Source organism: Aspergillus neoniger, assembly GCF_003184625.1.
Source record: "Aspergillus neoniger CBS 115656 unplaced genomic scaffold BO87scaffold_8, whole genome shotgun sequence".
NCBI lineage: Eukaryota > Fungi > Ascomycota > Eurotiomycetes > Eurotiales > Aspergillaceae > Aspergillus > Aspergillus neoniger.
Window position 1 is genome coordinate 1 of NW_020291136.1, and position 127,733 is coordinate 127,733.

At 50.1% G+C, this 127,733-nt stretch overlaps 35 protein-coding genes and 1 non-coding gene across 36 annotated transcripts in view; 18 read left to right on the forward strand and 18 right to left on the reverse strand.

Annotated features, from left to right (window-relative positions):
• Positions 1-4,748: 4,748 nt before the first annotated feature.
• BO87DRAFT_374249 (thioredoxin family protein) lies at positions 4,749-5,525 on the reverse strand. The gene is made up of 2 exons (XM_025622744.1): positions 5,471-5,525; positions 4,749-5,341 (listed from the first exon to the last, which is right to left on the reverse strand). Exons 1-2 carry the CDS (start codon positions 5,497-5,499, stop codon positions 5,041-5,043), a joined length of 330 nt encoding a protein of 109 aa, XP_025482046.1. The 5' UTR covers positions 5,500-5,525; the 3' UTR covers positions 4,749-5,040.
• A 1,024-nt stretch (positions 5,526-6,549) lies between these two features.
• Positions 6,550-9,639, reverse strand: BO87DRAFT_225578 (uncharacterized protein). Its single transcript, XM_025618718.1, has one exon. The coding sequence runs from the start codon at positions 9,346-9,348 to the stop codon at positions 6,946-6,948; it is 2,403 nt and encodes an 800-aa protein (XP_025482047.1). The 5' UTR covers positions 9,349-9,639; the 3' UTR covers positions 6,550-6,945.
• Positions 9,640-18,825: 9,186 nt separating this feature from the next.
• Positions 18,826-18,897, forward strand: BO87DRAFT_t106. The gene has a single exon. It is a non-coding gene; the product is annotated as a tRNA-Met (tRNA).
• A 310-nt stretch (positions 18,898-19,207) lies between these two features.
• Positions 19,208-22,487, forward strand: BO87DRAFT_353731 (AP-1 complex subunit gamma). Its single transcript, XM_025621252.1, has 5 exons — positions 19,208-19,372; positions 19,483-19,606; positions 19,669-19,857; positions 19,910-22,022; positions 22,078-22,487. Exons 1-5 carry the CDS (start codon positions 19,363-19,365, stop codon positions 22,171-22,173), a joined length of 2,532 nt encoding a protein of 843 aa, XP_025482048.1. The 5' UTR covers positions 19,208-19,362; the 3' UTR covers positions 22,174-22,487.
• A 2,637-nt stretch (positions 22,488-25,124) lies between these two features.
• On the forward strand, positions 25,125-26,881 carry BO87DRAFT_225692 (nuclear transcription factor Y subunit beta). The gene is made up of 4 exons (XM_025618719.1): positions 25,125-25,641; positions 26,020-26,130; positions 26,196-26,323; positions 26,420-26,881. The coding sequence occupies exons 1-4, from the start codon at positions 25,482-25,484 to the stop codon at positions 26,675-26,677; spliced, it is 657 nt and encodes a 218-aa protein (XP_025482049.1). The 5' UTR covers positions 25,125-25,481; the 3' UTR covers positions 26,678-26,881.
• Positions 26,882-27,479: 598 nt separating this feature from the next.
• On the reverse strand, positions 27,480-30,449 carry BO87DRAFT_329432 (C6 transcription factor). The gene is made up of 3 exons (XM_025620260.1): positions 30,233-30,449; positions 28,968-30,153; positions 27,480-28,913 (listed from the first exon to the last, which is right to left on the reverse strand). The coding sequence occupies exons 1-3, from the start codon at positions 30,294-30,296 to the stop codon at positions 27,761-27,763; spliced, it is 2,403 nt and encodes an 800-aa protein (XP_025482050.1). The 5' UTR covers positions 30,297-30,449; the 3' UTR covers positions 27,480-27,760.
• A 560-nt stretch (positions 30,450-31,009) lies between these two features.
• BO87DRAFT_303447 (o-methyltransferase) lies at positions 31,010-32,628 on the reverse strand (the record flags this gene model as incomplete). The annotated part of the gene is made up of 5 exons (XM_025619248.1): positions 31,010-31,320; positions 31,377-31,834; positions 31,895-32,018; positions 32,095-32,218; positions 32,305-32,628. The coding sequence occupies 5 exons, from the start codon at positions 32,626-32,628 to the stop codon at positions 31,010-31,012; spliced, it is 1,341 nt and encodes a 446-aa protein (XP_025482051.1).
• Positions 32,629-35,202: 2,574 nt separating this feature from the next.
• On the forward strand, positions 35,203-36,642 carry BO87DRAFT_302911 (uncharacterized protein; the record flags this gene model as incomplete). Its single annotated transcript, XM_025619226.1, has 6 exons — positions 35,203-35,373; positions 35,450-35,679; positions 35,739-35,828; positions 35,875-36,119; positions 36,173-36,203; positions 36,282-36,642. 6 exons carry the CDS (start codon positions 35,203-35,205, stop codon positions 36,640-36,642), a joined length of 1,128 nt encoding a protein of 375 aa, XP_025482052.1.
• A 52-nt stretch (positions 36,643-36,694) lies between these two features.
• BO87DRAFT_225819 (TatD family hydrolase) lies at positions 36,695-38,429 on the reverse strand. Its single transcript, XM_025618720.1, has one exon. The coding sequence runs from the start codon at positions 38,166-38,168 to the stop codon at positions 36,987-36,989; it is 1,182 nt and encodes a 393-aa protein (XP_025482053.1). The 5' UTR covers positions 38,169-38,429; the 3' UTR covers positions 36,695-36,986.
• A 24-nt stretch (positions 38,430-38,453) lies between these two features.
• BO87DRAFT_374258 (uncharacterized protein) lies at positions 38,454-40,120 on the forward strand. Its single transcript, XM_025622745.1, has one exon. The coding sequence runs from the start codon at positions 38,607-38,609 to the stop codon at positions 39,846-39,848; it is 1,242 nt and encodes a 413-aa protein (XP_025482054.1). The 5' UTR covers positions 38,454-38,606; the 3' UTR covers positions 39,849-40,120.
• Positions 40,121-40,291: 171 nt separating this feature from the next.
• BO87DRAFT_303350 (putative alpha/beta hydrolase) lies at positions 40,292-42,059 on the reverse strand (the record flags this gene model as incomplete). Its single annotated transcript, XM_025619241.1, has 3 exons — positions 40,292-40,573; positions 40,727-41,824; positions 41,892-42,059. 3 exons carry the CDS (start codon positions 42,057-42,059, stop codon positions 40,292-40,294), a joined length of 1,548 nt encoding a protein of 515 aa, XP_025482055.1.
• Positions 42,060-42,584: 525 nt separating this feature from the next.
• On the forward strand, positions 42,585-44,844 carry BO87DRAFT_374261 (Spo7-like protein). The gene has a single exon (XM_025622746.1). The coding sequence runs from the start codon at positions 42,967-42,969 to the stop codon at positions 44,362-44,364; it is 1,398 nt and encodes a 465-aa protein (XP_025482056.1). The 5' UTR covers positions 42,585-42,966; the 3' UTR covers positions 44,365-44,844.
• Positions 44,845-45,547: 703 nt separating this feature from the next.
• On the reverse strand, positions 45,548-61,607 carry BO87DRAFT_394864 (MCM-domain-containing protein; the record flags this gene model as incomplete). Its single annotated transcript, XM_025625150.1, has 12 exons — positions 45,548-45,584; positions 45,647-47,644; positions 47,690-47,715; positions 47,773-48,036; positions 48,091-48,196; positions 48,247-48,293; positions 48,565-48,619; positions 56,655-56,764; positions 56,810-56,913; positions 58,127-58,472; positions 58,539-59,281; positions 59,357-61,607. The coding sequence occupies 12 exons, from the start codon at positions 61,605-61,607 to the stop codon at positions 45,548-45,550; spliced, it is 6,087 nt and encodes a 2,028-aa protein (XP_025482057.1).
• Positions 61,608-62,440: 833 nt separating this feature from the next.
• Positions 62,441-64,616, forward strand: BO87DRAFT_329462 (signal recognition particle subunit SRP68). Its single transcript, XM_025620261.1, has 3 exons — positions 62,441-62,679; positions 62,773-63,906; positions 63,963-64,616. The coding sequence occupies exons 1-3, from the start codon at positions 62,489-62,491 to the stop codon at positions 64,468-64,470; spliced, it is 1,833 nt and encodes a 610-aa protein (XP_025482058.1). The 5' UTR covers positions 62,441-62,488; the 3' UTR covers positions 64,471-64,616.
• Positions 64,617-66,131: 1,515 nt separating this feature from the next.
• Positions 66,132-68,799, forward strand: erg5 (C-22 sterol desaturase erg5). Its single transcript, XM_025622747.1, has 4 exons — positions 66,132-66,713; positions 66,786-66,936; positions 67,021-68,269; positions 68,321-68,799. The coding sequence occupies exons 1-4, from the start codon at positions 66,554-66,556 to the stop codon at positions 68,354-68,356; spliced, it is 1,596 nt and encodes a 531-aa protein (XP_025482059.1). The 5' UTR covers positions 66,132-66,553; the 3' UTR covers positions 68,357-68,799.
• A 4,831-nt stretch (positions 68,800-73,630) lies between these two features.
• Positions 73,631-74,505, forward strand: BO87DRAFT_452439 (uncharacterized protein; the record flags this gene model as incomplete). The annotated part of the gene is made up of 3 exons (XM_025628503.1): positions 73,631-73,810; positions 73,933-74,091; positions 74,221-74,505. The coding sequence occupies exons 1-3, from the start codon at positions 73,700-73,702 to the stop codon at positions 74,503-74,505; spliced, it is 555 nt and encodes a 184-aa protein (XP_025482060.1). The 5' UTR covers positions 73,631-73,699.
• A 387-nt stretch (positions 74,506-74,892) lies between these two features.
• Positions 74,893-75,885, forward strand: BO87DRAFT_456926 (rhodanese-like domain-containing protein; the record flags this gene model as incomplete). Its single annotated transcript, XM_025628763.1, has 3 exons — positions 74,893-74,969; positions 75,053-75,429; positions 75,496-75,885. Exons 2-3 carry the CDS (start codon positions 75,142-75,144, stop codon positions 75,883-75,885), a joined length of 678 nt encoding a protein of 225 aa, XP_025482061.1. The 5' UTR covers positions 74,893-74,969; positions 75,053-75,141.
• Positions 75,886-76,009: 124 nt separating this feature from the next.
• On the reverse strand, positions 76,010-80,199 carry BO87DRAFT_353774 (putative mitochondrial translation initiation factor IF-2). Its single transcript, XM_025621253.1, has 4 exons — positions 79,995-80,199; positions 79,355-79,878; positions 76,786-79,277; positions 76,010-76,732 (listed from the first exon to the last, which is right to left on the reverse strand). The coding sequence occupies exons 2-4, from the start codon at positions 79,808-79,810 to the stop codon at positions 76,489-76,491; spliced, it is 3,192 nt and encodes a 1,063-aa protein (XP_025482062.1). The 5' UTR covers positions 79,811-79,878; positions 79,995-80,199; the 3' UTR covers positions 76,010-76,488.
• Positions 80,200-80,449: 250 nt separating this feature from the next.
• thtA lies at positions 80,450-84,520 on the reverse strand (the record flags this gene model as incomplete). Its single annotated transcript, XM_025619223.1, has 5 exons — positions 80,450-81,892; positions 81,940-82,106; positions 82,166-83,720; positions 83,780-83,894; positions 83,949-84,520. The coding sequence occupies 5 exons, from the start codon at positions 84,518-84,520 to the stop codon at positions 80,450-80,452; spliced, it is 3,852 nt and encodes a 1,283-aa protein (XP_025482063.1).
• Positions 84,521-85,593: 1,073 nt separating this feature from the next.
• Positions 85,594-87,345, forward strand: BO87DRAFT_353778 (TBC domain-containing protein). Its single transcript, XM_025621254.1, has 3 exons — positions 85,594-86,118; positions 86,168-86,299; positions 86,352-87,345. Exons 1-3 carry the CDS (start codon positions 85,869-85,871, stop codon positions 87,236-87,238), a joined length of 1,269 nt encoding a protein of 422 aa, XP_025482064.1. The 5' UTR covers positions 85,594-85,868; the 3' UTR covers positions 87,239-87,345.
• A 174-nt stretch (positions 87,346-87,519) lies between these two features.
• Positions 87,520-88,964, forward strand: BO87DRAFT_353781 (Yip1 family protein). The gene is made up of 4 exons (XM_025621255.1): positions 87,520-87,627; positions 87,686-87,737; positions 87,808-88,513; positions 88,591-88,964. The coding sequence occupies exons 1-4, from the start codon at positions 87,583-87,585 to the stop codon at positions 88,679-88,681; spliced, it is 894 nt and encodes a 297-aa protein (XP_025482065.1). The 5' UTR covers positions 87,520-87,582; the 3' UTR covers positions 88,682-88,964.
• A 1,504-nt stretch (positions 88,965-90,468) lies between these two features.
• On the reverse strand, positions 90,469-92,734 carry BO87DRAFT_404890 (TFIIB-type zinc finger domain-containing protein). Its single transcript, XM_025625900.1, has 8 exons — positions 92,544-92,734; positions 92,369-92,459; positions 92,159-92,268; positions 91,851-92,095; positions 91,689-91,794; positions 91,497-91,635; positions 91,059-91,445; positions 90,469-91,008 (listed from the first exon to the last, which is right to left on the reverse strand). The coding sequence occupies exons 1-8, from the start codon at positions 92,646-92,648 to the stop codon at positions 90,557-90,559; spliced, it is 1,635 nt and encodes a 544-aa protein (XP_025482066.1). The 5' UTR covers positions 92,649-92,734; the 3' UTR covers positions 90,469-90,556.
• A 213-nt stretch (positions 92,735-92,947) lies between these two features.
• On the reverse strand, positions 92,948-94,113 carry BO87DRAFT_374273 (Eukaryotic translation initiation factor eIF-5A). The gene is made up of 4 exons (XM_025622748.1): positions 94,052-94,113; positions 93,563-93,826; positions 93,372-93,504; positions 92,948-93,305 (listed from the first exon to the last, which is right to left on the reverse strand). Exons 1-4 carry the CDS (start codon positions 94,061-94,063, stop codon positions 93,235-93,237), a joined length of 480 nt encoding a protein of 159 aa, XP_025482067.1. The 5' UTR covers positions 94,064-94,113; the 3' UTR covers positions 92,948-93,234.
• A 264-nt stretch (positions 94,114-94,377) lies between these two features.
• Positions 94,378-98,647, forward strand: BO87DRAFT_329488 (putative GARP complex subunit (Sac2)). Its single transcript, XM_025620262.1, has 8 exons — positions 94,378-95,436; positions 95,488-95,782; positions 95,837-96,621; positions 96,667-96,702; positions 97,043-97,191; positions 97,247-97,280; positions 97,359-97,484; positions 97,565-98,647. The coding sequence occupies exons 1-8, from the start codon at positions 94,576-94,578 to the stop codon at positions 98,555-98,557; spliced, it is 3,279 nt and encodes a 1,092-aa protein (XP_025482068.1). The 5' UTR covers positions 94,378-94,575; the 3' UTR covers positions 98,558-98,647.
• Positions 98,648-99,183: 536 nt separating this feature from the next.
• On the forward strand, positions 99,184-100,178 carry BO87DRAFT_456935 (uncharacterized protein; the record flags this gene model as incomplete). Its single annotated transcript, XM_025628764.1, has 1 exon — positions 99,184-100,178. Exon 1 carries the CDS (start codon positions 99,396-99,398, stop codon positions 100,176-100,178), a length of 783 nt encoding a protein of 260 aa, XP_025482069.1. The 5' UTR covers positions 99,184-99,395.
• A 19-nt stretch (positions 100,179-100,197) lies between these two features.
• On the reverse strand, positions 100,198-103,187 carry BO87DRAFT_404894 (FTFMHR domain-containing protein). Its single transcript, XM_025625901.1, has 7 exons — positions 103,038-103,187; positions 102,935-102,989; positions 101,811-102,882; positions 101,643-101,765; positions 101,547-101,597; positions 101,375-101,499; positions 100,198-101,330 (listed from the first exon to the last, which is right to left on the reverse strand). The coding sequence occupies exons 1-7, from the start codon at positions 103,111-103,113 to the stop codon at positions 100,289-100,291; spliced, it is 2,544 nt and encodes an 847-aa protein (XP_025482070.1). The 5' UTR covers positions 103,114-103,187; the 3' UTR covers positions 100,198-100,288.
• A 541-nt stretch (positions 103,188-103,728) lies between these two features.
• BO87DRAFT_452465 (5'-methylthioadenosine/S-adenosylhomocysteine nucleosidase family protein) lies at positions 103,729-106,271 on the reverse strand (the record flags this gene model as incomplete). The annotated part of the gene is made up of 2 exons (XM_025628504.1): positions 103,729-106,157; positions 106,217-106,271. Coding segments are annotated over 2 exons (2,346 nt in total), but the record flags the coding sequence as incomplete, so codon positions are not given.
• A 577-nt stretch (positions 106,272-106,848) lies between these two features.
• BO87DRAFT_226260 (uncharacterized protein) lies at positions 106,849-107,562 on the reverse strand. The gene has a single exon (XM_025618723.1). The coding sequence runs from the start codon at positions 107,381-107,383 to the stop codon at positions 106,940-106,942; it is 444 nt and encodes a 147-aa protein (XP_025482072.1). The 5' UTR covers positions 107,384-107,562; the 3' UTR covers positions 106,849-106,939.
• A 221-nt stretch (positions 107,563-107,783) lies between these two features.
• Positions 107,784-110,212, forward strand: BO87DRAFT_394879 (dipeptidyl peptidase III; the record flags this gene model as incomplete). The annotated part of the gene is made up of 10 exons (XM_025625151.1): positions 107,784-107,875; positions 107,935-108,136; positions 108,185-108,263; positions 108,301-108,540; positions 108,631-108,990; positions 109,037-109,086; positions 109,133-109,571; positions 109,624-109,697; positions 109,746-109,769; positions 109,823-110,212. 10 exons carry the CDS (start codon positions 107,784-107,786, stop codon positions 110,210-110,212), a joined length of 1,950 nt encoding a protein of 649 aa, XP_025482073.1.
• A 761-nt stretch (positions 110,213-110,973) lies between these two features.
• Positions 110,974-111,715, forward strand: BO87DRAFT_374279 (uncharacterized protein). The gene is made up of 2 exons (XM_025622749.1): positions 110,974-110,996; positions 111,135-111,715. Exon 2 carries the CDS (start codon positions 111,176-111,178, stop codon positions 111,563-111,565), a length of 390 nt encoding a protein of 129 aa, XP_025482074.1. The 5' UTR covers positions 110,974-110,996; positions 111,135-111,175; the 3' UTR covers positions 111,566-111,715.
• Positions 111,716-112,419: 704 nt separating this feature from the next.
• BO87DRAFT_374280 (3-oxoacid CoA-transferase) lies at positions 112,420-114,518 on the forward strand. The gene is made up of 6 exons (XM_025622750.1): positions 112,420-112,802; positions 112,866-113,060; positions 113,121-113,507; positions 113,572-113,916; positions 113,976-114,073; positions 114,143-114,518. The coding sequence occupies exons 1-6, from the start codon at positions 112,541-112,543 to the stop codon at positions 114,368-114,370; spliced, it is 1,515 nt and encodes a 504-aa protein (XP_025482075.1). The 5' UTR covers positions 112,420-112,540; the 3' UTR covers positions 114,371-114,518.
• Positions 114,519-114,589: 71 nt separating this feature from the next.
• Positions 114,590-114,973, reverse strand: BO87DRAFT_374281 (uncharacterized protein). The gene has a single exon (XM_025622751.1). The coding sequence runs from the start codon at positions 114,898-114,900 to the stop codon at positions 114,625-114,627; it is 276 nt and encodes a 91-aa protein (XP_025482076.1). The 5' UTR covers positions 114,901-114,973; the 3' UTR covers positions 114,590-114,624.
• Positions 114,974-115,587: 614 nt separating this feature from the next.
• BO87DRAFT_404897 (Zn(II)2Cys6 transcription factor domain-containing protein) lies at positions 115,588-116,855 on the reverse strand. Its single transcript, XM_025625902.1, has 4 exons — positions 116,697-116,855; positions 116,627-116,640; positions 116,504-116,566; positions 115,588-116,451 (listed from the first exon to the last, which is right to left on the reverse strand). Exons 1-4 carry the CDS (start codon positions 116,769-116,771, stop codon positions 115,782-115,784), a joined length of 822 nt encoding a protein of 273 aa, XP_025482077.1. The 5' UTR covers positions 116,772-116,855; the 3' UTR covers positions 115,588-115,781.
• Positions 116,856-117,533: 678 nt separating this feature from the next.
• BO87DRAFT_394882 (transcription factor) lies at positions 117,534-121,422 on the forward strand (the record flags this gene model as incomplete). Its single annotated transcript, XM_025625152.1, has 5 exons — positions 117,534-117,783; positions 117,834-118,665; positions 119,078-119,079; positions 119,149-120,811; positions 120,918-121,422. The coding sequence occupies 5 exons, from the start codon at positions 117,534-117,536 to the stop codon at positions 121,420-121,422; spliced, it is 3,252 nt and encodes a 1,083-aa protein (XP_025482078.1).
• Positions 121,423-122,103: 681 nt separating this feature from the next.
• Positions 122,104-124,737, reverse strand: pab1 (polyadenylate-binding protein). Its single transcript, XM_025618724.1, has 2 exons — positions 122,389-124,737; positions 122,104-122,328 (listed from the first exon to the last, which is right to left on the reverse strand). The coding sequence occupies exons 1-2, from the start codon at positions 124,533-124,535 to the stop codon at positions 122,169-122,171; spliced, it is 2,307 nt and encodes a 768-aa protein (XP_025482079.1). The 5' UTR covers positions 124,536-124,737; the 3' UTR covers positions 122,104-122,168.
• A 1,140-nt stretch (positions 124,738-125,877) lies between these two features.
• Positions 125,878-127,733, reverse strand: part of BO87DRAFT_353808 (IQ and HECT domain protein) — a 4,181-nt gene continuing 2,325 nt past the window's right edge. Inside the window, exons 1-2 of the mRNA XM_025621256.1 lie at positions 126,888-127,733; positions 125,878-126,830 (exon numbers count right to left, since the gene is read on the reverse strand). The exon at positions 126,888-127,733 is cut by the window's right edge and continues 2,325 nt beyond it. Of these exons, the coding sequence (XP_025482080.1) occupies positions 126,159-126,830; positions 126,888-127,733 (1,518 nt within the window). The 3' untranslated portion in view covers positions 125,878-126,158. The remainder of the gene's footprint in view (positions 126,831-126,887) is intronic.

A 127,733-nucleotide genomic window follows, 5' to 3' on the forward strand; every position in this document is an offset into this window, starting at 1 on the left:
GGGGGGGGGCCATGTTGTACCGTCAGCACTCAGCAGATGAAACTCAAGGCGGAACCAGACAATTGGTACACTCCAAGTTGAGATTTTCGACGGGATCAAAAGAGCAGAATTTCGCCAATTGCCAGCATCCACGCGGTTGACAAAGACCCTGAGTGGTCAATGGACGCAGTGGCGGGCTTAGCTCGGGGCACGTCCATTGGGAATCATGCGATTCACAGGCGTGGGTAAGACAATCAATCTCTCGCAGTGGGACTGAGAAGGGCGAGCTGGAATCCGACGGATGGGACCAAATGGAGACGAGAGACCATCGGTAGCACGTTTGAAACCTGAGTCTTGGACCGTTGGATAAGCTGAACGTGGCCGAGGAGTGGGAAGGAAGAGAGGGGAGGATCCAGACAGAGGATCGGAGATGCACTCCCGTTGGACCATCACGCGCTCACTAGGCCTGTTCAGGGTTAGGCCGCTGCCCCGTGACTCAGATCGTGGGTTCCATCTCTCGATTGGCCAATCCCGATCTGGCTAGCTGGCCGAGCATGACTCCGCCAGTCCGTTTGTGGTCACCACCCACTCACGCTGAGAGATCCTCTTTCAGTAAATTCTGTAAGCGATGCCATCTCCTCTCTGGCACTCAAATCAATATATGCAAGTCGGGCCGAGGAAGAAACTGGGAAGTGTCAAACTCTAAAGGATGTATTTCCTCTTTTTTAGGGCCAGAATCCTTGGTAGGATACTATAAAGTTAAACGGACGGAGTGCTCAACCCTTTCAGGTCAACAATGATGCGAGATACTACCTAGTTTTAGTCCAGGCTGAACTCTAATAGAGTCGGTAGAAGTAGTAGGTAAGGTACTTTTGCCTCCGTGGAAATAGCAACAAAACAATATGGATCCAGCTTGCGAGCGTCTTATCCCGTCAGCAGCAGTACGTAGCAGCAAGAGAACGCAACAACCAATTGATTGTCCGCCAAATCCTTCCGGTTAACACCTGCGGGATATCCCCCCTACTAACCTTACTGCGTAAGCGTCAGAACTCAATGGTCGATTCGCCCCTTGTGTTGACTATCTACATAGTATACATCAGGATGAGTATCTGTTCTCAGGAATTCCGACGCAAATTTTCTTTACAACCGAGCCAGAAATCAAAAGCCCACTTAAGTTCGGATTTTGCGGGAAGTAAATTATCCTCCCGAACGACCCGCGAAAAAAAAAAAATAAAAGAGAGAACCAAACTACCAAGTGATTGATAACCATGGAAGGGAATGTTTCCAATTCCATACCCATTCCATAGAAACAGCCCTGACCCACTGTAAGCATATCAACACAGAACACACAGTAGCACAAGCATGAGCCTGCAGCAGCCAGATTAAATGAATTCGTCACCCTTTCCGGCTTGTGCTGACAGCACTGGCGTTGCCGCCCAAGTGATCGGATCCTTTTACTCCTTCATCGCATTCGTAGACATACTATTGAGATATCCAGGAAGATCCTCTCATCCTTCTACAGCCCCCAAGAATCATATTCAGAATGCGGAAACAGCCCCAGACCACATACATCCTTTTCTCTCCGCGATCAACACACGCTTCGATCATGCAATCCTGCCGTATTCCGGAGTACCTCGGCCTTCCCTCCTATGCGGTACAGCCGAGCTGCAACTGGGCTAGCCAGGTCCATGACTAGATTAATTCATATGACAGCCAATATCACCTAATTTAATTCATCGGGCACGGGCCTCACTAGAGCTCTTTTCTGTTGCATAATAGGGTGTAGCCGCGGTATGTATTCCGCAGTTTCAGGGGATAAACAATAGAGACGAGCACAACAGTACAGCACCGCATAACCCAGGAGGGCAATGAAGATGTAGTCATTAGAAAAGTGGCTGTGCGCACAGTGCAGGTGTAGCTGAAAGATGGAGCCGTGAGCCGTGTTATGGTGGTACTCTGGCCCACTCCCCTGGGAATCCTTTGGTGTGCCGAAAGATGTCCGTACTCGGACGGGGCTAATGCGGTAGTTAAGCCTGATAAGGTAGATGATGTAGCAATCTTCGCAGAGTTCTGGTCAGGAGTGTTTCTGATAGCAAAGGAGGTGGGAAGATTATTATTTTCCGCGTAGATGAGAAAATCGATAGTATTTTCCGTAGACGCACACCCACTTGTGACATCTGCACGTGTTTGCCTTGTCAATGCGTCTAGCCGGTACCTTGCATGAAATCTCCGCATTGACTATTTGCATCCTTGGATAAGCTTCTGATATATCTCAAACACCATCGCTATAATATAGTATCTGTGTAATATATGTGGTACCCTCAGTCGACAATAATATGGTTCTTGGATCCGGACTTGACCAAATGTTTTGGAGACGTGCGACTGACTCGAAGACCCAGTTTTTGATCCGACCGCTTCTTTGGCTATGATTAATCGGTGAGGGCAGTTTCGATGGGAACTATCTTATCTAATCGGGGTTTTTATCCACTGCATTGTACAGTACTGAGGGGTAGAGCCTACACTGTGCTTGTTGGTCAATTGCTAAATCAGTCAAAGCAACTAACCAAACCCTGCCTATATTCAATCGGGGGGCTGCTCAGTACCTACTAAAGACAGTGGAAATCGTTTTACTCCGAGTATTGCGTGGATGTAGAGCTTGGTGGTCATTACTTAGCTTAACTGTTCTTGGTAGGTAACAACAATGTTCGAGTCAAAGCAAGCTTCGATTATTAGTGTCAACAGTAGACCAATGGGTATGTACCACCTTATCAACAAGCCGGGTCTCACAACCCATAGCTCATAAGCTCATGCTTTATGAGGTACGGCGTACACGCACTTAGAAACATACTTGTCGACACTATGCTACTCCTCTCCCCACTGATATAACGCTTTCCTGGAAGTGAGGTGAGATAATAATACCTCTGATAAGAGCATCATCTACGCTACGCCCATTATAATATAGTTGCGATCATATCGCTAGTATATGACGCCATAAGTAGATATTGCGTGTTTAATGCTTATCATTTGGGGGTATGTCAAAGTTTCACTGAGGACATACTCTACCTGACCTGGATTATTACTCATCGAGATCTATCTGCAGCCACCTTCCTAGACATCCATATCTTATTGAACTCACACGTTTACTACTAACTGCCTCATTAAGGTTCTATACACATCTTGATATCGATGTTGAAGCTGCCACTTGCTGTATCAAAAGCCAAGAACAGCAATGGAGAAGGGCTTAGCGACCATCTCCTCCACCAGTAAGGTCCGGAAATCTGTAAGATACGTTTGCCGGGCAGAGTAATAACAATTGTGCAACTTAGAGGGGGTGAATCACCCGGATGATGAAACATAGTACAAAGTGTATCTTCGTTTAGAAATCCGTGGTCACTTTGATTACTTCCGGTTGAGCTTCGATCGTATGCCCCTCTTTGTCAAGTCTTACGCCCGGGGGAGAAAATGTCTACTCCATGCGCCGCGCTACGATGCTGACATGTTACTATCTATCTCGGAGGTTTTCTCCTCTCGGTCTAGCATTCATACCTCTGTTCATATTCGAGACAAAGATTAAAAGGACGTAAGATTCTATGTGAGCAGCACGGATCCAAGGAAGGGGAAATGCTATAGACCCTGCGGCCCCATTGGCACAGATTCTAAGCGTCCTTATCAATTTGCGACGTAGTACCAACTAGACTAAAGGCACAATTTGGACGAATGGGTATTCTATCTCTCTCTCTCTCTCTCTCTCTCTCTCTATATATATATACGGTTAGGTATCTATCCAATTTAACTGTTTATCATATAGAATCTAATTAGTACTTAACGCAGCATCCGGTTGGCTTCCTAAGTTTGAGGTAATACAGTTACGGAGCTACACGGACAGTAAGTAAGTACTTGAGCAACAAAATTGCCAATCTTTTGCTAGGATTATTTTCTCACATATGCATATATTTTTCTACCTTGGGAAAGCGACGCCTACTCGAAGTTCAGATGGATTGTGAAGCTGTCTCCAACTCTGGTCTGTTTGGACAAAGCATTTGTTCATAACTCAGCTTATCATATGTCCGTAAACACAACTGTTAGTAGATTCCCAGGAAATTTGGAGACTTAGGATGATAATCTGGCTTACTCCGAATACGCATTTAAGCTATAATATGAGATGGTATTGCACAGGGGTAATGATATCTAATAAGATTGTGCGTCATCCAGTTACCATCATATGAAGATCCACGAGTATCGAAATTCGTAGTGATGCTATCAATTCCATTTGTTTACAGCAAGCATAGTATCGTATCAATATATTCGGTTATGTTGTGGATAGCAACGCATTTCCTTTGCATCGTATCGAAGCTCATTTCCTTTGAATACTACGTCTTACTACTACACTTGGAGAAGATAGTAGATGACAGTCTTGCATTATGCCTAGTCTAATTAGCGCCTAGATGGTTCTATACTGTAGGTCAATATACGGAGATGCAGCAGCTGGGCAATGTTAATGTGTACTATTGGTGATCCTCTTCGAACAAAACAATGTAGTGGCATCTATCTGCTTTGGAGACGATATCTCTTCGATATGTTGCTATTACTCATTGTCTGGTTGCTTGAGGTAGTTATTTAGTTTAACATCAATTAGGATATGCAGGACGGACTGGATATTTCTGGGTCCGTCGATTGTAGTGTAGGTTATGCATCGTCAGTAGATCTAGTATAAGTGGCAAGATACAGGGATTAAGTCGTCGGAGTTGGACTTGTTTACTGGGATGTCTATCCAGAGTGTAATATGTCAGGCAAGCCTGATGTCATCTTACATTAGCGTGAGATGCCCATCAACGAAAACAAATAACCCAAGTACCTGCATAGTGATGAAGGTCTTAATACAACTGCTACTATGGTCCAGGAATAAACGGTCATGACTACATCTAAAACAAATAACACCATCGACTCATATGGATCGTCTTGAGTGTGTGTGTGCGGGGTAAGAAGCCCATCAATTAGATTTCATCTGTAACTAGCATAACCATCAAGGTATCCCCTCATTATCGTCTATCAACGGGGAATTTATGCAAGCAGAGCCTTGATCTTCTCCTCCAGACCCTTGGGGTTGGCACCGGTGAGGTCGTCGAACTTCTGGCCGTTCTTGAAGAGAAGGAAAGTGGGCATGGCACGGATACCGAGCTCGGCAGCGACCTCGGACAGTTCGTCGACGTCGATCTTGTAGAACTTGGCGTTGGGGTACTCGTTGCTGAACTGCTCGACCTTGGGGGAGATGGCCTTGCAAGGACCGCACCAGGTAGCGAAGCAGTCAACGACGACGTGGCCGGTGGACTCGCCAAGGACCTTCTCGTTGAATTCTGCCTTACTGTAGAGACAGTTTAGTTAGTAAGGTCTCAGAAAGGATGGAGGGGTAAGGTGTGGGGAGAGAGAGGGCGGGCATTATCAGAAGGTGCACGAGATGATGGAGTTCAGGAGAGGAAGGAATTGCACATACGACTTGATGTCGACAACCTTGTGAGACATGTTGGAGGATGTGTGAGAGAAAGCGCGACGGCTGTGGATAAACGGAGTTGAACGGAGGAAAGCGGGCGCTACTGCGGTTCTAGTGGAAGACTGGATAGAGAATCTAGCGGAGGAGGAAGAGAGAAGGCGTCGGGAGGCCAGAGTGGATGGTTTAAAACTATGGGAAGGTTGAGACGATGATTAGCTCCGAATGAGGGGCAGCCCAGCAACGGAGGGGCACAAATCGAATTTGTAGTGGAGAGTTGAGTGGCTGACACACACCCCCGAACAGTGACGTTGCACCGCCGCCTGACTAATCACTCGGGGCCTCGAAGCCTCTCGGTCACAGTCGAAGGCCAGGGTCGCTTCTGGGCAGTAGTATTGGGCTTACCAAGAGACACCTCGTGCAAGACGAAGGCGGGATTGATTTGTCAGGCTAACAGCAGACATTCTGGCTGCAATTGAATAGTAATAGGGCAATATATGGAATGATATAATCAACAGTAAATTACGGGCCGGTTGGGCAACTTGGTTGGTGGAAGAGAAAGGGGAAGGAGATGCACGAAACGGTGAAGGAAGAAACCAAAGGCAAATGACGTGCTCCCGTCGCTTATGAATCGCGACCGGTCTGGACAGGCGCTGTTGGCCTGAGGCAGCAGCAGCAACAGCCGCCATCGGCGAGTCTCTCCGATCACCTGATCCGAGTGCGGAATAACATGGCAGTATCGTTCATGGGTGCAGTTGCGCAGAGGATTAAGGAGTCGGTCATATCAAGTCGGGTAGTTTATTGTCTAGGGCGTGGGAAAATTCCCTCTGGTGATATTTACAGGCAATGGGCAAGCGGGCCATGATGTCATCCATCTCTCGAAAGATAACGAGCCGCAATACTCGAGCATATAGTACAGTCAAGACATTAAACAATAGCACGGGTGGTAATCGTAATAAGGAAAGGTGAACAGGTAGAACTTGTGTCACAATATGTGCATTGAACTGAAGAACGAGAATGCTTCGAGTCTATCAAAAACGCGTAAGTGCCCGCGATCACCACAAGACAGTGATCGGGGCAAACTCATTCAAACTTCCGCTGATGTGGGGGTATCAACAAATTCGAGAACTAACAATGCCCACCGACAAGACAAGAGCACGGACAAGACCTTTGCTTGACCCGGTGAGAGCGTTGGAGAAATATAAGCATGGCTACATCCAGCGCCATGAACCCTGAGGAAATCCGCCGGGGAAGTGGGAGGGGAAGGTGAGGGGGGGATCTGGAAGGAAAAGGAGCGACATAGGAAAGGTTTTAACGAGCGACTGGGGTATATACGCGAAATATTAGATAAATGCACCATGTTGACATCAGAATAATCTCAACACGCGCAATTATTCCTCATGGTAGCAAGGGCGTCACTAGGATCTACCTTGGTTGATCCAAGCAACGTTGCGCACAAGGTTGTCCGCTGGCGACCGGGCTCAATTTGGGCGCCCATTTGCGTGATGGTCGGACGTTTCGAGCTCAAACTCGGCAGAATGCTCTTCGATGGGGCTGAACTCTTCTTCGGCACAGAACGACTGGACATTCTTCAGGAGTCCTTCGTTGGACTTTGGACGGATTGCTGGTGTCACAAGTACAGGTCGCCGGGCGATTTGATCATGCCAGGTCTCCTCGGCTTGCTCTGGTACGCTATCCATAGGCGCATCCTTGTCAGGTGACGCACCAGCTACATCAGGACCAGATTTGGGGCTCTCCTCCTGGTTGGTCCCAAATCTGACAAGAGGTTCGCTAACTGGGGCCTCATCTCCATGGGAGGATCCCTCACGGCCCTCTTCCATGATGTTTCGCGATGAACTGAGGCTGGTGCGCAGTGGATTGCTCGCCTTTTTCTGAGATATGCGGCGTAGAAATTGTCCCGACATCCATGACCCTTCGGAGTCAATCGATGCTAACGATTGGGACAAAGGAAGATTATCCGGGTCACCTTCCCAGCTTTCGCCTGTCCAAGAATGGTGAGGATTTCTCGGGATGTCCTGTGGTTCTGATCCAGAACTGGGGATGGGATACTGGGTCCCCATGTTGATATCTGACATCTCGTCCTCTCTCTCAAACTCATCCAACACCTCTGGAATATCGGGTGATTGAAGCCGTGAGTCAGGTGGAGAAAGGGGCTCGTCACCGAAATGTTCGGTAAACTTAGACTGCGACCGCTTGATGGTACCTGACCCTAGGAATGTCCGAGGAGCAGCAACGAATGAAGGAGGTGGTCCAGACGATTGCGTCTGGACCTTGAAGAAAGATTCATGAGACGGATTCGAGTGCTCAGGGCTGCGTTCATGGAAACGTTCACGATAGCTGCGTTTAAGCCGCGAGCTACCACGTCTGAAAATGGAAGTAAGCGTATTAACACGTCCGCTACCGTGGTCAGACAAGCGCCGGTCTGAGTCAATTGTTCGCGAAATATCGGATGTGGATTCTCGGCCTATGCCATAGAGTTGCGAAGAAGTTGGGCTATACAGTTCACGCCTCGACGGCGAATGAGACAGACTGCTGCCGGACATGCCCATGTCTTGCGAGGGAGCAAAGCTGCGACGCATCACAAGCTTTGGTTCCCGAATGGAACTATCGTCGATGTTACCAATGACATGCACACTATCAACGGACTCGTGGCCACGTCGCTCTGTGTCTTTGGAAGCACCTCTCAGCCAAGATCCAGGAGTATTACCGCCCAGGAAGGCATTGGTTTCATTTGTCCGAGGGGCATATTCTTTTGACCGATCAGAGACAGCCCAGCTCTCCGCGCCCGGCCGACCACGTCGAGCTAAAGATGTGTCTTCAGCCTCGCTGGATGGTTCTTGGGGAACGGCATCGGCTTCTGCTTCTGCTTCTGCTTCTGCTTGCCGTTGTTGTTCCGCAGCGCGTTCTAACTTCCGGTGGAGTCTGGCTTGATCTTCAAGTTGCTTCCTCTCCCTGCGCCGACGGTCCCTTTCGAGCAATTCCCTTAGGGCAGCGGCATCCAGGTCGTCGGCTAGCTTGTCTACTCTCTTCTTAGAACGCGAGTGCTCGTTGTGTGTGGCATAAGCAGGGGTCTTATCCTTCCGAATTGAAGGCTCAGACGGTCTTTGACTCTTAGCTGTCGGCACCCGAGGAGTTTCCACATAGCGTATGACCGGACGAGGCGTCCATGCAGCAAAGGTGTTAACCTTGAACGTATAGGACTCGAAAATATCCGAGAGTGAGGATGCAGCGGAGTCACGCATAGAAAGGCTGGTATCAGAACAATGCCGGTCGGAGCGTCGACTCTGGGCCCCATTAGCCCGGCGTGTCTCAATGGAAAACCGCTCCGCGGGTAGCGGAGAGTGACGGCGAGGAATATCGATGGGAGCAGAAGCCAGCATCCGTATTTCCCGTTCCCTGGCAATCTCGTATGCCTTGCGCTTACTCAGCTTCTTCTTTAACACTGCCGGACCATTTTCGTTACGCTTGGATTTCAACAACGATGCAGAGCGAGACAAAGAGGGTTGTTCGTGGCTCATGGTGGAGTAAGTAGTGTAGGCGTCGGAATGCTGACCAGCTCGGGAGACCGGGGCCCGGTTTTCTTTGATCGGGGTCGGCTGCTCACTGTGTGACGTAGGTGGAGGGTACTGGACGACAGGGGAAGACGTCGGATGAGAAGCATCGTGCAAAAAGCTCGGGACGACTTCAACAGGCTGGGCGTGTCTGTTCTTCTGACGTTTGGAGTGCTTGCGGGACAGTCTGCCGAGCTTGCCGTCATCGAAGCTGTGGCGAGGCTCTTGCGACGACTGGACATCCGCCACAGCAGGTGCATCCAGTTGGATTGTATGCCGCTTGTTCTTACGACCAAACGGCCATATCGCCATGGCGTCTGGTTGATGATACCTCGTCCCGTCTGATCAGTCAAACGTGGACACTGAAACTATCGGAGGTGACGTTGGACCGGGTGACTGGACTCATCAGGAAGGACCGAGGGGGAGAAGGATTAGACACGCGACCAGCAGGCGAATCTAGAGCAGATAGCAAGGCACGGGGAACAGCCTGAAATAAACAAAGCACCAGACAAACAGGGTGACAGAAGAAAAGAAGAGGAGGAACAATCCGAGGTAGCAGTTTGTCTGGAGATGGAGGCGAACCGAGACATGCAAAGCGGTGGGAAGGGACTAGGGTGCAGCGGAGCGTGTGGGTTGGTGTAAGTAGTAAGTAGAGTGTGTGTGTGTGTGTGTGTGTGTGTGTGAGTGAGTGAGTAGGCAGTGAAAGTAGTAAGTGCAAGGATGATCAAGGCGCTGGTAATTGGCTACCTGAGTAGTGTAGGTATGGAGACCGGGGCGAGGATCAGAAGGGGTCGTAGCAGGTGACTATTGGTTTAGAACGAACGGGTAATCGTAGTCAGGAAAAGTAGTGGGAATTCGGTTTAGTAGCAATAGTGAGACCTGAAGCCACGCCACATGGGGTGGCGGAAAATCAGAGATACAGAGGGGTGGAAATCTCGTTTTCCGGTCACAAACAAAACAAGGAGTTTAGAAAGGAGAAGAGAAACAGAAAGGAGTGGAAAAGAGGGGAAAGGGGAGGGGAGGAGGGGAGAAGAGGAAAAGCGAGAGAGAGACCCCGATGAGATGAGAAAGCGAGGAAGATGAAGAAAGGAGGGGAAAGAGGGAGAAGAGGAGAAAGGGAGACAAGACGACGAAGATGTAGAAAGATGGTAAGTAACGAGCGAAACGAGACGAGCAAAGAAGGGTAAGCAAAGCAAGCAAGTACCAGGTGATGAGCCCAACGAGGAGCGACAAGCTGCCTATCTTTCGCAGTGGATTTTCCTACTTGACAGCCAGAAGAGAAGCAAAGCAAAGCAAAGCCAAAGCTATTCTGCCTACCTCCTAGTTTACCGACTAGTACCAACTTACTATGACTACTTTACCTAGTAAGTACCTACACAAAACGGTCCCAAGTCGAGAGCGAGGGACTGAGAGGGCCGAGACACAAACAAACCCGCCCGTTTCTGAACCAGGGGATCTTCTCGGTTGGTTAGTGGTTACACACCGTCGACCCTCCCCGGGGCCGGCCGTCACAGCAGAACCACTTGGAACCAGTCCCAAATAATCCACCACCGGGACGCTTGATTTTTTTTTTTGTTTTCTTCATTGAATTATTTTTTTCTGATTATTATCATGGATCAATTTATTATTATTATTATAATCATTATTATTATTGTTATTATGAGTTTTTTTATTATGGTCATTAACAGAAGGAAATTAGTTCATTACCGACTTACTTACCTCCTCCATACATACAGCTCTCGCTCTCTCTTTCTCCTCTCTCCCTCTCTCCCTCTCTTTACGCTGCTGTTCAGGTGATGGATTATATGCATCAACCCGTTCTTTCTAATTGACCACCCCCTCCCCTCTCCTCCCCTTTCTTTTCCCTTACCCACCCAGATGTTCCTTCGTCTAGTAATACTAGTGGATAAAGATCCGACCCATTTTAGGGTCATTAAGAGGAGATAATGTCCAGCACATACCTGCAGATGCCGCCTCTTAACTCTCCAACGGTAATCCGTTGGCTCTCTTTCTATGTGGTCCTTATTTTGGTACGTATCTAGCTAGTGCTAACCCAGGAGAGAGATCATAACCTGAATGGTAAGGAGAAAATGAACCACGGAAGACACAAAAATCAATTGTCGAAAAAAATTTCTTCCAAATGTGGAGAAAAGACCACTAGTGGCACCTAAACTGCCAGATTGCAACCCAATCCGATTATTGTTACCAGAAACTAGGGGCAACTTCATTGGTACCTGCCTTAGGGACTGCCTAGCCAGTGAATGACCCATGGTATCTGCCGTACTCCACACTCCATACTTAGAAACCCACTAAACCACAGCAGCTAGTAATTTATCCGGATATTGTTACTGCACAACGCAGCCCACTTTACAACACACTCGGTATGTGCGAGCTCCGTCAGTACCACCTCAAAACAAGGCGCCAATCGATACAGCCTCAGCTCCTCCCGGGGAGTGGAGCCTTTCGGGGCAGGAGGCAAGGCGTTTTCTCCCTTGAAGATCATATTATCTCCTAGAACATACCTAGCCAGATACTGTTGTTCTCTGAGATCATTCTTTACTTAACTTCGTGAGATCTGCTAATTAAGACGGATTTTATAGCCAATGATGTCATGCTAAAGCTTACTATACTCTTCCAACTACACTCACAGACGAGATCTATGCAACCTGATCGGAATTGAGTTTATCGTGATAAGAGAAAGGAAGCTTCTCTGAGAATGTGTAGGCAGCTGCTCCTTAGCCTTTTCGGCCGATGCCAAGGAAGTCTCCTCTTAGTTATCGAGGGCGCGCGCCTACTATGACATATATTCAATGAGCTCGACATGACCTGTAGATGTGGTCACCACCGCGGAAAGTACCGTGCAAGACTTTTTCAGACCTACCTACAGGAGCCGGATGCACGCCCAATACCCCCGCTCATCTTACCGACGGCAATAACCGCTCCTCATTCACAAAGTACCCTGGAATACTGAGAGCCATGCATGATTACTCCCCATGCCTACTTGGTGGCTTCGCAGTATCTAAGCGATCACACTTACAAAATACAGTAAGCACAATGAAACCATTTCATGTTCCGCGCCCCAGCCTTAGCTAAGCAGTTAGGCCCCATCCTCGCGACATGAGGAATGCTTAGAAGGGGCGAGATGACGGTCCAACGGGCTTCTTGGGGTGGGGAGACACCGTCCACAGGAGCCATAACCGCGATGCGAAAATCTTAGCTTGGCTTCAACCGAGTTTGTTAGAGCCGATGACAATTTTACCAGCCGATACGATCAAAGATCCAGACCAGCAGAGATGCAGTATAGAAGTTTGGTGGGTGGGTTGTGTTCGTTCCTAGTCTGGCGGGCTAGGGATTGGTACTTGACCACTGATATCCGATAGGTATCTCTGCTGGTTGATCGTATGAAGTAATCCTACCCAGCAGTGTCTTACTCACTTGATACTACTTATCTCCATCGGTCGGACATGGCTGAGTTTTCACTATTCTGCACTCTTCCATCACCTGAAAACCACTCTGACACCGTTTAGTCAGGTACCGCCCACATCAAACAGGGGTGGATGGAGTACCACGATGGGAGTTCATGTTAAACTTCCCGCTCCCAGCCCATCCAATTTCCGCTGGCCACAAGCTAATAAATTGACAATTTTGACAGCCATTGACAGGTCGAGTATGCATTGGCCAAAGCGTGCAGCACCCATCACAATAACGTAAACCGCCCGTAACCCGTAACGGTCGAATCTCCATTGTCAGTTAGGGAGCTGCTGCTCGCAATTACAGTGGGGCCTCTTTTTTCCGACTAAAAAACCTTAGGGTCCAAAGGTTGAGAACTCCAAAACATCAGATTCAGTGCGATGTCCGTCGATCACCTTGGTTTTGATCCGGTCGTATGTTCGAAATGAGAAAGTCGCAGGCCTGGACAGTATCGACCTGCGTCAGTGGCTCACTCTAGTCAGCTGCGATCAGACTGGGAGCGGTTCGACTCTCCCGAGATTGAGTGACCTGAGTCATCACTATGCCGAACCCCGGCAACGGAAATAATCTCCTGTTGTTTACTTTGGTCCTTGCAGATTGCTTAGGCGGGCCCGACTCTCCCTAGTCCCTACAAAACAATTGAGAACAAGCGAGTTGGTGTCTAGCCCACTCGAGTCTTCAGTTGGTTCGTACTCGACCCGAAATGCCAAAGCCAGGCCCATGCGAGCCCACTTACGCGCGTGCTGCATTAGAGCTGGAAGAGCGCAGAGTAGTCGCGCAATTTTACTACTGACCTTAATACTGACCTTAATACTGTCTAGTGACTACACAATGTTGCTGGCATCCTGTCAAGCTCCCGATTTAGGTAAACGTTAACGATCTCTCTCATCGTTACCTATCTCGTGCTTAGAGCCTGTGATTGTCATGACATCTGCTGGCCCGGCGCATCATCGGACTACTAGTTACCGATACGCTCCTACTAGTCTCAAGCTTGTCAGTTTGTCTACTTCGTGACTTCGTCCATTTAGTTCGGACCATCACCCCCTCGCGATATACCCATAGGTTTGAAGGGTCATCCAGCGCAAATCAGTGGACCAATGTTCCTGATTACTTGAAGACCCGGCTAGATCTCAGTGTAATGAGAGGCACGAGATGGGAGAGTGAGACATTCCGTCTGACTAACATCCGCCGGAGCACACAAAGCAGCGGCTAGCTTTTCCTGCCTTGCATGTACTGAGGCGAGAGCAGGTGGCCGTCAACCCCTGTTAATGGGGTTTCACTCGGAGAGTTCAGCGTGGCTTAACTCTGTGTACAGCATTCGGGTAGGCAGGGAAAGGTAGCCAACTCTCCAGTACCATGGTTTTAGGGCAGCTCTAATTAAACGCACAGGACGCCCAGAGTTTTCTTGGTATCAGTAGTATGTTTTGTCTAGTCCCGGCGTCCCCCTCGTTCTAGATAGACAGATAACTACTCGTGCGCGCTCCGCTACCTATGCATGTCATGCTCCATCGGCCATATGGAGCATCCATATTGTGGGTTTTTGTAATCAGTATTCAGTCACTAGTAAATTATCACCGAACAGTCTCGGTGTAAACGCCCTTGTTGATAGGCGGATTAATTTCCCATCTATGAGAGGGTGTGGGTCTTCCTAACATTAAGAAGCCGTTGTGTATCCAACCATTTTTGGTACCTGACTCCCCAACTTATTAGGATAGCCGGGTGCGTTACCCTTCGCATTTTGTGTTACCTGCTGGGCTACAGAGTATTTTGCAGAGCTGCTGAAGTGTCATAGGCAACGGAGTATATTTAATGATAAGTATGAGTGAGGAGAACCATGCAGCAATGCGCTGCAATATAAATGTCCATTCCAGTACGCTGTGCTGCAGTGTGGATGGGCACTGCATTCAATACGTCCATGCACTCTGCACTCCATACAGAATAGTAATACTAGTACTTCATCCTTGCGTCGCAAATTCTTCTACTCTTTTCTGAAGTATATACATCCTACATATGCAGAAGCATATGCTGCTGTTGGATTGCCCTGGCGACAGTCTATACAACTCAACACACCGGCGTAATAACACCTACTACTCCCAGGAGACTTCTACCCAATATCTCATTATGCCAGTTCACACCATCTATATGGTGTCTAACTAGTCTTTTCACACAAGAACATTACATGTCCTAGATCCTTCCTATAATAGCTAATATCACTAATGTGGTTTCCCCGAACAGACCTCCGTCAACTGCACTATGCTGTCGATTCGATATTTATATATAGAATCGAACAAATAATACTTCAATTGCAGCATCAATCAACACCATCCATATAAGAAAACACATCCACTCGATCCAACATATGCACAATCGGAATGCCGCGGAATTCACCACCGACTCAACAACAAAGCCATGACCAAACCATGGAAGACTGCAACACACTCCAATGTTCCGACCAGTGCAGTATGTAGACCACCAGCCCGAGGCGCCCAAACCACAAGGCCAGCAACCAGATGCAACTACTACATTCTTAAAACGCACATCGCTAACATCAACCAGATCACAGACACCCGATATGACATATCCGACTGTCAAGGCAACCAGACATTTGCATCTACATACATACACACACATCTATACATACATGCTATAACGTCCAAGCATTAAACTCAACTGCCAGCGATTCAGCCAGTCCACTCCACTTCCAACGAACGTTGAAAGAAAGAAAGAAGAAAAATCTTGTTTTGGTTCCCTTGGCACGGAGCTAACGTGAAGCCCGGGAGGTGTTGTAAGGCACCACGTCGGATTGAGCTGGCAGGCAGGCCGGCAGGCAGACAGAACTTACAATCTCTGTGTGCGTGCATGCATGCATAAGTGCTTTTCTACGATATCTAACCACACCACCAACTTTATACTACTACTATAATTTCATGATTCTTTGCTGCGTGGTTCGCATGCTCACTTCGATACCTATCCACCCCCAAAACACACACCTAAGCAGGCAAATACCTACATTACATGTGGCATCACCGAAAACGCATCGAGATGAATGGGATGATGGTCTTGGACTCGATTCGAGCTCGGTCATCGTTTCCACACTAAAGCTCCCAACCCAAGTCCACCGAACTACGGACAATGTGAGACATGAAAAGAAGTCTAGATTCAACCAGACCCGTTTAGTCTCTAACGGACGTGCGCGCCACGTTGTTGGGAGGGGGACTGACTGACTCCACAAAATCTTGGTCCCATTGCCCATGTCCGACGGCTTCCTGCGCCCAATATAATATCAATCAATATCTGTCGTCGGGATAACACCGGAGTTCAGGCAGTTCATTTGGGAGATATGGTGCGATGGGGATATTTGGTTAGTACCAACGCCAAGATCCGAGATAAAAATAAAAATTTGAGGAGCCATGGTACAGGTTTGGATGGAATTGGGTAAAGTAAATGATGTCTAGGGAAGGATGGAGAAAAAAAAATGCAATTTAAGAGAGAAAAAAAATAATAATAACTCCGTCGTCCTGACCCATCCGTTCATTCCAATGATCCTTGGGACAGGAGAGGAAGATAATCGTGACATTTGAACCAGGAAGAGACACCCGCCCACTGATAAGCGTACATGATAGATAGTAGTCCAATAAAAGAAACAAAATAACGTGGGAGGAAATTTCCTGCGGGTGCCGATAATAGATAGTAATACCCACCAACCATTCCGCGGTTGGGCTTTGAGCGGAATCCGTGGGAATGAATGGTAGTACAACACCAGTAGTAGTACTAGTAAGCATAGGAGGGAATAACGATGGTTCTAGCCATCGATCTGAGCAATCGAAGTATAGCAAAAAAATATACTATGAAACCCCCAGTACCAATAACAATGATAATAACGACAGGCATCATCACAATAATAAACCACCAGAACAACAATCAACCCCATATCCAAAGTAACATGTCGACAAATAAATAAATACATCCACACCCCATTCCCATATCTTCATTTCGTCTCATTTCCAATCAATACAAAATCACTACTGAGTAAACCTCTTCCTCAACCGATTCGGCTCACGTTCCAGAACCCGATATCGACGAGAACTAACATGTCTCCTCAGAAACTTCTTTAACGACCAGGACTCATCGCGGCTTTTCTCCGCTGTCTGTTTAGTAGTATTGTTATTATTGTTCGTAGTGTAGCCAGTTACATGGCCGAAGAAAGACGACGCTCGTCGTTTGTTGTAAGGTTCAGGATTACAACACACATCCACATCCTCTTCTTGGTCTGCGTGGCGGCGTCGGAGTGAGGTTGTCATTGACTCTGTGCTCATTTCTTCTCTTTCTTTTTTTCTTCTTTCCGCACCGGGTGCAGGGTATGCGTGCTTGCACGCGGCGGCGAGACTAATGGAATGGATGTGGTCCGTGGGCCTGTTTTTTGGGGGGGTTTATTTGATGGGCAGCCACTGACATACACAGTCACACACACACACCCCCCTGTACGCCACTAGATAGGTGGATAGATGGATAGATGGATAGATCAAATAGACAAATGTTCTTTTTTTTTATCTGCCTGGTTTTTGGTTTGGGCAATAATAGATCTTAGGGTATAGCCTGGCTGGCTGGCTGGCTGGCTGTTGGCTGGTGGTGCCGCTGGGGCTGGCTGCGTGTGTATGGTGTTTCCGGGGTCTTGATGCGGATTTAGGCCGAGAGATGGAACAGGTAGTAGACAGGCAACGAAGATTGTGAAGGCGGGGTTGATTGGTTAGGTTTGGTTCGTTCGATGATTGAATGAATGAATGGGTGATGAGTGGTGGGTGATCGATCGGTTTGTTGCGGTTATGCAGGTATGGATCTGTGTCTTGTATATTGCTAATTTAAACAAGGGTTGTAGTTGAAGAACAGTTTGGCAAATCCGAGGATTATTTGTTTTGGACTGGCGTTAAGTTCCTAATCGGTAGGTTGCTAGATACGTATCATGTACGAAGACGCAAAACGGCAATAAAGAGGACATATGTCAGTTTACGATCATCAGTAATACGGAGGAGACAGTCAGTAGGTTAGTTAGTCAAGTTGTTCGAAGTGTGAGACTAACAAGCTACATTGGGAAATGGGAACTTTCACTTGCGCGGGCACAGGCAGCATGGTTACTTAGTCTGTCTAGTGTCTACTGACTACTCAGTGATTATTCTGGGTCCCTCGGAGGGGCTTGCGGGAATGAAAGAGGGACTTGATCCATGGTTTGCCGACCCGGACTGAGAGCCAGTAGTGAAGCAGCGTGGTGGATGATCCAGTGTTGGGACCGGTGTTCTGCGAGAAAAAAAAAAAAATGCACGTGTTTTTTAATCGATTATTTACTCCACCTATAGGTGACAGATGTGGTACTTCGCGATCGATTGTTTTGCTTCTAGAAGTGTTCGATTATCAGTATTTGCTCTCGTTTGTTCCTGGGGAAGTTCGTGATGGTATGATCCCCTAGTAACTATGTTATGAGCATGGAGAGAGCCTGAAAGATCATAACGATCGATTGATTGATTGCATGTCTTACAGCCGGCTGATTCGTCTCTCCGGAATCCGTTCGTATCCGATGGTATCGTTAAATGATAAGCTTACAGGGATCCATCGGCTGACGTGGAAGAGCTCCAGTGAGGACGGCTTGGCTGAATGTTTGTCCGTTAGTTGCTTGCTATTCTTCACTGTCCAGAATTATTACACTCATACTGAAGCTGCTGAGATCCATGGTTCAATGAAGGACAAAAATAGTTGACATGGTATGTTCCGTAATTTCCTTTGCGATGGTAACGAAAGTTGGAGTTCGATGATCATGATGTTGATCTGTTGGGTTGTCAGTGCTGTGGGCCATGACAAAGATATACTATCGGGCTCGGTTAGTTGCATCTCACCGCCAGGTTCAGTACTATATGACCGGATAAACGTATCAGGTTCATAGTTTGGCTTACACCGCCAGGTAGATGGGAAGTAAAAGGCCCTGCCTCTATCGATGTATCACTTGATGTTCCTGTCCAGTAAGATATCTTGTGCTCTGTGAGCTCCTTCGAGAAGCTGTAGTGTTTGGTAGTAGTACTAGGCCTAAGAGAGGAATATATAACTACTACTGTGTTCTAATGTAGCAATCTTCCTATATACCTTCAATTTATGCATATCAGGAAGTTATTAGTGGGCAGTAATCTGACCAGACTTGATGTGTTCATATTGTGTCGCACAATATATATAGGTCCTTCCATTTGATTGACATTTTCATTGAGATCCTCAAGAAGTAACCGAGACTAGGCTTGGTATATAGCACTAAAACTAGCTGGGCATTATAACAACCCAAGCATGTTAGCTCAGGGGAAGAGCGCCGGGCTCATAACCCGGAGGTCCCTGGATCGAAACCAGGACATGCTATCTGATTTCTATTTATATTTTTTTCCCCCTCATTACTCTTCCTGAGTTTTGATGATCTTTATTATTTTGATTGTTTGATTCCCAGTTTAAGTACATTCTGACACCCGCAAAGAAATTTTATACCAGCTTTCCAAAGCTCGAAAGTGGTTCATGATAGACTTGCTCGTTGCTAGCTTTACTCTCCGTGATTAAGCTCACTGTTCCAGCACGTGATGCGCCGGCCGCCCTTGAGGGATGCCAAGCCGGCCAACTCGCAAAGGACGGGCGAGGCTCTCGACGGCTGCGTTGCTGCTGCTGCATCCGACCATTACTCCCTGACACCGTCATTATTATTTCCTCCATATCACCGACCTCCGGATTGCGCAGACTGGTCTCTTCGCATCCGTTCTTTTTCTCCGACCCTCCCCTTTACGTCGATCCTCTCCCTTCTCTTCACCTCCCCATCCGGGGGTCCTTGTGGCCGCCATGGCATCCCGTAGGTGTCCTTGTGTTGAACCCTCCCCCACATTGCTATACTGCTCCCATGCCCCTGTCCCCGGAATTCGATCGCTAACTGTCGCCCCCTCTCCCGCCTACCATATATAGTCAAGCAGTTTATCCGAAATGTGCGGTCTGCCAAAACAATCGCCGATGAACGAGCAGTCATTCAAAAGGAGAGTGCGGCCATCCGTGCGTCTTTCAGGGAAGAGAGCCATGATTCGGGCATCCGGTTAGCATTAGCACCGCCAACCTCTACAACCCCTCGAACCCGCCGCTCACTTCTTTGCGCAGGAGAAACAATGTGGCCAAGCTTCTCTATTTATTCACACTCGGTGAACGGACACACTTTGGTCAAATCGAATGTCTGAAGCTACTGGCCTCCCACCGTTTCGCCGACAAGCGTCTGGGATACTTGGGAACGATGCTGTTACTGGATGAGAACCAAGAAGTTTTGACGCTGGTAACGAACTCATTGAAGAAGTGAGTTTCGTATGCAAGATCGGCGTAGATTCTCCTGGCTGATATCTTGCAGTGACCTTAACCACTCCAACCAATACATCGTCGGCTTGGCCCTCTGCGCCCTGGGCAATATCGCCTCCGTCGAAATGTCCCGAGACCTTTTCCCCGAAGTCGAAAACCTAATGTCTACTGCAAACCCTTATATTCGGAGGAAGGCGGCACTGTGTGCCATGCGTGTATGTCGCAAGGTTCCCGACCTGCAGGAGCATTTCCTGGAAAAGGCAAAGACCCTTCTGTCGGACAGGAACCACGGTGTTCTGCTGTGCGGTTTAACACTTGCGATTGACATGTGTGAAGCCGAGGAGGCGGAAGAAGGACAGGAGGGTGTGATCGAGATGTTCCGGCCGTTGGCTGGTGGTCTTGTGCGCTCCCTTAAGGGGTTGACCACCTCGGGATACGCCCCAGAACATGACGTCTCCGGTATCACCGATCCCTTCCTCCAAGTGAAGATCCTGCGCCTTCTCAGAGTACTAGGAAGAGGGGATGCGGCGACCAGCGAAATGATCAACGACATTCTGGCCCAGGTGGCCACCAACACTGATTCGACGAAGAACGTCGGTAACGCTATTCTCTACGAGGCTGTCCTGACAATCCTCGATATCGAAGCGGATTCTGGACTGAGGGTGCTGGGTGTTAACATTCTTGGAAAGTTCCTGACCAACAAGGACAACAATATTCGTTACGTTGCTCTTAACACGCTGAACAAAGTTGTTGCAATTGAGCCCAACGCCGTTCAGCGGCACCGCAACACCATCCTGGAGTGTCTCCGCGACCCGGACATCAGTATCAGAAGGCGTGCCCTTGATCTCAGTTTCATGCTGATCAATGAGAGTAACGTGCGCGTTCTCGTTCGCGAGCTGCTCGCCTTCCTGGAAGTTGCCGACAACGAGTTCAAGCCAGCCATGACTACTCAAATTGGTATCGCTGCTGACCGATATGCCCCCAACAAACGCTGGCATGTTGATACGATTCTCCGTGTACTCAAGCTTGCCGGTGCCTATGTTAAGGAGCAGATCCTCTCGTCTTTTGTTCGCCTCATCGCCACCACACCAGAGCTGCAGACCTACTCTGTGCAGAAGCTTTATCTCTCGCTGAAAGAAGACATCTCGCAAGAAGGCCTTACCCTTGCGGCTACCTGGGTCATTGGCGAGTACGGTGACAACCTTCTCCGTGGCGGTCAATATGAGGAAGAGGAGCTGGTCAAAGAGGTCAGGGAGAGCGACATTGTTGACCTATTAACCAACATACTCAATAGCACATACGCCACGCAAACAGTGGTGGAGTACATCACTACGGCCTCTATGAAGCTCACCGTGCGCATGTCCGATGCAGCACAAGTTGAGCGGCTCCGTCGCTTCCTCAGCAGTCGGACTGCCGATCTGAGTGTTGAGATTCAACAGCGGGCTGTCGAGTATGTCAACCTGTTCGGCTACGACCAGATTCGTCGTGGAGTTCTCGAACGCATGCCCCCGCCTGAGATCCGTGAAGAACAAAGAGTGTTGGGTGCACCGACCAAGAAGCGCCAGAGCAAGATTTTGAAAGATAAATCCAAGAAGCCTGCTAAACAGGCCGAGCAGGACATGCTTCTGGACCTCATGGGCGGCGACGCCCCACCGACCAGCCCAACTACCAACGGTTCCCAGAATACGGCTGATCTCCTTGCCGATATCCTCGGCGGCGACTCCAGCTTATCCTCACCTTCTCCCCAACCCGCACAGAAGCCTGCAGGATCTGCCAATACCAGCGCTATCATGGACCTGTTCAACACGAACGGAAGCACGCCGTCTCCCAAACCTGCCGAGCCTGCATCTTCTCTGGATCTCCTAGCAGGCCTGGGATCTTCTGCCTCGCCCACACCCGCTCCTGCCCCTTCGGCGGCTCCTGCTCACACGGCCTTCAACAAGAACGACCTCTCCCTTGCCCTCCAGGTCCAACGTGGCAGCGGTGGGAGTGCGCAGATTCAGGCTCGTTTCCGCAACACTTCAAGCTTTGGCCACTTCTCCAATGTTGGATTGCAAGCAGCCGTGCCCAAGAGTCAGAAGCTACAGCTCAGCGCCATCAACAAGGCTGATCTCGATGCTGGTGACGAAGGTATCCAGATGCTCAAAGTTGCAGCACTCACTGGGGTAAGCTAAAACCAACCATGACCTTTTTGATTGCCTTTAACTAATGTTCTTCCAGGCCCTCCCACCTAAGCTCCGCCTTCGTCTCCGTATCACGTATGCCAAGGACGGTTCCGATCCTGTAACAGACCAGGTGGACTGGACCGAGCCGTGAACGGTCACCAGGGCCGTTCTTTCATAAACCCTTATATTCACCTTACAAGAACCTTTTAGACCGCCCATCTAATCTTACTTTATCAACCCAATTATTGTATCAGGAGGGAGGATGGAAGCAAGCAAGCCAACCCTTGGGAGAAGACTACCTACTTGACCATTCATAGTTCCTCACATTACATACATGCATGTTCATACATACCCGGTCCGTTTCTAGCTCTCCATTTTCATCATCTCTTCCCTTCGCTGTCATGTGTTCCCTTTGCCTTCTATGTAAATGCTTGGTATGTTGCTGAGGCGGCCTAGGAGTGGCCGGTTTCCCCATATGTGGGGTCTAAAATGAAAATGTTCCTCTTCACTTTACCACGGACTTCTACTGTAGTGATTAGTATACTATATCTCGGAGTTAGGAGATTTGCGACTGCGGCGTTAACAACAAGTGTTCGGTGATGGCACGGTCGTTTGTTTGCGCTTCAGTGATGCTTTGCAATCCCCAAACCACCATGATTGTGACTATGACTACCCAAAACCGGGTGAGACAAAGGATTAGAAGTTCCACACGTCATCGATAACAGAAGGAGGCAAATCGACAGGGACCGGCGTTCTACCAGAGACAGCTGCGGCCTCCGATGCACTCGTGCCTAATGAGCAGTGCCGGGTCAAGGAAGATTTCATCAGTCTGAACTGCGAGAAGTGAGACATTAAGCTTTTGTTTGATGATGCTGGTAAGGAAGTTAAAGGTTGATTTAAAGGATAGCTATTAGTAGTGATCTTCATTCTTGCATGGTCTCGAGGCCTTCCTTTATCATCTTCTTCAACGATGTCTCCTCTATTTGACTCAGGTTTGGCTTCCCGGTGGGTTTTTCTAGGGCGCGTATATTGACCAATTCGCTCGAGGCGCTTATGCGTCGAAGGGGAGGGATGTGGCTCGGATGAGTTGGCTTCAGTGGGACAAGGCGTCTAAGCTGCAGCCGACCGGATTTAAGGCTGCTTGCTTCGCCCAAGTTTGATCTACTCTACTGGTCACATTGTCCAGGCACAAGGACGCCGATGGCCTCTCTTACTGGCTGCTTCATGATAGCCTCAGGCCGCTTTGTATGTAGATAAGTGATTGTGATGTGATTCTTGGAGGTCATGGCTCCTGAGTCCTGGGCTAAGATCCTACCCTCCTTGTAACCTTTATAAATCAACAAGTAGTGATGGTGGTGACTGTTGGGTATGAATCTGCGAACTTAATGATAAGGTAAATGAAGCACTTGGTGGATGGATGCCTTTGTCCCTTATCCCCACCATCTTCGAGCGTTGGGCTGCAGAGGTTCCACTTAGTAGTCTCGCCTGATGGCAACCATAAAGTAGGCTGTTTCACACTTGAAGAGAGGAATCCTCAAGATGGTGGTGTGGACAGTGGCTACTACTACTTGTTTATCAGTAGCTTCCATGCGGTCATCCTTGACTGCTTTGTTTGACGATTTGGGTATAAGATTGAAGGATCCATTTATACATTGGTGCCTGATATGACACCTGCTATCCGGTCCACACTTTAGCCAGGATTCTACATCCATGCATGAACTCGGTACATTTGACCATGCAGTCTCAGCCAGGGTAGCAACGCCTCTTATTTCAGTCTGCTCAAGATGTGGACGCTAGATCGGCCAGAAATTTGCCCATAGTGCAAGCTCATGGGATGTCAGACCAGAGAGATGCAGGATACAGATCAACGGGGGCCATAGCCTCGATTATGGGGAAAGCTTGCGCTCGAGACGGATGAGCTCGGAGATAGCCAAATCTGAAACTTACTATACTGCAGATGCTCCGTAATATATTCGCGACAGAGTGACCCGAGAAGATGTATCCCAATTGTCGATCGCATGGTTCATCTCTGGCAAACTTGATGATGACGATGTCAGGCCGACATCACGTGTAATACTGTATTGTGACACCCCTCATCTCCCCTCACCTGCAATTGAGGGTCTGCACCTTTCCGAAAACAGACCAATACACAAGGATACCGCGTAAGGGGAGCGTAATAGAGTCCTGAGGCCATCAGCAGCGTCGCGCGTTTCCTCGTCCTTTCGGTCTCTCACTCTCTCGCGCTCTCTCTCTCTCTCTCTCTCTCTTCCCTCTTCTCTCTCTTTCTCATCTATCTCTTGAGAGTGAGCAAGCATTCAACGCTCATCAATCGCGATTCCATTAAATCTAGCATCATCATCAATTTCATCCATCGAGTCCCCTCCGTTGGAAAACCACCGTTTATATCTAGATCTCCGTCCGATCTCATTGGTGTCGGGGGACTTTCTCGCAACAACCAGTGATCGTTGCTCGTCTTGCCAGGGACTTCTGGTTCGCCAATTGATTGCTGCGCGCATCGCGGCCGTCCCCAGTAATACCTGCCCTACGACCATTTGCCTGCTCTCTACTGGACGGTAAGCCATTAACTCTACACGCCCCATCCATCCCCCAGCGTCGTGGGCCACCGGAATTTGATCCAATCGCCTGGTCGGTTGCTCCCTCTTTAATTGTTGGTTTTGCTGCTTTTCCCAGCTGCGCAACGTGCCACACTGCCAGTCTGACCCACGGTTACTTCCGTGTTGCATTACCCGCGTCACATCCCGCCCCGACTTGTTCTCAGATCTTCCGGCTGCTGGAAACTGTCAAGTGCGCATGGCTTGCTGACGTGACCACTCCTGCAGTCGCGCGCGCGCTGCCCTCTAAACCTCCCTCCACACTGAGCCACAGGGGCTTTGCCAAAAAAAAAAAAAGAGTTTCCAGGTTTCTGGTGCTGTATCCATCTTTACTCTGGCTAATCAAATCAGATCTTTCCATTTAGAAGAAGAAAGAAATTAAATCAAAAAAGAAAGAAAAAAGAAATACGAAAAAGAAAACGCGCTTGGAATCCCAAAAAGACAGACAGGCAAGACAGATTTAAAGTACCTTAGAAAACAATAACAAACAGAAACGCCTGCTGCGACCAAACACACAACCCACCCCCCTCCCTCCACCCTCCTCGTCGAATAATAGATCCCGCCGGTCCTTGCTCACGACGCTAAAGCAGGACTATCGCAGAAGCATTGCCAATCCCCCACACGCGCAACTACGCCCGTCTTTCCCCGTTCAGGCTGTCGTGAAGCGAATCGCTGCCCAGCCAGACGCACCCTCGTTGTCCTTGGCGCGGCTGTATCATAGCGCGCGAGTTCGAGAATCCACCGCGTGCTGCACGCAGCTCTGACGTGGTTTGCCAACAGAGCAGTTAGAGACAAGCCCCCGTTCTAAATCCAGTATCTCTGCACGTTCTCAGAACAGCTAAAAATCATGTCGTCGACCTCTCCCTCGAAGGAACCGGAGGTGGAACCCGAAGTTCAATCGGGTGAAGACCAGGAACAAATGGATAAGGACCAACAAGACACTCAGGCGCAGGGTCAGGGAGAGTTCGAGGTAAAGGAGCAGGATAGATGGCTGCCAATTGCAAATGGTTAGTTGCGTTCCCTTGCAGCTTTCTCTTTTTCCTGATTTGCGCGTACCTTTCGTTTATCTGCTGGTCAACCGCCTCTTGCCCTACTATGATGGTTCACCCACCCCCCTCAACCGCACACCCCCGTTGCCTTTTATTTGGTCCTAACCGCCAGTCCTTTTGTATGTTTTGTGACTTGAGTTTTCATGGCTTGGATAACGCCTTTCCGTGCTCTTCCCTCATTTGTCTCTTGGTTGTTCGCGCATTCCCCATCATATAAGCCCGCCTACCCTCCTAATGTCTGGAAGTAAAAGACGCCTGATCACTTTCATTCATGCCTGCGACCCCCGCATATATCACAGTTGATACCAGGTCAGGATACTAATGTTGCAAATTAAGTGGCCCGTATCATGAAGCTGGCTTTGCCTGAAAATGCCAAAATCGCAAAGGAGGCCAAGGAGTGTATGCAAGAATGTGTGAGCGAGTTTATCTCATTCATCACTAGCGAAGGTTGGTGCGACCACACCTGCTCTACAAGCTCATTCACTGACGGAGTCTTACCCATTTGTCCGTAGCCTCCGAGAAATGCCAGCAGGAAAAGCGCAAGACCGTCAACGGGGAGGACATTCTATTCGCCATGACCTCCCTCGGGTTTGAAAACTATGCAGAGGCCCTTAAGATTTACCTGTCCAAGTATCGCGAGGTGAGACCTGTGCAACCGTCCCCATTCATGTTGCCTTCCCTCGTAACAGGCGACATTGAGTTTCATGACGTATACGGACGCTAATTATTCCTCTAGACCCAATCCGCAAGAGGCGAGCACCAGAACCGGCCAACAAGCAGTGGATATGGTGCTGGCGCGCCCGTAGGGGCCCCCGGGCCTGCCGGTCCTGGTGGCCGTCCAATGGGACCTGGTGCAGGGTTTCCTGATGCTGCTGATAGCGCCAACAATATCATGAACCAAAGCTTGGACCCGTCTGAGCAGGACACTTCCGCCTATGGCTACCCCCCGATGGTCGGCCAGCCGCACAACGGCACCACCGGTGAATCTTATTAGTATGCTACTGTGCGGGAGAACCATCCGCTGGACTTGACGACTATCCCGCAACAAGGGTCTTCTTCGGAATCGGACAAGCAGAGACTCGAACATCAGCCTCCTTCACCCCTGCAGAGGCTGGATGCCCCTCGTCTCCAGCATGAAAGGCGGCTGGGATCACAGGCCCAAGCGACGAACGTTTCCGGATGTTACTCCCTGTACAGCGATCCTAATTACGCGGTACGATACAATGGGTTACTTACGGGATATTAACGGAACGAACACGAATCAAGCAATACGACAGAAACAACGGAGCCGAGAGATAGTTTTTCCCCCATGATTTGGTTTTATTTTGCTTCTGATTCTTCATCTTCTCTTCTACAACCGGCTGGAGCACTAGCCGACCCTGCCAGGCCCACTTGGCGTTCTCAGTCACCTCCATAAAACCAAAGCAACCACCTTCTCAACATCAAGCCAACCAAAAGAGAGAGAAATTGCCCATATATTTTCATGCTTACGAGTACAATATTCATCTGCGCGTTATGGTTGACCAGAGAAAAAGGGGGTACCCACACCCGATTGCTAGGGGGCCAGTTACATGTAATTATTGTCTGAGTTGAGTATCTATTATTTGCGTGTGTATGTGTGTCTTTGTCATTATTTATTGCAGAGTATGGGATACTGTTCAGAAGGAGGAAGAAGAAGAAGACAACAGGAACCTCACAAATAGAACACGGATTGGACTTCACTGTCCCTGACAGCCAATAAAAATCACGTGGTTGCATTTCAAACCGTACAGTAGAAGCCAAGTCTTATGGTTACCGCTAGATAAATTCTGTACGACGGGAAATAGTTCATGAACGGCTTGCGCGGTGCAACCTGAATCCTCCTAATTACGTACGTGTTCAAGAGAAGAACGGGCTAGCTTTCCATCATATAAACAACGGGACGATCGATAGAAAGAAACAAAAACGAGATGTCATCATCATGGTCATCATCATAGGAATAGAATGCAAATCTAACCAAACCAAGAAAAAAGATATCACGACTCGCTAAATCAACAGGAAAACAACCACAAATCCAGACACCTGGGGTACGAGATATTTATCCATGCATCCACCCTCCATCTAACAGAAGATCCGACATCGGAGTCTCCTGCCAGTAGATCTGACGCCACTCATCCTCTAACTCGGGTAGTCCTTCCATGGCCATTGGTAGCACGGGTTGGTCCAGATCCGTGAAGGAGAAGAGTTGGCGCCAGTCGAGCGATTCGCGGGGTGCGTCGGCGTCGATGGCGTCGACGACGGGGGTCATGGTGGCGGAGGGTGGGGGTGGGGGGATCCAGGCGTCTAGATGATGATGGTGAGGTTGTTGTTGGGGCTGAGGTTGAGGGTGGTTGTGGTGTGGGCTTGTTGGGAGGTGGTTCGTGGATGAGTCTGGCGTGGGGACTTCGAAGGGAAGGGGGCGGTCTGTGGGGTTTGGGTTGGGGGTTCGTGTTGTTTGCATTGTTGTCGGTGCGGAGGTGGATGTGGAAGTACTGGATTGTAGGGTGGTTTTGAGTTGGTCTTGAGGGTTGCTGAAGCGGCGGGGTGGTCGTTCGCTGGTGGCCATTCGGAGGTCTTCTTGGAGGCGTCTGGAGTCTTCGAAGAGGCGAAGGATGGTGTTGGCGTGGAACCAGTAGCTTGCTAGTTCGCGAAGGGAGTAGGAGGCTGAGTCGAAGCGGCGGAGAGCGTTAATTGCTAGGACGGGGTTGGAGAAGCGGAGTTCGACGCGGACTTGGATCATGGCTGTGAAGAGGGTGTGGACGCCGGAGTACCACAGGAACTTGAGGCGGTCGTTTAATCGGAGTTCTTCGAAGATGGAGGTGATGACCCCTGCGGCTGCACTGCAAATTTCGGCATCGTGTGGCCCGTAGTCGTCTGAGTAGGCGGATGCTCGGGGGTGTGGGCGGTGGAGGAGGATCAGGAAGTTGTTGTAGGTGAGATGGAGCATGGCGGACCAGGGGTCCATGTCGGATGCTCGGAGACGTAGTTTATCGGGCAGCTTCAGAGACCAATTGGCAAGGGCTTCGTCGGCTTCGAGGAGGACGGCTTTGCGGCGCTCTGGACTCACTCGTAGTCCGAAGCGGCTTCGAACGATGTACGAGATCATCACTGAGAGTTCGGAGAAATGGATCACATAGTCGGATTGAACACGAGGTCCGCAGCCTTCAAAGTCGGAGATTGTCAATGGAGACACATCAGAGTCTTCGAGATTGCTGTGTATAAAGTCAGCAACCAATTGGAAAGGAGAGGAGGGGGTATCTGCTTACATTGCCTGCGGTCGACCATAGGAAAGTGATACCATAACGTCGAATTGCACTATGATGTACCATAGCCTCCTCCACATTCGGCGATCACGGGAGACAAACCGGCTGGAAATAGGATTTCGATGCATTCCAAGGCCAGTGGCAATTCTGGCAGCTACGCCCACCCAGTAGTGCGCATTCGCTGCGACATCATCATCGGCACCATCTGAGTGCCAAGTCAAGAGGAGGGCAGCTTGCACCAGGATATCGCGATTACGCTCAATACGAGAATCAAACAGCCACTTGGCACGACGGAAGAAAATGTCCTTCAGGGCATCGCGTTCTGCTTTGGGACGCGTGACGTGGGCTCCCACCAGCAGGATGGCTTGTAGCAGCAGAATTGGAGGAGGATCAGCGGGGTCTCGATTGCGATACTGCGCCATGAACAGGTCCTCGTCGATGATAGGATACCCCGGGTTGACGTGGTCGAAGTAAGCTTGCACTAGCTCATCTGCTAGGGCCGGTTCGGGCAAAGTGAGAGCATCCATGAGGAGCTGATCATGTCCGGTCCTTAACTGTCGTCGCGGAATCTCATTGCCTGCAAAGTGATATACATCGTCATCCTTGTCACGTTGCTGACGGATCAAGAAAGACATGTTCGACAGCTCATGGCCCACATATATAGCTCGTACACCCCGACGAATTTCCCGACTGCCCGATTCTTCCTCATCGATCAGCTTCACTAGTCGTTTCTCTAAGTCTGCATGCGAGTCTGATTCGGCCGAGACATCCGGGCCCGGAGGACGGTTATATGTCGGAGATTCTGAAGCTGACCCGGTGCCATTATGGGGAGGGTGGTGATTAACATTATGATTAAGCGTTTGATGAAGGTTATGTAGGCTTGAGGTGGGGGGTGCGACAGGCGTTGTCACTTCCGGTTGGACGCTGCGGAAGGTGGTGGTGAAAGCGTCAGGCGGGGTTGTAGCCGTGAGGGGCAAAAAGTGTCTGTGTGTAGGCTCAGAAGAAGCAGGAGGTGGTCGACAGCGGATTGGAACAGGGTCGAGGATTGATCGCACAGCCAGACGCTTCTTCTTTTCATGAATCCGACAATCCGTCTTTCCCGCGGAACGGCAATTGGAGCATGGGAGGCCAACGATGCGGGCATCGCATCGGACTTTGCGCCGATGGCAGTGGACGCAGGCCGCGGAGCCTAGATGGGAACTTTCATTAGAACCATGAGAGGAATAGCAGATATATGCAAGAGTCCTTGATGACATTGCAGAGCGTACCTGACTTGCGCTTAGTCACCCCATTCCCGGCGGGTGGATGGCTGCTGTGCGCTGCGGAGGTCATTGCCGAAACATCGACACTGTTCCAAGGGTCCGGAGACTCGCTAATTCGTCATCCCTTATCCGAGAGATCTGAGGGATAGAGCATAAGGTCAGATCAGGACATGATTTACCCACGAACAGAAGGATTGGAGAGGAGAATGAAGCAGGCGGAAAGAAGAAGAGAGAGAAGGAGGAGGAGAAATGGCAGACATGAAGAGGAGAAAAGGCGGGAAACTCGAATTGCTTTGCTCGGCATGGTTGTGATTGGTCGATAACGGGCAATCGGGTGGGGCCCATTCAGGGCGGGTCTGGGGGAGTCACGTGGCGGGGTGTTGATCGATTCCCTTGAATTTAGTCAGACCTTCGATGCTTTTTCTCCTCGTCTTCTGGAAGCCTGTCATTGCCCGCCGTTTGAATGCTACCATCCTGCCCATGGTTAGTTTAGAGCATACCTAGTTTACTACCCACGCCCAGGACCCCTCCCATTATCCTGCCCTGCATCTGTGTGACAGCCGGTGTCTTCCTCCGTGCGCTTATCCACCATGGGATCCACTCCTGGCGTCAGCTCCGTTATCAGTCCGCCTATCGTCCATTCCTTCTCTCTCACTGGACCGTTGGTAAAATTCCTTATCAACATACTACATTCTCGAGATAAAGTGTTTGACAAAAATGTACGGCTAACCAGATCCATGGTACTCATACCAAATTTTCCTGCATCGCAGACAGGTCCTGAATTCACGCCAATTCGCACTCTATCAGGCTCTCCACTCCCTTTTCCACCGTCCAGATCTTGACTACTTTCAACCCCGCCGATTCTATCAACGTAGCCCAGTGCTTCTCCGTCCGTTCCCCGGAGGCAATTGACATCATGATCATGTCAAGGCTTGTCGTCTCGAAATGCGCGTCGAGACTGGGGACAACATACTCGTTGATCAACAGCTTACTGTACCCCGGTTTCATGGCTGGGATAAGGTTGGACAGGATCTGACCGCACACATCATCAGGCCAGTCATGTAGAACCGAATGCATATAGTACACCCGTGCTCCTGAACCTTGTCAGCCCTATGCATCAATCACTAGAAGTAACCGTTTCGAGCCTTACCTTTCACCGGCTGCTCCGTAAAGAAATTATGCGCCATTGGGTCAATAGACACATGCACGTCCCTCACAGTTTCTATAACCTGAGGGAGATCCTGCACCACAAGACGCCCAGGCACTTCCGGCCACTTGCGACGGAATTCAGACACATCATGCCCGGTGCTACCACCCACATCAACCAAGAAGACGTCCTTCTCGCTCAGCTCAGTACCCTCAATTAACCGCTCCTGGACTGGGTAGAAGCCCTTGTCCATCCAGCTTGGTCGTCCCTGATGGTACGCCGACATGTGGTTGCCGAATTGTTTGGCAAGAGTAGGGTTCATTTGTACCAATTCGAAGAAGTGTTCGTCGACACGCTGTCCCAGCTGATATGGGGACTTGGTGGGATCGGTCGGATTGCGGAATCCATTTCGTTTAAGGAAGGCAGGGATAGCGTAGATACCTGGGTATAGCCAACCTGAGCTGGTGCTCGTAAAGTTCAATGTTAGTAATCTTTTCATTGGCACCCTGGGTGTCACTCACAGGGCAGGGAAAGCATCTCCATATCGCTCCACACTCAGTGTGATTGAGAGATTCGTGGCGATGTACTCGTCCGGTCCCGCTTCAGTGATTACGTTCATAGATGCCAGATGCTTCATGATGCGCGCTGGGAGGCGTAAGTAAAACACAACTCGACCTGAAAAATACATGCCAGAATTGCAAGTAGATTAGTGAATACTTACACAACAAGACCGGATCACTTTGTGTAGTCACCGCAAGCTCTGCGACAGACTTAGGTTTGTCCCGAGATAACTCGTTGAACACACCTATAGCTAGAGCTGTTTCAATAGCGGCGTGCAGAGTAGCCTACAGCCGAAACCGTTACTTAGATCTCAGCCAGAATACACATCGCAAAACATCTTCTAAAATCCAACTAAAAGACAAGGACTTACTGTAGTCCAGCACTGTCTGACAATCGCTTCTCGCGGGGTCTCCAGCGCATTCGCTAAGGATCTCGCAGCATCTCGCAGTCTTAGTCTTTCTTGTGAATCCTCCAGAGAGATGGATTTGTGGGATGCGATTTGGTCGATAAGAGCCGGAACAGCCTCTGGTGCATTTGGTGAAATGGCAATCGTGTCCACGCTTACGTTCGATTGGGACGGCACATGGCCGTTGGAATGGGTGGATTTCGTATGATGTCCATTGGTGTGATGTCCATTGATGTGATCTCCGTTGTTATAATGTTCAATGGCCCCTGAGCCGTTTTTATGAGGCATTGTGTGGTTATTTTGGGTATGCTTTCGGAGTGGGTTACAAGGGCTATGCAAAATGTCCGTTTGAATGGCGCCTTCTACTACTTAATATGGGTCGGCAGCCAGACGGAATGAGCAGCCTATGTAGGCTTCTCGCCTTGCGCGCTTCTATAGCACTACAATATAGCCCGCACTAGAATACTTTATGCTACTTAAAGTAATATAGTTAGCCTCCATTCCCTTCCGTGCCCACCGAGGATTTAAATCAAGGAGACAAGCCTGATACTGCAACCTCCACTGGTCATTCATCTCAAGTCTGCCCATTCTGGCGACCTGCAGTAGGGTCGCTAATGTAACGGCGACGTCTTAATCGACTCCACTCCTTGGAGAGGGGTAGTAATGACCCTGGTTGGTTGCTTGTACTGCCCTTGGCAGATAATGAAAGTTCATACCAATGGTCCGGCTAGGTCAAAGACGCGTGTGACATTAACGCAGGCTCCATATCGCTAGATGCAATGGCGGAAAACAGACAGGGTTTACAGAGCTCCTTCTCTATGTTCTCTCTGTGATTAGCTGGCACCGTGGGTAACTAGACATGGTGGTTTGAAACGGAGAATTAGTTTAGAGGATCCGCACGAGTGAGGTGGCAGCGGCAATATGACATTGTATGAGTCTCTCCGCCGATTTCTGGTGGGTGTTCGAGACTGGATGGTCTAGCTTTCTTAGTGCGGCACTCTCACTAATAAGATCACGGAAATAGCAGTATAATTAGTTCTGGATCATGAGATAGACGGGGTTCGAGGACGGGCGTCCGCTCATGACATAGAGTCCGGCCCCGACGGCTTCGCACCAAAAGCATTTAGCGCACTTTTATAGAGTGCCACTGCTGCGCCGTATTCTGGGACTAGTCTATCTCAATTAACAGGCGCCAAACGGGATTCGCGAGATAGGTGCTGTGTAAGTACAAGGGTTCATACCAATAGATCCTACAATCGCAAGAATCGAAGTACCAGGGGTAATTCATTCATCTTGAGCCAGGAGTAGCTGGCATCAGCGAACTGATTATACTTGTGCCACGCGTTTCAGTGAGCGTAGTGAAATTTGTCTATGCCAGTGCTGTTAGAAGCATCCGTGTCTCAGTAACAAAAGCAGAGGTGCCCCTGAGACGGACAAGGGTTGCTTTCAATAAATTATCACCGCGCAAACCGCACTGCTGGCTTGCAGGGATACTCGGATAGCGCATGACACCACACTTCGAGCCATTGACATCCATAGGCCCGGGCCTGCATCGTACTTTTGAACTGCCCATGTGTTACTAGTCTATAGTGGGCATCCGATGGATAATTTAATATCAATAGGAGATGGTTAAATGTTAGCACTATGGTACGACCCTGTAGCGACGGCGTACTTGGCTGTTGGGGAACTCTGCGGTGCCAAGAACATGGTGGATCGTCCAGGTAAGACAAGCAATATAGGCTCATGATGTTCAGCCTTAAATGGTGCTGTAGGGGAAAGTGAAATTCAGCCACATGTACTCAGTGTTCGGGTGCGCTTTTGAAGTTGCGCACAAGCACTATCTTTTGATCGTCTATCACAAGGGAGGATTGCAATCTAAAAAATCACCGATTAGCTGGAAATACTTGAATGTATAGCAGCAATTTCTATTATCAATCTAAATTGCGGGCAGTGGCGTCCAAAAGGACAAAGAAAGCAGCGTACGTAACTCACTAAGGCATTGCACTATAGTACGCTAGGGATAGAACGGTGTGAGATGGTGCGTGACGCCGGCGCCGGCACCGTCGCTGGTGGTACCGGACTCCAGGCAGAAGCTCGTTCGGAAGTCGGAACTGTGGGAAGGTCAAGAAGCTCGGTTAATATTGGGACCTGTTCATTTCTGGTGCTCTTTGCCTTCCTTGATCGATCCCAACTACTCCAAAGTAGCGTCCAATCCACTAATCTCGATCTAGCAATGACCGTCTCCTGCTTATTCCAACACGGACAGTGTTCTGAACCCTGGAATGTCGGGCATGTTACCTCGGCCGACAATATGATCGAGGCTCGGCTCTAGGCCGAAAGTGATTTCACGTCATTAAATGATGTTTATGAGGGTGCCACGTTTCTGTGCCGCTATTGGTTTGCTTGCCTGGGGATTTACTGGACGGCTTCGATGCTATCGTTTGTGTCAGACAGTAGTAGATCGCACATTATTCCTGGTCAGAGTTTTAATGAATTTACATTATTCTGGATCTAGGTGTCTCGGCTCCAGAGCCTAGAACCAGAATAATATAAAGGTTGAAGGCAAAAGATTCTCCATGAAACTCTAAGGCGACTTCGGATGCACGAGATGGTCCGTAATCGGCCTTCCAAGAGACAGGGATTATGTTGCACAGCTAGTGCACTGATTGGCACTAGAGGAAAAGCAAATCCTGTCAAAGTACAATGAAAGGATTGTACGTAACCCCCTTAGATGGATCTCTGGATAGCCTGAGTCGCGAATCGAACTCTTTGCTGGAATCACATCAACGGAGGACTGTTTGATGTTTGCGGAATTCGACTTATCCATGTCCAACCAAAGCTGTGGATGCTGGATACGAAGCGATGACTGCTGTATCTCCAGAATATGCCCACCAGACTAAGGGCCCACGAATATTGGCTGTCTTTTGGGCCATGACCAGTCTTGCAATTCTAGCTGTGGCAGCCAGGCTCTTCATCCGTATTAAAGTCTTGCGCAACCCAGGTGCAGATGACTGGCTGATCGCAGCGTCAATGGTGAGTCAATTACACTTTTCCTCAGGTCCGACTGCCACAATTGTTCTTTTGCCGTAAATTCTGACGATCAATTTAGGTTTTCAGCATATCATATTCTGTAGTAACAACGGTCGACGTCGCTCTAGGTTACGGAAAACATGCAATCGTCATAGCAGATAGACTAGAACTCGTTTTGCTGGTCAACTATATCAACTTCGCCTTGGGTATAATATCCTTCGCCTTACCCAAATTAGCCGTGGCAGCCCTGCTAAGCCGTTTCCTGAACCCGACAACTATACAACGTGCGATCTTGTGGGGACTGACGGGGTTCGTGGCACTGGTGTCGTGCATCTGCATCTTGGTGCTATTTACCATGTGCGATCCAGAGAGAGCTCTTTGGGACACGTCCCTTCTGTCGAAGGGCGCACATTGCCGGAGCTCGTGGATCCTTGTGGACTATGCCATCTTCACTGGAGGTAGGTGCGACCCTAATTGAATGAAGCCGAGCTTAAACAATAATAGCCGTATCTGCTTTTACGGATCTCTATTTGGCAATTTATCCGACAATCATTTTGCTGAAACTCAATATGTCGCTGCGAAAACGATTGGCATTGTGTGCAGCGTTGGGCCTGAGTGCGGTGTAAGCAAGAACTCGGAAAGCTCATTGTCATTAGTAATCGCTAACAAACAAGAATATAGCGCTTGTGCAATGGCAATCATTAAGTGCATGCAGCTGCCGGGCCTTGCTGATCTCAGCGATACGACATGTAAGCTTTTGACGGAACCCCGTATGACCGGAGTCCGACTGACACTATAGCAGATGCTACAGCAGATCTTGTGATCTGGACAAGGTAAGCCAATATGTGTTACTCTGTGGCACCAAGCCGTTGTTGGGAGAGAATCCCGGACAATGACAATATTCTCGACAGTATCGAATCGAACGTCGTGATCCTAGCCTCATGTATCCCCACGTTACAACCGCTTCTCGAAATAATTCTCGGAAAGCGCAGTCTGAGAAGTACCAGCAGATATCAGTACAAAGAGAGCAGTGCACAACTGCCCGAGTCCAACAAATGGAGCAGCAAGCGGTCTGCACACCGGAAAAGCAAAGGCAATATGATGGTCGCAGATGTTGGCAGCCAGGACAGCATTTTGCAGACAGTTGACGATCACGGGGACGAGAGCCATTATATGGGGCACATCCGTCGTACAGATAACATCACCATTGTGTACGAAAGCGTGACGCCACAGTCGGGTGGTGCTGATAATACAAATAACCATGTAAAATAGGAGGGCTATACTGACGACGTCTCTAGCATGTTATTTTCTTTTCTGCCTTCTTTTTGGGCTGGTCTATAATAACGTAAATGTCGTTTCCCCATTGTCTAGACGCAATTTCATACGAGTGCTTCTAGACATCCTGGAGAATTGGAGTATTATAACTAGTTTGGGTTCGAATGCTTGCTAGGTTGGGAAGTTAGCGTGATGGTCCAGCACTATTAGGCTGAATGTTGCGTTGCTTCCATACCTTCAGATCGCTGGCATAACGCAAATCTTTCAGTATGCGATTATGTACGTATGCCAGCTCTGGACTACTAGCTTTGCATGTGCCTGATATCCCGCAGTTGGATGTATCATCCAAAAACGAACCGTTTCCAGTTTTCAGCGAGCTGTTGAACGCCTTGATGTAAATCCCATCCGCGGATATCGCAGATCTGTCGAGCGATTTCCTCAAGCAGGTCATCCATTTGTTGCCCCGCCGTATGCAGATCGCTCTCAATGAGTATCCTATCATCAGGCAAAGCCTTGATAACGTCGATGACCTTCTTTGACGAAGGTCCACCGAAGTTTATCACAGAAGAGAAGGAGAAGTAGACGTCTGATGGATTGGATTGATGCAGGAATTGCTTCAATGGCTCCACCGGTCCGGAGTAAGAATGCATGCAGATCCGTGGTGGGAATGGGAGAGACTTTTCTTCTGGCTTTGCAGGCTCCTGTTGCTTTGGTTCGTCCTCTGCGTCGCTCTCTGCATGCGCATCTGCAACGCTATATCGTCGGCGTCTCTCCCGCCGTGAGGCGCTCTTCCGCTCATGCCCAGACCAGAGGCCCTTGAAGAGGTCAAAGACCGCCCCATGAGCTTGAACGCTATGCACAGAAACTGGTCGTTGAAGTTCTCCAGCTAGGCGCAACTGAGCCTCCAAAACGGCTTTTTGATGCGCCAACTGAACACGATACGGCGAGAGCTGTCTACCTTCGCGCGACCCGGGGGTCATTCGCTCATCCCGAGTTTCTTTTTCCTCCTCAGTCCACGCCCTGGGAAGCCTAAAAGCACGATCAAGGCCTACCTCACCCACAAGAGAACGGGGATACGCCAGCAACCGTGCTCGAGATTCCGACAGCAACTCTGACAGCGGCTTCGGATCAGGTAACGACAGGATGAAGTCATCATCTGGCTCTGGAGTAAGGGCCTTTCTATAGTGCAGCTTCTTCCGCTCAATTGGTGAGGCATTATCATTGGTATCGGGTGAACCAGTCACATCGTCGATGATTTGATGCGAGAACCATGGGTGCCAGCCAAAGCACGGAAGCACAGGCCCTGTTGTCGAACTTTGGGCGGACTCCTGACCCTGGGTCAAGGATGTGGCGGTCTGAAGCACCAAGTCTTGGTCCTCTCCGCGAGTGGACATGACTGTCAATGTCGATACTTTCATCTGGGGGATTTCCGCAATGGATGACATGGTGTCAGTGGGGTGACAATGGGCGTCAAACACCCCCAAGTGCCAAGGGAATGCATCATTCTGATTGGCCTCCGACATGGTGCATGTGAAAAGGAAATGCCAAAAAGCCGAGGAGGAGTTCGAGTGTCAAGGCAAAAAGAATAATGTTTCCAGAGGTAGCTTGGGGATGTGTTGATTGACAAACGATGGATGATGAATGAATGGAGAGCGAAGCTGTGACGTAAGGAAAAGCCCGCCGATACGAACGCGATACGCGGTGTACTGATGCCTGGGGCAGACAGCGGATATGGAGCATCACATGCTTCTTCATTGTCTGCTTCTCCGCATTTTAGATCTGAGGATGCAATCATGATTGCTATATTCCCTGCATGAACACTGCAGGACTATTCCTTCCTACTATAATCATGCCACTTGCTTCCCATATATCTAGTAAGGAAACATATATTCCCATGTATTCAACATCCTCCTTCCACCTTCTATAGCCCACTCTATAGCTGCCCTAGTCCCCTCATCTTCATGTCCTCTATTTCCGCCTTCGTGACTCTTCCCCTCCTCACTCTCTTCTCCCTCCCTCTCGCCGTGTTCGCATGCTTCACCACCTTCATTTCCATCGTATTTCTTTTCCTCCGCTTCTCTGTCATATATATCGAACTATGTCTTGCCATAATCACAAATTACTTTGTCATCCCAACAGCCGCCAACACCTCCCTCCTCAACTTCTCCGCATCTGAGCCCACCACTCCAGCAGCCTCCACAACGCCCAAGCGTCGCTCCGTCGACCACAGCTTAAACAACGGGCTCCTCACTGCTCTCGCAACATACCGTCCAGGCCCCAATGCTCCTCGCCGAACGAACAGTTTGACCACTACAGCCTCCACCTCTTCAACCCAAGACACCAGCATTATTCCACTCTATCGCAAAGATGAACCCCCAAGAAACACACCCCCACGCCACTCCGCCCCCTCTGCCCTCCTAACACTCATCAGTGGCGACGAAGGCCGCGATTTCGAAGGTCTAGGTGGCTGGCGCTGTGCAACCACAGCAGCAGCAACAACAGCAACCACTACCACCACCGCCACAACGATAAGATATCCAAGCCATCATCTCCTCTCAGACACCGCCTCCCCCTCACCAAATCTCACCAGTACCGACCACGACGAAAGAGCATGGCTATCCATCAACGAGCGACTAGAACTTCCCTCTCAACCACTACTCTCCATCCGAAACAACAGCAACAGCAGCAGCACCAACAGCGAACCCTTCGAAGCTCTCCCCTGGAGACATCGACAAATGGCTTCAACCAGCCCTCCCCCCGGAGGCAACAGTAACATCGCCCGCCATCACCATCGCTCCGCAACCACCTCCTTACTATCCACCAGTCTCTCCCCAAAATCCTCACTGCCGGATGCTCTAGATCATCCTCAACGTAGGGCTACCTCACCACCACTATCGCAGCAACAACAGAACAGAAACACGCTCTTCTGCACCCCCTCACCTACCGAGAGGTTCCCAGGCGCATCGATCCCTCGAGTATCGAGTCCGACTGATGGATCGGGGGGATATTTCTCCTTCCGACCCGGTAGCACAAGCAGCACGAGCGGGTCAACGACACCAGGTGAAGAGCGACGATCACCTAGACCCTCGGCCAAATCTATGGTGCATTACCCCGCTGGGGTGAGATATCGGAGAAGTATGTCGGGGCCGAATAGTGGGGTGAAGTTGACCAGGGCGTCGTCAGGGACGGAGCGGGCGTTATAGTTTCTTGGCTCCATCGCGGTTAAGTTCATGTTCACGCTTGTTTGGTGGCATTGGGTGCGTGGGATATGTCTGGATAATGTGCTATCTATCGTATCTTTTTCTGCCTGGATATGACAAGATTAAGGTTACAGTCTCCTAGCGATTCACCAACCATGACATACGAATCTTCTTCTAATTTCTATATTTCGATGCTATCTTTTCACATTCCTACTTCTACCGTTAAGGTATTTACATTTCACGTAGTTCATGATCGACAGATACCCATTGAGACATCGCCCGATCTATGAAGAAACGAACCCATCATGTATTTACTGTCCAGAAGAAAACGAAAAAAAACAAATCCCGCTATTTAGTGACCCAACATATCGTGAACACCTCTTGAAACAAAATGAAAATTCTGACCTTTGGTTGATCAGACTAGACTGCATAGACATGCAGAGGCTCTATGAAGATCGATTAGCTCTCTCCTTCTCAGCCACCTGCTCCATCTCAGCCAAGACGATCCGGTTGAATTCTTCCCATCCGTCTAGATAGATATGATGGCCTGCCCTCTTGATGATAACCACCTTGGCCGAGCCATTGTCTGTTTCGCGTTCCTCTACCGTCGCGTTTTGCAGGATACGCTCCTTCTCTTGATCCAGCTTAGCCTTCGCGGCTATTCCGCCTTTTACGTCCATCCAGTCGTGGTCACCATACATGAAGATGATGGGGAGACCGTTTTCGCGCTTGGATGTCGTTGAGGGGGGCTGGGAGGGGGCAGAGTTGGTAGAGGAAGATTCCGAAGTAGACTGGGAGGTGGTCGTTGCAGCTGCGGCCTTCGCAGACTCAAGGACAGCAGATGCGGGGGACGGGTTTTGCTGGATGTATTGACGACCGACGCCCTCGATGCGGCGAATTAGCGGGCTGCGGGCGAAAGCGCCCGGCGCGAGAATGTACGATAGAGCGTACTCGCCGCTGCCGCGCATGCTGAAGATCGAATACGAATAGTCGTGCAGAGCCTTGGCCTCCTCTGCCGGGAGATGAGAGAAACGCCGGGATGTCCACCCGGAGACCAGGCGCGGACCGAGCGGTCCCGCCCATCGCACCAAACTGAAGGGGGAGATGTTGGCATCCCAAAGGTAGGCGAACCACTTGGGAACCATGCGCCGGGGCGGTTGGTCCGGGGAAGCACCACTATTTGTAGGGGAACCCTTCAGCAGAATATTGTTGTCGCCTTTCTGAAGCTCAGCCGGGGGAACCGAAGAGGCGGATTCGGCGATATTGCGCTGGTTCTGGGTGAGCTCATTCGCCATAGTCGACTCGTTTGGCGCAGGCATTTCTGCCCGCACAGCATATGGATCCTCTGGGATTCCCACGGGGGAAGCTAGGATAAGCTTGTTGAGTCGCCCCGGATATTTGAGAGCGTATGCCACGGCCATGTAGCCTCCCAAACTATGACCGAGGAGTGTGAAACGGTCGATGTTGCGCTTGACTCGCCATTCTTCTAGCGCATCCACGAACCATGCCTCTGCCTCTTCGATGGCCTGCTCACGCTCCTTCGCCTTGATGCGAAAGGGCGGCCGCGTGCTGCGGCCCATGCCCAGGAGGTCCAGCGCATGGAGTTGCCACCCTTTCAGGCGACTAAGCGGCTCAAAATTTTTATAGAAGAACCCCAGACCAGCACCGTATCCATGAAGCATGACCAGATGTTGATCTGCTTCTTCACCAATCCGCTCGACTGAGAACTCGTTCAGAGCCCGATTTTTCCCGCTCAGCTCCACCATGCTGGAGCGCCACATTCGAGGGCCGTACGGGTCATTGGTAGAACTGGCTGATACCTCACCCTGTTGGGTTTGATCGGCGGACTGGAGACTGCCTGTGCCTCCGGAAACATTGCTCGTTTTACCGGTCTGGAGGTGGGTTGGGGGTTGATGCTGGAGATAAGGGAGGTGGGAAAGAACTCTGTGTTCGGCTGTGGCGGCGGGTAAAGACGCCCACTGGAAGAAAACCCAGTCTCAGTCACCCATGCGACAATTGACTTTGTTCCTCAGTAATGAAACGTACCCATTGACTAAAGCCTTCCCTGTAGCCTAGGGGAAACCAGGCCAAGGGGGGAGGCGTTGCGCTGGCTCCGCGCGCTGCATGTGGCGTACTCTCTCGGCCAGAGGCCACGGGTTCCTGGCTGCGGCCGCGGAACTGGCCGCTGGGCGAGTTGAGCGACTCGGAGGCCATCGTAGATGTAGACGACGAGCGTCTAGATTCCGTCGGTCGGGAAGAAGAGGAGATGTATCGAGCGCTTTCAAACGAGGTCCAGGAACGTGAGACTGGGACCTGAAAAGAAAGCGAAGGGAATCGCGCGATCGACACTTTGTCGCCAGGAAAGACGGAGTGACAGAGGAAAAAGCTCTGTCACTCTCTCGGGCTGCAACGGAGAAGAAGGGGTATTTAAGAACAGCGAGTGGAAAATAGATTAAGTTCTGCTTTTAGGAGGGCGCAGTGGAGAGAGTAAGAAACAAGTCAGTGGAACAAAACGAGAAACGGTTGAGGACAACGCCTAAGACCGTTAACCCCGATCCGAGATGGAGTTAAGGAATACAGTAGTTTGTGAGTTAGGCAACCAGAGATGATGACGCTGAAGATAGATAATAAATGAGTCAGCAGTACCTAACCTGCGCAATTAGTTAAAGACTCGGAATGTCAAAGACAGCACATGCATGCAAAAGAAAGGCAGTAAATTGGAACAAAAGAGGGGGCAGAGGAGGAGAAGGCAGAAAGTTGAGAAAAGGAACAGCTGAAAGTCCAGCGGAAGTGGAGCCGGCTTCAACCAAGTGTTGGCCGATTGGAATGAATGGATGACGATGCTTCACTCTTTCTTGTCCTTTCCTTCTCCCTCTCCCTCTCCCCATACCTTTCTTTTTTCCTGTCTTCCTCGAAACCTCTTCTTTTTCCTTCCATGCGATGAGATAGCGCTGGGCCGCAAAGGCCAAAAATCCACCTCCGTGTTATTGAATTATTCCCCTGCGATCTGAGCCTCGGAGCTTAATTCTGGTCCATCTATTCTTTTCCGTCCTGACGAACCCGATCTCCCTGGCCCTTCCTCGTCTTTCCTCTTTCTCTGGCTTCCACTCCAGAGCTCAATATGGCCTCAGCAAGCCTAGACCAACTGGTCAAGGGCTCTCCAGCACCCAACAATCGTCTTGCATCTTCTGCGACATCCTCCTCCGAATCATTGGCGCCTGCATTTCACTCCCAAGCTCCCTCTAGCGATCCCTCTTCCCCGCCACGGTCGTCAACTCCCGATCCACTGTCGACCCTCCCCTCTTCCCCACCCCAGATATACCTCAATCTCCTCATTCTCGAGAGCTCTCTGCGAGCTCAGTACCTGGCTCTCCGGGAACGCCGCCGACAAAATACGTTTTTCCTTCTCTTGCTTGCCGCCTGGATCGCCTACTTTGCCTACGCGCTCTTTCTCCGCCCGCGCGAAGATGGCCGCGGTGTCGGAGGATCGGTCTATTGGGTGGTCGAAATGGGAGAAAAGGTTGCCCTGATGGGTGGCGTGGTCACTGCCCTCCTGGTCTGGGGAACAGGGCAATGGGAACGGGGAGTTCGTTGGCCGCGGCGCTGGCTCGCCGTAGCCAACCGCGGCCTCCGCACCATGAACACCAAGATCGTGGTCATCCGAGGTCCCTGGTGGCAGGAACTCTTCTCCTACCTCTCTTTTCTCTTCCCCTTCTCTGCACCCTTTTTCCCGTCCCCCGTGGGCGATTTCCACTACGTCGAGCGCCCTGCGTCCGAAAGACGTGGTAGTCGGCAGCACTACCAGCAGTACTACAACCACGACGCGGAATCAGGTCTGGTACAGGAAGACCTCAGCCCGGGAGGGGACTACATTCGACTTCTTCTACTACCGAAGTCATTCTCACCCGAGTTTCGCGAGAATTGGGATGAATACCGCAGCGAGTTCTGGGACAAGGAGAATGATCGTCGTGCTCAGCTGCGCCAGAAGCTGCGCCAAAGGGAGCGTCAGCTCGCCCAGCAGGATGGCGGCTGGTTCTGGTGGTTCGGACTGAGTTGGAAGGCGTCGCAACGCCGACGAGTCGCTGCCGCAACGATCAGCCGACCCGGCGATGCTGACAAGATCCCACATCGTCCCCATCACCACCACCACCATTCGTCCAGTATCTCAAAGCTCGTCCATGAATCCAAATCGCCCTTGCGACGCGGCGGACCACGCTCCGAATCCCATTCCCGCACGCCATCACGCAGTACTACCCCCGTTGACACTGACGACCGACCCCCGTCCAGGTCTTCGGTCAGTGGCCGTCCCCGCCGCGGAAGCACAAGTCCAAGCACAGAACAACAGATTCAGCAATCACGAAAGAAGAAGGCATCCAAAGCCGCCACTCGTGGTCTGTCTCCTCTGACGCAGGCCCAAATCCGAGAGGGCGTGCGCACCCCATCCTTTTCATCCGACGATTCCTCCTTTATGGGCACACCCAGCGAAAAAGAGAAATCCAGAGAAGATGGTGCTGAATAGAAATTCCCTCCGGTCCTTGGTCTCTCAAACCAACACCCATTCTGGTCTAATCTACCAATTATCCCCCGTATGTACATCGCCGATATTATACCCTCTGAATTGCACACTACACACTACACACAAACAAATACTATCTCATCTCGATGTACTTACCGCCGTCGTCGTAGGGTGTGTGTCGAAATAAAGCTCTTCTCTTCTCTTTTCCCTCCCCTTTCTCTGCATTGCCGATTTTTGTCTCATACATTTCGGTATTTCCGTTTTCTACCCCATATCCGATGGATTTCTTCTCTTTTTAATACCCCTCATATTCTATCATCTTTATAGTGCATTCTTACTTTACCTTTCCCGTTTTTGGCATCAGGGGGTATGGTATAACTATGCGACTGAACTTACGTCCCTTAGAAAAGGATTCGAAGAAAGATTAGATCAGAATCAGTTTAGTCCTTGGTCTGGATAGTATATACGCATGCATATATGATTACCTCTCTCTCTCTCTCTCTCTCTCTCTCTCTCTCTTGTCTTTTTGATTTTTGCGGGTACTACGTACATGCCCTTCCCGTGTAGTACTAGATACACTGAGTAGTGAGTGGGACAGACTAAACTAGCCTAAGTAGTACGTACGTAGTGGGCAAACTCAAATCCAGACTTGTTCCTGCGCCTCGGATGTAAGGGGTATGCATGATAAAGGGGCAAACTACTGTAGTAGTGAAAAAAAGCAATGAAAGGGAAGGACTATCTACTAGACTAGGGGAGGGGTTGAAAAAGGAAGTATAGTTTAGTACTCCGTAGTCTAGTATCTGAGTTTAGTCGCTTGGGAACCTTATTCCGGCCTATCATATCATGCTATATCAATGTATATCAGGAAGCCCTAAAGTCCGGGCTTCGGTAGATAGTTAGCTTGTAGACATTGGTGTGTGGAGAATATGATGGATGGCATTTCGATTAGAAAGTGATGCATGCACATGGAGGAAGTAGAAGATTAGAAGCCAAGTAATATAGATGATGAGTTCCCGAGACGCCGAACTATCCGTAACAACAGGTGTATGTATTCAGGCAACATATGAAGAAAAAAAAATGTAAATAAATCATGCGCGTGATTCAGCCGTCAGATAGGTATCCATCCCATTTCTCTAGGTCGTATAACGTTGTAAAATGAGTTTCCGTGGTTTTTGTTTATTTTTGATTAGATTCTGTAGACGGTTTCGTCATCCTCAAGGTACCTATTCGGGGAATTTCGTTAGTATTTAGGACAAATTTGGGGGGAATGTTTTGGGGAGCATACATTAATTCGTTCCTCTCGTTCATAGCCCTCAGGGCCTGGATAGCTTCCCCGCGCTGGAAGACGTGCGATTCGCCGAGGGAAGGCGTGTTGCGCAGCGCAGTGTTCACAGCTCCGATAAGCGATTCGACGTCGGCGGTGTCACCGTGGGTGAATAGTCGTGTGCCCATCAGAGGACCCAGTGCTTGCCTGAAGACCGTCAAGCGAGCAGGCTGGATCGGCTCAGATGAAGCAATCGTGTTCTGCGACTGCGAGTTGTCTGTCTGGGACTCGACCAGCTGTGACGCGGGTCGAGATGAAGCCACAGACATCCGGGACTGACTTTGTGTTTGTGTCTGTGCGCGGGACGTTTGGCTAGAGCGGAGTCGTTGACCGCGGGGACTAGAATTGTACAAGCCATCGCCATCCTCGGAGACAGCATCTCCGTCCGCATCCATCTCTGTGTCCTCGTTGGTGGCGAAACGAGCGTTGGCTGCACGGGATCGGAGACCGCCTCTCCTGGATGCTCTGGGGGTGGCGCTGGATGTTTGCGCAGGAGTGTTATCGTCGTCAGAATCAGAGTCGCTACTGTCTGAATCTTCGTCAAACGAAGCGACCTTTCTCCTCTTGCGGCGCTCATCTTCAACGATTTCCTTGAACATGGCGAACCGGAGGATAGACTCTGCGACCTTGGCATCGCGCTCCTCGACTCTGTTCGAGAGGCGTGACTTGGCGTGGGCCGTGGATAGACGGATCAAGGTTTCCAAGGTACGAGCAGTAATGGGCGATGTTCTGCGCTGGTTACCAGACAGTTCGTCGTTTCTCAGAGCGGAATATGTTGCGACAATGTGGTCGGCGGCACCCTTAGTCAAGACGGGCTTGACACGAGACTTGGCGTACTGAATGTATTTCTTGATGAAGGGAATGCTCAAGATTTCAATGTTCTTGCTCTTGGACCGGCTCATGTGGGCCATGCCGGCGTGAAGCATGACATTGAACTTCTCGTAAACATCTGTAGGCTGGTTCGAGTCCTGCGTATCCTCGAGGCCGACACCAAGCGTTTGGTGAAGCTGTTCGCGGACAGGAGCACCCTCCTCAGTGCCGGGCTGGCGGTAGCGGTGCATACGGAGGACGTGCTCTGACACCATTCTGTCCCTGGAATCCTCAATGTCATCGGTCACGACGAAGAGTAAATCGAAACGCGACAATAGAGAATCCGGAAGGGCAATGTTCTTGTGGGGGTCTTTGTGGGGGTCGTATTGTCCGTAGATCGGATTGGCGGCGGCCAGAACACTGCATCGGGCGTTCAAACTCGTGTGAATACCGGCCTTCGCAATGGTGACAGTCTGCTGCTCCATGACTTCGTGGATAGCCACACGATCGACATCGCTCATCTTGTCGAACTCATCAATGCAGACCACACCGCGATCACCCAGAACCATGGCACCAGCTTCAAGTCTCCGCTCGCCAGTTTCCTTGTCAGACGTGACGGCAGCCGTAAGACCGACACCGGAAGATCCTCGACCTGTCGTGGCAATCGCAAGCGGGGCGGTGTTCAAAACGAAACGAAGCAGTTGAGACTTGGCGGTCGAAGGGTCACCGACCATGAGAATGTTGATATCACCACGCAAATGAGTGCCGTTGTCCAGGTTCTTCTCCATACCACCGAGCAGCATGAGCAGGATGGCCTTCTTGATGTAATCATGTCCATAGATACTGGGCGCGAGCGAGTGCGATAAGAGCTCAAAAACGCCCTTCTTCTTGGAGACTTTGTTGATGTTACGGATGTCGGTGTCGGTAATGGTGGCCTGCGCGATTCCTCCACCGGATTTCGAAGACAGTTGGATAATGTTATTCGCAAGGACAAGCGTGCGGAATGTAGCAGACGTAGACGAAGCGTTTCTGTTACCCAGAGAGCGGTAAACTCCGACCAACTGGATTCTGTCTCCTGGCTTAGCCCGATCAACCAGATCATCGTCAACAATCACATCCACACTCCGAGGTAGCTGGCCAGCCGGGGCTCTCTCAGGCATTTCTTGGATCGAGATAGTCTGGTGGTCCATATACGTGGAGAAACCGTACTCTGTGACAAGCTAATATGACGAAAAGTATTAGCCTCAGGATATAGGTACTGTACCAAGCGAACATACCGGATTCTTCTCCTCGTCTTCCTGGGGATAGATGCTCATGCTCGTGGCACCACTGGCCGTCATCGTCGCATCGATGTACTTTCTTGTAAGGAACTTCTGACCGCGCTCGCTCCAATGCACACTCTGAATGATCTTGGGTCGGACCAAAGAGCACTTCGTGACGATACCCTCGAGGGAGATCATTCGGTTCAGGTGGGAGGAACCGAGCGTCCTAGGGTTGCAGGAATATTCTCCAAATGCGCCAACAAAGCCGCAATGGTAGTTCTAGATACTGTTAGAAGCTAAACGAGCATCGTGGAGGTGCCCTGTTTCCCATACCACATCGTCTCCCGTTTCCCTCGATGGCCTATTCGGCAAAGTCTTGATGATCTCTTTGAGGGCCTTTTCGAAGGCATCAGAGTATTCATATGGTGACGTGAGAAGGCTGTGAGCGATTAGCCAGAGCGTCTGTATGAGGGAGCGATTGTTTCCTACCCATCGGCCATCTCACGGTTATGCGCTCGGATCTCATCGATGCTAACCTGCGCAACGTAGGGCATTAGCTTCCGGAACCCATATGCTATGTCCAATGTGTGAGGTTATATGCATACTATCAATCGACGCAATCCCCGATTCAACATCAACAAAATATCTGCCCGGTAACTAGTCGCTGGTTAGCGTCTGCCATGGCGTGGTCATCCATAGTTGTGGGATATAGGTTGGTGAGCAACGGACCTGCGCGCTCTCGCATCACCTATATTAGAATCGAGTTAGCCTAATGCAACCCATTGGAGCAAGTCTGTCCGGGCTTACTGGGGTCAAGAAACTCAACGGCGGCACGCACTCGATCCTGTGCGGCGTCGTCAAACTGTCCCTCCATGGCGGCGGACTTTCCCACGGACTGCTAATAAGAAGAAAATAAGGGGTATCTGGGCAGAATTGGCAATGAAGCGTGAAAACAGAAAGCAGCTAGAAGGGTGGGGTCCAGTGGGAGAAAAGCGAGCGGGGAGAAATGTCGAGGTGATTTTTGATGCTCGTTGATGGGGAAGAAAGGGTGGGTTGCCGGGAGGATCTTTCAGGTTGCCATACGCGACAGCTCAATCGGGTAATATTGGAGCGCGTCCGCCAGAAGGACGCGTGCTACCGTGTCAGTGTATTAGATGAGTCAGCCATACATAACGAATGCATATAATACGTGCATACTAGGACTTGCGCTCTAACAATTAATTACGCCGTACAACAGCACTAGTAATACCTTTGTATATTCCTCCTAATATCTTCCTTTACTTCCAAAATACTTGCATATAATTACATGAAAAATAAACATCTCTCAAGCCTCATCCACAGCGCTACAATCATAAATCACTCCTAAAGGAACCGCAGCTTCCGAATGATTATAGCCCAAGTTCAACGCCATAATCTGTCCCACGGCGACCCCATAGTAAGTAGCGAAGTCCTGCAGGGTGCCATAGCCAAGAGTAAACTGTGTCATGGTACATGCCGTATTGTCACAGATGGGAATCTTCACTGTCTCGCCCGTCTGAAGGACATCATAAGGGCCAGGGTTCAAGGCGGCAATATATCCAGTTTGAGCGGTCTGATTGATGACGGACTCGACCGTGATGTTAAATCGTTCATTGGCAATCTTCTGAATGGTGTCTCCAGGCATGATCGTATACACGTGTGGTCCACTATCGATACAAGTGTTGGTGGTCTCGGTGTTGTTGGTGCTGAAGCAACTCAGATCATCTGGGAAGGTCGGTTGAGCGGGGATGCGAAGCACCTCGCCAGCATAAATGAAGTTGGGATCAGCAAGGATATTCAACCTGGCGAGATCACAGGTTCCCATGCCGTATTTGGCAGCAATGGCAGACAAAGTGTCGTCCTCTTGAACAGTATAGGTCTCGTTCAAGGCGGTAATATCTAGGTTTATCACAGTCCCCGTGGTTGGGAGGGCTGTAGGTAGTGTGAAGTGTTAGTGTAGAAAACTGAATTGAGACAGAAAAGATAACGGACCATCATAGGTGGATGCTGGAAGAGCGGCAGCGACTGTTGTCAGGCTGAGAAGTGTTGCGGCGAGCATGGTTATGAACTTTAGCGCTCTAACTTGTTCTTAGATGAAATGGGTTAGCCGACAACTCTGACTCCCACTGGTGCAGTATTGTCCCCCTTTATATAGGCCAAAAAAAACCGCCTCTAAGTCAAAAGATTCCCAGTCCCTCCATTGTTCGGAATCAACCCACCACGAGGCCAAAGACATCACTATCCAGTTTTGGTGTCTATGACCGACTTGAGATAGCCGTGCTCCGCGAAACCTTGGTCATTGGGCACCTTTCTCGCTTTTTCTTACTCGGACTAGCATAGCTTCAACACTAAATGCAAGCAGACTGAAGCCATAGCATGGAATTTCGAGAGTCGTGCCATTCCCACATACCCCAGAGCATGGATGTCATGCGGGGTCTTCCCCACAATGACCGGGGGAACTATCGGACAAATGGAAATTCTCCAGCCCCATCCAGAGCATGGATGAGTGTGGCCTAGTGTAGATAGTTAGATAGAGTAGAGGTGTTGGTATGTGTGCGGCTGGACGTTTCGGAGGTCGGGGGCAATTGTAACATCCGATCTCCGTCAGCTTTGGGATAAGGCTTGTTCTTGACTGGGCTTGGGTAAGCAAGATCTTTTCGTAAGAGCCAGGCTAATAGTGCGTCTAGTACCACAGGGAACTTCATCATGGCGGTCTCGTGAATAAGTGAGTAATTTTAATTTGATAGAAGGATATATTCAAGGTAAGATCCTTCACAGTTGTTGGAATACAGATTGAATTGAAGTGACTTGAAATGAAAAATAAGCGTTTCCTCAATCCTCGTTCCATGCTAAGTTGGATCCAGTCCTAGAAACCACAAACACAAAACACGCACATTCCATCCTTGGATACCTCTTCGTTTGGCTCCCTAATAGATAGGCGTAAGGTAAGCGCTCAACTTCCAGAGCATGGCCTGGATAGAGGTTGCGTTCTGTTCGCAGATCATGGTGTTTTTGTCAGTCCAGTATGGGCGCGACGGCCAAGTGCAAAGCTCTTGGACCTCGCCAGCATGCTCTCCAGAAGTCACGGTGGCATTGATTGTAGTGGGCACCACACCTTCTTCCACCCACTTGACCATGTGGGCAAAATTGTCCCGAGGGAAGCCAGCATTGGGTTGCTCATCGTTGGTCGCGCAGTGGGCTGCACCAGGGACGAGATAGAACCGATACCGGTCGTTGAGTTTCTCATTACCATCAGCAAAAGAGAGGTCAGGTTACATGACCTTGCGAACCGATTCGTGGTATTGAATAGATCCGGTCGGGGGCACACTGCTATCGGCCTCCCCGTGGTAGTGAAGCAGACGGCCTCCCTTGGAGTGAAAGGGGGTGAGGTCAGGAAGCGTGGTCTGAAGAGAGTCCATGTATTTGGTCATTCCTTCGATCATCCATGCCTTTAGGTCATCGTTGGTGACTCCCCACATGTCCATTTCTGTGACATTCTGCCAGTTTAGGAACTTGGTAATCCATTCTCCGTTGGAGTTAGGAGAAGTGATCGTCCAAGAATCCGTGGTGCTGTCGTAGACAGTGGTGTCTCCAAAGCCGGCAGTAGGCTGGAAAGGAAAGTATACGAGGTCACCGTTCGAATCTTTCTGTTATTTGGGAACCAGGTCAGCAGTCTGAAGGCAAAGGAGCGCAGGTGTTGGGAAATGGTTCATACCAGTCCAGTCAGAAGATCCTCGATCACCTCAATATCTTTGGCGTTGATAGTTCCATTCTGCGCGGGAGTGGCTGAGGTCGTCTGTCTCTTGCTCCTCTTTCCGTATCCCAAGCCAAGGCTGCTGGTCGAACCAGCCTCGCTGTAGTAAGATTTACCCAGCATTGAGGAGACGTTGAAATTGCAACCACCCCATCAACCTTGCCATCCATGCCATCACAGGCATTAATCGTTGCGTTAATCACCGTATCGAATACGCAAGAAGGCGGATAATATCCAATGGTCTGAATCTGGATGGGAGGAGCGATGTGATTCACCTGCTGCTGGCCGTAGCGCATAGCAGGGGCACCCGCAACGATGCCATCATATAATTCGGGGGCACGCTGGGCTTGACTCATGGCCTCACGTCCACCTTCAGAGCAACCGATGAAGTAGGTGTACAACTTGGTAGCGTTACTCCCAACGTCGAAGAAGTTATTGGTAAAAGCCTTTCCAATCTGGGTCATCTCGGCGATGGCCTGATATCCCCAGTTGTAGATGGCAGGCCAATTGGCAGTTCCATTTCCGAGAATGACAACATCATCGAAGTCAGTGCCACCCCAGTAAGGGAATCCGCCGTCCGTGTAGCCAGTGGCGGCCCCAAAGGCGACCCCTCCAGCGACATCACCTCCTCCTGAACCGTTGTTGATCTCATACGCGGAACCACCTGTAGCGAGAAATCTGTTCTGGAATGTGTCTGGGCTCGGCATCCAATACTGGACAACTACGCGGTCGTCACCGTTCTGGTGGCTGTAGGCAAAAGATACCTCGCAGAAGTTGATGGTCAAGTCCTCCCAGAAAATAGAATCGGTGAGGGAATAGTTGCGATAGACACTGGCAGATACAGAGCTGGTATCGATGGTGATTCCAGATGGAATGTCATCGCTAGCAGTGGGCAGAACGGACGTGACATAGTCAGTCGTACACACACTGTTCAGCGATGCTGCAGATGCGACACCGACAAGAATGGCAGCAGCCAGGCAGTACATTGCAAATGAAGGGAAGGGACGGGTCTTCGACCCTAGAAAGAGCGATAGGATATAGAACAAAAGAAATTGAATGGTTGCAATTGTGGAAACAGAGTAGACAGAACTGAGACTCACGCCATTATTATACCATTGGATCCTACAGTGGTGGCTCACTTGAACCGAAGCTTTGAACCACTTACTCTTTAGCACTACCAAGACACTTACGTATGTTCTAGATACTAATTTCACGGCCTGCAACATGGGATGTTGATCATTTAGTAGCGTGTCTGGCATAGAAGATTGAGAGTCTCCGTGCCTGCGCAAATTCCCGAGAATCTTATCTTATCATTGAGCTTGAATGCGAGATCTTGAAGAATCGAAACACTTGACCACCTGTGAGTGGCTGCTCAAGTCTCCAAAAGCCGAGATTTCGGGTCAAACAACATCGGTCTTCGGTCATTGCCAGTCGGAGATTCGGCTTCACTTGCCTCAAATAGGTTGACTTTGCGAGCATCAGGTAGGAGACCCATCCCGCAGGCCGCGGCAGCTCGGCTCTATGCGATGTAGCTAACGTACGCATAGGGCACTGGTAAGGTTATGGGGTGAAGAAGTTAAATTATTAGTCTGATTTGCCATTGGGGGACTTGTTAGCTAGATATGGCCACCAGCCCACAACAGACACAACCTTGAATCCGTCGTGGCAAGATAGGAAAGAAGGCCTATCGAAAATAAGTAGGAGGTTATAGAAAAATGAGAAATTACTTTTAACTGCAATTGCCCCTCAATCTTCATAAGTACAAGCACAAAGCGAGACCAATGTATCCCTTTCCAGTACTGCCATCTTTAAGAACAACAACAGCATCCTGATAATAACCACCTGCTCATACAGTTCAATTTCCACACCAGCTGGTAAAACGCAATCGCCGTGTGGGTAAGCGAGAGCCTCGTCGTTAGGGCACTGGACAAACCCTTTGGTGCCCATGTTCGGGGAGTGTGAGTCTCACTGTGCAGGGGTTCATGTTGGTGACCCTGGGGAGACTTTGATGTAGCGATAGATGGGAAATTGGTGGTGTATGAGAGAAATATGGGAGATGATCCTGAGGAAAGACGGGGTTCAAGAAGCAAGTTATACCACTGCGCATGCAGAAGGATATGGAGCCGTGTCCTGATCACTAACGATGGAGTATAGCACTCAGCTGAATTGGTATGGTCTGAGTTCACATCTACATGATAGCATAGAACAGATGCGATCAGCCTTCCAGGATGATTTTGCAGCTACTTATTGACTTCGAAGTCAGCAGTCTGAGTTCTAGACGAGCCCTACCATGTGGTCCAAAGGCTGACGATTCACTGCTGCTTTGGTATGCCATTCACTCAGACGTGCACATTTTGTCGGTCATCGGTAGTTACCTACCTCTTCAACAACAATAGCATTCTGTTACAGACCAGCATGGTATGTAGAAAAAACAGCACTCCAAGCAGAGTTGAAGCTTCTTCGTTCACGAAACCCAGGAGACACACGGTCAAGATGGAGTTGGCATCATCAGGTCATCTTACAGGCGCCAATATAATCAGTCCACTCCTGGATATGATTCGCAACACTCTGCACCTCGATCCTCTCATCGTGGTGAACTTGGGACTCCTTGTAATTGGCATCATAACTTCCCTCCGCTCGACTGGGAATATCGTCTACGGCTACGCCGCAAAGACATGTCTGTCAACCATTCATGTAAAAGTCGATGATCCTCTCTATCACGACATCATCCGCTGGATGTCAGACCATGTATTCCAGCATCGCAATTTCCTCTCCGTTCTAGCGCACACCGCAAACAATTCCGACGCAAGAAGAATCACAAGGCTTTCACAATTGCAGGAAATCATTCACACTAATGGAACGCTCCCCCCCTGCAAGGAGGATGGCAGACGATCGTCAATCGAACTGAAGCCATTCCGTGCGTCTCGACGTTTTCGCTTCAACCAGACATGGGTTTACTTCTGTCATTCGCCCAGCAGCCTCAATTACTCCAACCCCCTGATGCACAGGGAAGACAATACCCACTTGACCCTTCAATGTCTCAGCCTATCCCTCTCATCACTCAGATCCTTCCTCGAAGAAGTCCATGCCTATTCTTGCAAGGCATCCGAATCCACCATCTCAATTTACCGCACCCAACCCTTCTATCGGGATATCCGCTCGATGGGCCCATCGCGACTCGCCCACTCCGAGATATCTCCACCATCACCCTGAACGAGAGCAAGAAAAAAAGGATCCTCCAGGATATATCCGAATACCTACACCCCAAAACCAGACAATGGTACGCCAATCACAGTATCCCTTATCGACGCGGTTACCTCTTTTCTGGACCTCCAGGCACAGGCAAGACTAGCCTTGCGTCCGCCCTCGCCGGAGTATTCGGTCTAGACATCTACGTCCTAAGCTTGCGAGATCCAACAATGAAGGAGCCAGGATTTATCCGCATGTTCTCGGATATCCCGACGCAGTGTGTCGTGTTGTTGGAAGATGTTGACGCCGCAGGACTGAACAGAAATGAACCCATGGTCCCTACTACCACCAACACAAGTAATAGTACCTACCCAGATGATAACACAAAAACACTAGGACATCCGAGAGCACCAGAACCAACCCCATATACGGCAAACGCATCCGCAATACCTCTATCCGGTTTACTCAACGCAATCGACGGCGTCTCTTCCCACGAGGGCCGCATTCTGATCATGACAACCAACGCGCCGCAGCAACTAGACCGCGCATTGATACGCCCGGGACGCGTGGACTTGCATATACGATTCGAGCTTCCGTCTCGCCAGGAGCTGAAGGACTTGTTCTTAAGTCTATACAGCTGTGACCGTCAGGGTGATCAGGAAAAGCAAGCGTTCGAGAATGAGAAAGAAAAGCTGGAAACCCTTGCGGAGCAGTTTTCGAAAAATCTGCCTGAGGGTCGGTTCAGTATTGCTGATGTCCAGCGGTTTCTGTTGCAGTATAAACGGGAGCCTAAAAAAGCGTGTGAGAATGTTGTTAGTTGGGTTGAGGAGGAATTGGGTGTCGAGGACAAACGAACTACTAATACTGAGTAGGTCTGTGATAATTGGAAGAACGGAGGGGTCTTTCGATCTAGAATACATTGCAGTACAGCTTTATGTGGTTGTTGAAAGAGAAAAAAAAATGTTTTTTCTTTTTCTTTTTTTTTTTTTTTTTACGGATAAAGAAATGGTTCTACTTGCGTTTCTATGTTTCCAGACTCTGCTCTGTGTTGGAAGAATAATGAACCTCGTATCACTATCAAGTAGTTGCTTGTTAGTAACTGAGCATAGAAAGAATGCAACTTTATGAGGGGCTCTAAGGAGATAAGCAGCATATCTTCCTCAAACAAATGTACAGTTCGCGCACAATTATGTCTTAGGACTTCGATGTTCAGCATATTAATAACAAAACAAGGATGACTGCCTTGCATCTTGAATCAGTACAACATTTACATCGATCTAACTTGAACTCCTCAGTATCCGGTCGTTGTATCCCTCCATCTGACCCTACTCTAACCTCAGCAATCCACAGCATGTACCGGGTAAACGCTGGGTTCAGCGCTCAGCCGCAAATGTCCACGCCAAGTGCCTCCATGGCTGAACTGACAGCATCCCACAGTGGTACCACTGTTGTGCAGAGTAGTCACACATTTCTCGACAGCGGCCAGGATGGTCTTTTTCTCTGCGGTCGTATCGCAGTTGGACCCCGTCGTCGTCGCCTTGTACGCATATCCCAGCACCTTCTCCCCGCTGACATCTGTACCGTAGGTCAAGGTGCACGAGTCCGCGTCCGACTTCGACTTGATGAGACCCGCCAAAAACTCCCAGATTTCAAGCCCGGCCTTGACTGTGAAGATCACGTGGGAGGAGACTTTCGCGGTAGTCACGATTTTCTGGATCGTGATGCCCGTTCTTTTCTCCAAGTCTGTCGTGTCGGATGTGACATTCGCCCATTGCCAGGCGTAGTCGGCATTGATGACCTTCAACGTCGCAGTCATATTTCCATAACCATCATCCCAGTCTGCAACGATTGGTGTGGTGATCACATCATATGTTGTTTCATTGTCTCCAGCAACACATGGATCAATAAGCCCGCATGCGAGAACGCCACACAGGACCTTGCTGAGCTTGACCATTCTCCGTCGGTGTAGCGGTGATACAGAGCACAAAGGTCGATTATGAGGAGACAAGTAAGTTGCAGGAGGTTCATGCACACTAAAGAGCGAATCTTAATCAGTACGTATTCATAGATTCAGGGCATATTGGAAGTGACGCTCCCATACCTGGTGATGGGTGCTGAAAAGAACGAGGCAAGGACAGTGAGAGACCTGAGCGATGAGTTGATGAAAGATACAGGAAGGCTCAGGGACTTTGGCCCTATATACACCTTTGCAGCCTGGGGGGCACAAGTCCTGCCAATACTCGTTTGAAAGTTTCTAATCTTCAGAGTAGTATATCAGAAGGCTCTTCAGGTATTTTGTCCGCGCTAGCGAAGCAAAGGATCAGCTAGCTAGCTTGATTTGTATGGCAGGATCTGACGAGAGGATACCTGCTGCCAGCTTTACCAGCGAGAAAAGATAAGAGAGCATTCTCCACCTCATGAAAGGCTGTGTTAATCGAATTTGCTGCGGTTTTTCTACATCCTACTCACGTTAGCTATGTGAGTTGGCCTAAGGGCAATCAATCATGATATTGCAGATCACGATGTTATCGTAGATCAAACAGCCTGTGAATGTCGAAGGAGAAAAAGGAACTGACCTGAGTAGACAAATCTGAAGCGATACACAAGTCCCAGTTTGGAGAACCGACCATCGGAAGGTACGGGCCTGATTACCGATCCGGAAAGAGCTCATTTCTCCCTTCTGCCTAAAGATACAGTATCTAGTCCCAAAACATGATGATGGCCGGTGAACATGTGCTAGTTTGTGTCTGGTGACGCGGCTTTATGAGTCTAAAAAGGATAAGCTTCTGGTCTGGATGGATAGACGGAGAAATTCCGGGATAATGGAACAGCCTCAATGGCTACTAGCAGTAGGGCAAGAGTCCCTAAGGTCAAAGTGGATTAGTTCAATTTGTATAAGCCTCCTTCCTTCATGAATTCCCGCTTTTTGGCCCCCACGTGGCTACTGACTCGCATGCTTGAGGAAATACGTAGCATGTGAAAGTCAATTCATCTGGGTTATCGACTGGATAACATGCCATGTGCACTTGAGCCTGTTGTTAGCGCTGACATGGAACTATCGCACTTCGCAAAATTTTGCCGTCACCTGATGTGGGTTGCAATCAAGTTAGTAGCTCCCAAGAATGATACAGTGAAAGATTGAGAGGGGGAATCGACGGTGAGTATTCGAGAACTAATTGATGGTGATTTGCAATTAGGCTCAAAGCAGAATTGAGGGCAAAGAAACCAAGCTGTCATGGAACTCTTCATCAATAGTGTACAATTTCAATAATGATCAGGTGCTATGCTTTGACTATACTACTATACATTCAGATCTCTTTATACATATATACATACTCGCCCAACTTGAACATCACACCCCGTCTGGGGTACATCCTAGAAATACACTTTCAACTCAACGAGTCTCACCCTCGCCTAGAGGGGTTTGTCCCTCGTTTTGGGGCTCATATATGTCCTGTTCTTCGGCATCAGAAACATCTTCTCCTTCTTCTGCCTCCTCTGCCACCCATTCTTCGTCCTCTACTTCATTTTCTCCTTCTTCTCCTTCGACCTCCATGTCCTCCTCCAGATCGTCGAACTCATCTTCATCATCTTCCACGAGACTTTCATCGTCCATCAATTCCTCCTTCGTTCCGAGTTCCTTGTCTCTTTCCTCGAGCAGCGTCTCGGCCTCCATGTCATATTCATCGGGGTAGTCGAGGGTATTTCTGAAAGGCGAGGGTGCAACATCGGAATCTTGCTCATCATCGTCCAACTCGGAGATACCAACATTAATTGGAGGCTCATCAGTTGGCTCAGAAGTGGCATCTTGTGCTTCGACTCGAATATTGCTACTGTCTTGCCCCGCCTTTTCAGCAGTAGGTTCATTCCGTGACTTAGACCTAGTCAGGCCGCCCACACCAAGAATACCGCCTGTCCACACATAACGATCACGTCCAAGTTCATCAACCATCTCGCCTTTCTCCTGCCGACGCCGGAGGAGCACACCCTGGAACTTCTCACGGAGGTAAGGAAGTCTAGCAACTGCTGCGATCGTCTTAGGCGCCGCATCGTATATAGCTTGAAGATCCGTGCCTCCCTCGTGAATGCTCTGTTCGCGAAGTCGCCTCAATGCAGCAGCCAGATATACCATGGACACGTACGTGGGCTGCATGAAGTCCGGCTGGATCTTGCTCCAGTAGCGCCGGCCCAATCTGCCCAGTACATTAGGTGGCTTTGCCCGTTTAGGATTCTCCATCGCATCAATGGTTGAAGGCACCCCCGGAGGTCGTGCACCATATCCTCGACGAAGATTATCCCACCCAGGGAAGTTGGGCATGAACTTATGTTCAAAGACAGTAAAAGCTTCAATCTGATCAGACAACCTGTCGGAGGACGCAAGCATCTGCACAAAAGTGGACCAATTGAAGGTTGTCATGGAGAAACCTGCCTCCACATACTTTGCTATGACCTCGGAGATCTTCGAAACCTCGTTTCCATAAGCCAAAGAACGCAGATACAGTGAAAGAGGGCGAGATAGCATGAAGCGGTACGCTGGTAGAATCGGGTCCTTCTTTGTCGTAGCTGACTCGGATGGCCTAGCTTGGGAGTCGTCGGGATTCACCAAGAGCTCGGCATGAGATGGCAAGGGCGGTGTACCTGGGTTGAGTTGACGACTAAGCCACTCATCAATCTCAGGAGAAGTGGGACTAGCTATCTTCAATGCACGAGTGAAAGCCAGGTTCCAGCATTCTTCCACCTGTTGGTACTGTTCAGCCTTCAGATGCGCGAGCATCAAAGCAGACAGCAAACGAAGAGGCGCGATGTCATGGTAATTCTCTTCATCAGAGTCTTTGGGTGGATGACTAGCGGTATAGTCATCGAAAAGCCTCCGAGCCGACAGATAAGCCCCCTTCATACCATAGGCAGAGATCATATATTCGTAATAAACAGCAGGGAATCCCTTCCTGGCAGACATCCTACCAGAACCCAGCAAGGGGTACTTCGTCGCCAACTTGGTAGAGTGGTAATCTGCAAGAGTCTCTGCGAGGAATTTCTCGGAATTTTCGAGACGAATGTTTGCGTGGTTGCCGACCTGACCGCCCTGTGCCAAAAGTTGCAAATCTCGCTGGATCTGACTCTTGAGCACAAGGAGTCTCGAGCCAAGTCCCGGCTGATTGAATCTGTCTTTGATTTCGCGGAAAATGATGTGCACCATGTCCCGATTGCGGTCCTTCAGGTAGCCATACAGGATGACTGCGTAGTGAAATTCAGTGGCGTAAACGCGGCGACCTCGGTGGAGTGCCCTCAGGATGCGGCGGGCAGAATCCGTCTGGCCTATAAGCACAAGACTGAGCATGAGAGCAGAATAGGTCATATCATCGGGCTCCAGTCCTGATGCATCCATCCGCGAGCGTATCCTTGATATAGCTTCCAGATCCATCCGGAAAGCATAATTCCATAGCAAGATATTCCACATTCTTACGCGAGAACCCTTGACGTCGAGGCCGAGGCAAGTCTCCGCAACGTGCTCAGCCATCTCCCACTCTGAGTTGTTGCAATAAGCCTCCACAACTGTATCAATCATGGGGGCTGTTATCTGCACGTTATGTTGTTGGGCTAGGCTGAGCAGATCACGGACATGAGTAACATCGCCCCGGTTAGCACAAAGACCCATCATTATACCAAAAGTGTGCGAGGTGGGCTCAACACCCTCTTCCATCATCTTCTTGAACATGGCGAAGGTCCCTGAAAGATCTCCTGCTTTGGAATAAGCTGTAAGCAGGATGTTCCAACATATGTCATTCGGTTGAAGGTTAAACTCTTCCGAAATTCTTCGGAACTGACGCGTGGTCTGTTCAACATCGCCAATTCTGGCGTAGACATAGAGAAGTGGAGCCACGATTTTGCGGCTTCGCGGCTTTCCGTGGTCCGAAAGGAACCTCTCGAATACATGCTGGACATTCTCCACATCACCGGCTCTCGAAAAAACAATAAGCGCCTGCCTGTAGACGTCCTCTGTCGGTTTGCGATGGAAGTGAGAAATCTCATCGAGGAAGTATAAGATACCGGTCGTGATCTCGAAAGAAGCGAGACGCTTCAACAGCTTAGCCAGAAGCTTTCGGGGTGGAGTCTCTTCCTCCATCTGCCAACGGAAATTCCGATAAACCACGATAGATCGAACAAACGTCGATCGTTGCTCTGATTCTTGAAGGGTGTTGATAAGATCAAGATAATTCCGCGAAGTGATCAAGTCCAGATGGTTGAACTTTTGCAGTAGTGCTAGAAGGGTCTCCGTCGCAGTAGCTTCGGCAAACTCCGTGCTAGAAAATACATTATTGAGTATGAAGCGAGCAGCAAGACGTACTGGACTGTTGAGACTCTGGTCTTGTAAGTAATCAGCAAGTGCTAACAAAGGCTTATGCACGGAAGACACCTGTAGCCAAGGGGCGACAGTGTGCCACAGCGACTTGTCGCCCAACGGCCTCGATCTCCAAATATCCTGCACATAATCCCATTGTTCAGAGTTCACAAACTGTGCAAAACAGTATGCCCAACATAAGACGCCGCGGCTGTATGAGATTGCTTCCTGACATATCCCATCCACATCCGAAAGATTCCCCGTAGCAATACAGGACTTGGTCATGTGCAAATAATCCTCAGAAGTTCGGGACTCGATAGGCAGGGAGTTGAGAAGTCGCCTGGCTCTTCTGTTATCAACGTCACGATCAGAGCTGCCTAGTCTCGCCAGCAATGCAGAAGTCAGGTCGAGAGGGTGACCAGCCTTTGAGAAAAGGCTCCATAATTTATCGGAATCTTCGATCTCCTCCTTATCCAATAACGCTCCAAGTTCGGTCTTGGCAGTGTCGCGGTCCTCATCGGCAATTATTTCAGCAGAGTCGTCAAGCATGTGAGCCTCAGCGTCCACCCTGCGGTCTAGGCTAACAGCCTCTGACGAGTAATTCCTGGAAACGCCAGGGACGGCCTTCCTTCTCCGTCGCGGGACAATCCTTCTTGGCGAACGTATCAAGCATGTCGCTATAAACTCCTGTGTGCGAGGGGGGTAGAGAAACTCGAGAACGGGGGCCCGCGGGTCCGTGGCTGTCCTTCCGGTTGTCGAGGTGGCGGTTGAAGTATTCGACGCGGATCTTTGCGGTGCCTGCAGGAAAACCAAAAGCTCCGCCCCCGCGCTACTGAATTGCCCAAGAGTTGAATAGATCGAACCCCGAACTCGAATGGCGCCATTGGGATCCCGGAAGAAACGCCGTCCCGCGTTCTCAAGACATCCGGCAGCCCGTTCCAGCATTACCTCGAGAAATTGCGGTGCCAAACCCTGAATTTCACCGAAACTTGACTGCGATGCATAACATATCGGGATCAAACTGTATTCGATGCCAATTGAGGTCAGCGAGCTGGGCATGCAGGAATGTGCAGAGTGCTAAGGGAGTCAGGCCATACCACGCAAAGCAATCTTGTGCACGAAGCTCACAGCCTGCCGTTAGATGGCTGCTCCTCCTGGAGAGATTTAAGAGAGGATCCGGCTTCAGAGAAGACAGAACCAACAGCTCCAAGCAAGAAAGCCAAGGGGTGTGGGTTGATGGCCGGGAGGTTGACGTGGGATAATTTTCGAGATGGCCGAGCAGCAAGCTTTCCCGATGCTGGAAAAGAGAATCCCGCGAAATCAGCCGGGGATTTGTTTGGCCGAGTCCTGACCACCTCAGCCCGCACTCATTCGGGTGGGAACACCACCATCGCCCCGAGCTCCCCCAGTCGTCGAATATTGCTGGCAAAATGGAGATCACCGATTTTATTTTCTCCCAGAGGGAGGAGAGTCTCTTGACGGGAAACTACAACGCTTATCGAGCGCACACGACCCGCAAGTTGCACAGCGCCCGCCAGCGACTTGGACAGACAACCCCCAAACGCAGCAAGTACATTGCCAAACGACCTGTGACGGCGGAAGATGTGAACAGCAATGTGGAGTATGTTCCTAAAGTCATGTTTGACATCTTTCTACGAACAACGCTATGGCTGAGTCCGCTATAAGAATTATACTAACACTCCGAGTATCTTAGATATGTCCACACCCTACTCATCAGCGCCGAACGGGCATGGGCGAACGCAATGCACATGAAGACCACTCACTCGGCAGACCCTTCGGCCAAGGGAATTAGCGGTACGACCAGGGGTCACATTATTTCAAAACTCCGGAAGGCGGTTACATATGCGAAGCAATTGGTGCTCGTTCTCGAGGATCAGGAAACTTCTGGAGCTACGGACACTGATGTCCTCGAAGCTCGTGCATACCTGGCATCCCTCTTGGGGGCATTCTTCTTGGAGAAGCGCAATTGGGAGCAGTGTCTTCAAAACTACTCCGTATCCAGAGTCGTCTATGCAGCTCTGGGTCAGCAAGTCAAGAAGGACGCCTTCCGAGACCTTCTTTCCGGCACTGTCGACCCCAGTATAAGATACGCAGCATATCAACTGAAGCTTCCGCGGTCAAAGCCCATCCCGTCTTTGGCTCTTAGCTATTTCCCATCGGACGCGACCATCAGGTCCGAGGTTGAGAAGTTGGACCCCAACTGTCTGAAGGAGGATGCAGCAGGCACACGGAGGACCGCTGACGGGGAGGTGCAGCAACTCCCTGGAAGCATCACATGGAGATCGCATACAGTTGGTTTGGAAGATGCCGCAATCTCACAGGCTCTCGCGTCCGCAGCGGCAGCTGAATCTCGTCTTAGTACATGGCTTGCGGAAGACGAGGGTAAAAATGCCTCTTCGAAAGATAAAGCCGCTGCCTACGATAACGTTATCATCGCCAGTCAAGATGCCGTCGATGCTACAAAGACTGCAATCGATGATCTCGCCGGAGAGGGAGTTGACCCGAGTGATAAGAGGATGCAGGCTCTGCAAATAACGCGGACTGCTGTTAACTATGATTTGGTTGGGTGGAGAATCGGACGTAACCGTGTTCTTTGCGGAGACAACGACGGCGTTTCTTTCGAATTTGCCCCGACCAAGCTACCCAAGGGTGCCAAGGCTTCTGACGATGCCACCGGTAAGAAGCTGGCACGGCTGCGCGAAAGAGTCGTCCTGTACGATTCTACCCTTCAAAGTATCGAATTCATTCTTGAGCTTCCTGGAGTTGCAGCGGACACAGCGTTTGTCCGGGAGTTAGATGCCAAGCGGCGGTATTTCCGTGCTCTAAGGTACAGCAGCGCAGCCCTTCAGTGCCAACATAACATGCTAACTGGAGACTTCTTAGATGTCTGACCATTGGAAGATCACACGGAATCCTGGGCAAGTCTACCAATGCCCTCGCCCTGTTTGCGCAGGCTTTGGCCCTTGTCACGGAGACCGCACGGTCGCCGCAATCCTTGACTGAAACGGAGGGGCCACCAAAGCTGGATATTTCCCGTAGCCAGGTCCAGACTCTGGAATCCACCTTGAAGGGCCTTGTTGCGCAATACCGCGGTTTGGTGACTCTGGAGAAGATGTCCGCTGAAGCACAGTCGAACTCCGTGACTCAGCGCGCCGCAATTGAGCGTCTACACGATTACGCCGGTGATGCTCTGGATCTGACCAACATTGTTCCTTATCCCCCTCAGATGCAACCGATCCCAGTGAAACCTTTGTTCCTTGATGTGGCTTGGAACTACATCGACTACCCTCGCCAAGGTGCGCCTGCTGTAGACAGGGCTCAGGCTCAACCGGAACCACAACCGGAAGAGAAGAAGGGTGGACGACGCGGCTGGTTCGGCTTTGGTCGGTAGCCTTCTGATTGTTCAGGCTACGAAAGGGTATCTAACTCACCACCGGCTTCATTGCCATGACATAGTGTGTAATGTGCTATTGCATGTCAGCACCCACCAGGTGTATCTAGCGTACATAGTAAATCTGATGATGATGATACTGCGACCAACGAATCGCTTAACAGAATAAGTCTTGACTACATATTTCAGATGACCTATTACTCTTCTATCCAATTTTGTGCTGATTTCAATCTCAAAGATATGCATAAGAGTGTATAGCTGTGCCTTTATCTCAGTACTTTGTGCTGGCTGCGGCGCCCTGAGGGACACTTTTTTCTGCCACCGCCTAAGCTTCCAGTTTTCTCAGTCAATCTCTCAGGTCTGTATATTCTTAAATCCGCTTAAATCCGGGATTTTTCCAGCGAGGTTCGCTAGGTTCTGCCGCTTAAAGCGGTATACAAGGCGGTGGGCTGCGAGGCACAATCGCTTTGTAAGGCCCAATCAGTTTGTAGTAGGGAAGATGTCTAGAACTCCTAGAAACGAGATCTCCCCATACAATACATTGAAGCAGCCAAGATTTCATCCTCGTTACTGTACTGATAGGCGGAGTATCATCCGGACGTCTCCGACTACATCCACACATCATATTGTTAAATGTCAAAGATGCTCAGTTCCCCGTGGAAACCGCACGGGCCAATTCTCCGGATAAGCCGAGCCAACATCCACTCGGAAGTTTGACAGCCGGATCACCTTTTGTGTGTCCAACAAATGGTACGATAGCAATTTGTATTGCTTGGCTACCAGTAAAATGCGTCGTCATTCAAATTCTATGGGCTGGTTAGTGGCCGGCTCCTCCGGGCATTCATTTCATGTGTACCGAAGGTTTGGAGAGGTGACTGATGTGGCGTTAATAATTTGTGGTTTGCAGATTGTCTCGGGGTGCTTTATGCGGTCTAGATTATCAGAGTTTGTTGTGAGATTAATGGTACGGATACGATGATGTAGCTTGTCTTTGTCTAGAATGGTATCGCTTGCTCCCTGGTGCTATAGTAACTTTTTATTCTTATTAGACTTTCGGGAAGATAGAAATATATTCAGTGGTGGTGAATCACCACTAGTAGTACGGGATATATATTCTATGCAAGCACGGTGACTTGAAATTTTAATCCACAGGCACGTGCCTCATATACTATGGCTATGAAACTGTGGAGATGACTACATCACAGCCAGGACCACATATTTAATAAATAGTCCTATTATTTTCACAACAATCTAAAGAGATGACGGAACATCGAACACACGACATCCCCAGGGTTCGTAATACAATTGCCATCCAGTTAATATGGGTTTGGACCGTTCTGACTATTGAGCGGGAATGGCACCCGCCTCCCCTTTACAAGATCGGTACCTGGTGCTAGTGATTCGAGCTAGCCATAACCTGCCTAGCGACTGCTCAAAGGAGCAAGCGCCGTCTGACAATTGGCTGCAGCGCATGTGGGATGTTGCCAAACGAGCCATTCTCGTCAGAATCGGGACACGGATGTACGGCGTGGAAATACGCGCGGATACGAGCGATCATCCAGGGGCAGTTGGACTGTCTCCTCCACATCAGCCATCCTCCCGTGCAGATTTGATTCCTTCTTCCTCCGTACAAGGGTTTGCTTAAGATTCCCACGTAAGCCCACAAATTGCAGGGTGTCGGTCACGAAAAATATTATCATTCGACCAGCTGTTCCTAAATTCTAGTAATATTCTAGAATTTTACGATTGACTACTTTATACTCTTGTTTACTTTAGAATCTGTTCTGCGCCGTGAAAAACAAAGACTTTAATCATAATATTCTGCCGATCCTGCACATCGGGGGCTTCCTGCGTCGCCGTACTGTCAGCGTCCGGCGTTCCGGCCAATCCAGAGCGAGTTTGTCTGCCCTCGCCAATAATTCTGCCCCGAAATTAGAGTTGCGTCTCCCCTGGATTCGCTTTCCTCTTCTTTTCCCTCCGCCGTCGCCGCTCTCCTCCTCCTCCTCCTCCTCCTCCCTCCTCTCCTTCCCTACCCCGTTGGAGACCGTTATACCGTCTCAATTGATCAATCAGATCATCCGACATGGCCTCTGTCAACGGGAGCTTCGTCTCCCCCTCGGCTGATGCCGTCGTCTCCCCCAGGCTCTTTGAGCCCACCGGTGTGGTCGCCTCCGTCCTCGAGGGCTTCACCGTTTGGAAGGCTTTGTTGACTCTGTTCGTTGCCGCTGTCATCTACGACCAATGTACGTCTTTCCTCTACGCCAATTTCTGAGAATTGGGGGAAAATCACGTCTCAATTCTAACCGTTCATATAGTCCGTTATCTCTGGCTCAAGGGCTCCATTGTCGGCCCAGCATGGAAGTTGCCTTTCATGGGACCTTTCCTTCAGTCGGTGAACCCCAAGTTCCACGAATACAAGGCCAAATGGGACAGCGGTGATTTGAGCTGTGTCTCCGTCTTCCACAAGTAAGTAACCCTTTGCGACATGTTCCGGATGTGTCGCGAGGCGCATGGCTGGAAGAGGCCAGATTCTTATTCATCTGCTTACAGGTTCGTTGTTATCGCATCCACTCGCGACATGTCGCGCAAGATCTTCAACTCGCCCACCTACGTCAAGCCTTGTGTGGTGGACGTTGCGCACAAGCTTCTTGGTGCCGACAACTGGGTCTTCTTGGACGGCAAAGACCACGTTGAATTCCGTAAGGGTCTCAACGGTCTTTTCACTCGCCAGGCTCTTTCCTTCTACCTCCCTCGCATGGAAGAGGTTTACAACGAGTACTACGCCCGTTTCTTGCGCATCTCCAAGGAGAACAACTTCAAGCCTACTCCTTGGATGCCCGAATTCCGTGAGCTCATGTGCGCCGTGTCCTGCCGTACTTTCGTCGGCCACTACATCACCGAAGAAGCTATCCAGAAGATCGCCGATGACTACTACATGATCACTGCTGCCCTGGAGCTGGTCAACTTTCCCTTCATCCTGCCTTACACCAAGGCCTGGTACGGCAAGAAGGCCGCCGACATGGTTCTGGCCGAGTTCTCCAACTGTGCTGCCAAGAGTAAGGCTCGCATGGCTGCTGGCGGAGAAATCTCTTGTATCATGGACGCGTGGGTCAAGGCTCAGCAGGACTCCGCCAAGTACCGTGAGAAGATCGCTCAGGGTATCCAAGTCGATGCCAGTGAAAAGCCCGCCCAGGTCCTGCGTGACTTCACCGATTACGAAATCGCCCAGACCGTCTTCACCTTCCTGTTCGCCTCCCAGGATGCCACTAGTGCTGCCTCTACCTGGTTGTTCCAGCTCATGGCCGACCGCCCCGATGTTCTCGACAAGGTCCGCGAGGAGAACTTGGCCGTTCGCAACGGTGATATCAAAGCCCCTCTGACCATGGAGCTGCTTGACCAGCTGCCCTACACTCGTGCTGTCGTCAAGGAGACTCTGCGTTACCGCCCTCCCGTTATCATGGTTCCCTACCTGGTCAAGAAGGACTTCCCCATTAGCGAGAACGTCACCGTGAGCAAGGGCTCCATGATCATTCCCTCGGTGTGGCCCGCCTGCCACGATGAGGAGGCTTACCCCAACGCCGACTCTTTCGACCCTGATCGCTGGATCACTGGTACCGCCGAGCAGCAGACCAAGAACTGGCTCGTTTTCGGAACCGGTCCCCACTACTGCCTTGGTCAGACCTACGCCCAGCTGAACCTGATGGCCATGATTGGCAAGGCTAGTATGGAGATGGATTGGGAGCACACTCCCACTCCCGAGTCGGAAGACATCAAGGTCTTTGCCACAATCTTCCCCCAGGTATGTTTCCTTGCGCTACATCGAAACGAATTGAAAGCTAACAAAGCCCAGGATGATTGCCTGCTTGCATTCCGTCCCCGCCCTTGAGCGTTTCTGCCGTCTTCGCTAAAGCACTAAAGACGTCAGGCGCTGCAATGTCAGTTATGCCGGATTCTCCTGCCTTGCTGAAAAAAAGCAAGCGCCTGCTTCGTGACTACGGGCACCCTTTTCTGTCCTGGTGATAGAATGGCTGCAGGCATTTTTTCTTTTGCCTTTTTGAAATGTAACTACTTGTAGTATTGTTTTTCCTTTTTCCAATCCTTTCTGAACATTTTGGATGGGAGTTGCGGACGGTCGACCTTTGAGGTACGGCCACTGGCCTCTGTCTGTTGGAGGCACCGACGCCGCGGACAGGGTGTCTGGAGTAACATGATATCGAAACGATCCATCTGCGGTCGTCCGCTCCCGCGATGAGCGACGCATTGAAGGACATGTCATTTTTAGACCACGCTACCTAGAATTAATAATAATAATGTGACATCTGAGCTGCTAGCCAGGGAATAGATACCATCACTAGCCCTATGTGAAAGATGTAGTTGAATAAGCTTATTCCCACCACTCTCCAATAATCCGTGTTTGGATTCACATCTAGCCTTCGCCATCACTACCAAAACCCTTCACCAAACCATAGTCATCATGGTATATAAGGCCCATCTCTTCCACCCCCAGGACTTTCTCTACTCCAACAACCCAATTCTGGTAAAACATCTATATATACACTGCCCAACTCTGCAAGAACAATACAGCATCTCTCCAAGCACATACTACCCTCCTAACTCATCTACATTCACCAAAATGTCCACTGCCAATAGCAATCTGCCCATCCAAACCCTACATCAGACAAAGATGCTTTCTCACTAACAACTACTGCCTACAAAACATCGAATACCTCCAACAAGCCTATATACAACATGCAATATACAAAGGGCAAACCAATCGGCATGCAACCGCTGCCGTCTGCCCTCTAATGCCACACCCAGAACTAGAAGAACACAAAGAAGGCATGTTGGGCTCCTCTAGTGGCCACTATGCTTGCGCCCATCTACCGAATAAAATACAAATCTACACAACCAACACAACTCTGCCAGAAATGCCGGTTATCTGGACGGTGCATCTCTACCAGCTAGTATTAGCTACTAGGCTAGTTGGAAGTGGAAGGGAAGCATATGTGGTTCCTATTTAAAACCCATACTGTTCAGCGATGGCTGGGATAGAACAAAAGCATGGACAAGAGATCTTTCTGGAAGCTTGTCGGGAGGCTGTCGATACTACCACGAGCTGATAGCATTACATATTGGGATATAGCATATGACACCACATGTGGATGGCGAAGAGACTGTGGACGACGATATATTATATGTACGCAATGGCTTGCAAGAGGACAAGATTCTGATGAGTCTTTGACACTTACTTTTTTTGTCCCATATTTACCTACAACACGGTGATTGTTTGAATGTAACAGCGATGTCGGACTTGTATACCATGGGGCTACTATTACATCACGACGGGATTTAAGTGCGCATTTAAGCGGTTCTTATATCCGGCATAGAAGGAATGCAAGACCTGACTGCCGATGAAGATTCAGAAGTGGACATGCATACCTGTGCATCGATTTCGAGAACCGCTGCGATAATAAAAGAATCAGGAATCAACGATGATGACAATGTCGACAGTGAACATGGTATTCTCTATTATAGCAGTGATGTCAGTATAGCTGCAGGCATTGCCAAGGAGTATGTTCCAATCACTCAAAGTAGAGTGATTCTTCTGTCGTCCTCATTGTTGGAGGTACTAGGAGAACAATCTTTCCAGAGAGATTGGGGAGGAGGCAGGTCCATGATTTCACCCCTATAGTGTTGTTCCTTGACATCACTACTTAAATTCTGGACATCTCATCGACTTGAAGATATGCTGCCTACTGATAAAAGGGGAAACTATGGTCTTGATACTACATACAAGCAAGCCGTCGCAATTATCGAGGGATCAGCCGAGTTTACCAAGTATTTGAAACTCGTGCGGGCTAAAATACCATCAGATACTATCACCGAACGTTGGGCCGGCTCATTTATGCCAGTGTTCTGTCCTTGTTCCTTTTCTTTCATTCGAATGTGGTATATCGAGGAACATTCGTGAACGAAGACCGGTATAGGACGCAGGGGGTCGGCGGCTCGGAGTTCCTCTTAGGGCTGGGCGGCTCCTTGAATGGCCAGGCTTCGCGGGGGAGGTGAAGCAACGAGTCAAGCCTTATATACTGACTATGTATCTGCTCTTACTAGGCTACTGCGTGGAGGAGCCCATTGGGTATAAGGCATACTAAAGTCATATACTACCTCGATAATATCTCCCTTTTGGAAAGTACACCATCGCGGATAGTTTTACCACATATCAAAAACTATACTCTACCTTGGTACCGGTCTCGGAGACTCTTCTCTCTTACTCAATATCTACAGGTACACATCAACCCTGAAAAACTCGAGTCTCTCTATGCAGTTGGCCTTCCTGCCATACAGTTCATCAGACCATGAAGAAGGAGAGACCACTACAGAAGCTCAACCATCACTCACCGGGGCGGATACTGGGCGGTGACTTCGAAATTCATGCCAAAGGCGAATGCTTGCACTCTGGCAACATTAGAAACAGGCACGTTCTCTGCATCCAGGTGCACAGAATGCGCGGTTTGCGGAAGATCAAACTTCCCGTCATACAACTGGCGGCCGATACAGGCGGGCAAGAAGCCTAGGCCCATTGGGCGTGGTGGTCGCTGGAGATATTGAATAGTCTATCTACCTATGGTCTATTTATCTTCCACCATCACCACTACCATCACCATGTCCACCACGTCTACGGTAGCATCACCACCATGACTAGTGGTCCACATCCACCACATCCACGCAACATAGTCGTCTAAACACGCGAGAGCATCTGACTGATGATGACGGCAAAGATTGAGCTTATATATAATTATACATGGTGTAACAACTCGCGAATGAGAACACTCTGTTCGGTGTCAATGAAGTGTCTTTGGATGTCCTGGAGAATCCTGAGAGACACTATCACCCATTAATGTTTATTTCCTCAATAAGAATATGTTTAACCCAAAAGCAGATGAAGCCAAAAATCACCTGAATGGGCGCTGTGAGATTGGTGGTGAAGTCGGGAATCTGATCAGCCGACTATTAATTCGAAATGCGCGAATCGACTGGGCAATATAAGATCTGCGTGACAGAGTGTTTCTAGAAAGAAAGAAAGAAGATTAGCACGCTCTCTCATTATACCCTTTGGGCTTATACTTTCACATTCAAGTCTATCATTGCTAAAATTCTCTCATCTGCCATTATGGCGTTCGGAATAGCAGGCCGGATTGAAAACGTGGTAATTGAGATCCTCGATATTAGGTGCAGCGGGCACGCCGCGCCTTCCTTATTCCTTCTACGCAGAATGACATTATCATCCGTTTCCTTCACGCTTGATGTAGTCTTAGCAACACAGAAGATACACAACAGAATAAAAAAAGACCTCTTTTGATTTCTATCTATCTTTGATCCCTTGTTAGATGTTAGATGCGCCTGCACGGTCCGTGCAGGGAGCATTAGGGGTTACCACCACCACCTACCATCCCAAATCTTGCTATGCTATCCATGATAGAATAAACAAAGCATCGCAGACAGACCATGGTGGGGCCCTATGGTCAGCTAAAAAGTTGCTACACATGTGACTGCTATATTTCTTGGTCTTATGGTCTGGTGGTGGTTACCTAACCGGAATCGGTGGGTACAAACTGATGATACGATACTCGACCTGTGCGCGTTAAGGATTACTAGCTATTACTGCGAGCTTCCATAGATGTCGGATTCAGAGGTCTCTTCCCAGCTACTGTGCATATAGCGGCGCAAATATCTCCCCTGGACAGCCTCATTGCGTCCCAAGAACCACTTCAGAAGACAGTCGAAGCAAGCACCTGTAAGTAACAGGGCAAAATCCAGTTCATTTGGGCTGACAACATAAAGCTATCGGGGCTAGCGTGAAGATCTGATGGGATTGGCCCGATGGAATGGGAGACACACTGTGTTTCATCATCCCTTCTATCTGCCTCTAAAATGACCCACAAGGCATCAAGCTGCTCCGTACAGGAGGAGATATGGGTACCATGTACAAGGCGATCTGCTGCACAAGGAACTACCACCTCACATTATCATAGTGCTGTGATCGTGTCATTCCCCCCCATAGCAGCTGGAGGTGATCACTGGCCTTAAGACCTTATATAAGAAAGGGGAATATATGCAAACCGGATACCATGAGGACCGATCGTGTGGATTTACTACAACGAGGTCAGTTGTTCCCGTCATCTAGTGATTTGGTCGTATACATACCCAAGGGTTCGACTGTGTGGGTACAGCACCATGGCCCTTGTTGACATTCCGTTTATTGCAGATATTATTCATGAGGAAAAGATGTTGCTCGTTTCAGCAGAGAATGGTTGATAGAGCACAAAAATCCATTGGTCCCGAAAGTTTTCACATACAGAACAGCATTGGTAGCGGATGGAGACAAGTATGGGAAACTTGCTCTAATCTCAAATACCAACTCACGTCCCCGCATATTTTGACATAAAATGCCGACTAGCGAATGGTATAGCCTCAATACTTCCTGGTAATGACTTATAGTAACCAGTTGATTCCAGGAATGTCTCAGAGCTAGATGTATGGTCGAGAACACTGGAGCGGGCCCATGATCCAGTCTGTTGAGCGTTAAAAATGAACCAGACCACCAACTGAAGAAAGCTGGAGATTAAACTAATGGATCCCAAGGATAAGAAGGCGCCGGAACACTCCGAAGATGACGAGGCAGCAGACAGTCAGCCCGAGGATGGGATTGCGTGATTAACTCAGGACATCAATAATGGCATTCTCGATGATAATCCTTACAAATCTCTCGGTGGCTAAAGATCTCTGGGCCTCCTCGAAGGCACTAGTACTGGTCCCATATGTCGAATCAAGGTTTTGAGATTCCGGCCACTGTGTCTCCCACCAAAGATAACCTCATGGAAGTCACACCTGCTAATAAAAATCGTTTGCGGGAACAGCAAAAGTGGCTAGATAACGAGGAGTTCCAAGTGAACTGTACTGACGGACAGCTCGCGGAAATAGGTATTAGGAACAGCAAGAATCCCCGTAGCCCTAAATGGTGAAGAAGTCTCCACAAAGCCTACTCTGATTGTGGTACAACCATAGAGGTGATTTGAAGCAGTGGTCATCAGAGCTTCGAAAACCGAGTAATAAACTGGACATGTGCCGTCTACAAAAGAAAGTATTGGCGGGTTGTATCAGTCGCTCACGGACATGAGCCTATATTTACACGTCGAGCCTGAAAAACACCCCCCAGCTGAACGACATGCTGTGTGGCACGGCGTTGAAGTTCTGGCAAACCGTTTGTATAAACCGAGCGGCCGAGATAATGGTCTGGGGCTTAGTGATGGGTACTATGATTGCTGAAGTTGCCAGTGTGAGAAAGATATGTATTGCACATGAACACCTTTTCAGGATATTGCCAAAGGCTTTCGAATATATTGTGCTACCTGCTCGAACCAAGCAGGCGGCGTCTATGACAACTAAAGGATAGTTCAGCCTACGTCCGAAGCAACGTCCACTGCATTCATTGAAGATCGAGCCGCTATCCGCGACTGCGTCTTAGACGCGTTATCTCTCACAAGGGCCCGGATGGCCGACGTTTTCGACCAAGACCACAAGCCCATCCAACCAAAGGGGCAGGCCTGGCTCAAGGTGGTACACAAGACAGGTATGGGATATGTCCTACCAAACTCATCTAAACTATCACCTGTTAAATACAGTCCCTTCGAGATCATTCAACGCGTTGGAAAATTGGCATACGAACTGCGTCTACCGCCAAATTAGGCTATCCACCCTGTCGTTAGCATCATGCATCTCAAACAGGCACACGAGGATGATTTCAAACGCGAAAAGCCGAGCAAAGCGTCTGCTCCACCGGTCATAGTTAACGGCCATGAGGAGCATGAAGTCGACCGCATATTACAAGTCAAAGCCAATGAACTACTGTTGCGTCGGAAGAACGGGGACCAGACCTGGGAACCATTAGACAACGTACGGGAAGACATCCCGGAGATGCTGAAGGCATACCAGAGGGGCCAGCGAAGGCGGCGAATACTTAGACGCGAATAGACCGCTGGTCGGAAGGGCGAAGGCGAACAACGAAGACCTTGGTGTTCGTGACTCAGTTGACTTGCTACCATGTTGCTACCTGCTCGAACCAAGCAGGCGGCGTCTATGACATCTAAAGGATAAGCGAGATGAAAAAGAAGCAAAAGACGTGTTTTTCATTGTATTCTGTATGATGCTAGCTAAGAGTTCTAACGTAGGTGTAGGCGATGAAGTGTAAGAGCGTACGGTGAGGCGTTCGTCCTCCCGCTGCAGATTGTTTAGATCTTCAATTATATCTAAAACATGTAGTATAGATACATCTCTGGATAAACTATAAATGGAAGGCGGTCAACACCGCAACTGACATCACCCGAAGCCGGACTTCCATCCGTCGGATATCGGCTGTCACTCTAGCATTATCAGCTCGACAACTTTCTCGACTTGCCTATATCTCTAAACAGACATATTAAGTCACTTTCTCTGGGGTATGTACTTCTCTACACACAGATCCAATTTGTATCATACAGCCGATACCACCCAATATCGAACCACACACTAACTTCGGCAGAACACCCCCAACTACCGTCCCCATCCGCAACCGCATCAGCAACACCAACAACCTCATCTCCAACCCATAGCTTTAAGCCAACAACAACAATGGCCTCTCTCCCCTCCCTCCGCCGGGCACCCACTTCCCTCCTCACCTCCACCTCCAAGCCATCCACCTTCCTCGCCCGTTCCCTCTTCAGCACCGCCATCCCCTCCACTCGGACCTTCACAACCAGATCCTCCACCCTCCTCCCCAACAACATCACCAAAAGGACCACTGCCATCAACCCTATCACTCGCCCTCACCACCACCCCCTGATCTCCACCCCATCCATCCGCCAAAAAAGCACCAAGGACAACGACCCCCCCACCTTCCGCCAATGGGGCTTTGAAGACGTACGTCCCTACCTACCACCACAACCCCCACCCACCCACCCAACCAAAACTAACAAAAAGAAATAGATAACCGCCTCCCTCCCCAGCAACACCCCCAACAGCCCGACCCAAAAACCCATCATTCTAATCGACGTGCGCGAGCCCGCCGAGCTCTCCTCCACGGGCATCATCCCCTCGGCCGTGAGCGTGCCGCTAGCATCCCAGCCTGACGCGTTGTTCCTGACTCCGGAGGAATTCGAGACGAGGTTTGGGTTTCCCAAGCCTGGTGTGAAGGGAGAGGAAGGGGATGCGGAGATCGTGTTCTATTGTAAGGCTGGGGTGAGGGCGCGCGCGGCGGCGCAGTTGGCGGAGCAGGCCGGGTATGAGGCGGGTCGGCTGGGGGTTTATGATGGGAGTTGGTTGGATTGGGCGAAGAGGGGGGGTAGGGTGGAGAGGTGGGAGGGGGATGATAATTGATTTAATTCTTAGGTTTATATGTAAGTGGTGGTGAACGGTTGTGTGGGTGGATGGGGGTGATGGTTGTATATACTACTGTGTATCATGCGAAGTTGGTATAGTTGTGGTGTATGTATCAGTATCAGTACTATTGTTCTGGGAAAAAGTTGAACAAACAATCAATTCAACTAGAGATCCATGATTATCATTAACAGAAAAACAAAAACCTAGGTATCGACCACGCTTTACTTTTCCAACCACCTCTTCTCTTGTCCCCATCTCTCTCTCCACTCCCCCTTTCATGTCATGTACAGGCATCTTGCTTTTGATTGAAAGTCGTAGTCATTTCTCATGCAATGCTCTTTTACTTTTCTTCGTCAAATCCAAAGAATGCACCTATCATTTCCTTTCATTCTCCTCGCATAAAGCAGCACATGTCTCATCATCACGGCAATGGAACTTGAAACCGCTGTACAATACCACGTTAATGGCATGCTGGAGCCCGTTACCAAACGCCATAACCCCGCCACGCTGTACTCAAGTGAGCGCCCAGGGTCTGTGATCGATGGGCCATGCGTAGGGCTGGGTTTGGCATCCGGGCTACAGAAGGAACGGGTAAGGCGATCATGGGATGTCAAAGACAGGCTTGAGCTTCTTGACGAGACCCCACTCCTCCATGGAGACGTCGGAGCGGTAGAACTCCTTGAGGGTGTCGATACTGGCACGAGAAATGTGCGAGTACAGGGTGTCCTTGTCTTCGAGCTGACGACCGTACATGGGCTGGTTGCTTCCCTCGATCTTGACGGCCACGGAGGGTTGACCCCTCTTGCAGACCTGGATGGGCTTGTGATCACGCTCAATCGAGACACTGTATGCGTCATTAGTAATTGTAAGGTAGGGATAACAGGGACAAAAACTTACACTCTACCAAGGTCAATGATTTCCTTAGCGCCAGTCTCAGGGTTAGCCTTGACAGCCGCAACAGGAGTGTGCAGACGCAGACTTCCTTCCGCGACATCAACACCAATGACGATGGGGTCCTTCTTGTTGAACACAGCCACAGTCTTGAGCACGCAGGGGAAGACAGCAAGCATCTTGCTCTCCTCCTTGCGGCGCTCCGTCAGCTCAGCCATGTGCTTGGTGAAGTCATCGAACAGGTGGTAGATGATGTCGGCAGTGAAAATCTTGACGCCAACTTCATCAGCATAGGCAGCTGCTTCCTTGTCCACCTTGACATCGAAACACAGCATAACGGCGTACTCCTTAGCCTTCTCCAACATGGTACCGGCCATCATGACATCACGCTTGTACACAGGACCGATAGAAATGTTGGCGACGGGAATCTTGGAGACACGGAGGAACTCGAGCAGAGCTTCCAGAGATCCAAGAGTGGAGGCCTGCACGCTGACACCACGCTGGTCCCTGGAGACCTTGCTGAGCAGGTTCTCCAGATCGGACATGACCTCCTCCTCAATGTCCTCCTCGTCGTCATCCGGTCCGACAACCATCAAACGAGAACCGGCAATGGCCTGTTCAAGGTCGTTCGCGGCAATCTTAACACCAAGGGCAGCCTTGACCTCCTTGTTGTGCACGTACTGCGACTTGAGACGCAATTCCTTGAGAGGAGCTGGCGTCAGCAACGCTCGAATATTCGTTGATATGGGTCCGTTTAGACCACACAACACGATTCGATCACCCTCGCGGAGGATACCGTTCGACAGGACAACGTCAATGGTAGTACCGAGACCCTCAATGACCTTAACTTCAAGAACAGTACACTCAACCTCGGACAGGTACATCAGAGAGTTGGTCATACGCTCCTGGGTCAGAGTGGTCAACAGCTTGAGCATGTCAGGGATACCTTCACCGGTGTGGGCGGAGGTGGGAACGAGAGAGACGTTGCGGGCCATGGACTTGTTCTCGTAGAACAGCTCCGAGTTGAAACCCTGCTCAGCGAACAAGACCTTGGTGCGCTCCAAACGGGTGCGGAACTCGTTCTGAACGCCCTTGTTCTGCAAGGCCAAACTCTCCTGGAAGCCGTTGTTGTCGATCTTCTTCCAGCCGTACAGACGATCGATCTTGTTCAGAGCGACGATGAAAGGAGTACGGCGATCACGGAGCAATCTCATGGACTCGAGAGTCTGGGGCTCAAGACCGTGCATGATATCGACAACCAGAATGGCAATGTTACAAAGGGAGGAACCTCTCGAACGCAAGTTGGAGAAGGACTCGTGACCAGGGGTATCAATGATGAGCAGACCAGGGATCTTGAAGTCAAACTGGCCATCCTTGTTCACAACAGCAGTCTTCTGACGCAGAGCATCGACAGGGAAGTAAGTAGCACCGATCTGCTGCGTGATACCACCAGCTTCACCTTCCTGGACGTTTGTCTGACGAATCTTATCCAGCAACTTGGTCTTACCGGTATCGACGTGACCCAGAATACAGCAAATAGGGGAACGGAGGTTGTCCTTGGAGCGGGCAGCCATAGCCTCCTCGTGCTGCTTCTTTCTCCGCTCGGCGGCCTCGGCCTTGCGCTGAGCAATAGCCTTCTGTGCCGCGGACTGCTCCTCGTCCTCAGAGTCCTCGTCAGAGGACTCATCGGAATCTTCCTCACTCTCGTCTTCCTCAGCCAGCTTGCCGGCAGGCTTTCCGTCAGCCTTGCCATTGGTGGCGGGCTTCTCCTCTTCCTCGTCGCTAGGAGCATCCCAGCTGTCCTTCACTTCCTCGGCATCGGCAGCCTTCTCCCAGTCGTCGAGTTCGCTCTCCTCTCCGCCAGCGGCGGCGGCAGCGGCAGCAGCCTCAGCCTCAGCCTTGGCCTTCTTCTCTTCCTCCTCCTTTCTTCTGCGCTCCTCTTCAGCTTCACGCTGGGCCTTGGCGCGGGCAGCAGCAGCTTCCAGGTCATCATCCTGCTTCTTGGGTCCACGCTTCTTCCGATTCTCGTAAACAGGGCGCTTCTTCTCGGCCTGGCCCTCTTCCAGACCAGCAACCTTACCAATACCAGCCGCAAGCATCTGCTGCATGCGCCGCTCATTGCGCTCCTTGGCTTCTCTCTGGGCCTTGGTGAGCAGCTTACCCTCCTTACGAAGCTGCTCCTTCTTCTCCTTCTCCTTCTCCTTCTTCTTTTGGCGGGCCTCTTCCCGCTTCTTCTCCTCTTCCTCTTCAAGACGGAGTCTCTCCTCCTCAGCGGCTTGCGCCTCGGCTAACAGGCGCTCCTCCTCTTCACGCTGCTTGCGGAGAGCCTCCTGTTGCTTCTGGATAGCCAGCAGGTGTGCAGGGATCTTCTTCTTCTTGCCGCCGGTTTCCGGAACGGGGGCAGCAGCGGGGGCGGGGGCAGCCTCTTCCTTCTTCTCAGGTTCGGCCTTAGCGGGCTGAGCCTTCTCTGCGGGGCCGGTGGTCTTCTTCTTGGCAGCCTAGAAAATGAAGGAGACCTATTAGTTCGACACAATCACAGAATGATGAAAGGACCGCAAAAGCGCAAGAAACATACCTGCTCCCTCTTACGCTGCTTCTCACGCTCCTTCTTCTCACGCTCCTTCTCCTTCTTAGACTTCACACGGAAGCCACCCTCCTCCTCTTCAGCGGGCTTGGGTTCAGGCGCAGCAGCAGCCTTCTTAGGCTTAGCCTTTCCGGCGAACACATCGTCGTCATCGAAGGTACCCTCCTCAGGCTGCTTGCTAGCGAAATCGGCATCGCCGTTGGCCTCCTGAGTGGCATCCTCACCCTCAACGAAGTCGTTGGCCGGCTTTCCCTTCTTCGCCTTCTTGTTCTTGTTCTTCCTCAAAGCGGCGAGCAAACCACCACCACCCATGCCAGCATCCTCGTCGGCAGCACCTTCCTCAGCAGCGGGAGCTTCGGCCTCGCCACCGGGAGCAGGGACGGACTCGCCGAGCTCAGCTTCCCAGTCCTCCTCTTGCCTCTTGTTTCCCTTCTTCTTGGGCGCCATATTGATAGGTGGAGGATTCGGTCGACCTCGCTTTTATTCCTTTAAACGGATATGTAGATGGATTTACCCTATATAAAAAGATTTAAACCGTTAGTCAAGTGAATATAAAACGGTATTATGTGACCGAGCGACGTCGGCAGGCAATGAGGATGAATGGAGGTTGATGGTGGTAGTGCGCACTAACAATGAGGTATCAGCTTTCTCCGGCCCGCGCGATCTGCGGAAGGCAAAGAGTGGCGAAAGATAAGCCCGAAAAGAAAAAAATCCTTCCAAAGGGATCGTGAAGAATGGAAAAGAAAAAGAAAGAGCGAAAAACAAGCAACCGTTTTCCCCCCTGGTGGTCGATAAAGATCCAAAGGTTGGAGACTCGATGAGGCGGGAAGGACGAGTTGCCTTTGGGGTAATAAGAATTTTGGGCCGGGCGTTTGGTGGGGACAATCGCCGGATTATTATGCGAGAGGCCGCCGGTGGCCCGCGCTCTTATTGTTCACAACTGGCACACAATAATCACCTTTGTACTATTAAGCTGCTGGCTGCATTCAATTTGCGTCAAAAATTAAGCATCTATGTACATAGTACAATTCTATATATAGCATGCTGCCAAATTTTGTCCTTCACAACAGAAATTGTAGATAATCCCTAGACATCCACCGGGAGAATCCGCTGCAGCCATCTCATAACGCTCGCAACAGCATCGCTTGTTTCTCCCAGTACGTGTCTTGTCAATTCCGCAAATTGCTCGGGGACTCCCTGCTCTGAGCGGATTCCTGCAGCTGCCGGACCACCGAACGTCTCCTTACTTAGCATCTGCATTAGATAGCCAGACCCACGTATGAGCAAGCGGCTGAGAATGTCACCGTCAATATGCATTTGAGATGGCTGAGGGTCCATCAGCCCGACTGGGTTGCGCTGTCTTCTCCTCTTGGGAAAGAATGGGCAAATAATAGGATCACGGATGCATAGGTCCTGCAGCAAGCGTAGAAGGCGCCACTCCTTCTCACCAATAGTCAAGAAACGATAAATTGTGCCATTCATCGCAGTACCATAGAATACCTGAGAGCTAGTGGAAAGAGGTGACTTATCAGAGCCAGAACTGAGCCTCATCACCGACGAGGGGAGGTGTGCTTCACACAGAGCTGTGGGTAGCATCTTGTTGGTCTCTGTCACACCATTCTCCGTCAAAAGGCTCACCCGCCCACCTCTGCTGGAGCATAGAATAAGGTTCAGCTTTCCTCCAATATAAACATGAGTGAGACCATCATGCTTTTGACGATCATAAGCATGAAGCGTTAGTTTGTCTTCTGTGGCCTTGAGCACCATAAGTGACTCCCTCGACGTGGTCATGTAGAGGTACGGCTCCCTGGCGGTTATGAGGACCGCCGGAGACAGGACGGAGTATCTAGCCGCTCGGATCCATCGAGTCTGCGAGAATTTTGGCTCCAGTGGCACGATTTCATGACCCGTCGATACCATCAAGGTGAACGCACCGTATGGTGCAATTGCGAAAACCGGACCCTCAAACTTGTGGATATATTTGACAGAGCATTCAATCCGAGACGGTTTCGATGGATCGCGGTATGCTTGTAGAAATATGACTCGGCCACGCTCTTGCTGATTTTTGCGAGAAGTCCCGATGACAATGAAATGATATTCCTCGTCACCTTTCCTGGGCGTCCACTCGAGTATGCAGCTGATCTTTTCTCCTGCTGCACCTTGAGGTCGCCACGGGTGGGGATCGTCATCCAAAGGTTTTTCGAGGGAATCGATAAGCGAGTGTTGCATGTCAGGGTCGACAAACTCGATGAAGGGCCGCGTGTAGCGCTTGATGGGGTCTGCATCAGTGTCGTATTCTGTCTGGGAATAAACCACTATCAAGCTTTTGAGATATTGTGAATAAGCTAGTCTGCTAGCGCTACCGGGCAAGTCGATCCTCCTTGGAACAGTCTTCGTCCCTTGCTCCAAGGTACATATCATGAGCTGTCCGTCGGCGACGCAGAAAAGCGTGTTGGAAAGTCCATCCATTTCTTGACTACCAGAACTCGAGATAGAAAAGCTATGTATGCTTTTTGGGTGGTATGCAGGCTAAAGGGTGTTATTAATGGTTGAGTTGACGAGCTCATGATACTCACATTATTCTGGTCGGTGACCCATATTCTCTGAAGAGAGTAATCGGCTTGTCCGCTGTTGCAAGATGCTTGCCAGAACCCTTGTCCACAGGTCAATAATGCAAACTCCCCCTTTCCCTGCACTTTCACCGATGTATGGCCGAGCTGTTGCGGCGTTACCTGGGTTAATGCTGCATACCAATGTGATCAGCATAGGGAACACGAATGTGTGTGACAGATCAATCCTCACCAATGGGGGCGTCAGGGTTCTCCCTGTCAAGCAACAGCCGGAATGGAACCAGGATACCGCTTCGCAAACCGCATAGAATAGTGCACATTCTCGGTGAAACTTTATCGGCCTTTCTAATGATAGCAATACTATCAATTGCTCTCGATATGTCGTTCTCACTCCCGACGTTGACAGTGGCTTCCAGTAAGAAAGAGATGCTTTCGGAGATGCGATACACCAAGACCCTTCCGTTGCTCGTGCCTAGAAACAGAAATAGGGACGAGTCAAGATTCTCCATGGTCATACAAACCGGCTCATGTTGAATTAACGAGGGTGGAGCTAGATCAAGCAACTGATGCTGGCCATCTGATGTGAGTTTCTTCACGTGAAGGTGTACTTCATCTTGTGTCCTAACAACAGCAGCGATGAGTGAGGCCGGTCCATCAACCGCAGCCACCGCAATAGTCTGGTCAGGATCGCCCTCAAAGCGATAGCCCGACATCTCTGGGGTTGTGCCAACGCAAATTGTCTTATCTGTCACTTGTAAGATAGCTCCCAATACAGTGCATCCTGCTGCCAAGGTCTGTGTGCTAGAGTCAAGCCCGGACTCTGCCTCATCGATAGCACAAAGTTCTTCCCCGAAATCAGCAGGCAAGTACAATAAAAGTGAGGACATAGGGTCAGATGTTAGAACAAAAACACCTCCGGTCGTGCCGTCTGGCATGGTCCATATATCTCTGGTTCCAGACAACTCCTCCAGCGCAACAATGAGCCCGATTTGTGCTTCAACTCCGTGCCGCAGCTCAACTACTGCACCTCGTGAGAACGAAGAAGCAGAGCAGACAAAAAGGCGATCGGTTGCAATATCCGAGGGCACCGTGTCCTCACTTTTCACAACAACGGAGTCGGTGACAGGGGTCCAGTTCATAAACTTCTGGACACACCGCGGATGGTCACGAGCTTTCTGGACAAAAAGCCCGCCATCACCTGTGGTGCCCGCTGCAAGGAGTAGGTCACCACCTTCGTAGCCAATATCCAGAATATCAAATGCTGCATCAACGTCACAGCACAGCTGGCCTAAATGTGCCTGATTCTCGAGCTCGCCGTCAGTGCCAATTCCCAAGTACGTTATTTCACCGTCTTCGCGACAGAGGTAAATGTCATCATGTTTCTGATTGTATAGCCAATTGCGCAACGGCCTCGCCCATCTGGTCCAGAGAGGGGACTTTTGAGATTCTTTCTCATAGACAGGGAGCGGGTATCTGCTGGGGAGTCTCTGAGGATCAAGCTTATTTTGGTATACCGTTATCGATGTCGTCGTGACGAGCATGAATGAAGAAGTCTTAGTCAAGGGAATCAACATAGTAGGAAGCCTATCCTCCAGCGGTAATACTTTTTTGGTCACCCGTGGGGTAGCCTGGCGTAAAGACTCGTTCGCGTCCCATTCGTAACAAACAGCTTGTGTCAACTGATCTTGAGCAATCAATAGTAGTAAAGTGATCTTGTCCCCGTCTTCAGATTTGGGATACAGAAATTCCATGGCAATTATATCGCCGTCAACGCGGAAGAAGCGCTCCTACATAAGTGACACACAAGTTAGTCGCATTTCAGTATCTAGAAGTAACTAGGACATACCTCTGCTATAGGGTCAAGTCTGTTTTGGGTCATCTGTGCTTGAATTACCGGCGGCCGCTTCAAGACGAAGATCCCAAAATAGTCACTTGAAGCACTAACTGCTACCGCACGAGACCTGCAACAACTCTCAGCCTAAGATCATCATGGAAAGGTTTCTCAAGAGGCATACCTTGGTTCCACGGCAATATTCCGGCCGAATCGTTCAAAAGCACTGACATCGTTCGGCAGCGGCCGACGATGGTAGACAAATTGGCCACTCGCGTTCGAAAAGTACAAGAATACTAGCTCTTTCGAAGCAAGGCTAAGAACCAATATTTGTGGAGGAAGATCCTGGCGCAAGTCCGAGCTCGCGCGCAGTGTCGAATTACTCGCTGCGAGCTTCATCTCCTCTTCCCAAGGCAATTCGGTGCTGACATTAATGACTTTTGCTGCCATGATACACGAGTCAAAGTCATTTTTGGTAGTGACCTCCTCCAGATGAACCCCAGATACTGCTTCTTTGATTTGCAAATGTCGCTCACCCACGAAGACGACATCGTTTTGGTCTTTGCTTCTGAGATGCGCAGGGAGAATCCATTGAATGATAGGACTTGATACTAGAGTATGCGACAATAGTCCGACTTTTGTCTGGGATGCAGAATGTATGTTTTCTGTCTCGATTTCCATCGAATCCCCACCTCCACCTGCAACGGTCGCTGAATTGTTTGCGGCTAATCCTGCACCGCTTCCTGATGTAGCCATGATAGCTTCTCTGATTGATCGTGGAGAAAGAGGGTCCGTAAAATCAAAGAAAGTGGTCCCTTGCCAAACGAAAGGATGGCAGAGGACACAAAATGAGTAGAAAGAGAGACGCGGAAAGAGAAAAGGAAAACGAAACGAAAGAGTAGAATAGCTGACCAACGGTGTCCGCAGCTGCTTTTCGACGGATACCGAGTCCTACTTCCGTGGAGCTGAAAAATTAGAGAAGAATGGGAGGGAAGGTCTCTCAAGGCTATAGCTCATGAATTCTCATGCTTGGAGTAATATGAGAAAGCAATTTCATGTCAGGAAATTGCTGAGACACCAGAGGCGAAGTGAACACAGAGCGCAGTGCTACCATGCGAGAACAGATCAAAGAGAAATACCCTCTGTAGATTCAGACACCGCTATGCAAAACAGAAACCTAGTTGGAGCATTAGCAAATTATAATTTGTGGAAGAACTTGTCACAGGCAAATGATTTGGGACATACACTCCAGTGATATCTTATGAAGACGCTTGCGGTGGTGCTAGCGATAAGTACTGAGATGGTTTCTCAAATTACCCAAACACCATATGGTTGTCCAGAAGCTTGTGTCTGACGACAAAACGCGTTCATGGGACATAGACAGCGGGGAAGTAGTATGTCGAATTAAACACGATGGCCAGCAGTGGAACCCAAGCGGTTCGCGGGAAGGTCAATTGAATATGTTTGGTTTTAGTATGATGCCATCGGCCCACTATGAGTTTGCAGCATTGTCTGCAGCTATCTTTGTGAGCCAGCAAAATTAATTCTGAATAAGACAGTTTTAGTTGCCTGCGAATTAATCAACAGTGACCCGGGGACTCGTGAGGACCTCAGCCAGCCATGTAGGAAGTCTGGAGGGGCAGTGGATCAACCATCAAAGCCTCGCCTGCTCGTTCGGGCGGTCGGCGATACAGATCCAACCAAGCAAATCACAGATCACGGGACACAGACCTGATGTGTGGCCTGAGGCGGCCACGCGTCCGTTTTGGGTTTGGCCATGGCCGCAATCACCTCCGGCTTTGCATATCGCCTATGCTATCCCATAGATATTTTGTTGCCTACATTGCGGACCTGTCGGTGAATCTGGAGAAGCCAGGGCTGGACTGGATCCCACATCTGGATTTTGAGATCCCCAAACGCAAGCTCTGATCTGGCGAGAGGCCCGTTCATCCGTTGCATCCAAGTATAGACCACTCATTGTTAACGCTATACATCGGGGTACAAATAAAAATTATATCGTCGAATTGTTCCATTTGGAGACCAAAATTGGGAATACGCAGGTTTTCACAAACAATTTCTTTGGAGTATACTGCGCGCCTCAACGATGGACCAGCCATCTGAAAATAACGAACCAGAGCACATCACGGGGACAAATCTGGAAACAGAGCAGAAGACCGCCGCCGAGGCCGAGGCCCTAGAGTCAGAGAAACTCAAGAACGCGGAGCTCGAAAACCTCAGAGCCGAAAAAGAAACGGCAATCCGCCAAGCATGCGACTTGCGTGATATTGATGCATTAGTCTCATACGCTACCTCAGAAGGTGGCTTCCTCAATGATGATGTCCGGCGAACAGCCTGTGAGCGCTACCTAATACCAGTTATATACATTATCTGACGTCCGATAAGGGCCCATTCTTCTACAGTGTGATCGACGAGGACCCAATTTCGATTTCACGGGATGGGAACATCTACCTGCACATATTGACGAAGAACAAGTTCAGCTTGATGTGAACAGGTCATTTGTCTACTACCCTGAATGTAAGTCATCCATTCAGTTGTTTTGGCGATTGGTGATGTCTAACTTGACTAGGCTCTGACCAGGAGCTCTCTATCAAGAAGGATGAGCTCTCCAAATTGATCAAGCAAGTCCTACGGTGCTTTCCCATGCTCTGCTACTTTCAGGGCTATCATGATATCGTTCAAGTCCTACTATTAGTGCTCGGTGGACAAAATAGCGCTGCTGCTGTGGCACAAATATCTCTTCTTCGGATAAGAGATTACATGTTGCCGTCCCTTTCGCCAGCGCTGAAACATCTAGAGCTGATCCCTGCGATTATTGAAAAGGCTGACCCTGCATTACGGCGTCACCTCGCCGAAATCAAACCATTCTTTGCACTCGCCGCAACTTTGACGATGTACTCTCACGACATCCAAGAATATAGTGACATTGCACGCCTTTTCGATTTCCTGCTGGCCCAGGAACCAGTAGTCTCCATATACCTCTTTGCGGCAATCATCATCTCCCGCAAGAAAGAATTGCTTGAATTCTCAGTCGATGAAACCGATATGCTGCATTTTACCCTGTCCAAGCTTCCAAACCCCTTGGATCTTGAGGGTTTGATATCCCGCGCGATGCAGCTTTTTGAAGCTCACCCGCCGGAAAGTCTACCATTCGGAGCCTGGAAGCGCATTCCAGAGTGCAGTGTATTGAAATCTTCAAGGGATCTCGTCAGGATCCAAGGACCCGATGAAACAGTCGACCTCTTCGCGAAACAAGTACGGCATCTACGGTGGGAAGAGCGGAAGGAGAAGACCGTCGCTTTCTTGTGGAATCACAGACGGACAATCGGCTCGGTGGCCGTGACAGTGTTCATTGGTGCTATGTCATTCTGGATCAAGAAGAGGGGATTTGACAATACGATATGGGCGTATGTCAGTAGGTTCCATGGGGCTTTGCAGGCCCGAGGCTATCTTTAATCTTATGTGACCATTGGGAAAGACAAAAAGGCACCGGTTCAGAAATAGGGCGTGGGATTTTATGTACAAATATTAAAGACAGGTTTGAAAAACATGCTAATAAGGAGAAAGTTAGTTTTACGAGACAAAGAACAGCCTCAGCACACAAAATAGACAGTAGAGGCGGACGCACAAAATGCGAAACACAGCCCGCGTCAGCCCGTGTTGAATAGATGGACAGTCTCCACATGGTGGCTAATGCGTGGCTTTCCCGGCAGCCGCTGAGGTGTACTCTTGCATTCCCGCATCTCCCAGGAACCGAGAGCTCAACAACCACCCTTGAAAACTAACGTGAGCTGCCCAAGATGGCGAACCAGGGCTATGATGTGGTAGTGGACGTTGACGCCGAGGTAAAACTTCAATAACAGTACGCATCCCCGATCGCAAAATACTAACATCAATTTCCAGGGCGATCTCGGCCATACCGACCTCCAAGAAGACCTCGAATTCCACCGTTCCAGTAAGCTAGCTGGCCTTGAGCACAACCACCACCTCATCCCAACGCACACCTACTTACCTCCCCTTCTCAGACTTCGAAAACGACCAACGCAACGCCAAAGCCCAACAAGACTCTGCCCCCTTCCTCGGCGGCGGTTCATCGCGCGGCCGTGACCGATCCCCCGGCGGTACCCCCTCCAAGCTCAACTGGTGGTCAATCCACTACTACTCGCAATTCTTCGATGTAGACACGAACGAAGTCCTCCGCCGCTGCGTCGCAGCCATCTACCCGCGCAGCAACTTCCTCGACGTCCTGGAAGGAAACCCGGACCTCTACGGACCCTTCTGGATCGCAACCACCGTCGTCGTCATCCTCTTCCTAACCGGTACCATCTCGCAATGGCTCTCCAACAATGACGACGAGCACTTCGAATACGATTTCACTTTGCTATCCGGCGCCGCAGGCTTGGTTTACGGATACACGGGCATCATCCCCATTGCGCTGTGGGGTGCTCTAAAGTGGTTCGGCAGCTCCAGCGCGGACTTAGTCGAGTCATGGGCGCTCTATGGATACTCGAATCTGGTTTGGATTGCCGTCGCACTGGTCAGCTGGAGCCCTTTGACGGCGTTGAATTGGGCTCTGGTGGGTGTTGGCTTCGGGTGGACGGTCTTCTTCCTCCTGCGCAATTTGTACCCGGTTCTTAGTGCTACGGATGCGAAGGCTAGTAAGATCTTGCTGATTCTGGTCATTGTCCTGCATGCTGGGTTTGCGTTGGCGATAAAGATCTTGTTCTTTGCGTAAGTGGTTCCCTGGCCCCTACTCTGGTGTGCTATTCTACTGTGAGGGATTGTGACTAATATTGGCTTATGTGCAGACATGGAAGTCCCGTTTCGAAGAAGAATAAGGACCACGATGACGACGATGACCACGACGACGACAAGCGACGGATGTTTGGTGGTTGGTAGAAAAGGTGCTAGATGTCGGTGTTGGTATCGGTGTGGTTTCCTCCGGATGTTCTATTGATCTGTTGCTGTCTTTCCCCCGCCAGGGGACCATGACATTTGCTCCGGCAGCAATATGTCATGTCATATCATGTGTCGACTTGCTGGTTTATGTTCGCAAGTGTTGTTATCTCTGATGTCGTTCCCGCCGTTTTGTCCGTTGAACGTTTTCGTTTCCACCAAGCCGTGCTGCATGTGTGTATGTGTATCTACTAAGAATGCGACGAGAGCTTTTTTTGAATTTTACAGGTTGTGCTTTGATTGCAACTTCTTCCCGAGGAGTCAACTATAGACATTTGACTTCGGCTATAAGTAATGATTCATCATTCCAACGCCATGTAGAAAATCTCCCACGTTGCAATCGTATCGTAACCCCAGCAGCACTTTTCCCCAGCAACGCAGAAAAACCGTAATAAGATAGTCGTCTATTTGAGCTTCTTCTTGGGGCGGAGCTGGTTGGTGTGACCACACTTCTTCTTGCGGCAGTTGGTGGCACGGGGGGGAAGGCGGGCCTGATCGGGTTATCAATGTTAGTGGGGGGATTTTCGCTAGCCGGGACTCAAAAGAGGGGCGGGATCGAGTCGAGGGGTAAGAAGTAGTATGGATGTATGGATGGATGGACGTACGTAGCACTTGCGGCAGATGGACTTCTCGCAGTTGTACTTGGAGGCAAGAGCCTTAAGGGAGGGCTCGATGATACCACCACGCAGACGGAGGACCAGGTGAAGGGTGGACTCCTATAGTCGAGAATATAACCAGTCAGTCAAACTATATCCCTAGTGATTGATGTCGCGTCGGATGCCGATAGTCGTGAAACGTCCATGAATGCGACCGTGCCGATGGAACTATCCCCCCTCATCAAAACCTAGTTGCGTGTTGTGTCGCCCCCCACCGACCCAAATCGCATCATGTTCGTAACCGACTATCCGAGCAGACGAAATCGACGTATAAGATATTTCGCGGAACCGGTTCATTTCATACCTTCTGGATGTTGTAGTCGCTCAGGGTGCGGCCATCCTCAAGCTGCTTACCAGCGAAGATAAGACGCTGCTGATCCGGGGGGATACCCTCCTTGTCCTGGATCTTGGTCTTGACGTTGTCGATGGTGTCGCTCGACTCGACGTCGAGGGTAATGGTCTTACCCGTGAGGGTCTTGACGAAACTATTGATCGGAAAGAAGCCTGGGTCAGTTTCCTTGTTTCATTCTCGATGATATTATTCGTGCCATCTTTCGGATTTCGGGCTGGGATTCGACGGGTGGTTGCCAGGGAACTTGGAATGACCTACATCTGCACTGCAAAGACGCGGGAAAAACGACATGTTAGCTTGCGACTTCAAAGAACACGCATTTCGCATTCACGAACGAAAAGGGTATACGTACTGGCTGCGGTTTTCGTTGTTGCTGGCTGACGATCGGCTGACAAGGTCGGTCGGATGAGGCGATGTCAATTTCACGATTTCTCGCTTAGCAAAGGTGGAACGGACCGCACGTGATCAGGGTTTAGGGCAGTCCGGCCGCGTTCGGGGCCTCTCCGCAGTCTCCATAATTAGTCCGTAGACTACTACTACTTTTACATCATCCATTTAACATCATCCATACGTTGGAGGCTGCCCGTGGTCCGTGGTCCGCGGTCCGCGTTTGGTCGTGCTTTTATGATGCTCGACCCGACATCAGTGTTCAATGATGCAAATCAGCCTTCCTTCAAATAATGTTAATTTGCAGGGAAAATATAACCTCAAGGACTAACAGTATAGGATGTTTCTATTTTTGATAGTTAGATTCTACTTCAAAGACGGGACCCAATTGGCTCAGTTCCCTAGTATATATGATAGCCAAGCTCAACTTAAGTCACCATCCTCCAGCTCAGACATGCTCTCTTCATCATTGTCTGGATCCGCACTGGAGTCCCGAGTGAATTCCATGCCCATCGATCCAAAGTACTCAACCCGCCGCTGCTCTTCAAGCCAGCGGTTGATTTTATTTTCTGCTTGTGATACAGCCCTAATCAATGTAGATAGGGAAACACCGGCTACCTTGGCAGCTGTCTCGTAGAAAGACCTCGCAGTATCCGGAAGGTCAGATTCGGTTCGATACCGCGTGTAGGAGCATCCCGGCCGTGGGGTCCCCAGGTCATTATCTGCAATGACCTGTCTTGATCTCAGTTGGCTGGTGGACGCCTTGATCAATTCATCAAGAGCTTCCTCATCTGTTACGTCTGGAGTAGGAGCTGTGGTCTGGCTGTCTCCAGCACTTGGGCCAGTGGGAAAGAGATCTGCGAGGGGATTTGATACTGGAACATTGTTTAGCACTGAGGAGGGAAAATTGTGGCATTGTTCATACCTTTACTTGGATCGAGCCAGCTATTCTCGTACCAGTTCATATACTCGTCGAGCTGGGATGGCGTCATGCTGAAGACGTCTCTCTCAGTCACCAATATCTCCTTTCCCTTGCCAAGCTGACCCGCAGGCGTCTCTCGATTGTCATGATGCCTTTGTATTTGTGACCAAAGATTCCAGTCGATCACTTGCACTGTGGGCTCTTCAACAGTCGTGGGATATCGTTCAACATCGTCAAACGGGAACAGAAGCTTGGTGGTGATGACAACCAGAGCGACTAGTTGCAGCTCGGGCAGTTGGAGTGGCCTCCTCCTTCCAGATATGCTTGTAGGGTATTCAAAGTCAAACCCTAGAAGATGCTGCAACTTCTTCGCGGCGGGGTGAATATCCACTGCAAGTAGGTTAACGAATATGCATGATTGAAGACGGGGGCGTCGCATACGAGGAAGCGCAAGTCTCTTGACATATTTATATAACAAGACTGGCCAGTTCAAAGATGGGAATTGCATGTTGAATTTGTTATGATAAAGCAGCAGAAGGTCTGAGACAGCGCCATGAAGGTGCTCGGCTTGGAGTAGCCTCTATCATATAGTCAGACACGACCATCTCTTCCTAACTTATCATAGGCACTCACCGTTGTCTCAAGTATCGAAATAAACTCTTGTGGCAGTTTATCCCTCATATCTCGAGGGATAATCTTAACAATCCTGATGAAAGGAACATCACCACGCATAACCATTCTAAACATTCACTTAGCCCTTGCAAGATCCAAAGTGGTTCATACTTGACTACTCACCCATAGAAATCCCCAACACCCACTGGAAGCCTCATTAACAGGGCGCCTAGATAGCACAAAGCAATGCTATCAATAAGGCGAGGCCATGTCGCCTGCCTTCCTCTGAACCTGGTGTCGTCGGATCCATCCAGGCCCGAGGTTACCTGCGAGCTGAAGAACTCAGGCTCCACATCATGTTCTGAAGGATCAATAATCTTCTCGGCATACGTCTCCAATCGGAGCGCCCAAAGATCGCGAACGACAGACTATGCGTGTATCAGTGAGCCATTCATTAGTGGTTTGCCCAAGGGGGGCTATGTCATGCATACCTCCAACTCGGACGGAAAGCCGCGGTGATGGACCAGCGCGTGACATTGCTTCCAGAGGATCAATTGGTAGACTTGCAGAAATAGACTATAGGCCTGGCGTCCCCGGTATGCTGCCCGATATTAGCCGATGTGGAGAGCGCGTCACCTCCAAACCATGATGGTAGTATGATGGTGGTGGTTGTAGTTATGGTAGGTTGGAGGCTCTCTTACTCTTTTGAGACTTCTCCGCTGCAGCCTTCTTTACGCGACTTGTCCGGCCTTGTGTGTTAAAGTCTTCGGGATCCTCTTCGACTTGACGTCCCTACGCGACAAATGGAGAATGAGTGGGCTGATCGGTCGCGTGCGTAGAATGAGTGAGGGGCGGGAGAGAGGGGGAAGATCAGACCTCTTGTTGATGACCCCGCCTGCAGAACCAGAGGCCATTATCCAGATAATACCGTCGTTCACGGCACCCTTCCTGCCCGCAAACCCCTCGGGTGATGTACTCCATCCAGGGCAGCGCTCTTCATTCTTCCTTGTCCAAAGGTTATGGAGGAACAGAAGGCCTGGGTCTTCCGGAGCGGGTCAGCGCAGCTACCAGAGATTTGTTACCAGTCAGATTTTTCTACCGTTGATGCAGGACCCCGAAAAAGTAATATCCGCATGCGCCTTATCGCCCACTGCGTAGCCTTTAATTCTTGCGATAAGGTTGGTACTTCATTGTTTCCGTAGGTTTTATGCACGCGTGTCTCAGAATATCGGATCTACACTGGTACGCTGCTTATCTTGTCTACGAATGACATTTGGACATGACATGTTGGGAGAAAGGTAGTTAATTTTTTATTCGTCAAACTATCGTGAAAGTGCTGAACTCAAGAACTGTTTCTCTGACAAGGCAGGATTTATTCTGCCAAATTAACGTGACCATCATGGCCAGCTCAGCGTATACCCAAGGCTAAACAGACGGATATAAGGTTACGTGGCGCCGCAGCTGCCCAAAAGGCCGTATCATCCACCTGACCAAGGGCAAAGCCGAGCGAGGCTCTTCAAATACACCATGGATGACAGAGCAGTTAACGGTCCATAGACACAATAATTTAGTTGCCCTTGGGAGCCTCCTTGACATCCATGCAGACCTGCTCGCCCATGGAGGACAGGATGGTGACGTCTGGAAAGGAATTCGTCAGTAATCATGCCAAGAGCCACTTATCCAAATTGAACGGGTGTTACTCACTGCAGTCCTTCTCCTCATCGTGGAACATGCGGCGGATACGGTCGCCAACCTCACCCTCGGGAACCTTGACGTCGTCCTTGGTGTTACCGGCCTCGTCCATCAGGGAAAGGAAGTCGTCGTCAGTAACGTCAAGCTATAGCCGTGTTAGCGTGTCAAGTCCATCGAGATTGTACATGTTCCGAACTACTCACGAGCTGGTATTCCTTGCGGTAGACGTTGGGGACATCCATGTTGTGGGTGGAGGGGGACAGATCCTCAAGCTTCTTCTGGGTGAAGATATCGATGGCAACGATGTGGACCTTGGCGTGACCGTGCTTGCCAGTCTTGGAGGTGGACATCTCAACGATCTTGCAGGGGCGGCCCTTGATGACAACGTGACCGTTCTTGCGCAGGGCAGAGCACTGCATGGGGTAGGTGGCCGAGGCGCCGGCATCGGCGGACTCGAAGGTCTCGTGCTATTGAGTGTGAATATTAGCAAACTAGCCCATGATCAAGATGATAGAGGATGGTCCAAGAGTGTAGCGAAATATGCAATGTCTGCAGGAACGAGGGGGGTTGGGTGGGGGGCAGCGATCGAGATGCGAGGCCCCGAAAACACCCAACCCAACCGAGCAAGCAGGACGAAGATAGGCCGCAACTGAGTAGACCGGGAAGTTCGCAGAAGGAGAGTTAGCACCTACCTCGTCAGCCATGGTGATGGATTTTAGGGGGTATGAGGTAAAAAGTGAAAGGGAGAGGTGAGGAGGATGTTGGAATTGAGCAGGAGATTAGAGGAAAAGGAAGAGAAAAAAGCGAAGGAAGGACGAAGAGGGGGACACAGGCGAAAAGAAATCGACAAATGGACTGCGAAAAAAAGGCACTGGTTGTGGCGGGGTTTTGTGGTCGCTAGTCCCAGTCCGGTCTAGTCTCGGACAAACCACGTCCGCGGTTGCTGCAGTGCGCCGTAGCATCTCGGCCTGCTATTCCACGTATACTCCTAACGACTATAGTAATACTTGGTGGCTATCTACTCTTTATCCTCCCGTCGTTAAGTATCAGCCTGGCCTCGGCCTTACCTCCGTCTTCTCGAATGTACGCTGCCGTATAATATCTCCCAGTACCTACCTGTGTTCTGGGAGAACTTCCCTCACCTCTCCACCTCACCCCTCGATGAACCCGGGGAGCTCTCCGCTATCCGCACGCTTCTCCGTGTCGGCCTCCCAAGATGTGGCTAGACCGCATTTCGGGTCATGCGACGCCATCCGGTCCCCAATTCGATAGTCGCAGCAGTTCTCCCTTGCCTCGAAGGACCTCATCTCGCTTGGCTCCTACTCAGAACAATCGCCCCGCCTCCAGTCGCCAAGGTTCGGCGTTGTCTCTCTTGTCGACTCCGAACGACTCATCTACTTCCCTCGCTGCGACTGCGCGTGAAGGTTCCTCGCCTAAACCGAGTGCTGCAAGACCCCGCCCATCCGATGTTGCTGATCCGCTCGAGGTTTTGATTGGGATCATTGGAAAACAAGGCAAAACAAGAGACAGCTCTCCAGCGTCCGTCGCGGAAGTGAAACCCTCGGAGCTTGTGGAGGACATTGATTTCCATGGACTCAGCCTGGAAGACTTTATCGCGGAAGAAGAACAACCTAGAAAAGCCTGGCAAAGTGATGTCGGCGCCCAGACCATCCAGCAGTTCGAGAAGGAAAGGGACAAATTTCAGGACCTGCACTCGGCAATCACTGGCTGCGATGACGTCTCCAAGTCAGTTGAAATGTACTTGAATGACTTCCAGAATGAATTGGGAGCTGTATCGGCAGAAATAGAGAGTTTGCAATCTCGTTCGATACAGCTGAATGCGATGCTAGAGAACCGACGGAATGTTGAACAGCTGCTTGGACCTGCTGTGGAGGAAATCAGCTTGTCTCCGAAGACCGTCCGATTAGTGGCGGAGGGACCTATTGATGAGAACTGGGTCAAGGCTCTGAACGAGATCGAGACTCGGACGGCTAGCATCGAAGCCAAGGCCTCAGGCACCAATAGTAGCAAGTCTATCGAAGATGTGCGGCCTCTGCTGGGTGATATCAAGAAGAAGGTACTGCTTCCGGTATAAATTCACTTTACGGATTGACTAACAGACATGCAGGCAGTGGAGCGGATCCGGGACTACCTGGTGTCTCAAATTCGAGCCCTGCGATCTCCGAACATCAATGCACAGATCATCCAGCAGCAGCGACTGGTTAAGTTCAAGGACTTGTACGGCTACATATCACGAGCCCACCCCACTCTCACGGGAGAAATCACCCAGGCCTACATCAATACGATGCGATGGTATTACCTGTCGCATTTCACAAGGTATCACCAAGCACTCGAAAAAATCAAGGTCTATCCGAGCGATCGGAATGAGGTATTAGGAGGGGATCCATCCTCACATAAAACAGGTGTGTTTGGGCTTGCTGCTCAGTGCATGATTTGACTGATACTGACTGGCACAGGTAATATTGTTCCCGGCGGCCGAGCTGGTTCTGCGGCGCACGACCCCTTCTCTCTCGGCAGGAGAGTCGACATACTTAGGGCAGGTAATCAAATGGCAATATCTTCTTACTTGGCAGAGGAAGACAATGCTTTCCACGGACTCGAAGTCCCTTTCCGAAACTTCAACCTTGCTCTCCTAGATAATGTTTCCGCCGAATACTCGTTCATGACCGAGATGTTCTCCACATTGGGCTTCCAACAGATATCTCGCAAGGCCGTTGAGATCTTCGAACCAGTCTTCACCCTTGGGCAGGCCCTGACCAAGCACCTGATCGAGCAGACTACAGATGCGCTCGGAGTTCTGATCTGCGTGCGATTGAACCAGCAAGCCGCTTTCGAATTGCAGCGGCGCAAGGTGCCGGTGGCCGACTCCTATGTCAACGGAACCAACATGCAATTGTGGCCTCGGTTCCAAGTCATCATGGACACGCAGTGCGAGTCATTGAAACGGGTAGCAGCGAACACCGGCCGTAGTGCGGTCTCCGCATTGTCTCTTGCTGGAGGAGACGATCTCAACAAGTCATCCGCACCTCATTTTCTCACTCAGCGTTTTGGACAACTCCTGCACGGCATTTTGGTGCTGAGCAGTGAAGCCGGGGATGACGAGCCAGTGGCCAATAGTCTGGGCCGATTGACCACAGAGTTTGACAATCTTCTAGCAAAGCTTAGCCGGATTGGCGGCGACGCCAAACGGAGGGAGAGGTTTCTTTACAATAATTATTCGCTTGTTCTGGCTATTATTAGTGTAAGTCGATTGATCCGCTGCGGATGCTGATGCTGACGGACGCAGGATACCCATGGCAAACTAGCCACCGAACAGAAACAGGTACGTGCCACATTGCCAATTCAAAGGATCGAACTAACAGCGTGCAGCATTTGGAAGACATGCTCAAGAACGTAGGCAAGCGTGGCTAATCGATCGACATTCGTCGATAGACCCGCTGGGTTGGTCTAACTCTGCCACTGTAAATTCCATAGCCTGAGATGGCACGCCCAAATAGTCTACTGTACGATAATATGATCCATAGAAGCGACCACCCCATATAGTTAGAACATAAAGTATTACAATCAGATACCCCTGAATCAGCATACGAAATCCATGTTCCAATCTTCACCAACCAAGTATCGGGCCAGGAACATCCCCGAAGATAACGATAATAGCAGAGCTTATCGGCATCGGCACCGACGCCGACTCCGCCCGTCGTGGGGAACCACCACCACTCAAATGCTCCTCCTCACCCCAACAACCCACCCCCGTACAATGCAGGCATTGTCTAGATGATCCCACGGAGTCACCCAATTACCATGGCCACCCGTATCCTCCGTTCCATTCCCAATGGTCGCCTTTTCTCGCGGCGTGCCTTCTCCAGCACTGCCGCCTGCAGGGCCGACGTCACACATGCGGTAACCAATCCCTACCAACACCATCCATCTACGTTCTTGCAACAACCACAAACAGCAATCTAACACATCACTGTCAAGGTTATAGGCGCAGGGGTTGTCGGACTGGCAGTTGCGCGTCAACTAGCCATGAAAGAGGGCACATCGACAATTCTGCTCGAGAGACATGACGCGCCGGGGACAGAGACGAGTAGTCGCAATTCAGAGGTAAGCGTTCCAGACCCTAATTACACCAATACAATAATACTCTCAAGAACAAAAGCTAAGTAATGATCTCATAATGATAGGTCATCCACGCAGGCCTCTACTACGGCGCCGACACCCTCAAAACCTCCCTCTGCATCAAAGGCAAAGAGCTCCTGTACGCACTCTGCGCCCAACACAACATCCCACACCGCAACACCAAGAAATGGATTGTGGCCCAAACCCCAGAACAATGGGAAGCCTGTCTGCGCGTGCACGAGCATGCCAAACGCATCGGCGTCCCCACGCGCATCCTAGGCCAGGAAGAAGCGCAGCGGCGCGAACCTGAAGTGCGCGCCCTGGCCGGCATCGTGGAGAGCCCGACAACCGGCATCATCGACAGTCATTCCTTAATGACCTATCTACAAGGAGATTTCGAAGATCGCGGCGGAGACTGCGCGTTCATGACACAGGTGACGGGCATTGAACCCCTCCCTAGTAGTGAGGGCGGCGGATACCGGATCAGCGCTGTGTCAGCGGACGGGAGTGAGACGACCATCACAGCGGAGACAGTGATCAACAGTGCAGGCAATGGGGCCTGTGCGATCAATAACATGGTGATGCCGGCTGAGCGGCATCGAAAAGCTTATTTCGCCAAGGGAACGTATTTCTCTTACTCGGCTTCCACGCCGAAGACCTCGGTGCTGGTGTATCCGACTACGTTGCCGGGAACGGGCGGGCTAGGGACCCATTTGACCCTTGATATGGGCGGCAGGATCCGGTTTGGGCCGGATGTCGAGTGGGTGGAGGATCCGAGTGATTTGAGGCCCAGTCCGGCAAGGTTGCAGCAGGCGTTGCCGGAGATCAGGGCGTATTTGCCTAATGTGGATGTTGAGGCGATCGCTTTGGATTATTGTGGGATCCGGCCTAAGTTGGGGAAGGGAGGGGCGGTGAATACGGGGAAAGGGTTTCAGGATTTTGTGATTCAGGAGGAGGAAGGGTTTCCTGGATTTGTGAATTTGTTGGGCATTGAGAGTCCTGGATTGACGAGTTGTTTGGCCATTGGGGAGAGGGTGAGGGATATTTTGTATGCTTAGATAGTAGCTCCTACTTTTATGTATATAGTAGATGCAGACTTGGGTTGCGTACATACTAGTCGGGAGAAATACATAGTTTGTATATCAGAGTGGAGCATGACACAGTGAAACAGGCATAAAAAGCAGACAAAGAATACCAACACAAAGTCTAGACAAGCCTACAAGGCGAACTTGGCGGTTCCATCATCGAACAAAAGACCTCACATAACCAAGGTCGATCAAGTCTTGTTCCGCAGGCTTAGCATGGCTGGAACACCATCAAGGACGACGCGTTGGACTCCACCTCTGATTAAGCTTCTCCATCGGCTACGTCAAGACTTGTGGCAGATAGATACATACATACACTTCAGATATAGCATATTCTGCACAGTATTCCAAGTAGAAGAAAAAAATATTCTTATATCAAGAGAGAAGAGCGTACCTGAAATGACAGATCACATTCGGTTTCTATTTCTGTCAAATATAGTAGAAATGATGGGGGAGAAATATGAAAGAATCTGGAATGAACAATCAGCGAGGAGTTACCCGATACGGAAGGGCGGGTTGGGAGGGTTGTTTGCCACGCCTTTTGCCAGCAGATCCCCCGATCCCCTCAAAGTCCAGACCTGGACTTGGATCGACGGTTACGCGTGTTCGATACTTTGAAAGTACTTATATGATATGATATTCTTTCCTTGGGTTATTTTGTAGTTCGATCTGTATTATCATGCTCTGCTTTACTACCTGAAAGATTGAACTGACTACTTTCTTTTGTTATACTTCTCTTCTATCACATACTCATCTATACTGATACTACATCCCTGCTATCTGCCTACTATATACTACACACTCATCCAAAATGACCACCCCTCTACAACAACCACATCACCACCCACACACCTCCTACAACCCCTACCACCCCTACACTATCCCCAACCACGCCAACACCCACACCCAAACGAAAACCAAGAAACAACGTTCACGTCCAAACCGACGCCAACGCCAACACCAACACCCCACGCCCTCCTCCCCATCCTCATCCAAAAGCAGCAACAGTAACCGCTGCTTCACCTGGCTCCTCCTCCCCCGACAAAGCAACACACACATCGCCAAAAACCGCTCTTCATTCAGCAGCTACCGGCGAGCACCATGCAAGATCGCGAACCAGCGGGTGCTAGGCGTAGGAACAGTGCAGCTCCGCGTGCAACGGGCACCGGACGATCCGCGCACGAATACCCTTGTTTTGCATGACGTGCTGCATATGCCGAATGCCAGGTGTAATGGGATCAGTGTGGCGAAGTATACGGGGGAGAGTGAGGAGGAGACGGCGTCAGAGGGAGGCAGTAGTGCTGGGGAGAGGGCGGTTGTGGAAGAGGTTGAGAATGGGGGTGTTGTGAAGGTGAAGAGTGAGAGGGAGGATGGGGAGGGGTTGTGGTTTGCGAGGGGGAGAAATCTGGATAATGAAGGTGGGAATGGGGATGGGGATGATGGGTTGAGGGTTGTATTGGCGGGGGAGAGGAGGGATGATGCTGGTGCTGCTGGGGAGGGTGCTGCTGGTGGTAAAGGGATAATGGGGGTGGTTGCGTCGAAGGAGGAATTGGAGATGTTGAGTGAGAGGGTTAGGAATCGGTCGTGGGTATAACCTAATACCCTATTTGTGGGTTATTATATTGAACATAGATTGATATACATGCTGTCGTATTCATAAATGAGATCGTAACGCAGTTGATGGCTTCAGTTCTGGTGTAGTGGTCATTCCACATCCATTAGCACATCGCTCATGATATGTAGCACATACGAAAACTTTCGTACGCTCCACTTCCCTGTATCCTTTAGCAGTCCTGCGTAGTCCAGTAGAACGCGGCGGGCTGCTTGATAGCCTCCCTGGATGGGAACACCGCGTAGGTATATCGTCCCGCCGTTCCGAATAAAATTCAATGCTGGTTCTCCAGACGGCGGAAAAGGTTGGCCTTCTCGAGGCTCCATGAAGCTGGTGAGCCCCTCAGTGCCCACCTTCTGCCAATCAATATCATCAAAAAGCTCGATGGAATCTCCACCCTGCTGCATCTCAGAGGTATTTGGCACCATGAAGACGTAAAGACCCAGCACTAGTGCTGCGTAGAAAAGGGAGAATACAGAATGGAACATCGTATGGTCTGATGCCTTCCTATTCGTCATGGCTCGGTAGATGTGTGCTGCATGCAAGCAAGCTCGTCTGGCAGCCGGTGTTTGCGACCATGCTGAAATGTCATCGAGCGCTTTTCGGGCAGGGCCTGGACCTGAACGGCCAGCTGCCATGTCGAAGATCTGAGTATCTGCTGTTAAAGTCATGCACATATTGTGCCACATGACGGCAGCGTTGGGGTTCAGCTGATCTAGCATGTCGCCATATTTTCTTGTCAGCTGGAGCTGAAGGGATGGCAGGCATCTTGCACGCCCGTCCATGGCATATACATTGCAGGGGGCGAAGGGGTAGCTGGCACGATTTGACAGGAGTCGATAGTATGCTTCTGAAAGCCTTGATTGAACCATTGCTAGCACTGCATACATGCAGAAATCATCTATCGGGCTGTGAAGTGTTGGAATGTCGACATCCTCCGATGGCATCAGTATGGTAGGCATCAAGCTGACTTTGTCGCTACCGCTTAGCTGCATCCAGCGCATGGAAGATGTAGCTCGAAAGAGCGCTTCATCACACGGCAGTATCAGTTGAATAGAGTCTGGCACGATAATCGGACTCGTAGACATGAACGATGAGTACCAAGAGTCGAGCAGCAGTAGTCCAGTTATGAGCCTGTGATGTCAGCGGATGCTCTTCTGAATGATTGTTCAACTCACCGTTTTACTGATTCTACCTTGCTCCAGGCTTTCCACCGAGCCTCAGTATTAGGGACGGCGTCGAACAGGTGCGTGTCAAGCACCTGCCCTTCCCTAGCTGCGAAGAGTCCGTGCCGCTGTGCGATCTATAAGTCTGTCAGCCGTATTCTATGGTTCTGATTGAATGGCATACCGATATGAGATTAACATAGAGCATCTGGCACTTCTCAAGATGCTCCTTCTCCTACATCAATCAGTATAACCCAGTTTCCTTCTCAGTGAAACTTACTCCTGTCATGGCAGCCAAATTTAGAAACAGAAATGCAGCTGCAAAAGTAGACACGGTGGACAAAGAACCCTCGACTCCAACTGAACACTTGGCTAAGTCTGCTGTAATACTTCCAAGCATGGACTACAGCATATTAGCAACGCACACTGCATTTAGAGCTGATCATACCGAGAAGTTATTGACGACAAAGCTTAACGTGCCTTTGGTTCCCAACAGGACCATGCCAATGAGACACATGGCATAGAGCAAGGATGGACGGGCGTCTTTTGCAGAGAATGTTGGGATGTGGATAAACGGCACCAGTGGATGAAAGTCGCGGAAGAACAAATCTAGTGCCATGTCCAGGATTTCCGCAGGAGGAAATTTGGAGTTGCGATGTGGTTGGGTAAAGGGCGAGACTGCAGTAGCCTCAGAAGAACGCATCTGAGATTGACCTTGGCTCTGGTTGAACATTCTGTACAGACGCTGCCTGCACTCTTCATCGACGCCGTACCTCGACCCCTGCAGGTAACCCGACGGGGCGCTGGAAGAGTGGGTTGGCCTGAAAGCAAACACATTGTCCTGGTCGCTGTAGGCTACATCATGCCATAAGCTGTTCATGAGCCGCCCAGTGTTGTTGGATGGAGCAAGCCAATAGCGCTGAACACGTGCAAACCGTTCAGTGGGAATACTACTTCCAGTGCTCAAGCTCATGCTATCAATAGATGGTCGTGGTTGCTCTGAAGAAGCAACGGCCTCCCCTAACATGCCGAAATTAGAACTCCCCCTGAGGTCTATCGAACCTTGTTGTGAGATAGAGTCCCCTTGGGGCTCCAACCAGAACTGCAGTATGTCGTTATGCAATGGATCAAGAACTGTCCCTCTGTAGCATTGCTGGTCCGGAACAGGCACGTCATTCCAGCCAAGGTAACCTTGATGCTCATTTGCCATGATCTGATTAGCTACTGGTTCAGTGCGAGGTTGATGAGCAGATACGTTGGCAAGAAAGTCCAAGGAAGTCGACTGCTGATCGAGAGCCGCGGACAATGTAAAATTGTGAGGTGCCGACGAACCATGCTGGAGCGGGCGAGCACTCTCCGCACCCATACCAAGGACGTAGTTCTGATTCCCCGCTGTCATAGTTGATGGTCGATGAGCAGGAGCTTGATTGGTAGGTGTGGCAGGAATACCAGCACCTGGTCCAACCGCTGCATTGGCAGCTGGTTGATTATGACCCCTGGCATGGCGGCTTAGGACATCACTGCAACAGTGTTAGCGCGTGCAGGAGTGAAAATAGTCCACAGCTTCAATACCTTCGTGAAAATCGCTTATGACAGACACTACATTCGTAGGGCTTCTCCTTGGTATCTACCAGACGTCAGCAGGATGCAGCCATATGCAGGTCGGTTGACTTACGTGAGCGTTCGTGGCGCTTGAAATGCTCCGTTTTCTTGAACCTTCGATCGCATATGGTGCACTTTCGCAACACCATTATGGAATATTGAGGCTTTTGGCAGCAAAGAAGAACTAAGCAGTTGGTATTTAGCTGGACATGGTGTGGTCGGCTCTCGCCATTTCTTAGAAGAAGAAGAAGAGGAACCGTGATGTGAGGGGAGTGCATCGCAAACATAACCGGCTACCTGCAGCCCCGGTCTGGCTTAAGCCCCGATCGGGTAAGGCGTGGGCGCCGAACTGCCGGAGCCGTGGGGTAGCCGTACGGATACCAGATTGATACATAGTGCAGCCAATGAGAGGCACCCGATTATTGTTAGTCATCGCATCTGGGAATCCTGGGGTAATCGCTCGTATTGCATTGTCAGTGGAAGTTGTTAAGGGTTCATGAAGCATTGTATCAGAAACCCTTTGTGGAAGATTACTTTCAAGAACCAGGTGAGATGTGATCCTATTTCGCTAACCCACCCACAGATACAATTATCTCCAGCTAAGAGGCATCAGATCGACTTTGAAAGGTTGTACCAGGTCTGTATATGGGTTTACCAAATGGCTGCCTTGAAGGCTTTGCATGACCAAAAACGGAGTTTCAAAGAGAATCTCCCCTTTATGATAGGAGTCTCTATAGAAAACCCCAAATCACAAATGTACATATCGAGTCAATTGTTCGTCTTGCTGCAATTCAAAACACGTAGAACCGTAGTATTCTGGCCTTGGCACCTTTGATTGTTCCTTGAATCATGGCGACATCCGGAGCTCGTCTAGATTAACCTCAATCAGCGCTGAATAGAAATCAGTATCGTCGAGATCTCTTGAGCTCCACATGCTGGTCATATACAGCATACGATGCAGCCCGCTTCTCCTTCTGCAAGTGTACCGATCCCGTCCGAGCTTCCAACCGTGATGGAACTCGGACGGCGAACTCATGAGCGCTTGCGCGCATATGAGACAGGAAGAATTTGGCGTAAGCAGCCGCCGTGGCAGCGGCATACTCCTGCCACTGATCGTTCTTATGCGAGTCGGCATAATCACATATGCCACGAATGACAAGGCAGTCGGTGGTGGTTCTCATGACTCCTGCCGCCTCCATCTCGACACAGATCACATTTTCCTGGCCCAGGCGGTCTCGGTATCTTGCATCTCGAACGAGCTGATTACCAGATGCGATAAGACCGTAGAAAACGCTTGGGCCGTCATGCTGTCGAGTCCTTGGACGTCGGCTGCCGATGCACTTGTCACAATTTGGTCCCGTCTCAACGTGCACGTCACCTGCGTCGAATAGCATGTCTTTGTCTGCGCCTGGGTATAAGTATTTCGGTTGCATTGAGGCAATCAGATCAAGATCGTCAAGGAGCGGGTTCAAAGCGGACTCAAAGGAGATGAAGCCATTAGACTGGATTTTCGTGATGACTGCTCGTAAATAGGGCGGTGGTTGTTGTTTCTGCGCCGTCATCTTAAACTCGGAGTCCTGGATCCATTTCCCCATATCACCTTGTAGCACCCCGGTACCGACGACGACATCACCAAGCCGTATGTCCCGATTTGCGGAAGGTACTCCCCCTCCGATTCCAACGACCAGGCAGAACTTCACTCGCGGGAAAGTTCGGATCAAATGAGAAGCAACATTCGTGGCGGAATTCGTGCCATAATCATCGTGTGGGAGACCAGCAGCAACCACATTGAATCCTTTCATCCGTCCGAGACAGTAGCAATTAGGTTCATTTCGGTCTTTTTCGAGGTCAGGGTGGGTTGAATCGAACAATGCGCGGACGGCAAGAAGTTCTTTGGACAGCGCACACACAATACCTACCTCGTAGTCCTCGTGAGTAACACCTTCAGACGGGGACCTTGACAATGACAGTCTCCTGGAACCATCGGCAGTGGCAGGGGTCAAGCTTGTTCCAAGTCCTGAGTCTTGGAAGTCGCCGTCTGAATCGGACCCCGACTCATCTGAGCATGACAAGACGTCTTTCTGTTCAAGGTAGCCAGTGTCGTTCCAGGTCCAACGCAAGTCTCTGTTGTAACCAAATAGTATCGCGCCATGGCTCCAACCGCTTGGGTGTATGGAATTCGGCTCAGGTATCCTCTTTCTGAAGTGTGAAGGCAGAATTACTTGTGCCAGTTCGGAATGCTCTGTCTGTTCCGGGAGTCCAATGCACTTGCAAGCTGGGGGGCCATTATCTAGGCAGTTGCACCAGATCAATTTGTGGGTCAGTTGGACCGGTCTACTATGTGGATTTCCGAACCGATCGATGATATTTGTAAGATCATACCCACTGACTGCAAGGTAAGATTCACCTTCTGGCAATTTGCTCCAAAATGGGCATAGTTGGTGGTTATCAACCGGGCGAAGAATCTCACCAAACCCCGTCCCAAATAGCACTGCCGCACGAATATCTCTGGTAAAGTCAACCCAGCTTTTCCCTCTGATCCCCAACTTACAAAGCCGAGGATACAACGGGTCTTCCTGGGTCGCTAAATCCTTAAAATCCCATCCTTCCAGGTTTCCCCGAGACATATTGAGTAACGCTCCGCCGTCTGCCCTCATGATCTTTGCTTGATGATCCATGATCTTCTCGAGCATGTTATACAAACGATCGACTCTATCTTGAATCCGTACTGGAGGTAGAGTTGCCTCACTTGGTTCGCTCTGTTTTGCGTGGTACAGTTTCAGACTAAGGTTATCAGAGTTCAACAAGACCTCCATTGCAGAGCTTGGGCTGAATGTGTTCTCTGGAACTTTAATGTCGGTAAGATCTAACTGGAATGCAAAGCCGAGTGGATCAGTTTTGTTGAAATATAGGCAAGCAAAAAGAAGGTGCAATAGAGCGCAGGCTCCATTCACCAACCACCCCCGTTTGGCTCCTGCATCCCACATTACCACGTATTGCCTGGCAATCCACGAGAGCTTTTCAATGTACTCATCCCTAATTAGTCGATACGGTATGTCTCTGTTGCCATATATTGACGGGTCACCGCCTGTGATTAGCCTGCCTGTTGTGATCAATGTGTTGTTTAAGCTGCAGCGAGCGGACGGTGGCCCCAACCAAGACCGATTGATCGAATAACTAGCATCTGTCGCTCCTTGTGGCAAGTCAGCTTGTGAAACCCTTTTCCACCCCTAGAATCATGTTATGACATACCGGCATAGAATTTTGCGTCTGAACACCAACCAAGAAGTTGTAAGAATGAATGGATGAATCAAGGCTTGCGTGACTGAAGTTGTATAGATACAGCAGCAACAACAGAGAGTCTTTAAGTATATGATGGCAATAGTAGCTGATTAACATGATCGAGACATACGTCAATGCATAACCTGAAGGTTTGAATAGGCCCCTCATGATCCCATGATAGCTGTCGACGTCCAAATGATGGAGCATGTGGAGCAAGTCAACATGTCCGGGGCTAGCTGATTAGGGATGGGTATCCCTTACTCTTGAGGAAAGACCCACATGGCTGACAGCGAGGTGAAAGCAGTTTCATAGTGATCTGAGAGTGTCAAAGATCCCATAGATAATCCCAGGGTATTGACTATCATCAGACCCCACATGAAGGGGAGCTTCACCCCCCACAATCCATTCCTCCTCCAAAGCGGGGCTACCGCCTACGTGAATGTGGAGCCATTCTACGATAGTATCTGGGAGTATGGGACCGTATCATTTAAGCTTATTTTTGGTAGTGGGTGTTATGGGGCATAGCTAGAGGTGTTTATTGCAGGGCGCGCAGTCCATGCCACAAGTATGATTCAAAGAGTAATATTGACTGAAGGATACGCCTCTAATCAACAGCAAGAGCATCTTCCACCATTCACGTCGTCTCATGACGAAGACGCTCCATGTCCAGCTTCGACTCACTAAATGTCTGAGTTACTCTCTTGCGAGCGCGGCTTTGGCGTCCACGCACCGCTTGATGTACGCTTTATCGTCGGATACTTTGCATGTTTCTTCAGTTCCGAATAGTGACCGGAAAATTCCTGAGTCAATTGCACTAACAGATCCGATGGATCTCCGAGACACAACATGGGAGATGGTGATTCGCGGATGTGGGACGCGGCATGTTTGTCCAAATTGGGATGCTGACATCTTGTGGAAATAAGATGTGTTGGGCTCTGAGTTGGCTCTAGTACGTTGTGATATGTGAGATCTGTACTGGCTTCTGAAGAGCGAGCAGTTTAAGCTTCGCTTCCTAATGGGCCATGGATGTATGAGTAGCCGAGTCGTCCCTGTGGATAGAGCGGAGGTATCTGGAAATCCCCGCGGACGCTCGGGGACAGCCCCGCAAGAAATGTGGGGTTCCACATATGCCTTCATGCCTTCGGTCTCTCCGTTTCCGTATACTATGGTGCAACATAAGGTCTGATGGAAAATTTATCTAACTAATATTGTGAAGCTTATCTGATGGAGGTCAAGCCAAATTAGTGGTTGACAAACCTCCCACAATGATGCGTAATTCGTGACAGTACAGTAGGCAATAGAAATCTGGCGAGCACTGACATGTTTGCACAGCATTATAATAGAGGTTTTAGTTGTGGGATTTTCACACTGCTATCGCGTTTACAGCCAATCAAGTGCTTTTTCTTATCAGGATGGCATGGTTTGTCGCGCGAAGTCACATGTGCGGGGTCATACAATAATGTTTCGCGTTGAAAGCAACATGATCTTTTATGGTATTCTCTCGAGCTACGCAGTCAATTGAGTACCAAATACAGCAATGGTCAAGCCTCAATTATACCAATTGTCGGTGGGCGCCGCATTTGACGGTTTGAGCCCACAGGAAAAGCTCTATGCTCATCACATGGCGAAGTACCACACATGTCCACCCACAAACGCGCAGCGATAACTTCTGACATGTTGCATACAAGGGCTGCTTGGAATGGCACGCGAATCATCCTCCGTCAAGTATCACCCGAGGCCAATGGCATTTTCGACTTTATAATGGCCCTTTACCATAGCTGTGACGGGAATTGGGAACAACTTGCCACAGAAACTGGGGTCAGCGTTCAAGAACTAGAGAATTTCTTGAACTATGCCGCGACTTTCCTATCCAATGTTGGCAATTACTTTGTAAGAAATATTCTGGCCTCCTGGATGAGCAATTTCTCATTCGTCTAGGGATCTGGTGACCAGAAATTTACGCCTGATGTATCCGAGGAGGCTCTTACCTCTCTAGCATCAGTATCTTCGTCGGCGAGTAAACTCCTTATGCAGGTCAAAGACCCAATGATCAGCCCTCTTCCGAGCAGTTTGGGGTTTGGGCCACCCTGGACCCTTAACCCAGTCATCATATTATTTGGGTGAGGACCGCCTTGAGTCTTCAGAGGATATTGCCACGATATCAAAACTGATGGAGGATCAATCAATCTTGCCTGAAAATACTCGACTAAAGGCATATCAAGATTCTGATACTCGTTGCTATGATATTATGCAAGCATCTGTTGTGGAAGACAAGGTGGCATTGGGAGGATTTGGTGGATCGGGAGCGTCCGATAAGAAGGCATTTCTGTTGAAAGGAGATCACAAGGAAGAATTGAAACGAATGTGTGATTGTTTGCAACAAGCCATCCCATACGCATCAAATGCTGCTCAAGTGGAAATGTTGCGGCAGATAATTGATAGCTTCCAGACTGGAAGCCTCGAAGCATACCGCGAATCACTGAGGATATGGGTGAATGACAAGGCCCCTCCGGTTGAAACAGTCATAGGCTTTGTCGAGCCATATCGCGATCCATTAGGTGTTCGTGCAGAGTTTGAAGAGATAGTCGGAATACCGGATGCTGCCGAAACCAAGATATTGAATACACTCGCAACCAAAGCGAATCAATTGGTCTACAAACTTCCCTGGGTTAAAGGTACCGGTGACAGCAAGGGCCCTTACGAAAAGGAATTATTTGAGCCACCTGATTTCTCAAGCATCAACAGTGAGCTTCCATAAGCCCAACCATGCCCTGAAGCTGACACGTCTAGGTCTTGTATACTGCTCGAGTATCATTTTCCCAGGAATCAACCTTCCAAACGTCAGTAACCCATCCAAGGTCATTGCATATCGCTAACTTCTAGCAGTATAATGACATTCGACAAGATACAGGTTACAAAAACATCATCTTCAGTAACCGCATGGTGTCTGAGAGTAGTCGATCTCGCGGGTTACACATGGTGGACGCATCAGAACAAGACACTTTCAAGAAGCATCGGTTCCATGCCTACTACATCTGGGTCGTGCTGCATGAAATCCTCGGGCATGGCACGGGAAGGTTTTTGACTGAATCTTCTGATGGTGTTCCCAGTTTCGACATGGAAAATCCACCCCTGGATCCCTTTACTGGAAACCCCGTGGAAAGCTGGTATCGGGCTGGGCAAACATGGACGGGGGTGTTCAATGACCTTGCAACAACGGTGGATGAATGCAGAGCAGAACTCGTCGGCGCTTACTTGATCGACGATCTCGAAATATTGAGCATTTTTGACTACACAGGCCAAAGCGAGGTCAAGCCTGATGACAGTAAGTCGCCCCGTAGAAGCCAGAAGATTGAAGTTAAGACCGTTACTTACAGTCGCCTACAACATGTATCTTCAGCTGGGCGTCGATGGACTTCGAGGCCTTGAGAATTACGATCCCACGACCCAAGTAAGTTAAGACATGACGGATATTGAAGGCAGTGCTAACCGGTGACAGAATTGGGGACAAGCACATAGTCGAGTAAGTCTATTTTACAATCTTGCCATGTTAACGCTCCCCTAACTCCAACTTAGGCACACTATGCCATGTTTCGGCACCTCCTCCGCGACAGTGGCGGTCTCTATAGCGTTACGAGCAATCTGGAGAAGAATAGCTTGACGGTCAAAGTTGACCGATCGCGAGTAATCTCTCATGGCAAACCATCACTGGGTCGCATGCTCCTGAAACTTCATATCTATCGTTGCACCGCTGACGTCTCCAACTGTCGCCGTTTCTATGAGGATTTATCGCATGTTGACGATGAAGCTCTGAAATGGAGAGATATTGTTGTCTCCAAGAAGGATCCTCCTCTGGTGTTTAGCCAGGCTAATACTTACCTTGTCGGTGATGATGTAAAGATAAAGGAGTACGAACCCACAGCTCGAGGAGTTGTGCAAAGCTGGGCGGAAAGAAGTATTGAATAGTACTTCCCACTCGGCATATGACTACACAGCCAGAAAACAGATGTACAGAAAGCCTTCAAATGATCGCAAACTTCCCCATTGAACCCACCAAATACACCCTGCTGTACAAAACTCTGAGCAGATTGCATAATTACCTGCAAACGTTTGACCAACTCGCAGCCTCCCTCCCTTCTCTGCAAAGCTGAATCCACGTGCGAGGTGTCGTGGAAGCTAACTGCCTCTGCAAAACGGCGATGCGATATTTCAAAATCGGTAAGTCCCACGGACGATAATATTTCCCCTTCTAAACAAGCCCAGCCAAAGCAAAACGCTCCCTCTTTCCACGCAATGCGATCAATAGCGGGCATGCCAGCGATTAGTAGGCTGGAATATACTTGGAGTTGGCACATGTACTGCTGGCAGTAAGACGGTCAACTCCGTTTGTTAGATGAGCTTTAAGGCCGTTTGGCTTCTACAGTGACGTTAGCAGAGTCATTGTTAGATCATTGACTATCCCAACATGACAAAAAAGCTAACGGATTGCTAGTCTTTGTACATACAGGAATTTTCTATATGAAAATATCCGTAACTATCATGTAAGTTACAACCATTACTTCCGAATCGACACAAAGATTAACCAGATGTAGTGCAGTACAAACATAACATTTTGCAGAACAAAAAGAATGAAAGTTTAAACATCTTGTGTCGTTATACTGATATTTTTGGAAGATTCCAATTCGCTGAAAATGCCCTATATTCCTGCCTACGCAGGATTGGGGACATTCCACAAAGGCAACATAATCGAGTATGTGCCTACGCATATAAAATAACCTTATAATCCTGTCGTCTACCTGTCAAGATCATAAACTATCCGATCAAGGCCTTTGTTCGTTTGTTAACATCTTCTCACCCATCTTGGCATTACTGAAGACAATATCTATAGATATACACCGGACAACACCCAACCCCGACCGAATCAAAATCATGCCGTACTACGCTTATCTCCAAGAGCACGTCGTCGACGGGGCGCAGGAACCCGTCCTACAAAGATACTACCTGGTAACTGCTGCCAATGCCATTGCGGCCAGTGATTTCTTTGTCGGACTGGGCAAATATGCTGAGACAAAGAACGGTCGGGTGTATAGTACTACGGCCGAGACCATGGAGTGGTGGAACTGTACGGTTAGATCAGCCGGTGACATCCGATGGATCTACAACGAAATCATGGCCCATAGGCCTGAGAATTACAACAACGTTGAAGAGTTGGCCGATTGCCGTGGTAAAATCATTCTCTGCGAGTTGAACATAGCGAATTGGCCAATTATTCCTGTCACTCAGAACACTTCGCTTGATTATAGGGATCACCAAATCTAATAGATCAGCCATTTTACCATATGACGAGGATACATTGGCTGATTGGAATGCTGATGGTTGATGAAGTCTTCGTCTTGGGGACCCAGAATGGTTTATGGGTACGGTCACGTGGTTGTCGGTTTCCCGAACCTCTCAGCAGAAGCATGTATCAAGTATGACCAGAATGCGAAATAATTATGTCTTTAATCTTAAGTAGCCAAAGTAGTCCATCTTCACCCTCCATCATAATGTAAAATCCAGGGAAAAAAAGTTGTTGTAAAGCAGGGGAATGTGCTACCCCAGATCGAGACCCCACAAGATCTCCCGAGTCGGAGGGAAAGTCGGCAGAGTCAAGGCTGGCCAGGAACCCCGGCGAGTTCACCCGATTTGTCTTGCCGACGCCCGTCCCGCTATCGGAATCGTAAAATACACCCGTCGTTGTGACGGGTTCGCCCCCATTGGGCGCTTATCTAATCAATCATCACTGCCGGAGGACCCTGAATAGACTGACGGACAAGCAAAAAGTAGCTAAGAAACAATCCGTGCATTGGGGAATACCGGTAAAATCGGAGAATGTTTGACAAGGCCATCCCGCTCCGATCGCGTGCCTCAAATAGCACTTCTGAGGGGAAAGACTGGGGTGATTCAAACAAGGGGGTTGTGGACACCCCGCAGGCAGAACGTTTCTCCCCCCCACAAGTGTACGAGGCAATACGACCCCAGCGGTCAGGCAGTGGGGTCGGCTTCGGAAGGCGGCAAAGCGATGCTGAAAGTCGGCGGCGGATAATCGCTTTTGTCGGCTGCGCCATCATGTTCACTAGCCGAACGGCGAGCTACGCGATGCTGCAAGAGCCGGTCTGGCCTAGGCTGAGCTTCTTTTTTATCGCTGGCGTTGTCCTTCCTTCTCTCTTTCTCTTCTTTTCTTTCTTTCTTTTCCCCAGTTTTTTGACTCCCTCCGCAGATCTCAAATCTTTTGTTTAAGGCTGGTCGACAATCATGTCGCGGCCTGTTCCTGCGGTGTTCCGCCCCATCTGGAGGCGGAATTTCTCCGTCTCAACTGCCAAGCGCGCAATCGATAAACTATGCCCGTCCGCTCAGGAAGCGATCAAGGACATGAAGGGTTCTTCGACCCTTCTCGTCGGTGGTTTCGGTTTCGCTGGTGTCCCTACTACGTTGATTGATGCCGTCCGTGACCGTCCGGACATCAAGGATCTGACTGTCGTCTCCAACAATGCTGGAATGCCCGGTGTTGGTCTCGGTAGGTTGAGCTAGACTGCAATGCAGTAAAGATTGCAATTGGTCTAACAGACAACGATTATAGGCCAGCTGCTGGAAAGCAAGCAGATCAGCAAGATGATTGCCTCTTTTATCGGTGAAAACAAGGTCTTCGAGAAAATGTATCTCACTGGTGACCTCTCTCTGGAATTGACCCCCCAGGGTACCATTGCGGAAAAGTGTGCCGCTGGTGCCGCTGGTGTCCCTGCCTTCTATACCCCTGCTGCTTACGGAACAATTGGTACGCATACTCCAATGGCTGTCTATGTCCCGGATTTAGACTAATTATTCGGTTGTATAGTGCAATCTGGTGAACTTCCCGTTCGTTACAACAAGGACGGTAGCGTCGCTATCAAGAACGCCCCCAAGGAAGAACGCGAATTCAACGGAAAGAAATACATCCTGGAAGAATCGATTTTCGGTGACTACGCCCTGGTTAAGGTCCACAAGGCCGACAAGCTCGGTAACTGCCAGTTCCGCAAGTCCATGAACAACTTCAACGAGGCCATGGCCAAGAACGCCAAGTACACCATCGTCGAGGCCGACCACATCGTCGAAGTTGGCGAGATTGACCCCGAGAGCATTCACCTCCAGGGCATCTACGTCAACAAGGTCATCCAGAGCACCGGCGAGAAGAAGATCGAGAAGCTCACTTTCGCCAAGGACCCCAACGAGATGCTCCAGGCTGGTCAGTAACCAGTCCAAGCCCCGAGTTCATAGCGCAAATTTGCTAACATGTGTCGGTGTTGTAGGTTCCGGTGAGGCCACTATCCGTCGTGAACGTATCGTCAAGCGTGCCGCCAAGGAATTCAAGGACGGCATGTACGTCAATCTTGGTATCGGAATGCCCCTGATTGCTCCCGCCTACGTCGAGGAGGGTGTTGAGGTCGTCCTCCAGGCCGAGAACGGTATCCTGGGTCTGGGTGGCTACCCCAAGCCCGGTGAGGAGGACCCCGACTTGATCAACCCCGGCAAGGAGACCGTCACCCTGGGTCGCGGTGCTTCTGTTTTCGGTTCCCACGAGAGTTTCGGTATGATCCGCTCTGGCCGCATTGACCTGACCATGCTTGGTGCTCTCCAGGTCAGCCAGTACGGAGGTAAGCTCAGCACCTTTCACCACAAACTTATAATGAACAATACTAATCCTTGATTTCAGATCTCGCCAACTTCATGCTTCCCGGTAAGGTCAAGGGTATGGGCGGAGCCATGGACCTCGTTTCCAACCCCGAGAAGACCAAGGTCGTCGTCACCATGGTGAGTCACCCCTCTACTTATACCACCACACATACATTTGAATGTCCACCACTAACATAGTTTAAACAGGAACACACCGACAAGAAGGGCAACCCCAAGATCCTCCCCGAGTGCAGCTTCCCCCTGACCGGACCCCGCTGCGTGTGGAAGATCATCACCGATCTGGCCGTCTTCGAAGTCAGCCCCACCGAGGGTCTGACTCTTGCCGAGTACGCCGAGGGCGTGACCGTCGAGGAGATCCGCAGCAAGACTGCCGCTCCTTTCAAGGTTTCTGCTGATCTGAAGCCTATGCTGTAAATTTATTATTATACCAATTTTTTTTTTTTTTGATGCATAAGTATGATGGTTGTTTATAGATTGTGATCGTTGTATATAACATTGATGTTGATGTTGATGACTGGTTTGGTTGGATAAAAGGGGAAATTCAAAAACTAGATTAATGATATACACTACACACATCTTCAAACATAAACCATATACATACCCCCAATACAATACAATACATCACCCATGTCTCACGAAAGAGAAAGAGAAAGAGAGAGACAGATATATCAATGCGTCGTCTTCGACCTATTAACCGACCCCGTCGTGCCCTTACGCGTCCCCTCAACAGGATTCGGCGCAGTACCGGTATTCATCCTCCTGGCGGCAGCGACATTCGGGGCCTTGAAGGCAATATCATTCTGCTCGCGGTATTCCTCTTCCTCTTCTTCTTGCTGCTCGTGCCAGGCATTCTCGTAGTCGTCGATGGGGAGGTCGTCGTCGCGGACAGCGCCGTGGACTTTCTTCGGTTGTGGGGGTGGGGAGGCGACTGGTTTGGAGGGCATTTTGGATGAGTAGAGGATTGGCTGGATTAGATTGGTTTATTGGAGGTGATTCTTGGTTGGTAGGGGATTTTCTATAGAGTTTTGATTGCGAAAGGGATGTGATGGGGCAGGAGATGGGGGAAGAGAAGTTGGTTCGAATAGCCAGGTATATCAGTAGCGTAGGTTGGAAGGAGCGTTATGATGAGGTCATGCATTATAAAGTATCATTGTATATGGTATGATTTGAATTTAGTTCGAATGGTTCCACAAAAGATGCAGGTTTGTGTACATGATTGCTTGGGTGATATGCTGTGTGGTAATGGTACTGTGTTTAGTTGGCGGCGAATATACTTCGTCCTAGTATTGAATGGGTGATGGCGTCATGGCGATGTAAGTCGCGCAGTGTTTGAGATACTTGCAGGATACCATGCGCTGAGCTATCTGTAGAGCATATGCCTGAAGGTATTGCTCAAGTCTCTAGTATCATATGGAAAGCTTTGGTTGAATGGATGAATGCTGCGGCTGATATGGGTTTGTTGTGGGGACGGGCGGATAGAATCATCATTTCCCGATTAGGAAACATATCACGAGATTCTTGACACAGTAGTTTCACATGGTGCATTTTGTTGTCACTGAAATCTTGGAGACGTGCTTTGAGAGTTTTGACTCCCGATATTGTACTCGTTTGGTCATACTAATAGACAAATAGTATATGACTAGGCCATTGTATATACAGCATATAGGTCCCCTTTAACCAGTAGACCCAAGGACTCCTCCATAATAAAATAAGCAGTCTTCCATAAAGACACAACGCGAAGATATAAAGTTGTGACGTCCCAGCGACGGACCAGCTCTACCGTCAACAATCGCTTGCATGCCCCGTATATCTCTTGTCTGATAGACTACCAAAGAAATTGTTGTTGAAAGCTCACAGGAGGTGCACCCCTCCACAGACTCGGTTTCTGCAAACTAGGAAATCCATGGACCGCTTCCGCTCGAGCGCGTTGATACTGTATCGCTTCGAAAACAGGATCCATTCGTGGACGATTCTCCCTGGCCTCACCATCTAATGCGCTGCTATATGGAACTTTAGCCGACGATAAACCGACATCGATCGGGCTATTGGGTATATCAATCTGGTGTATCCGTGGTAGCGTAGGCATTTCGCGATGTCCTTGGAACTCGGGCATCTGGTCTTTTGGAGATCCAGTCTCCGGTTGATATTCAGGGTGTGAGACAGAAGGACGCTCAACGGCTTCAGGTCCCGAAGAGTGCCGTGACGAACCATCTCCTTCATTGCTCAAACAGTCATTCTGCCAGTCCCGGATTTCCTGTACTGTGTGTAGAGGAAACTTCTTCCAATAGTCGGTGCCTCGCTTTCCGAGGCGGGAAGATGACGAGTACGTTTGAGGCGGACTGCCGCTGTTCCGATGCCTGCTTGAACGATCTTGGCGTCCTTGGACACTGGCAGAGAGCTGAGAGTCTGGGATCTGGGCGAGAAGATTCAGAAGAAGACTCTCTGTTTCATGAAGACGGTGTTCCAAGGCTTCTATGTAACCTTTTGCCGGCCCACTAAGACGTATAAGCTTGGACACTTCCAAGTCCAGCAGCTAGCGTAGCTTACCGTTTCAACTGTTCGGGCCAGTCGCACGACCGATTGTGCTGGTCGCATTGAGTGCAAATTGGCCTTTCAAATCGGATTGCGTGAGTAAAAGATGGAACTAAAAACGAAGAATTTCCTACTTACTTATTTCCGCTGCACTAGAAACACATGGGCTGTTAGATGCGAAGACACATGAAGAATAGAATAATCTCACCTTCTGTTTCCGGAACCGGCAGGAATTACAAGCCACTGTGATGCGCGACACTTTGTTTGGCTTTGCAGGCGCCATTGTTGACCGGTTAATAGTTTGAACGAAAAGTGACGCAGTAAAGTATGCAGTAGATTGACCGGCTCCGCTCGGGGATCATCGTAGTACAAAGTATCAGCCAGAGGGCAGGATTAAGAGGGCGCTCGAGGAAAAGCGTTATGGAGCAGCGGACTGCCGCCATAGAAAGGCTAAGCAATTCGGGTCGATCGTGATTGCCACTTCGGGAAAAGCGCAGGGTCGGTGGGACTTTCACGGCTGAACGCTTAGCCGACGCGTGGCTCCTTCTCTGTGCAGTGCCTGTGCCTGTTCTTCAGGGATCAACAATCACCCTGCTCTGCACATCTGATCATCTACTCAGCAGCTATACACTATAAACGTTGGTGGTTGTGGCATACTTAGCCAGTCCATCGCAGAACGGCATATGGAGATCAGTAGGAAGCCGACCTGTGCGGTTGCCACTAATTCGGTATAGGCTGGATTAGATAAGCGCAGCAGTATCCATCTTTGCTTCCATACTACACTAGCTCCAAATATTCAAGAGCCAACGAAAATAAACTACTGGTTATAGTAGATACTAGAAGGTGGAATTACAAGACATGAATACAGTTGCACGCGGCGAAATTATGGCGACATGCGCAGGACAAACCTTCAGCCTGAACAATAGCCGGAGCGGGGAAGTATATAGAGCTTCAAGATGCGGGGATCATAGTACTGATATGCAAAGATCCATCGTTCTTCACCTTAATTCTTACTAGTACCGTGTTTCTGTCTTGCGAAAACACAATGGCTACAGAGAAACCTACTTATCGCATCGCATCCATTCCCGGTGACGGCATTGGCGAGGAAGTGGTGCGAGCAACCATTGAAGTGGTCAACAAGCTCGCTCAGACGTTGAAAACATTCAACATTGAATTCACGCATCTCCCATGGGGCACTGAATACTACAAGCAACATGGTCGGTACGTGTCTGAAGGTTACCTGGATACTCTGCGGAAATTCGACGCAGGCTTGTTTGGCTCTGTGGGACATCCAGGTATGAATATCTGATCCTTACAAGACAGACACACGCACTAACTAATCCAGACGTGCCCGACCACGTCTCCTTATGGGGCCTGCTACTAGCGCTCCGCAGTCCATTGCAACTATATGCCAATGTCCGTCCTGTGCGCACCTTTCCCGGAACCAAGTCACCTCTGACCACAGCTGTGAATGGCATCGATTGGGTCCTTGTGCGAGAGAATTCCGAGGGAGAGTATTGTGGTCAAGGTGGACGCAGCCACACTGGTCAGCCATGGGAGGCTGCGACAGAGGTGGCCATCTTCACAAGGGTTGGTGTCGAGAGGATTATGCGCTTTGCCTTCGAAACAGCACGCTCCAGACCACGTCGCCACCTGACCGTCGTCACCAAGAGTAATGCCATGCGCTATGGAATGGTCCTCTGGGATGAGGTCGCTGAGGCGGTCGCGAAAGACTTCCCGGATGTCACCTGGGATAAGATGTTGGTGGACGCCATGACCCTCCGCATGATTTCGAAGCCGGATTCGCTGGATACTATCGTGGGAACCAATTTGCATATGGACATTCTATCTGACCTTGCAGCTGGTTTGGCAGGTTCCATTGGTGTGGCACCATCCAGCAACCTAGACCCTACCCGCAAGAACCCCTCGCTGTTCGAGCCGGTTCATGGAAGTGCTTTCGATATCATGGGTAAGGGCGTCGCCAATCCGGTGGCTACCTTCTGGTCCGCTGCGGAGATGCTCGCATGGCTGGGTGAAAAAGATGCTTCCAAAAAGTTGATGGACTGTGTCGAAAAGGTGTGCGCTGCTGGGGTTTTGACACCGGATCTCGGGGGTTCGGCGAATACGCAGGGAGTTGTGGATGCGGTTTGCAAAGAAATCGAGCAGCAGTTGGCTTCGTCTTAAGAAAAGATGCGGCAAGGTCCCCTTGCATCGTGTGTTGGTTTTGGGAAAGACGAGAAATAGAGATACTTCCTCTCCTGTCAAGCATAGCATCGAGTGAACGGTTCCACATCCAATTGCAATAGCATTAATTCTAGTTCCCATCCGTTGAGTAGGCAATATATTCTTGATAAACAGTGTTATTTCGATTGATTACCTGGAGCTAACTAAACTCCTGGCTTGCCCTTCTCTATTCCCTACTTCTTTTGGCCGATTTCGCAAGGAGTATAGACTGGCTAGCAATAGGCGTCAACATCTTTGAAGTCAATGCACCCTCTGACGATTAGAAATTGCATGTGAGTAATAAGTCTTGAAGAATTACCAATTGCTCTAGGAATAATTATTATATATGCAAAACTTGACGCTCAGTAGTAATTAGAAATGGAAATGGTGGAAGTGTCGTCCATGACTAAGCAGGCACCCCGATTTGTGACTCGCAGTTCAGTCCGAGATTCTTGACTTCAACGCCATCTTTTCTTCCATGCTCTCTCCTTATCCTCGACGGCAGCATCATGATCCCACCAGAATGGAGCCTCCGGACCTTACCAATGGCCCATCCGAGATTGGTTCCCTGACCGCGCATTCCAAGGATGAGAGTCAGTTTGTCGGTAGCTCCAGTGGCGTCTACTTCATCAATACCGTCCGACGGGCTTTCTCCGAAAGTTTAGATCCGAGTGGTTCATCGCCTGCACAAGACTTCCCCCAGCCGGAGGATACCCTGGTAGGCAGTGATGCCTCGCAGAAAACGACCCCGGCTGCGCTGCAGGATGATCAGTTTCCGAGCCAATGGGCATATGATCCCGCAGTGGCAGCAGTCTTGGGGAATGCTCCCCCGCTTGATACAGCTCGGGAACTCATGATGATGTACTTTAAAGTTTGGCATCCTCTGTTCCCATTTCTTCATGGCCCTACTTTCTTGCAGGCCATGGAGGGCCTCTATTCAGAAGACCGCCAGGAGCCAACTGGTAATGCTCCAATGGCGGATCACCGGCATGTATGCTGGACAACAATCTTTCAGTGTATTTTCAATCTAGCCAATGCTGTTCATCCGGATATCCAGCTTCCACTGGGGTCTCGAATTGAATCGCCCAGTAACATGCATTCTCTCCTCGGCACGCTAACTAGTAAGCACGATATGTTGTCCTTGCAGGCACTTCTTGCTTGCCAACTATATCTGCTTGCAAAAATGTCCCTCCGGACAGCCTCCACCGTAGGTGGCTGCATGCTCCGTTCCATGCTGCACGCAGGTCTCCATCGCTGTCCATACCGATACAAGGAGCTCACAACCCACGACAGACAGCTGCGCAAGAGGATCTTCTGGTGTGCATACGCCATTGACCGATACCTAAGCCAGGCACTTGGACTGCCTCTAGGCGTACAAGACTCGGATATCGATGTCTGTTCGCCCAATGCTCCTGAAATCCATATACCAGGAATGTACAATAGATCGCATTTCGCGCGATCTGCTTCGTATCCTGAGCAAAGGGGACACCGCCCCCAGCTCACAAGCAACCAACACCACGCAAACACTTCACCACGTACCTTCTCAGCCCACAGCAGCTCCTCAGCCGAAGAAGCTCAGCAAAACCGCCGCGAACTCGCCTTTGCAAGCTACGTCGAGTCCGGTACCTTAACAGGACGAGCCCTCGAGCTCTTCCACAAATCCATTACAGTGCGCTCTGTCCCACGCAGCTCCGTACTATTCCTTATCACAGACGTACACAAATGGTGGAACAATCTCTCCATCGAAACACTCCAAGGCCAACACCAACAATCAACCACCGATCAACCCTCATCATCATCCCCCACAGCAACAACGACAACCGCATTCAACTTCGCCCCCTTCTTCACCGTCCTCTACCAACACCTCATCCTTCTCATCAACCGTCCCTCCCTCTCCCTCAGCCCAACAACCCCCGAATTCTGCTCCGGGCTCCAAACCTGCATCAACGCCGCAAGGGAGATCATCTCCGCTCTAACGACGCAGCAAGAAAGCGGCCAATCATTCTTCTGGCCCGGTTTCCTCTCTGCTGCCTGGATGTCAGGTCTCGTCCTTGCATTTGCATGCCAACTCCGCCAATACGTTTTGTCCAAAGGAGCTCAGTACGTTGCATATCCCCCGCTCTTCTTGTCTCACAGAAAAACCCCTGACCTGCATGCACCCCACACCCGCCCAACCTACCTACCTTACTAACATCACCCAAACCAGAGAAATCGCCAAATGTCTCACAATCCTGCACACCATGTCCACGCAATGGGAAGCAGCCAAACACTGCCACAGGGCACTTTCCCTCCTATCTCGGACTATCCAGGAATCAGGCACCAACACCACCGCAGGTGAAGGATCACCCAATAAACGACGGAAAGTAGCAGTAGATCCTCACCACACCGCCTTCTTCACTCCCATTAATTCGCTATCATCGACGAATATGGATGATGAATATGCACGAGGACGAGCAGGAAGGAGGACTCCTGCTGCTGCTGCTGCTGCGACAACATCTGGTCTGCATGAAACTGCTAATACTAGTGGCGGCCATGTACACCTGTCTCATGAGGATAGATTATTCGCTGCGGAGGGAGTGAGTACTAATACTAATGATAATAATAATGGAGATGCGGTGGGAGAGTTTGATTTTGGGATCGTGGATCTGCTCGAGGGGAGTAATTTTGATGATTTGGCGGATATGTTTGGGCAGCAGTATCCTTCTTTTTGAGTTAGTACTTATTCCATCATGGGTTGGTATATATGGGAAGGGGAGGGTGTATGATAGTGCATATAACGAAATACAGAGACCGTGTAAATACAACAGGTTACGTCTACGAATGAAAATAATATCTACATATACGTATAATACGTGAGAAAGATCCCGTGAGGAAGTCATAAGTCTATATTACACTCGTGTCATATCGTAGGATACGAGGTAGGTAGTATGGCGGGGATAGGAAGAGAAGACGTCACAACTTCCTCCCTCTCGTGACATGAAATAAGAGAACCATGGCATCCGAACAACTTTTCATCTCCGTTCCCAGAATTGGCCCGCCTTCCTTTGCCCATCGCCCTCTTGCATCACGTGCTAACATTGCCAGGGAACAAACCCCAAAGCGCTATTCAAGAGGATGGAGAAAGAAAAAGAGACGGGATATCCGGTAAAGGTGATGTCGCTCGCTAATCATGGACCGATGACACCACTAACAAAGAACTTTTGGGAACCGAGGGATATCAGGACCAGGAGGGAAGGAGAAGAGAGGGATAAAAAAAAAAAAAAAAAAAAAGTGGAAAGGTTGAGGGGGGTTAAAATGGAAAGGAGGTGTCGGATAGGAGGAAAATAAGAGGTGAAATCGTTAATTCGAGTAGAAGAGGTAGAAGAGGTCATCAAAAATAGGTGGGAGTCAAAAAAAAAAAATTCGACATGGCAGACTGCTGAAATCAAACCACCGGTGCAGGAGATGAGACGCGAATTTACGCCTTGTTCTCCTCAGTCGAGGCCTCCTTCTCCGCCTCGGGCTTGGCAGCCTCAGCGGCAGGAGCCTCGGACTCGGTGCCCTTGTTCTTCATGTACTCATCGTAAACGCTAAGGGCCTCGTCGACCTTGGCGCGAAGGGCTTCCTCGTCCTCAAGCCTACAATAATGTATTAGCAACTAGGAGTAACAGTGTAAAGAGTAGAAGGGAAATACTCACAGGCTGAGCAACTCGGTGTTGTCCATCTCCAGAAGCATACCAGTGATCTTACCAGCCAGCTCAGGCTGCTGGGCCTGGATCTTAGGGTAGAGAGCCTCACCGAGCATCTGCTTCTGCTGGGCCGGGGGAGCGGCACCGAGAGTCTGAGCGTTAACACCACCAGCGGCACCTTCCTGAGGACCGGCGGGAGCAGCAGCATTCTGTCCGCGACCACCCTGGCCAGGGCGGATCTGACCCTGCTGAACAGGAACACCACCACGGCCCTGGCCGTAACCGGGACCGCCACGCATACCCTGACCCATGGGCATTCCGGGGACCTGACCACGGCCACCAGCGCCGCGTCCAAACTGCACCTGAGCCATCTGGGGGTAACCCATGCCGTTAGGGATGGCACCAGGGCCCTGCATGCCCATGGGGATACCCTGAGCAAAGTTGGGGGGGATCTGCTGGTTGGGGCCCATGCCGCGACCACCCTGCTGGCCAGGGAAGGGACCGGGGTACTGGCCGGGGCGTCCACCGGGGATACCCATCACCATACCGGGCTGAGGGGGGAAGGCCATGCCGCGCTGACCACCAGGGATGAAACCCTGCTGGCCGGGGCCGTAGAAGACAGCGGGCTGCATGTAAGGCTGGGGCATACCAGCGGCAGCGGCGGCCTGCTGCTGTCTGATGGTGTTGCGAGCCTGGATGCTGGCCTCAAGCTGGCTGCGGCGGACATCCTTGCGCTGGGCAAGGGCAACGTAGAGGGGCTTGCCGTTGACCATTCTCTGGTTCATCTCGGTGACAGCCTTGGAAGCCTCATCGGGGCTGCTGAAGCAGACGAAACCGAAACCCTTGCTCTTACCGAAGGGCTTCTTGTCAGACTTCTTGGCCTCCTTGTCCTTCTCCTCGGAGGACTCAGCGGGCTTCTCCTCGGCCTTCTCCTCGGCCTTCTCCTCGGCCTTCTCAGCCTCGGGGGTGGCCTCCTTGTCGTTCTCCTTGTTAGCCTCCTTCTCCTTACCAGCAGATTCGGGAGACGATTCGCGCTCGACGTTGGTGTCACGCATAACCTTGGCAGAGGTGATGGTGCCGTAAGGTCCGAAGAGCTCACGGAGCTTCTCATCATCAATGTCGTCGGTCAGGTTCTTCACGTAGAGGTTGACACCCTGGTACTTGGAGGCCTTCTCCAGGCGGGCGGCCTCGTACTGCTTGCGCAGCTCCTCCTCACGCTCGTGCTTCTTCTGGGCACGACCGACGTAGAGCTTCTGGCTGCGGATCTCCTTGTCGTTCATCTCCTCGACGGCGGCCTGCGCGCTCTCGTGGGTAGAGAAGTTGACAAAACCGAAGCCACGGCTCTTGCCCTCCTGGTCACGGCTGAGGGTGGCGGAGGTGATCTCACCGAACTTCTCGAACATCTTGCGGAACTCATCGTCATCAATCTCAGAGTCGAGGTTCTTGATGTAGACGTTGGTGAAGTTGGCCTTCATCTCCTCGAACTTGCTCTGGCGGTCCTTCTTGGAGATGTGGTGACCGACGAAGACCTTCTTGTCGTTCAGCAGCATGCCGTTGACGTGCTTGATGGCGTTGTTGGCAGCCTCAGCAGTCTCGTAGTGGACGAAACCGTATCCCTTAGAGTTGCCGAACTCATCCTGAGCGACCTTGCAGCTGAGAATGTTGCCGAAGGCGGCGAAGGTGTCGTGGAGAGCCTTGTTGTCAATGGCGCTGTCCAGGTTCTTGATGAAGACGTTGCCCTGGCCAGTCTTGCGGAGAGCGGGGTCACGCTGGGACCACATGATACGGCAGGGCTTGCCCTTGATCAGAGTGTAGTTGAGGTCTTCCAGAGCACGCTCACCATCGGCGGTGTTGTTGTAGTTAACGTAGGCGTATCCCAGAGAGCGTCTGGTGACGGCATCACGGCAGACACGGATGGAAGCAACCTGGCCGATGGAAGAGAACAGCTCGTAGAGCATGGCCTCGGTCACGGAGGGGTCGAGTTCACCGACATAGAGGGAAGCCGAGTGAGGCTGGTTGGCAGCGGGAGCCGGAGTAGAGTTCTCAACGGCAGTGACCTCGGGGGTGGTGGCACTGGGGGCAGCAGCAGCAGGGCTGGCCTCAGCGGCGCCGTTGACGTTCTCGGCAGCGGGGGTGGTAGAGACGTCGGCAGACATTTTTGTGGTGTTACTGTTGGACAAGAGGTAAAGATGTTAGCACAGGTGTCGACGAAGAGGATACGAGAGAGTTAGTGGGAAGAGGGGGAGAGGGACAAGCTGTAACAGGCGATGGAATTGGAAGATTGGAACAAAGCTCTCAAGCAACAATGAACGAGAACAATCGCAAGACAAAGAATAAGAGACGAATGATGACAGCGGGAAGATGAGCAAGGAGATGAGATAAAAACAGAGGCAGTGTGGGCTTGTCTGATGGAGACGGGGATTTCCTTCCCAGGCGGTCACACTATCACCGTGATAGAAGGCAGGCAAGGGAAGGTCGACAAGAGATGGAGGGGGAATGGTGGAGGAATGACGATCCACGCAGCAAAAGTACAACCTCAATTTAGACACCGGGAAACACCGTCAAGACAACGGCTGCTGGTCTGAAAAGAAGGCTGGGGAAGTGAAGCGAAAAAGACGATCACGAGGGATGAAGAATATGCGGTTGAGCGAAAACTTCCAGATGCACGCACAAAACACGCGCGCCCACACACACACACACCGCACAACTTTTCGGAGACAGTGGGAAAAAGTCACAGTAGGGCCCCAACACGAACACGAAATTTTGATGGACGAGAGAGGGGAATAATTACTTTGGTTTTTTTGGTCTTTTTTCCGGGTTTTTTTAGGGGATTTTTTTCGAGGAGTTTTCGAAAAAGGGAGATATGAAAAAGGAGGAAGAAGAGAAAAGGATGCTGGGGATAGACAGCAGAGAAGGGTTTTATGGATTTTTTGGGGAAGGAAGAAAGAAGGAAGAAGAGCGGATGGAGGAGGAAGAGGAAGAGACGGCGAAGAATGAAAATCGCCCCGAGAAAGACCTTTCTGACTGTGACTGACTGAAATGCTGCCTGCCTTTTTTTTTTTTTTTCTTTTTTTTTTTATCTGAAAAAAACTCAAAACGATAAAATTTTCTTTTGCTCTCTTTGGGTCGGCAGGTGGCGCTAAACCTTATTAGGGTATGGTCCTCGCTGCTTGAACGGCGCTTCACGGAATGGTGGATTCCTTTTCGGCCTTTAAACTCGAGCGGCAAAAAAAAAAAGGAAAAAAACCAAATTAACATTTGAAGGATCTTGAGTTACATATGCCTCAGGCATTAAAACGGGGCTAGGCCACCATCAGGCAGTCAATCAAGAATATCACCAGCCATCGATTATCCATCCAACTCTTTCATTCACCATCCATTCATGGTTTTATTGGTACGGGAGCTTGGAACGGCAGCCACAGTGTTCGTGCAGAGGCCGGGCCTTTAATCAACAAAGGATCTCTAACAAAGCGAACCATTCTCAAACAAATATTGATGAAAGCTATCTATCTGATTGGTCGAAGCTACCCCTCGCCATATGAACAAAGCCCCGAGACGAAAGCAAGTGTAGTAGTTACTAGGACTCGAGCTAGAAATAGCACGCATCCCCGGTAAAATAGACACACAATGAAACGCGTTATCAACAACCACAATAACAACAAGAAAAGGAACACATGGATCACCAGGACGCCTAGCTATGCTACTCATAATTATTCACTAAATGCGCTGCAGGTATAATTGCATTGACCGATCCGTGTCATGCAAACTCTCCATTCCCCTCAGCTCAGATCGAATCCAGCTCCGGAATTGACCGCATACAAAAGCTTCTCCCGGAGGATATTGGCGTTGGTATACCGGGGCAGCTTGAGAAGATTCACGCAGGTGCTCGTACTGGGGAGTCGTTCTTGATCCTCGCTCGAGTCTCGAATGCTGAAACGAGGATTGAGATGGCTGAAACCTAATAAAGGAGCCCGGGGGGTTGACGTCACAAATCGAAGCACTTTCTGTCTTTCTTCGTTGGACATCTTCTCCATCACATCCCAGAACAGCTTGACGGTGGGGTGCTCTTCTTTGTCATCCCCGATCGTGTATACTCCTCCGTAAAACGTGTTCCGTCGCAAGTCGGCTACATCAATGTCCCCTGAATCACCACTCACAAGGGTCTGCAGCTCCGTCTGGTTGAACATCGACAGCCACGACGGCTGGATGATTTGTCCCAGACCCTGGAGGAAAGCGTTGGTCTGCAGAGCAGGCTGGACTTGAAGCCGGTAGCGAGCAATGTAAGAGATATAAACCAACCGATTCTGATTCGTAACAGGTATGTCTGACCCGTGGCTTTTCAAGTCCCGGGTAGTCGTGCGGTTACCCCCGTCGGGAAGCGGTATCGTGTCAGTGACGGTGAAGTTCAACGAGAAGTCCTCCACATCACCAGGATAGTTCTTCAGTTGCAACTGTAGCATGGGTTAGCAGCTAGCACACAGTGCTAAAGAGCAACACGCTTCACTTACCAATCCCTGGTACAGTCCCTGGTCAAGATCCTTCAGATCATTCAGGTTGGCGCGGTAGGCTGTCTCACGCTGGGCCGAACCCGTGCCGCCCGTCAAAGCCCACTTCAGCAGGAAGAACGGGGCAAAGTTGACATCCACCAGGATGCCCTCATATAGACACTTTCCGATGATGCGGCCTAGGAATTCATAGCGCCTAAGTAGGTCACGGACGTTCTCGTTCCATTCCGCAGTGTTCTCAACAAAGCCGAGTTGTCGTAGAAGCTCTCGCCGCTGCTCGACTGCAGCAGGGTTCGGATAGAGCAGGTGCTGGTCGTTCTCTTCGAATAGATTCAAATCACTTGTCGATTTGAAAGCTTCACTAGTCACGCTCGTAAGGAACTCTTTGGTAACACCACCGCCATCGATACCAGCTTCGGTTGTATTGAACTTGTCAATGAACGTGATCTGAATGGGCTCCTTCAACCCATCCCCCAGCTCGTAGAACTCATCAAAGGCGTCCTTGAAAATGCTCTCACGCCTGATATTGGCATGGTGCCGGCTCAGTATATCTTGTACAGCAGGACGTCCATCAATCAGACGGCCCATTGAGGCCTGCGCCACAGACATGCGCCAGGCATCCGGGTCGATATACCCCTGTCTTCGGCGCATTTGATCCCGATAGATGAATTCGCGGAATATCTGGACTCTCGTCGGGAAAGGTATAAAGAAAGGCATGTTGCGGAGAATTTCCATCCTCGGGGCCACGGCCTCCAGCTGCTTCCTGCGAGCGGCCTGTTGTTGGCGACGTCTCAATGCCTCGATACGGCGTGTCTGTTGAGCGCGGCCAGTACCGATCAGGCCTGGGGA

What these genes read in the sequence shown, in the direction of transcription:
- BO87DRAFT_374280 (XM_025622750.1), top strand. Translation starts at nt 112,541, where the DNA reads ATGTCGCGGCCTGTTCCTGCGGTGTTCCGCCCCATCTGGAGGCGGAAT. An exon ending in CCAGGTCAGCCAGTACGGAG is followed by an intron (nt 113,917 to 113,975) that starts GTAAGCTCAGCA and finishes CCTTGATTTCAG; the next exon opens with ATCTCGCCAACTTCATGCTT. An exon ending in CCAAGGTCGTCGTCACCATG is followed by an intron (nt 114,074 to 114,142) that starts GTGAGTCACCCC and finishes TAGTTTAAACAG; the next exon opens with GAACACACCGACAAGAAGGG.
- BO87DRAFT_329432 (XM_025620260.1), bottom strand. Translation starts at nt 30,296, where the DNA reads ATGACCTCCGCAGCGCACAGCAGCCATCCACCCGCCGGGAATGGGGTG. An exon ending in GGTGACTAAGCGCAAGTCAG is followed by an intron (nt 30,154 to 30,232) that starts GTACGCTCTGCA and finishes GTTCCCATCTAG; the next exon opens with GCTCCGCGGCCTGCGTCCAC. An exon ending in TATGGTCGACCGCAGGCAAT is followed by an intron (nt 28,914 to 28,967) that starts GTAAGCAGATAC and finishes CTTTATACACAG; the next exon opens with CAATCTCGAAGACTCTGATG.
- BO87DRAFT_353778 (XM_025621254.1), top strand. Translation starts at nt 85,869, where the DNA reads ATGGACCAGCCATCTGAAAATAACGAACCAGAGCACATCACGGGGACA. An exon ending in TGATGTCCGGCGAACAGCCT is followed by an intron (nt 86,119 to 86,167) that starts GTGAGCGCTACC and finishes ACGTCCGATAAG; the next exon opens with GGCCCATTCTTCTACAGTGT. An exon ending in ATTTGTCTACTACCCTGAAT is followed by an intron (nt 86,300 to 86,351) that starts GTAAGTCATCCA and finishes TAACTTGACTAG; the next exon opens with GCTCTGACCAGGAGCTCTCT.
- BO87DRAFT_353774 (XM_025621253.1), bottom strand. Translation starts at nt 79,810, where the DNA reads ATGGCGCCCAAGAAGAAGGGAAACAAGAGGCAAGAGGAGGACTGGGAA. An exon ending in AGCAGCGTAAGAGGGAGCAG is followed by an intron (nt 79,278 to 79,354) that starts GTATGTTTCTTG and finishes TTCATTTTCTAG; the next exon opens with GCTGCCAAGAAGAAGACCAC. An exon ending in ATCATTGACCTTGGTAGAGT is followed by an intron (nt 76,733 to 76,785) that starts GTAAGTTTTTGT and finishes TGACGCATACAG; the next exon opens with TGTCTCGATTGAGCGTGATC.
- BO87DRAFT_404897 (XM_025625902.1), bottom strand. Translation starts at nt 116,771, where the DNA reads ATGGCGCCTGCAAAGCCAAACAAAGTGTCGCGCATCACAGTGGCTTGT. An exon ending in TGGCCCGAACAGTTGAAACG is followed by an intron (nt 116,452 to 116,503) that starts GTAAGCTACGCT and finishes TATACGTCTTAG; the next exon opens with TGGGCCGGCAAAAGGTTACA.
- BO87DRAFT_374273 (XM_025622748.1), bottom strand. An exon ending in ACCGCAAGGAATACCAGCTC is followed by an intron (nt 93,505 to 93,562) that starts GTGAGTAGTTCG and finishes ACACGGCTATAG; the next exon opens with CTTGACGTTACTGACGACGA. An exon ending in CGATGAGGAGAAGGACTGCA is followed by an intron (nt 93,306 to 93,371) that starts GTGAGTAACACC and finishes ATTCCTTTCCAG; the next exon opens with ACGTCACCATCCTGTCCTCC.
- BO87DRAFT_374279 (XM_025622749.1), top strand. Translation starts at nt 111,176, where the DNA reads ATGCCGTACTACGCTTATCTCCAAGAGCACGTCGTCGACGGGGCGCAG.
- erg5 (XM_025622747.1), top strand. Translation starts at nt 66,554, where the DNA reads ATGGCCTCTGTCAACGGGAGCTTCGTCTCCCCCTCGGCTGATGCCGTC. An exon ending in TGTGTCTCCGTCTTCCACAA is followed by an intron (nt 66,937 to 67,020) that starts GTAAGTAACCCT and finishes ATCTGCTTACAG; the next exon opens with GTTCGTTGTTATCGCATCCA. An exon ending in TTGCCACAATCTTCCCCCAG is followed by an intron (nt 68,270 to 68,320) that starts GTATGTTTCCTT and finishes AACAAAGCCCAG; the next exon opens with GATGATTGCCTGCTTGCATT.
- BO87DRAFT_404894 (XM_025625901.1), bottom strand. Translation starts at nt 103,113, where the DNA reads ATGGTGTTGCGAAAGTGCACCATATGCGATCGAAGGTTCAAGAAAACG. An exon ending in CATAAGCGATTTTCACGAAG is followed by an intron (nt 102,883 to 102,934) that starts GTATTGAAGCTG and finishes ACACTGTTGCAG; the next exon opens with TGATGTCCTAAGCCGCCATG. An exon ending in TCTATGTTAATCTCATATCG is followed by an intron (nt 101,500 to 101,546) that starts GTATGCCATTCA and finishes ACAGACTTATAG; the next exon opens with ATCGCACAGCGGCACGGACT.
- BO87DRAFT_353781 (XM_025621255.1), top strand. Translation starts at nt 87,583, where the DNA reads ATGGCGAACCAGGGCTATGATGTGGTAGTGGACGTTGACGCCGAG. An exon ending in TAGTGGACGTTGACGCCGAG is followed by an intron (nt 87,628 to 87,685) that starts GTAAAACTTCAA and finishes ATCAATTTCCAG; the next exon opens with GGCGATCTCGGCCATACCGA. An exon ending in ATAAAGATCTTGTTCTTTGC is followed by an intron (nt 88,514 to 88,590) that starts GTAAGTGGTTCC and finishes GCTTATGTGCAG; the next exon opens with ACATGGAAGTCCCGTTTCGA.
- BO87DRAFT_225819 (XM_025618720.1), bottom strand. Translation starts at nt 38,168, where the DNA reads ATGTCGGAGGCCAATCAGAATGATGCATTCCCTTGGCACTTGGGGGTG.
- BO87DRAFT_225578 (XM_025618718.1), bottom strand. Translation starts at nt 9,348, where the DNA reads ATGGCGATATGGCCGTTTGGTCGTAAGAACAAGCGGCATACAATCCAA.
- BO87DRAFT_404890 (XM_025625900.1), bottom strand. Translation starts at nt 92,648, where the DNA reads ATGGAGTACATCACCCGAGGGGTTTGCGGGCAGGAAGGGTGCCGTGAA. An exon ending in TTTCGATACTTGAGACAACG is followed by an intron (nt 91,636 to 91,688) that starts GTGAGTGCCTAT and finishes ACTATATGATAG; the next exon opens with AGGCTACTCCAAGCCGAGCA. An exon ending in CTGGCTCGATCCAAGTAAAG is followed by an intron (nt 91,009 to 91,058) that starts GTATGAACAATG and finishes ACAATGTTCCAG; the next exon opens with TATCAAATCCCCTCGCAGAT.
- BO87DRAFT_329488 (XM_025620262.1), top strand. Translation starts at nt 94,576, where the DNA reads ATGTGGCTAGACCGCATTTCGGGTCATGCGACGCCATCCGGTCCCCAA. An exon ending in TCCATCCTCACATAAAACAG is followed by an intron (nt 95,783 to 95,836) that starts GTGTGTTTGGGC and finishes TGACTGGCACAG; the next exon opens with GTAATATTGTTCCCGGCGGC. An exon ending in GGGCCGACGTCACACATGCG is followed by an intron (nt 97,281 to 97,358) that starts GTAACCAATCCC and finishes ATCACTGTCAAG; the next exon opens with GTTATAGGCGCAGGGGTTGT.
- BO87DRAFT_226260 (XM_025618723.1), bottom strand. Translation starts at nt 107,383, where the DNA reads ATGAAGGCATATGTGGAACCCCACATTTCTTGCGGGGCTGTCCCCGAG.
- BO87DRAFT_374261 (XM_025622746.1), top strand. Translation starts at nt 42,967, where the DNA reads ATGGCCTCAGCAAGCCTAGACCAACTGGTCAAGGGCTCTCCAGCACCC.
- BO87DRAFT_225692 (XM_025618719.1), top strand. Translation starts at nt 25,482, where the DNA reads ATGTCGTCGACCTCTCCCTCGAAGGAACCGGAGGTGGAACCCGAAGTT. An exon ending in ATGGCTGCCAATTGCAAATG is followed by an intron (nt 25,642 to 26,019) that starts GTTAGTTGCGTT and finishes TTGCAAATTAAG; the next exon opens with TGGCCCGTATCATGAAGCTG. An exon ending in CTCATTCATCACTAGCGAAG is followed by an intron (nt 26,131 to 26,195) that starts GTTGGTGCGACC and finishes ATTTGTCCGTAG; the next exon opens with CCTCCGAGAAATGCCAGCAG.
- BO87DRAFT_374249 (XM_025622744.1), bottom strand. Translation starts at nt 5,499, where the DNA reads ATGTCTCACAAGGTTGTCGACATCAAGTC. An exon ending in AAGGTTGTCGACATCAAGTC is followed by an intron (nt 5,342 to 5,470) that starts GTATGTGCAATT and finishes CTGTCTCTACAG; the next exon opens with TAAGGCAGAATTCAACGAGA.
- BO87DRAFT_329462 (XM_025620261.1), top strand. Translation starts at nt 62,489, where the DNA reads ATGGAGATCACCGATTTTATTTTCTCCCAGAGGGAGGAGAGTCTCTTG. An exon ending in GATGTGAACAGCAATGTGGA is followed by an intron (nt 62,680 to 62,772) that starts GTATGTTCCTAA and finishes CGAGTATCTTAG; the next exon opens with ATATGTCCACACCCTACTCA. An exon ending in CGGTATTTCCGTGCTCTAAG is followed by an intron (nt 63,907 to 63,962) that starts GTACAGCAGCGC and finishes GAGACTTCTTAG; the next exon opens with ATGTCTGACCATTGGAAGAT.
- pab1 (XM_025618724.1), bottom strand. Translation starts at nt 124,535, where the DNA reads ATGTCTGCCGACGTCTCTACCACCCCCGCTGCCGAGAACGTCAACGGC. An exon ending in AACACCGAGTTGCTCAGCCT is followed by an intron (nt 122,329 to 122,388) that starts GTGAGTATTTCC and finishes ACATTATTGTAG; the next exon opens with GCTTGAGGACGAGGAAGCCC.
- BO87DRAFT_374258 (XM_025622745.1), top strand. Translation starts at nt 38,607, where the DNA reads ATGTCCTCTATTTCCGCCTTCGTGACTCTTCCCCTCCTCACTCTCTTC.
- BO87DRAFT_374281 (XM_025622751.1), bottom strand. Translation starts at nt 114,900, where the DNA reads ATGCCCTCCAAACCAGTCGCCTCCCCACCCCCACAACCGAAGAAAGTC.
- BO87DRAFT_353731 (XM_025621252.1), top strand. An exon ending in GTAACGAACTCATTGAAGAA is followed by an intron (nt 19,858 to 19,909) that starts GTGAGTTTCGTA and finishes GATATCTTGCAG; the next exon opens with TGACCTTAACCACTCCAACC. An exon ending in AAGTTGCAGCACTCACTGGG is followed by an intron (nt 22,023 to 22,077) that starts GTAAGCTAAAAC and finishes ATGTTCTTCCAG; the next exon opens with GCCCTCCCACCTAAGCTCCG.